Source organism: Solea solea, chromosome 3, assembly GCF_958295425.1.
Source record: "Solea solea chromosome 3, fSolSol10.1, whole genome shotgun sequence".
In the NCBI taxonomy this organism is placed as follows: domain Eukaryota; kingdom Metazoa; phylum Chordata; class Actinopteri; order Pleuronectiformes; family Soleidae; genus Solea; species Solea solea.
In genome coordinates, this window is record NC_081136.1 from 23,225,882 (window position 1) to 23,364,937 (window position 139,056).

The 139,056-nt window shown below is 41.3% G+C and overlaps 16 protein-coding genes across 16 annotated transcripts in view; 10 read left to right on the forward strand and 6 right to left on the reverse strand.

Moving 5' to 3' along the window:
- The first annotated feature begins 1,390 nt into the window (after nt 1–1,390).
- Nucleotides 1,391–7,645, forward strand: LOC131456159 (extracellular calcium-sensing receptor-like). Its single transcript, XM_058624221.1, has 8 exons — nt 1,391–1,455; nt 1,592–1,880; nt 1,957–2,043; nt 2,642–2,833; nt 3,922–4,455; nt 5,105–5,329; nt 6,516–6,639; nt 6,744–7,645. The coding sequence occupies exons 1-8, from the start codon at nt 1,406–1,408 to the stop codon at nt 7,643–7,645; spliced, it is 2,403 nt and encodes an 800-aa protein (XP_058480204.1). The 5' UTR covers nt 1,391–1,405.
- Nucleotides 7,646–9,556: 1,911 nt separating this feature from the next.
- LOC131456153 (extracellular calcium-sensing receptor-like) lies at nt 9,557–14,876 on the forward strand. The gene is made up of 9 exons (XM_058624214.1): nt 9,557–9,804; nt 9,964–10,252; nt 10,334–10,420; nt 10,985–11,176; nt 11,945–12,214; nt 12,275–12,478; nt 12,798–13,017; nt 13,755–13,871; nt 13,981–14,876. Exons 1-9 carry the CDS (start codon nt 9,557–9,559, stop codon nt 14,874–14,876), a joined length of 2,523 nt encoding a protein of 840 aa, XP_058480197.1.
- Nucleotides 14,877–17,797: 2,921 nt separating this feature from the next.
- Nucleotides 17,798–23,179, forward strand: LOC131456166 (extracellular calcium-sensing receptor-like). Its single transcript, XM_058624228.1, has 9 exons — nt 17,798–17,862; nt 18,028–18,316; nt 18,409–18,495; nt 19,063–19,254; nt 20,293–20,562; nt 20,623–20,826; nt 21,296–21,520; nt 22,054–22,177; nt 22,257–23,179. The coding sequence occupies exons 1-9, from the start codon at nt 17,813–17,815 to the stop codon at nt 23,156–23,158; spliced, it is 2,343 nt and encodes a 780-aa protein (XP_058480211.1). The 5' UTR covers nt 17,798–17,812; the 3' UTR covers nt 23,159–23,179.
- Nucleotides 23,180–25,961: 2,782 nt separating this feature from the next.
- LOC131456015 (extracellular calcium-sensing receptor-like) lies at nt 25,962–47,400 on the forward strand. The gene is made up of 10 exons (XM_058623966.1): nt 25,962–26,197; nt 29,315–29,488; nt 29,663–29,951; nt 30,033–30,119; nt 30,739–30,930; nt 44,377–44,646; nt 44,707–44,910; nt 45,335–45,554; nt 46,234–46,350; nt 46,458–47,400. Exons 1-10 carry the CDS (start codon nt 25,962–25,964, stop codon nt 47,351–47,353), a joined length of 2,685 nt encoding a protein of 894 aa, XP_058479949.1. The 3' UTR covers nt 47,354–47,400.
- Nucleotides 47,401–50,628: 3,228 nt separating this feature from the next.
- Nucleotides 50,629–58,045, forward strand: LOC131456156 (extracellular calcium-sensing receptor-like). The gene is made up of 8 exons (XM_058624218.1): nt 50,629–50,693; nt 50,852–51,146; nt 51,230–51,316; nt 51,546–51,737; nt 52,467–53,000; nt 55,997–56,221; nt 56,916–57,039; nt 57,144–58,045. Exons 1-8 carry the CDS (start codon nt 50,644–50,646, stop codon nt 58,043–58,045), a joined length of 2,409 nt encoding a protein of 802 aa, XP_058480201.1. The 5' UTR covers nt 50,629–50,643.
- Nucleotides 58,046–60,007: 1,962 nt separating this feature from the next.
- Nucleotides 60,008–65,192, forward strand: LOC131456016 (extracellular calcium-sensing receptor-like). Its single transcript, XM_058623967.1, has 8 exons — nt 60,008–60,023; nt 60,186–60,345; nt 60,528–60,816; nt 60,898–60,984; nt 61,566–61,757; nt 62,181–62,714; nt 63,131–63,328; nt 64,293–65,192. Exons 1-8 carry the CDS (start codon nt 60,008–60,010, stop codon nt 65,190–65,192), a joined length of 2,376 nt encoding a protein of 791 aa, XP_058479950.1.
- Nucleotides 65,193–69,779: 4,587 nt separating this feature from the next.
- On the forward strand, nt 69,780–75,803 carry LOC131456162 (extracellular calcium-sensing receptor-like). The gene is made up of 8 exons (XM_058624224.1): nt 69,780–69,844; nt 69,988–70,276; nt 70,358–70,444; nt 71,037–71,228; nt 72,829–73,362; nt 73,748–73,972; nt 74,689–74,812; nt 74,902–75,803. Exons 1-8 carry the CDS (start codon nt 69,795–69,797, stop codon nt 75,801–75,803), a joined length of 2,403 nt encoding a protein of 800 aa, XP_058480207.1. The 5' UTR covers nt 69,780–69,794.
- Nucleotides 75,804–77,250: 1,447 nt separating this feature from the next.
- LOC131456154 (extracellular calcium-sensing receptor) lies at nt 77,251–81,489 on the reverse strand. The gene is made up of 12 exons (XM_058624215.1): nt 81,358–81,489; nt 81,070–81,225; nt 80,824–80,976; nt 80,549–80,749; nt 80,186–80,359; nt 79,880–80,074; nt 79,668–79,798; nt 79,417–79,513; nt 79,140–79,263; nt 78,165–78,637; nt 77,999–78,079; nt 77,251–77,818 (listed from the first exon to the last, which is right to left on the reverse strand). The coding sequence occupies exons 1-12, from the start codon at nt 81,487–81,489 to the stop codon at nt 77,462–77,464; spliced, it is 2,274 nt and encodes a 757-aa protein (XP_058480198.1). The 3' UTR covers nt 77,251–77,461.
- A 1,045-nt stretch (nt 81,490–82,534) lies between these two features.
- LOC131456147 (extracellular calcium-sensing receptor-like) lies at nt 82,535–86,796 on the reverse strand. Its single transcript, XM_058624207.1, has 8 exons — nt 86,498–86,796; nt 85,967–86,261; nt 85,580–85,869; nt 84,976–85,271; nt 84,193–84,404; nt 83,877–84,098; nt 83,671–83,794; nt 82,535–83,439 (listed from the first exon to the last, which is right to left on the reverse strand). Exons 1-8 carry the CDS (start codon nt 86,794–86,796, stop codon nt 82,535–82,537), a joined length of 2,643 nt encoding a protein of 880 aa, XP_058480190.1.
- A 3,540-nt stretch (nt 86,797–90,336) lies between these two features.
- LOC131456151 (extracellular calcium-sensing receptor-like) lies at nt 90,337–94,576 on the reverse strand. The gene is made up of 8 exons (XM_058624212.1): nt 94,382–94,576; nt 93,762–94,056; nt 93,365–93,654; nt 92,726–93,033; nt 92,163–92,374; nt 91,847–92,068; nt 91,642–91,765; nt 90,337–91,357 (listed from the first exon to the last, which is right to left on the reverse strand). The coding sequence occupies exons 1-8, from the start codon at nt 94,486–94,488 to the stop codon at nt 90,459–90,461; spliced, it is 2,457 nt and encodes an 818-aa protein (XP_058480195.1). The 5' UTR covers nt 94,489–94,576; the 3' UTR covers nt 90,337–90,458.
- Nucleotides 94,577–98,373: 3,797 nt separating this feature from the next.
- On the reverse strand, nt 98,374–103,006 carry LOC131456150 (extracellular calcium-sensing receptor-like). The gene is made up of 8 exons (XM_058624211.1): nt 102,829–103,006; nt 102,059–102,353; nt 101,672–101,961; nt 101,278–101,585; nt 100,522–100,733; nt 100,212–100,433; nt 100,006–100,129; nt 98,374–99,727 (listed from the first exon to the last, which is right to left on the reverse strand). The coding sequence occupies exons 1-8, from the start codon at nt 102,933–102,935 to the stop codon at nt 98,823–98,825; spliced, it is 2,463 nt and encodes an 820-aa protein (XP_058480194.1). The 5' UTR covers nt 102,936–103,006; the 3' UTR covers nt 98,374–98,822.
- A 2,417-nt stretch (nt 103,007–105,423) lies between these two features.
- LOC131456148 (extracellular calcium-sensing receptor-like) lies at nt 105,424–109,487 on the reverse strand. The gene is made up of 8 exons (XM_058624208.1): nt 109,189–109,487; nt 108,457–108,751; nt 108,082–108,371; nt 107,640–107,935; nt 107,022–107,233; nt 106,705–106,926; nt 106,500–106,623; nt 105,424–106,328 (listed from the first exon to the last, which is right to left on the reverse strand). Exons 1-8 carry the CDS (start codon nt 109,485–109,487, stop codon nt 105,424–105,426), a joined length of 2,643 nt encoding a protein of 880 aa, XP_058480191.1.
- A 3,971-nt stretch (nt 109,488–113,458) lies between these two features.
- On the reverse strand, nt 113,459–118,029 carry LOC131456155 (extracellular calcium-sensing receptor-like). Its single transcript, XM_058624216.1, has 8 exons — nt 117,908–118,029; nt 117,036–117,330; nt 116,647–116,936; nt 115,877–116,172; nt 115,257–115,468; nt 114,946–115,167; nt 114,741–114,864; nt 113,459–114,455 (listed from the first exon to the last, which is right to left on the reverse strand). Exons 1-8 carry the CDS (start codon nt 118,012–118,014, stop codon nt 113,551–113,553), a joined length of 2,451 nt encoding a protein of 816 aa, XP_058480199.1. The 5' UTR covers nt 118,015–118,029; the 3' UTR covers nt 113,459–113,550.
- Nucleotides 118,030–120,156: 2,127 nt separating this feature from the next.
- On the forward strand, nt 120,157–124,413 carry LOC131456017 (extracellular calcium-sensing receptor-like). The gene is made up of 9 exons (XM_058623968.1): nt 120,157–120,281; nt 120,381–120,675; nt 120,902–120,988; nt 121,241–121,510; nt 121,680–121,886; nt 121,963–122,232; nt 122,523–122,750; nt 122,839–122,962; nt 123,503–124,413. Exons 1-9 carry the CDS (start codon nt 120,172–120,174, stop codon nt 124,411–124,413), a joined length of 2,502 nt encoding a protein of 833 aa, XP_058479951.1. The 5' UTR covers nt 120,157–120,171.
- A 1,343-nt stretch (nt 124,414–125,756) lies between these two features.
- On the forward strand, nt 125,757–134,153 carry LOC131456172 (extracellular calcium-sensing receptor-like). Its single transcript, XM_058624233.1, has 10 exons — nt 125,757–126,632; nt 128,878–129,014; nt 129,262–129,556; nt 129,705–129,791; nt 129,957–130,226; nt 130,708–130,914; nt 130,990–131,262; nt 131,603–131,830; nt 132,052–132,175; nt 132,254–134,153. Exons 1-10 carry the CDS (start codon nt 126,453–126,455, stop codon nt 133,159–133,161), a joined length of 2,709 nt encoding a protein of 902 aa, XP_058480216.1. The 5' UTR covers nt 125,757–126,452; the 3' UTR covers nt 133,162–134,153.
- Nucleotides 134,154–134,300: 147 nt separating this feature from the next.
- The window catches only part of LOC131456173 (extracellular calcium-sensing receptor-like), a 6,324-nt gene continuing 1,568 nt past the window's right edge, over nt 134,301–139,056 (forward strand). The window contains exons 1-9 of the mRNA XM_058624234.1: nt 134,301–134,714; nt 134,963–135,257; nt 135,417–135,503; nt 135,758–136,027; nt 136,222–136,428; nt 136,504–136,779; nt 137,620–137,847; nt 138,493–138,616; nt 138,695–139,056. The exon at nt 138,695–139,056 is cut by the window's right edge and continues 1,568 nt beyond it. Of these exons, the coding sequence (XP_058480217.1) occupies nt 134,482–134,714; nt 134,963–135,257; nt 135,417–135,503; nt 135,758–136,027; nt 136,222–136,428; nt 136,504–136,779; nt 137,620–137,847; nt 138,493–138,616; nt 138,695–139,056 (2,082 nt within the window). The 5' untranslated portion in view covers nt 134,301–134,481. The remainder of the gene's footprint in view (nt 134,715–134,962; nt 135,258–135,416; nt 135,504–135,757; nt 136,028–136,221; nt 136,429–136,503; nt 136,780–137,619; nt 137,848–138,492; nt 138,617–138,694) is intronic.

Sequence of the window (139,056 nt, forward strand, 5' to 3'; positions counted from 1 at the left end):
CTTCAACTTTATCCGACCGGAGATACACCACTCCCCCTGGGAAACAAAGATTCCCCCAGGACAAACACGGAAACGGAGGGGCCGCAGACGAGGGAAGCGAGGAGGGCTAAGGACTACGCTAAAGGCGAATCCCTACAGACCATCGATACCTAGCCTTTTTCTGACCAACATTCGATCTCTCCTCAACAAGATGGATGAGCTTGCGCTTGAGACTGCAGATTACATCGAGCCGTATGGCGTACTATGCCATGATAATGATGGAGACGTGGCTGAACTCAAATACGCCACTCTGGTTGTTTACTAGTTATCCTTTTGGTATTTTTTTTCTTTTACTGGTCAGACTCGACTTAATTCTATATCTCCTTGTCTGAGGTGGTTGAGGCTGCTTTTGGGTAGTGGTGTCTCTGTTTTGTGTGCTGTGTTGTCCTGAGCACCCCTTGTTCTTCATTCTGGCATTTGTGTGTGTGAGTGAGACTATGTGCACGTGTGAATCAGGGTGACTGAATTTCCCTTCCAATATTTTAGTTATCATATGGTGTTTTAATTTCATACTTGCAAAGTGGAACAAAGACTTTGGTTGGATGGAACCACGTCTCTTGCTCCTTGATATAATGAACCTGTGTGCCCTTATTTGGGTATTTTGATCTTTATTTAATTTTTAGGTGAAATACTTTCCCTGGGTTTAACATCTCCAGGGTGGCTGGGTCAGACTTGTATTATAATGAACAAAGGTTGCAGATTATTCTTTAAAGACCTAAGACCCTATCATCCATCGTCACCACAATCGCAGTGTTGAATATCATTCAAGACCAGAAGAAAAGTTCCTGAGGTCATGACAAAATCAGCCCTGAGGAAAAGTACAGAAGACAAGTCTTTATTTTCATGTTTTTGACAGTGACCAAACAGAAATCATGAGAGAAACCAATATATGTTGCCTCTTTACATCAAAACATAACAAATAACACGTACATGATACTGTATTTGTTTGTGTATTTGTCTTTGTTTTTTCTTGTTTAGGGCCTTAACTTTTCCCCCCACAGTTCAGCATTAACCCACTTTAGTTCTTGATTGTGGACTACTGTCCAATCCAAAGCCACTCTGTCATTAATAAGATGCAAGACTCAGAAGGTGTGATACTGTAGCCTTTATAAAGTGCCTTATCGTTTCCTCTGTCCCTCTCATCCTCTCCTCAGCCCAGTGAAACATTATGACTTCACTTGCTTTATTTTCTTTGCTTTACTCTCTCACTGTCCTCACTTTAACTGATAGCTCACTTTCCAGCATCACCACTACAGCTCCACCAGCAGCCTCAAAGTGCACTCTTCTAAACAGCTTCCAGCCAGGATTTTTTGTCCAGGGGGACTATGTCATTGGTGGGATTTTCCCCCTTCATTTAAATCTGAAAATGCCAGACCATAACGACACCTACAGACCACCACCAATTAATTGCAATGGGTGAGTTTCATAGATGATAGTGGGAGGATTTTATTATTTTTTTCCTCTAAATTATGTCAACATTTGCACTCCTAATATAAAATGGAGTAGACAGTTTTTTATATGAACAGACTACATTCATCTCTATCAGCCACAGACTATTTCCCAGGGCTTTCCGGTGGGCTCAGACTATGAGACTGGCAGTGGAGGAGATCAACCAGAATCCAGTGCTGTTGCCGAATCACACTTTGGGTTACAAAATCTTCGATTCGTGTAGATTTCCACTGACAGGACAGAGAGCTGTTTTATCGATTCTGAATGGGGTGAATGAGGAAAACTCTTCTATGTGCACAAATGGCTCATCACTCCTCGCTGTGATTGGGGCTTCTGGATCTGCTCAGTCTATTGTTGTGTCAAAAATCCTGCAGCCATTCAGTATCTCCATGGTAACTTTTATTCATGTCAGTCATCACAAAATGTTTTATTATTTTCTCAGTAACACTGCACTCTGTTTTTACACAGATCAGCTACGCTTCTTCATGTGCATGTTTGTCAGACAGACACAAATATCCAACCTTCTTCAGAGTAATTCCTAGTGATGACTATCAGGTAAAATGTAAAACTTGTGGTCAGTTATTGTTTTCAGTTAAAGCTTGACGCATTTACTAATTATCAGAAATCATTTTTACAATGACATTTAATGCTTTGAACTGTTAAATTAAAACTATTAATAAAAAAATAGGTAAATCTTTAAACTCTGAGAAATCGATTTAAATAGATACGTTTTCCTCTGTCTTATATCCTGTTTTTTCTTCTTTTCAGTTTTGTTCATTGTAATAATCACTGATGATATTCATCTGCACATTTTTATTATATTTTTTTGTATTGTCATAATCTTTATTATTGATGTTTGTCAATGTCTTCATTGTAAGTCTTTCTGCTTGTTTTAGAGTCTTATATATACACAGCAATGCTTACATTTTATAAAGATGGAACAATGCTTATGTCGTCCCAATGATCAAATAATACATCAATATTTATTTGTCCTGCCAAACTTCCATGCTTTATCGTTTACAGAATACAGCCATGTTATAACAGGGCACAAGACCAAATCATTTATGAAGATATTGCTTTTCATTTCTCAAGTTTTTTTTCATGTCTGTGATATGAAACTGTGTGAGTTGATTGCCTTTTTTGTTGAACCCAGGTGAAAGCCATTGCACAGCTGCTGGTGCACTTCAACTGGACTTGGGTGGGGCTGCTGCAAGGAGACAATGATTATGGCCGTTTTGCTGCAAAAGGTTTACTGAGAGAATTACAGGAAACCAAAGTATGTGTAGCGTACCAAGAAATTATTCCTCTGCTCTACAATCGCCAGACGGGAGTAAGAATAATGAAGGTATGAAAACACTGTGGGCATGATTGACTTCTACCTTTAAGTGGTCTGTATTTATATACAGCATTTCTTGTCTTGCTGACCAGTCAAAGCCGCTTTACACTACAGTTTTTGTCTTTCACCCATTCACATGCATTCACACATATACATTGCATCTATGTGGAGCGCATTTTTTTGTGTCACACAACGTTCATACCATTCACACACTGTAATGTGAGGTTAAGTGTTTTGCCCAAAGAACATCAGCATGACTCGTGAAGCCGGGAATCAAACCCTCAACCTTTCCGTTGAAAGACGACTCACTCTATCACTGACCACTGTCGCCCCTTTAATGTGTTCTTAGCAGAATTAATAACACCCTCTGGAACTCTAGGGGCTGAGTTGAGTGGTGATTTGATGCTATAAAAAATTAACTACAGTTTGCACAGCGTTAAAGAGTTTCTGTTTCAGTTAAAGACACTTTTGTGCTGCAAACATATATTAACATATTAACACATAGATACATTTGTGGACCTACTGTTGTTAATAATTTTAGACACTCCAGGAGAAAACTGTATCTATTTCTCACTTTTATCCATTTATCTCATCGGGCCCATATTAGTTCCAGAGAGGAGAAGAGAGTCATGACGTGAATTGTAACTCTCTGATGTATCAATAAAAAACTTTTCCTAAGAACATCACTTCACTAAGTCAACAATAGGTCAATACATGTGCATTCAATCAAAAATGACAAAATAATTAGAATCGCAAGACAATGTAGAGGATCATAACACGAGGAAGATGAATAATGTCACAGGTTAAACTATTGAGGCAGAGCAAAAAATATCAATGGTTGGAAAATACAGGGTGTGAAGTCAAGAGACAATGTTAGTACCAAAATACAACTGGAAATGATGAATCATGTAAACAAAAACATGACTTGACAAAAAAAGTATTTTCTTCAAAATGAACACCTGAAATATTGTCTGGTCTATACCAGAAATATTACTTATTTTTCACTGTGTACATCTGAGTTTTTCTTATTGTCACTCAGTTTTGATTTTGTCTCTGTGTAAAACCCTGTCATCTACATTATCTGACCCTCTATAAAGGTGATGCGTAGCTCTACTGCAAAAGTGGTGGTGGTATTTGCAGCTGAGGGGGATATGACACCTTTCTTGAGAGACTACATGACTCAGAACATCACTGGAATCCAGTGGGTGGCAAGTGAGGCTTGGGTCACAGCATCAGTCTTTTCAGGGAGAGAGTATTACCCTTATTTGGGAGGAACCATTGGGTTTGGCATCAGAAAAGGTCATATCTCCAGACTGGGTGACTTCCTGCAGACAGTAAACCCTAAGAGATATCCTGACAATGTCCTGGTGCATGAGCTGTGGGAGTCTCTGTATGGGTGCAGTCCTTTTCCATCCTCTGTCACCCAGATGCCGCCCTGCTCAGGGCAGGAGTCTCTGCTGGAACAACACTCAGCCTACATGAATACATCCAGCCCTAGAATCGCCTATAATGTATATAAGGCTGTATATGCCATTGCTCATTCCCTGCACAACCTCCTACTCTGTCAGCCAGGGAGGGGGCCTTTCCAGAACAACTCATGTGCTCAGAGCAACAACATACACCCTTGGCAGGTACTGTATAATCCGCTATTGTTTTACCATTACAAACTGTGGGTCAAAGCCCAATGGTGGGCCTTGTAGTTTTGTAGGTGGACTTCAGACCACGATCACTAGATATGCATTGAAAAATCATCCACCGAAACATATCAGCCCGAAAATGGCCGCACCTCATCGCCAGTGTACTTGATCCTCGTCATAAAGATTATTACTTGGACGTGGGGATAAAGCAGTGTGTTGAGAAATGATTCAGGTTGCGTTGGATACGGAGAGACTACTTGGAGGCGGAGAACCATACAGTGTGTCTGTCTGGCCAAGTGTTTCCTGATTTTTGATTTCAGCCAACATTTTCATTTCGGTGCATCCCTAAAGATAACTATTTACCAAAGTCATTTACCATCTTTCAAAAATCTAAATATATATATATATATCTTACAGAAATATGTTTATGACTTTTTTTTGACGTGTTTTAATTTCCATTTTATGTGTTCATATTAATGTTGTGTTACATATTTACTATTGTACAAATTTCGGTCATGAATGTTTAGCTGGATTTTTAGGAGGAGTGAAACCTCAAAACTCAGAAGACTGGGAAGCTCTGCAAGACAGGGTTAGAGTTTAAGTCAATTCAGTGTTTCATTTTGTGCATTTCCCAATTTTCAAGCTGCAACACTACCTCCAGGAAGTGAACTTTCAGATTTCTGGTGAGGAGGTGGACTTTGATGCCAAGGGTGACTCTGTACCCTATTATGATATTATCAGCTGGCAGAGAGGACCAGAAGGAAACATTGAATTTGTCAATGTGGGTTTGTTTAATGGATCCAAGGCTGTTGGAGAGGAGCTGTTGATCCAAGAGGACGGGATAATGTGGGCAGGACATCAGAGTGAGGCAAGCTGCTCACACCGTGTTTTTACCTTCATCAGATGCCAACTGTTGAAGTTCTGTAGGTTGAGATGGAGGTAAGTCAGGTGGACAGAGCAAACTGGATCTGATATATATTTTCATACACAAACGGAGATTCAAGGCCCAGCTGGACTATGGTGTGTTTGGTGATCTACTATCAACTGTTGTTTTCCTCATGGATCTTTATTTATGGAATGTATGAGTGAATGTCTCTGTGTGCTGGACTGGTGACCCATCCTGGGTCTGACCCTGCCTTTTGTCTTATGTCAGTTGGGTTCGGCTCCAGCTCCCCGCGACCCTCAGGCGCAGGATAAAGCGGTAGACAATGAATTAATCTTTCTTTCTTCATTAAATGCTTCTGAAATAGCTCTAATAGATCTACATATAAATATATTTAACAGAACCACAGGTTATGAAATAGCTTATCAATTAAAATCACTTAAATTTTATTTGTATAGCGCCAAATCATAACGTACATTATCTCAAGGTACTGTATATAGACAACATCTTGGAGAGCAGAGTAACCCAACAATTCACACAAGAGCAAGCACTAACCATCAGTGGAGAGAAAAAAAACTCCCTTTAAACAAGATATCTCTGACAGAACCAGACTCAAAGATGTGTAGCCATCTGCCTCGACCGGTTGGGGTGAAAGGGAAAATGGGGAACAGTAAGGGGGGAGAGAAAGGACAAGAGGGTGATGAAGTAGAGTCAGAAGAAATAGACCAGGAACAGATACACAACAATTGTATCAAGTTCTAAGTCAGTGATGAAATGTTTATAGAACTACAATGTCATTTATATAAGCAGCAGCAGAGATTGTTGATAAATATTATACTGATATCATCTTTAATTATAGCATAATAATAATGGTGATGATATGTAGGATAGTAATAGCCTCGAAAACTGGATCTGGATCCTGCAACCTGCAAGATGAGGACACACATAGAGAGAGAGAGAGAGAGAGAGAGATAACAATGTGACCATCAAAAAGTTGTTTGATGACTTCATACCAATAATATCTTACCAACATAAGACTCAAAACCCTGTCTTAAACACACTTGAGAAACTAGAAGTAACAAATAATTTATTGACAAGTGGTTTTGAGGTATTTTCCATCCGTTAATGAACCAATACAAATGTACCAATGCACATGGTCTTTCCACTCTAGGTGCCAGTGTCTGTGTGCAGTGCCAGTTGTCTTCCAGGCTTCCGGAAGGCTGTCCGTCGTGGGGAGCCTATCTGCTGCTTTGACTGTGTACCATGTGACAGTGGCAAAATTAGCAATCAGACAAGTGAGTTTGCGCTGAACAATACAATGTCAAAGTAAATCCATTCTTACAATTGTAGCACAGAAGTAATGCAATACTGAAAATTGTTCATACTTTCTTCCCTTTAGACTCAGTAGATTGTACAATTTGTCCTGAGGACTTCTGGTCAAACAATGACAGAACAGCATGCATCTCCAAGAAAGTGGAGTACTTGACCTTTGATTCTTTGGGAATAGCCCTGACAGTGATGTCTGTGGTGGGCGCCTGCTTCACTCTGGCGGTCTGTGGAGTCTTCTTCTGTCACAGACAAACAGCCATTGTCCGTGTGAATAACTCTGAGCTCAGTTTCTTCATACTGTTTGCACTGACTCTGTGTTTCCTGTGTTCTCTGCTTTTCATTGGAAAGCCAACATATTGGTCCTGCATGCTGCGCCACACTGCCTTTAGCATCACATTTTCACTGTGTATTTCCTGCATCCTGGGGAAGACCCTGGTGGTACTGGCTGCATTCACTGCCACCAGGCCAGGGCACAACATCATGAAGTGGCTGGGGCCTAAGCAGCAGAGGACCATCATCTCCAGCTGCACTCTGGTTCAGGTTGTTATCTGTGCTGCCTGGCTCATTGATGCTCCCCCGTTTCCATCCAGAAATACACAATATGAACATTCAAAGATCATACTGGAGTGTAGTGTGGGCTCTAGCCTGGCATTCTGGTGCGTTCTTGGATATATTGGTCTACAGGCCTGTCTGTGCTTTGTATTGGCTTTTCTGGCCCGAAAGTTGCCGGGGAACTTCAACGAGGCCAAGTTCATCACATTCAGCATGCTGATCTTCTGTGCTGTGTGGCTAGCATTCATCCCTGCTTATATCAGCTCCCCTGGAAATTATGCAGATGCAGTTGAGTCATTTGCCATCTTGGCCTCCAGCTTTGGTTTATTGTTCTGTCTGTTTGCTCCAAAGACTTACATTATTTTACTGAAGCCTGAAAAGAATACAAAACAGCACCTGATGGGGAAAGAAAAGAAATGATGAAACACAAATTAACCCAAAGCTATTGACTCAGTAGCAAATGGACTTGTAGATTTCTTTCAGTGACTTATAGAGAACTAACCATTAAAAAAAAGAAAAACAAAACAACATATTTAATTAATGTTGATTTTATATTGATATTTCTTTACAGATATGACTCTGTATTGACAAGTGTAAGAAATTGATCCAAATCACAAGGTACATCTGACACCTCCTCACAATATTATAGTTAGAATTATATTATATGGGAATGCCACATTGCAAACATATTGAAATGAATATTTATCTGTAACTATCACTTTATTGTACATTTTAAGAAATAATTAAAATAATAAAATAAAAAATAGTGCAACAAGAAGATCAAGACGCCAACTAACTCACATACATTAGATAATGAAACTTATTTGAATTGCCTGTTAAACAACATCGATAAATAATTTGTATTCATATAGCTCTTTTCTATTCTACAATTTTGCTATTCACCCATTCACTCACTCATTCATACTGCACATCTTTCATACCCATTCACACACTGCTGACACAGCCCTCAGGGGAAACGTGGGGTTAAAAAAAAAAAAAGACTCTCTGTCCACTCATTGTTAAAATGTTTTAATGACATTAAGGCATAGATGACATAAAACCTCCTGAGTTTGAATGACAAAAAATGGAAGTTATATTGTTCTGTCCGAGTGGTGCTCCCGACACCCAACTTATTGACTTTGGCACTTTGGCTCCTTCTATAAGAACCACTTTTACCAATCCAGGGGTGAAAATAGACTGTGAGTCGAAACTTGACAAACAGTTCAACTCTGTTGTAAAAAAATGCTTTTTTCAACTAAGGCAAATGGCTAAGATTAGGTCTGTTCTGTCCAGCGGGGACTTTTAAAAACTTTTTCATGCTTTTATCATGACGTGCCTAGACTGTTGTAATGTCCATTATGTTGGGGCTAGCTCGACTTCCATTTCTCGCCTTCAGCCTGTTTAGAATGCGGCTGCATGCTTTTTAACAAGGACACACAGGTGTGGACACATCTCCCCCACAATCATCTTCCTAGATGATTGTCTACTTGCATGCTTAGTCTTTTATGTTTTTTTCTTCTTTTTGTTGTTTTTACACTTGTTTATTATTTAATTACTACTGTACAGCTCTTTGGTCAATTGTTTTTTTTTTGTTTCTTTTGAAATGTGCTTCATGAGTGAATTGGATTGATGACACACCAAAAGGTTTTTTTTTTTTTTTGATACGATATCTCGTGTTATACGTAGGAAATCCGAATTGTGTGTTCCATAGTGATCATGCAAATTCACTGCTGTGCCATAGCCACACCTTGTAAGGTGGCTTTGAACCTTTTGTAACTTTTCATGGTTAATATTTAAAGATCACACAGATTCTGTACGTCTTTAGAAGGACTTAAACTCAGTAGGTCACTTAATCTTTGTCTAGGTCTTGGTCTGATCACACTGCCAAGTTTAATGCATGTACTGTAAATGAAACCTTTTACCATTTGCCATCATGTTTTCACAAAATAACTGACAAATATGAAGTACTTGAAAATAGTACAGTAGTCGAGCTACTTTGTGGTCACTGTCAAAAAACGTTCATCTTTTTGACAGTGAACACACAGAAATCATGAGAGAAACAAATGTCTGTTGCCTCTTTACAGGAACAAAATAATAATAACAGGTACATTATCATATTATAATTAGTTTTTTCTTTGTTTAGGGCCTTAGCTTTTTCCCACAGTTCAGCATTAACCCACTGTAGTTCCTGATTGTGGACTACTGTCCAATCCAAAGCCACTCTGTCATTAATAAGATGCAAGACTCAGAAGGTGAGATACTATAGGCTTTATAAAGTGCCTTATAATTTCCTCTGTCGCTCTCATTCTCTCCTCAGCCCAGTGAAACATTATGACTTCACTTGCTTTATTTTCTATCCTTTACTCTGTCAGTGTCCTCACATTAACTGATAGCTCACTTTCCAGCATCACCACTGAAGCTTCACCAGCAGCTTCAAAGTGCACTCTTCTAAACAGCTTCCAGCCAGGATTTGTGGTCCAGGGTGACTATGTCATTGGTGGGATTTTCCCCCTTCATTTTAATCTGAAAATGCCAGACGTTAACGGCACCTACAGACCACCACCAATTAATTGCAATGGGTGAGTTTCATGGATGATAGTAGGAGGATTTTTTTTTTTCGTGTAAATTGTGTTTCCAGTCAATTTTGCACTCTTAATATAAAATGGAGTTGACAGAATGTGTTTATAATCATTAGAGTTTTTATTTAAACAGACTACATTCATCTCTATCAGCCACAGACTATTTCCCAGGGCTTTCCGGTGGGCTCAGACTATGAGACTGGCAGTGGAGGAGATAAACCAGAATCCAGTGCTGTTGCCGAATCACACTCTGGGTTACAAAATCTTCGATTCGTGTAGATATCCACTGACAGGACAGAGAGCTGTTTTATCGATGCTGAATGGCGTGAGTGAGGAAAACTCTTCTATGTGCACAAATGCCTCGTCACTCCTCGCTGTGATTGGGGCTTCTGCATCTGCTCTGTCTATTGTTTTGTCAAGAATCTTGCAGCCATTCAGGATCCCCATGGTAACAGTGACTTTTATCTATGTCAATCATCACAAAAAATGTATTCTTTTCTCAGTAACACTGCACTCTGTTTTTACACAGATCAGCTACTTTTCTTCGTGTTCATGTTTGTCAGACAGACAAAAGTATCCAACCTTCTTCAGAGTAATTCCTAGTGATGATTACCAGGTAAAATGTAAAACATGTGGTCAGTTATTGTTTTCAGTCAAAGCTCGACACATTTACTACTCTGTCATCAGAAATAATTATTACAACTTAGCATTAAAATGTGAAATCAAAACTATGAATAAAAAACAGGCAAATCTTTAAATATATAAGTTTACCTCTATCTTATATTGTGTTTGTCTTCTTTTCAGGTTTGGTCATTATAAAAAATAATGTATGGTCTGATGATAATCATCAGTGTATTTAAATTGTATATTGTCTATTGTTATAATCTTTGTTAGTGATGTTTGTCAATGTATTTTTCATTGTTAGTCTTTCTGCTTGTTTTAGAGTCTTACAACCCACAGGACTGCTTACATTTTATTAAGATGGAACAAAACATGTGTTGTCCCTATCAAATAATACATAAATATTTCTTTGTTCTGCAAAACTTCCATGCTTTATCATTTACAGAATACAAATATGTTATAACAGCACACACAACCAAATCATTTATGAAAATATTGCTTTCTTTCATCAAGTTTTTGATAAGGAACTGACTTGATTGTGTTTTTCTGTTGAGCCCAGGTGAAAGCCTTTGCACAGCTGCTGGTGCACTTTAACTGGACTTGGGTGGGGCTGCTGCGAGAAAACAATGATTATGGTCGCTTTGCTGCAAAGGGTTTACTGAGAGAATTACAGGAAACCAAAGTATGTGTAGCGTACCAAGAAATGATTCCTCTGCCGTACAATCGCCAGGCGGGACTTAGGATAATGAAGGTATGAAAACACTGTGGGCATTGTTGACTTCTACCTTTAAATGGTAACTGGTCTGTATTTATATACAGCATTTCTAGTGTTGATGACCACTCAAAACTGCTTTACTCTACAGTTTGTGTCATTCAACCATTCACATAAATCACACATTTATACATTGCATCTATGTGAAGCACATTTTTTAGTGCCACACATCTTTCCTACCCACTCACACACTGCTGGCACAGTAATGTGACGTTAAGTGTCTTGCCCAAGGAAACATCAGCATGTAGACTCTGACCATTTATCAATAAAAAAAATTCTGAAAAACTTCACTTAACTAAGTCAACAATAGGTCAATACATGTGCATTCAATCAAAAGTGACACAATAATCAGAATCGCTAGACAATGTCCAGCAAATGAAGAGGGTCATAACACGAGGAAGATGAATAATGTCACAGGTTAAACTACTGGGGCACAGCATAAAATTTCAATCTTTGGAAAATACAGCATGTGAAGTCAAGAGACAATGTTAGTACCAAAATACAACAGGAAATGATGAATCATGTAAACAAAAACATCACTTGACTTAGACAAAAAAAGTATTTTCTTGAAAACGAACACATGAAATATTGCCTTCTAAGGTCTATACTAGAAATACTTTTTTTTTTTTCACTGTGTACATCTGAGTTTTTCTTATTGTCACTCAGTTTTGATTTTATCTCTGTGTAAAACAGAGATAAACAGAGATAATATAAACTGTCATCTACATTATCTGACCCTCTGTAAAGGTGATGCGTAGCTCTACTGCAAAAGTGGTGGTGGTATTTGCAGGCGAGGGGCAGATGACACCTTTCTTGAGAGACTACATGACTCAGAACATCAGTGGAATCCAGTGGGTGGCGAGTGAAGCCTTGGTCACAGCATCAGTCTTTTCAGGGAGAGAGTATTACCCTTACTTGGGAGGAACCATTGGGTTTGGCATCAAAAAAGGTCATATCTCCAGATTGGGTGACTTTCTGCAGACAGTAAACCCTAAGAGATATCCTGACAATGTCCTGGTGCATGAGCTGTGGGAGTCTCTGTATGGTTGCAGTCCTTTTCCATCCTCTGTCACCCAGATGCCACCCTGCTCAGGGCAGGAGTCTCTGCTAGAACAGCACTCAGCCTACATGAATACATCCAGCCCTAGGGTTTCCTATAATGTATATAAGGCTGTATATGCAATTGCTCATTCCCTGCACAACCTCCTTCTCTGTCAGCCGGGGAGGGGGCCTTTCAAGAACAATTCATGTGCTCAGAGCAACAACATACACCCTTGGCAGGTACTGTATAGTCCGCCATTTCTTCACTATTACAAACAGTAGGTCAAGTGTAGTTTTGTAGGTGGACTTCAGACCACAATTACTATCTCCCATTTACCAAAGTCATGTAGCAAATTGTACATATGGTAAACATATTTTCTGTGTTGCATTTCAATTCTAAATTTTAATCTATAAAAAAAAAATAGAATCTAAATGACACATATTTCATAAATAGGGCCTACCTCAGATTTGACTGGGAAGCTCTGCAAGACAGCATTTTACTGAAAACCTGGTTCAAGGCAATTCAGTTTTTCATTGTGTGCATTTCCTAATTTTCAAGCTGCAACACTACCTCCAGGAATTGAACTTTCAGATTGCTGGTGAGGAGGTGGACTTTGATGCCAAGGGTGACTCTGTACCCTATTATGATATTATCAACTGGCAGAGAGGCCCAGAAGGAAACATTGAATTTGTCAATGTGGGTTTGTTTGATGGAACCAAGGCTGTTGGAGAGGAGCTGTTGATCCAGGAGGACGGGATAATGTGGGCAGGACATCAGAGTGAGGCAAGCTGCTCACACTGTGTTTTTACCTTCATCAGATGCCAGCTGTTGAAGTTCTGTAGGTTGAGATGGAGGTAAGTCAGGTGGACAGAATAGACTGGATCTGATACAGGGTCATTTGTTTTCATACCAAACGGAGATTCAATGCCCAGCTGGACTATGATGTGTTTGGACCGACTAGCCACTGTTGTTTTCCTCATGGATCTTTCTTAATGGAATATAAGAGTGAATGGTTGTTTGTCTCTGTATGCTGGACTGGTGACCCGTCTTGGGTCTGACCCTGCCTTTTGTCCTATGTCAGCTGGGATTGGCTCCAGCTCCTTGTGACCCTCATGTGCAAGATAAAGTGGTAGACAATGAATGAATCTTTCTTCATGACATTAAATGCTTCTGAAAGAGCTCTCATAGATCTACAGCTAAATATATTTAACAAAACCACAGGTTATGGTCTACCTTAAAGGCAGGAACCCAGTCCTCAGTGTCCAGCTTGTAACCATGTGACCATAAAAACGTTGTCTGACGACTACCGGCATACCTGTAGTTTACACTGACATCAGCAGAACAAATATATGGAAACAACATAAAACTCACAACACTGTGTTAAACACACTTGAGAGAGTAGATGTGACACATACTTTATTGAGAAGACGGTTTGGAGGTACTTTCCATTTGTCAATAGATTAACTAATAAAATGTATCAATATCAGCACATGGTTTCTCCACTCTAGGTGCCAGTATCTGTTTGCAGTGCCAGTTGTCTTCCAGGCTTCCGGAAGGCTGTCCGTCGTGGGGAGCCTATCTGCTGCTTTGACTGTGTACCATGTGACAGTGGCAAAATTAACAATCAGACAAGTGAGTTTGAGCTGAACAATAAAATGTCAAAGCAAATCCATTCTTACAATTGTAGTACAGAAGTAATGCATACTGAAAATTGTTCATACTTTCTTCCATTTAGACTCAGTAGATTGTACAATCTGTCCTGAGGACTTCTGGTCAAACAACAACAGAACAGCCTGCATCTCCAAGAAAGTGGAGTACTTGTCCTTCGATTCATTGGGAATAGCCCTGACAGTGATGTCTGTGGTGGGCGCCTGCTTCACTCTGGCTGTCTGTGGAGTCTTCTTCTGTCACAGACACACAGCCATTGTCCGTGTGAATAACTCTGAGCTCAGTTTCTTCATACTGTTTGCACTGACTCTGTGTTTCCTGTGTTCTCTGCTTTTCATTGGAAAGCCAACATATTGGTCTTGCATGCTGCGCCACACTGCCTTTAGCATCACATTTTCACTGTGTATTTCCTGCATCCTGGGGAAGACCCTGGTGGTACTGGCTGCATTCACTGCCACCAGGCCAGGGCACAACATCATGAAGTGGCTGGGGCCAAAGCAGCAGAGGACCATCATCTCCAGCTGCACTCTGGTTCAGGTGGTTATCTGTGCTGCCTGGCTCATTGATGTTCCCCCGTTTCCATCCAGAAATACACAATATGAACATTCAAAGATCATACTGGAGTGTAGTGTGGGCTCTAGCCTGGCATTCTGGTGCGTTCTTGGATATATTGGTCTACAGGCCTGTCTGTGCTTTGTATTGGCTTTTCTGGCCCGAAGGTTGCCGGGGAACTTCAACGAGGCCAAGTTCATCACATTCAGCATGCTGATCTTCTGTGCTGTGTGGCTAGCATTCATCCCTGCTTATATCAGCTCCCCTGGAAATTATGCAGATGCAGTTGAGTCATTTGCCATCTTGGCCTCCAGCTTTGGCTTGTTGTTCTGCCTGTTTGCTCCAAAGAGTTACATTATTTTACTGAAGCCTGAAAAGAATACAAAACAGCATCTGATGGGGAAAGAAAATAAATGATGAAACACAAATTAACCCGAAGTTATTGAATCAGTAGGAAGTGGACTTGTAGATTTCTTTCTGTGACTTATGGATAACTAACCATTAAAAAACAATAACAAAAACCAAACATATTTAATCAATGTTGTTTTGATATTGATATTTCTTTACAGGATATGACTCTGTAGTGACAAGTGTGCGGAATTTATCCAAATCACAAGGTACATTATCTCAAGACACTTTACATAGTAAGACAGACTACTCACAATAGTACAGTTATATTGTAGTTATAATTATATTATGTTATATGAGAATGCCACATTGCACACATAATGCACAATGAATTCAATTCAAGTATCTGTAACTATCACTTTATTGTAAATTTTCAAGAAATAATTGTAGAAAAATCCTGACATTTTGAAGCTAGTGGTTTTATATCAATAATAACAATAAATACACTAAAGAAGCATGTACAAGATTCCAAAAAAGGGCAGTAAATTTGATGGACGTCAAGAAGATTTAGAAAACATAGAACCTTCACAGGATGCTTGCAGAAAGGCAGTTTTGGAATACAGCAGAATAAACAATGCAGTGATATTTCCACCGTTGGCAAAGTTTCCATCATAGCTGTTGAATATGTATGACTCTCACTGATGGCTGATTGAATTCTCTCTGGTGATTTCAATATAATCTTTTATGAAGTATTCTTAGCATGCAGTCAAACAACAAGATCAACAGTCAAGTTATTTAAGTGATTGTTCTATCTCAAGCACACCAGATGCAATTGTGGCAAAGTGGTGGTAGGTGAGAGGAAACCGACAACGCCACCTCAGGGAATTACACCCCTAGGAAATAACTAAATTATATAAGTAATTTAATTTTGAATTCTCTCTGGTGATTTCAGGGCACTGGCAAAGAATATGGATCACATACCCCAACTTGCCACACAACCAATGTGTGCTTGAGATAACATATGCTTTGCAAATGTGAGCTTTTATGAGCTATTTTATTCAGGGGGTTGAATAAATTTGAGACTGCATAAGTCTTTGAAAGTAGGATATAATGGTGAATTTGGATAAAATCAGGCACCTGACTTTTTTTGCAAATAAACCTAAAATGCAACTCTATATGCAACTGATTGATTGATTGATTGATATATTTATAATGTTGATGTGGCAAGTTGGGGATCGTAACCCGCATTATTTGCAGGTGCACTGAAATCATCAGACAAAATTTAATCAGCCATTACCACGTAATGACTGCACTTCTGATGCGCGCAGTACCTTCCTTCCTGAATCAGCATCATGCTGTGATCGCTGTTTGTCATGGCTGTGGCTGTGGCTGTTTGCGTGGTTGGGACCATTAGATCTGTGCCGTAGCCTTGTCTAAATCTCAGCCTCCAAGCCATGGCCGACTGCTGTTTTGTATCCCTCTCTTTTTTATTGTTTGATCTCAAGTTTTGCCGCTACTACTACTACCGCTACTACTATAGCTATGTTAATCCTGTCTCATATTCCCAGGCTGGCAGTCTGGTAGATGGTCAAATTCAGGTCAGCCCTTTGGAAAACTAGCCTCCACTAAATTTCAGAGCCACAGTTTGGATACCGGCTCAGCGGTTTCACATGTTTTGGGGGATACCTCTAAGCTAATGTCATCCTGTCCACATTTGGATGTGGTCATAGGTGGAGTTAGAGTGCCCTGTTTTCTAAATACTTGTTCTGTGGTTTCTACAGTTACAGAAAACTCACTGGCTTGAACTTAGAGGTAATAGTCTATCTATCCCTTATATTGACTACCTAGAGCTAGATGTTGAGATTTTTGGTACGTTTTTTTAGGAATTAATGTGATTCCCCGGTGCTACCAAGAACCCTTTAGGCAGCACGGTTTGGCATTGTTTGATGTTGTACAGGCCTTACATTTTGGACGTACAACACTGTTAGACTTAGCAGAGGACATCACCACAACATACAAGAACTTTATCCCACCAGAGATACGGCATTACCCCTGGGAAACAAAGATTCCCCCAGGACAAACACGGAAACGGAGGTGGTGCAGACGAGGGAAGCGAGGAGGGCTAAGGGCGTTCGGTCTCTCCTCAACAAGATGGATGAGCTAAGACTGCGGATTACATTGAGCCATATGGAGTACTGTGCCATGATAATGACGGAGACAAGGCTGGACTCAAATACACCAGACGATACTATACTATACTATTGAGTATTGTTTACTGAGCAGACCACAACATCGACTCTGGGACTGTGCATATATATAAATATATATATGTATGCAGTTATAAACAGTGCATAGAGGAGCCCTTTACCATTGAATTCTAAGAACATGTGGCAGGGGATCAAAAACATCACTAGTTACAAAAGCAATAGTGCAGCCTCAGGCCCCATGGACATCACACTCCCTGATACCCTGAACCAGTTCTTTGTTCTTTAGATTCGATCAGCAAAACACTAAGACCAGCTTCCAGCCAGAACTGCCTAAAGAAGCCACAGAGTGGCCTCAGTCCTAAATTTCACTTCCCCTATTTTAGCTATCATATGGTGTTTTAATTTCATCTTTGAAAAGTGGAATAAATACTTTTGTTGGATGGAAGCACTTTAGTTCCTGATTGCGGACTACTGTCCAATCCAAAGCCACAATGTCATTAATAAGATGCAAGACTCAGAAGGTGTGATACTGTAGACTTTATAAAGTGCCTTATCGTTTCCTCTGTCCCTCTCATTCTCTACTCATCCCAGTGACACATTATGACTTCACTTGCTTTATTTTCTTTGCTTTACTTTGTCAGTGTCTTCACTTTAACTGATAGCTCACTTTCCAGCGTCACCACTGCAGCTCCACCAGCAGCTTCAAAGTGCACTCTTCTAAACAGCTTCCAGCCAGGATTTTTTGTCCAGGGTGACTATGTCATTGGTGGGATTTTCCCCCTTCATTTTAATCTGAAAATGCCAGACCTTAACGGCACCTACAGACCACCACCAATAAATTGCAATGGGTGAGTTTCATAGATGATCGTGGGAAGATTATACTTACTTTTTCCTGTAAATTATGTTAATTATAATAATTTTGCACTCTTAATATAAAATGGAGTAGACAGAATGTGTTTATAATCATTAGAGTTTTTATATGAACAGACTACATTCATCTCTATCAGCCACAGACTTTATCCCAGGGCTTTCCGGTGGGCTCAGACTATGAGACTGGCAGTGGAGGAGATAAACCAGAATCCAGTGCTGTTGCCGAATCACACTCTGGGCTACAAAATCTTCGATTCGTGTGGATATCCACTGACAGGACAGAGAGCTGTTTTATCGATGCTGAATGGGGTGAGTGAGGAAAACTCTTCTATGTGCACAAATGCCTCGTCACTCCTCGCTGTGATTGGGGCTTCTGGATCTGCTCAGTCTATTGTTTTGTCAAGAATCCTGCAGCCATTCAGGATCCCCATGGTAACAGTGCCTTTTATTTATGTCAATCAAATGTCAATCATCACAAAAAAAAAATCAATTTCTCAGTAACACTGCACTCTGTTTTTACACAGATCAGCTACTCTTCTTCATGTGCATGTTTGTCAGACAGACAAAAATATCCAACCTTCTTCAGAGTAATTCCTAGTGATGACTACCAGGTAAAATGTAATTATTGTTTTCAGTCAAAGCTCGACATATTTACTACTCTGTCATCAGAAATAATTATTACAACTACTTTTAAAGCTTTAAACTGTAAAATTAAATCTATGAATAAACACTGGAACAGAGAAATGGCTTTAAATGTATAGGTTTTCCTCTTTCTTATATTGTATTTTCTTTTCAGGTTTGGTCATTATAATAATATTATATTGTTTTGATGACTATCATCAGTATATTTAAATGTTTATTGTCATATTATTATTATTTTTATTATAGATATTTGTCAATGTATTTTTCATTGTTAGTCCCTCTGCTTGTTTTAGAGTCTTAGAAAACACAGCACTGGTTACATTTTATTTAGATGGAACATTGCTTATATGTGTTGTCCCTAACAATTAATACATCAATATATGTTCTGCCAAACTCTCATGCTTTATCATTAACAGAATACAACCATGTTATAACAGGGCACAAAACCAAATAATTTATTAAGATATTTTTATTTGTTCAAGTTTTTCATGTCCGTGATACTGGGTGAAATTATTGTTTTTTTCCGTTGAGCCCAGGTGAAAGCCATTGCACGGATGCTAGTGCACTTTAACTGGACTTGGGTGGGGCTGCTGCGAGGAGACAATGATTATGGCCGCTTTGCTGCAAAAGGTTTACTGAGAGAATTACAGGAAACCAAAGTATGTGTAGCGTACCAAGAAGTGATTCCTCTGCTCTACACTCGCCAGGGGGGACTAAGGATAATGAAGGTATGAAAACACTGTGGGCACATTGACTTCTTCCCTGCTTTAAACTACAGTTTTTGTCATTCACCCATTCACATGCATACACTGCATCTATGTGGAGCACATTTTTTCTTTCATACCCATTCACACACTGCTGGCACAATAATGTGAGGTTAAGTGTCTCGCCCAAAGAAACATCAGCATGTAGACTCTTGGAGCCGGGAATCAAACCCTCAACCTTTCAGTTGAAAGACAACTCACTCTACCACTGAACCTCTTTAATTTGTTTTTAGCACAGGATAAAATAATAACAACGTCTGAAACTCTAGGGGCTGGGTTGAGTGGTGATTTGATGCTATACAAAATTAACTAAAGTTTTTTATCGTGTTAATGTGTTTCTTTTTCAGTTAAAGACACTTTTGTGCTGCTAACACATATTAACACGTAAAGCCTTTCACTCTTCTTTTGTGGACCTGATGTTGTCATTAAATTTAGAGACTCCAGGAGAAAACTGTATCTTTGTCTCACTTTCATCCATTTATCTCATCTGGCCCATATTAGATCCAGAGAGGGGAAGAAGAAAGTCATGGTGTGACTAACTGACCATATATAAAAAAAAAAACCTTTACGAAGAACATCACTTAGTCCACAATAAGTCAGTACATGTGCTTTCAATCAAAAATGAAAAATGGATCAGAATTGAAAAATGCGAGACAATGTCCAGAAAATGAAGAAGGTCATAACACGAGGAAGATGAATAATGTCACAGGTGAAACTATTAGGGCAGAGCATACAATCTCAATGGTGGGAAAATACAGGGTGTGAAGTCAAGACACAATGTTAGTGCCAAAATACAACAGGGAATGATGAATCATGTAAACAAAAACATGACTTCACTTATTTTCTTAAGGAACACCTGAAGTATTGACTTATAATAAAGCCGGTACCAGAAATACTAGTTATTTTTCACTGTGTACATCTGAGTTTTTCTCATTGTCACTCAGTTTTGATTTTGTCTCTGTGTAAAACCCTGTCATCTACATTATCTGACCCTCTATAAAGGTGATGCGTAGCTCTACTGCAAAAGTGGTGGTGGTATTTGCAGGTGAGGGGGAGATGACACCTTTCCTGAGAGACTACATGACTCAGAACAGCACTGGAATACAGTGGGTGGGGAGTGAAGCCTTGGTCACAGCATCAGTCTTTTCAGGGAGAGAGTATTACCCTTACTTGGGAGGAACCATTGGGTTTGGCATCAAAAAAGGTCATATCTCCAGACTGGGTGACTTCCTGCAGACAGTAAACCCTAAGAGATATCCTGACAATGTCCTGGTGCATGAGCTGTGGGAGTCTCTGTATGGTTGCAGTCCTTTTCCATCCTCTGTCACCCAGATGCCGCCCTGCTCAGGGCAGGAGTCTCTGCTGGAACAGCACTCAGCCTATATGAATACATCCAGCCCTAGAGTCGCCTATAATGTATATAAGGCTGTATATGCCATTGCCCATTCCCTGCACAACCTCCTCCTCTGTCACCCAGGGAGGGGGCCTTTCCAGAACAACTCATGTGCTCAGAGCAACAACATACACCCTTGGCAGGTACTGTATAATCCGCTATGTCTTTACCATTACAAACTGTGGGTCAAAGCCCAATGGTTAGCCTTGTAGTTTTGTAGGTGGACCTCAGACCACAATCACTATCTACCATACCATTTGCCAACGTCATTTAGCACACTGTACAAATGGCAAACATATTTACTGTGTTGCATCTCAATTCTAAATTGTAATCTTTAAAAATATCTAAAATCTAAATAACACATATTTCATGAATATTTAAATATATTTTAAGAACATTTTTAAATTGATTATTTTTCCATTGTAGACACAACGGGATATTTTTATGTGATGTGTCCACTGTAACGTTATGTTACATTTCTATGACTGGATTTTTAGGGTCCTTAAAACCTCAAAACTCTGAAGACTGGGAAGCTCTGCAGGACAACATTTTACCGAAAACATTGTTTAAGGCAATTCAGTGTTTCATTTTGTGCATTTCTTCATTTTCAAGCTGCAACACTACCTCCAGGAAGTGAACTTTCAGATTGCTGGTGAGGAGGTAGACTTTGATGCCAAGGGTGACTCTGTACCCTATTATGATATTATCAACTGGCAGAGAGGCCCAGCAGGAAACATTGAATTTGTCAATGTGGGTTTGTTTGATGGAACCAAGGCTGTTGGAGAGGAGCTGTTGATCCAAGAGGACAGGATAATGTGGGCGGGACATCAGAGTGAGGCAAGCTGCTCACACCGTGTTTTTACTTTCATCAGATGCCAACTGTTGAAGTTCTGTAGGTTGAGATGGAGGTAAGTCAGGTGGACAGAACAGACTGGATCTGAACCCTCCCCCCCCTCCTCTTGTCCTATGTCAGCTGGGATTGGCTCCAGCTCCTTGTGACGCTCATGTGCAGGATAGAAGAGGTAGATAATGAATGAATATTAATGACATTAAAGGCTTCTGAAAGAGCTCTCATAGATCTACAGCTAAATTTATTTAACAGAACCACAGGTTATGGAAAAGCTTATGGGCAGGAATCCAGTTATCAGTGTACACCTTATGACCATGTGACCATCAAAAAGTTGTGACATCTTTAGACCAAATACTGTATATCTAACCAACATAAAACTCAAAACACTGTGTTAAGCACACAAACTAGAAGTGATACATACTTCTTTGACAAGGGGTTTTGGAATTTTCATCATTTTCCATCTGTTAATAAATTAACCAATAAAATTGACTAATATCAGCACATGGTCTTTCCACTCTAGGTGCCAGTGTCTGTGTGCAGTGCCAGTTGTCTTCCAGGCTTCCGGAAGGCTGTCCGTCGTGGGGAGCCTATCTGCTGCTTTGACTGTGTACCATGTGACAATGGCAAAATTAACAATCAGACAAGTGAGTTTGAGCTGAACAATAAAAAGTCAAAGCAAATCCATTCTTACAATTGTAATTGTTCATACTTTCTTCCATTTAGACTCAGTAGATTGTACAATTTGTCCTGAGGACTTCTGGTCAAACAACGACAGAACAGCCTGCATCTCCAAGAAAGTGGAGTACTTGTCCTTTGATTCATTGGGAATAGCCCTGACAGTGATGTCTGTGGTGGGCGCCTGCTTCACTCTGGCTGTTTGTGGAGTCTTCTTCTGTCACAGACACACAGCCATTGTCCGTGTGAATAACTCTGAGCTCAGTTTCTTCATACTGTTTGCACTGACTCTGTGTTTCCTGTGTTCTCTGCTTTTCATTGGAAAGCCAACATATTGGTCCTGCATGCTGCGTCACACTGCCTTTAGCATCACATTTTCACTGTGTATTTCCTGCATCCTGGGGAAGACCCTGGTGGTACTGGCTGCATTCACTGCCACCAGGCCAGGGCACAACATCATGAAGTGGCTGGGGCCAAAGCAGCAGAGGACCATCATCTCCAGCTGCACTCTGGTTCAGGTGGTTATCTGTGCTGCCTGGCTCATTGATGTTCCCCCATTTCCATCCAGAAATACACAATATGAACATTCAAAGATCATACTGGAGTGTAGTGTGGGCTCTAGCCTGGCATTCTGGTGCGTTCTTGGATATATTGGTTTACAGGCCTGTCTGTGTTTTGTCTTGGCTTTTCTGGCCAGAAAGCTGCCGGGGAACTTCAACGAGGCCAAGTTCATCACATTCAGCATGCTGATCTTCTGTGCTGTGTGGCTAGCATTCATCCCTGCTTATATCAGCTCCCCTGGAAATTATGCAGATGCAGTTGAGTCATTTGCCATCTTGGCCTCCAGCTTTGGCTTATTGTTCTGCCTGTTTGCTCCAAAGAGTTACATTATTTTACTGAAGCCTGAAAAGAATACAAAACAGCACCTGATGGGGAAAGAAAAGAAATGATGAAACACAAATTAACCCAACACTATTGAGTTAGTAGTAGTTGCTTCAAAGAGTTACATTATTTTACTGAAGCCTGAAAATAATACAAAACCGCACCTGATGGGGAAAGAAAATAAATGATGAAACAAAAATGAACTCAACGCTATTGAACTAGTAGCAAATGGATTTGTAGATTTCTTTCTGTGACTTATGGAGAACCAACCATTAAAACAAAACAACAAAAAATACATCAATGTTTTTTTCATATTGTTATTTCTTTACAGATATGACTCTGTAGTGTAAAGGTACATTATCTCAAGACACTTTATATAGTAAGTCATATTCCTCATTATATTATCAAGTTTAATAATAACAATAAATACATAAAAGAAGCATGTACAAGATCAAAAAAGAGTGTAGTCAATTCTAATTTTTACACTACAGTTTTGCTATTCACCCATTCACTCACTCCTTCATACTACACATCTTTCATACCCATTCACATCCTGCTGGCACAGTTGTTGGAGATGAACCCACTTTTTAGGATTGTTAAGTAGTTATAACTTATCTACAATTCGGCACTGTTCGTCCATACGTCTCCGGAGTACAGCCTCCTACTCCACAGACTACAGGGGCAGCGGTCTGTGATGCCACTCGCGATCGCCTACGCCGTCCCTAAATACACCACTTTGGTTGTCTTTGTCTAATATTTAAATTTGTTTTATAATCTGAAACATTTAAATGTGACAAACATGTTAAACAATAAGAAATCAGGAAGGGGGAAAACACTTTTGCACACAACTGTAAGTCCCCTGTGCCCCCTCGACTACTGTTGCATCAGGGCTCTCAGACTCTCTCCACACTTATTGACTCTGGTTCAGATGTGAACATCATCGACGATGACCTCGAGCAAATTCTCCTGCCCTGTCCGATTCCCATCAAGGCCTTGGACGGCAGCCTTCTAAAGACTGTCACCCACCAGACTGTGCCCATTTGCATGCTTCTCTCTGGCAACCATCATGAGACTGTGCAGTTCCACATCCTGTAGTCTCCTCGCCATCCGCTTCTCCTGGGGTTTCCCTGGCTCTGTCGTCATAACCCCGACCTCGACTGGGCCACTGGGGCTATAGGCTGGAGCTCATCCTGTCATCAGGTTTGCCTGAAGCAAGCCGCTGCACCCGAGCCGGCCACCAGTTCCAGTTCCGCACCTGATGTGTTGGGGGTCCCTGTTGAATATCTGGACTTCAGGGAGAAAAATTACTGTTACAACCCTAGTGCCCTTGGTGTATCTGTTTGGGTTTGTCTGTTTGACTCTCCACTTCCTGCACACAGGAATCTTTAGTTGGCCATCAGACTTTGATGGTGTTTGTACTCTTAGACCTGAGGATCAGCGGTGGAGAAGTGGACCCCAGTATCCTCACCACATGGGGCCTGTTGGTGAGGAAGTCGCTGATCCAGGAGCAGAGCGATGGTGCCAAACCCAGATTGTGAAGTTTCAGTGCCAACACATCCGGGAGAACAGTGTTAACCGCTGAACTAAAGTCCACAAACAACATCCTGACGTAGGAGTTTGGATGCTGCAGGTGAGTCAGGGTCGTGTGAAGTGCTCATGAGACAGCATCCTCCGTAGAGCGGTTCTCCCTGTAGGCGAACTGCAGGCTGTCCAGGCCCGCAGGGATGGCGTCTTTGATGTACTTCAGGAGGATCCGCTCGAAGCACTTCATTATGACTGGGGTCAGGGCGACAGGACGGAAGTCATTGAGACAGGTGACATTGGATTTTTTGGGCACAGGCACAATGATGGAGGACTTCAGGCAGACAGGGACCGAGGAGAGCTGCAGCGACATGTTGAAAATGTCCAGCAAAACTGCTGCTCGCTGATCCGCACATGACTTCAGTGTCCGACCTGACACCTTATCCAGGCCTGCCGCCTTGTTGGTGTTAATCTTCCTCAGGGCGGACGTCACCTGGTGCAGCTGCAGGGTGAGAGGCTGGTGCTGCACCTCTGGCTGAGGATGTACAGTCCTTCTGCTGCTCAGAGAGTCGAAGCGTACGAAGAAGCTGTTTAAAGTGTCAGGCAGAGTGGGGTCGTGGCTGGCCTGCTGCTCACTACGCTTGTAGTTTGCCAGCTGGATGCCATTCTTCAGTTCTTTTCGGGCCCTGCTATAAGCCAGTTTGTCTTCTGGGGGGACCGCACTGTGCCGTCCACCCATGGCTTCTGGTTGGGAAAAACCGTGATTGTTTTTGTGGGTAGAACAGCGTCGATGACGTGTAATCCTCTAGGTCTGCATCCCTTTTGAACACCTCCCAGTTTGTCTGTTCAAAGCAGTCCTGTAAGGCTACAGAGGCCTCCTCAGTCCAAACCTGGATGGTCCTTGTGGTGGGTTTGGTCCTGCAGATCAGAGGTCTGTAGGCAGGGATCAGCTCCACAGAAATATGGTCTGACATGCCAAAGTGAGGTGCTGCTGCAAGCCTTGTATGCCCCTTTGATGTTACAGTACAGTTGATCCAGTGTGTTATTGTCTCTTGTTGGAAACTTAATAAATTTGTGGAATTTGGGGAAGACAGCCTTTAGTTCTACATGGTTAAAGTCCCCAGCCACTATCACAGCCACTTCTGGATTCGCGTTCATTTGGCCGCTGATGAGGCAGAACAACTCCTCCAGTGCTAGCTTAGCATTAGCTTGCGGTGGAATGTACACGGCTATGATAACAACAGAGCTGAGTTCTCTCACCAGTTTGAATGGTCTGCACTTCACTGCCAGATATTCCAGGTCGGGGGAGCAGAGTGTTGAGATGACGTTCGTAGCTGTACACCAGGAGTCATGGATGTACAGCGCCAAACCTCCGCCTTTGGACTTGTCTGGTCTGAAGCTACAGTCCTGTCGGCTCGGAACAAAGAGCGGCCTGCTAGCTCCACCGCCGCGTCGGGGATGTTGTTGTCCAGCCAGGTCTCGGTGAAAATCGCCACACAGCTGTCCATCCGATGTGAGACAATCCTCAGTCGAATTTCGTCCAGTTTGTTCGCGACTGACCTGACGAGGAGGATACTGGGCAGAGTGTGGGTTGTGGGTGTGGGTTAGCGTGTAGCCTAGCATGCAGCCCACTCCGCTTACTCCGCTTTCTCGCCGTCTCCTTGGCCACAGAGGGGGGATGGTGAGAGTCTCTGTGGTCCGCTGCAGCTCCGGTGGAATAAAGTCCAGTTTTGTGGGTGAAAGAAGTCCACAAATCTTCCCCAGGTCCTATATTTCAGCCCTTCCATATTGTATTAAGGCAGATGTGGGTTAAAACACGAACAGAAACACGAAAAACACAAATGTAAACAAAAACAGCTGAGAGCCCCATGCGTGTGCCTGCGCCGCCGCCATCAGAATACAGCCCTTCTGAAGGCTTTGGTTTCATCGTTGCATGGTCCATTTTAGTCAGGAGGCTACTTTCAGTTGTAAAATTTCATTTTTAGATTTTATATCCTGGCCATGCATACATTAATCGTTACTCGTTATTTGTTTCAAAGATGTCAGTCCCTTACCCTCCAGAAGGGCTCAACATCTGCCACAAACGCCTACAACCCCCAGCCACCGACACCCCTCACCTACCCCTACCACCTAAAACCTGACTGAAAATCTTCAAAAAAGCCATTAATGCACAAATATCCACGTTATTGATTAGCAACTGCCTTTTCTAAGAATTTAGAAACGAAGGGAAGATTTGATATAGGTCAGTAATGAGCTATCTGGGTCAAGGGTCGCATTTTAGAGAAGGGGTTTAATAACAGTTACTTTAAAAGTTTGGGTCACATATCCAGTTAATAAGGATATATTAATTGTCATTCATATTAATTTAGGAGCTGTTGATTAAAGGAAACACATATTTAAGCAGTTTAGTGGGGATGGGATTAAACTGACAGATTGATAACACAGATAGATTTATAGGGAAGAAACTGTCTATCTGTACACCTGGTGCTTCTAAAGCTCTTGTGCTAAAAGATGAACCAGTACCACTATGAGGAAGGAGATGATATTTTATTTTTCTACTAATTGATGTTATGTTATTCACAAAGGAGTTCATAAAGTCATCACTGTTCAGTGGTGAAGGAATAGATATTTCAGTGGAGCTGTGACTTTGGCCGTTTCTCAATATCCATACTTGTGCTTACTTGTGCGTACTTGCGTACTCCCGTACTTGTGAAAATGTCATCAGCCTCAGTCCAAGTGCTGTTCCAATTCTCAAGTAAGCGGACAGAGAGGACAGTTCTCAAACGCGGAAGCGTTCTCGCTCCGCCCATTTTTATTAAGAAATTAGTCATTTAGAATTCAAACATGTGGTTTGTGTATAAAGATATGACGTATTTATAGTTTGCAGCGACGTTTGTCGGAGGTGATCAGCTCCGCCTCTGCGGACGCTCGGCGCTCACTGTGCCCGGCACAGAGCAGCGTTACCTCGGCCTGTCCTGATGAAATGATCCGCTGGCTCAGGCGTCGCTGTCATTAGATGCTCAGTGTGATCCATAGATTTGTTGTTGACGTGTTATTTTGTTTTTAATGGAAACGTTTTGACCTGACAGTTTGAAGGTTTGTATATTGTTAATGTTTTATTTATTTTAACTTTGAATGTTAGATTTATATTAAAGTCGCACGGTCATTGTATCTGTATTTAAATATAATATGTAAATATTAGATATGTATAGTATAGTATGTAGAGTAGTATATATTTGTACACGTACATATATGTCATACATATATATATATATATACTACTTTACAATGCTGTAATATATCTATTTTCCACATTGTATTATTTGTATTGTATATTTTAATAGAAATAAATTAATAAATGAAGTTAAATATTTAAAATGTAAAAATCAATAACAACATATATATGCATTTATTAAAAGTATTTCAAATGTTCATTTATCAACACCGTAGGTGGCGCTAATGAGGCTGCAGCACTTGGCGCCAGCCACTATTCAAACAGCAGACCAATACATACATACTTGCATACTTGAGTATTGAGAAACAACCACATACTTGTGTACTCCCGTACTTGGCAAGTATATACTCCCAGCATACTTCCATATACTTCCCAAGTAAGCAAGTACATACTTGCTTACTTGAGTATTGAGAAACGGCCTTTGTGTCAGCCTGGCTACAATGCTGAAAAGAAACCTGTGATTATTCTTATTTTCTTCAATTAAAGAAGAATAATAGGCAGCTCTAGCTTTGTATAGGGCTTTTTTGTATGCTACAAAACCATTTTTCCAGGCTATATATGAAATCCCTCTTAGATTGCTGGAACGCCATATTCTTTCTAATCTATGAAGCCTGTTTAAGAGTGAGTATCAGTTAAACCATGGTGCACGTCTCATCTGACTCCCCACTTTCTTTTACAGAGGGGCAACACAATCTAACATAGTACGCTGAGAGGCCACTGTACTATCAACAAGATTATGATTGAGGGAGTACAATCACAATAGGTACCCACAATAGAGTTAAATAAAGGTTGCACTGTCTCTTTTAATGTATTAATATTATTATCAGACAGGCACCAGCTGTAGCAGTATTTTTTCTTTATGTTATTGTAGTGAAATATTGTACAATTAAATGTGAGGGTGTTGGGGAAAAATGTTTAAGTTATCAATGTCAATACCACAAGTTAAAACTAGAGTGCCACCTTAATTTCCTGAGTGAGTGAGTAAACCAATTGAGTGTAACAGCGCATTAAATGCACAACTAAGACTATCACGGTCAACGTCTGGACGGATGTTGAAATCTCCTTAAATTATGATTTTATTTGCCTTTAGTACTAACTCAAATAGGAATTCAGAGAACTCTAATAGGAACTCTAAATAAGGTGCAGGTGGGCGATAAACTTTGACTATAAGAATTGTTTTTTTGTATTTTCCAACTAGGATGAGAAAGACTGAGAATAGGGCTTTCAAAAGATAAATATTCAGGTTTGACCTTTAGTTCCTGATTGTGGACTACTGTCCAATCCAAAGCCACACTGTCATCAATAAGATGCAAGACTCAGAAGGTGTGATACTGTAGCCTTTATAAAGTGCCTTATCTTTTGCTCTGTCCCTCTCCTCAGCCCAGTGAAACATTATGACTTCACTTGCTTTATTTTCTTTGCTTTACTCTGTCAGTGTCCTCACTTTAATTGATAGCTCACTTTCCAGCATCACCACTGCAGCTCCACCAGCAGCCTCAAAGTGCACTCTTCTAAACAGCTTCCAGCCAGGATTTGTGGTCCAGGGTGATTATGTCATAGGTGGGATTTTCCCCATTCATTATAATGTGAAAATGCCAGACCTTAACGGCACCTACAGACCACCACCAATAAATTGCAATGGGTGAGTTTCATAGATGATCATGGGAGGATTATATTTACCTTTTCCTGTAAATTATGTATTTTGTTATTATGTAAATTGTGTAAAATGTGCACTCATAATATGTAATTAAGTAGACTGAATGTGTTGATAGTTAAGTTTTTTAAATGAACAGACTACATTCATCTGTATCGACAGATTTGATCCCAGGGCTTTCCGGTGGGCTCAGACTATGAGACTGGCAGTGGAGGAGATAAACCAGAATCCAGTGCTGTTGCCGAATCACACTCTGGGCTACAAAATCTATGATTCATGTGCATATCCACTGACAGGACAGAGAGCTGTTTTATCGATGCTGAATGGGGTGAGTGAGGAAAACTCTTCTATGTGCACAAATGCCTCATCAATCCTCGCTGTGATTGGGGCTTCTGGATCTGCTCAGTCTATTATTGTGTCAAGAATCCTGCAGCCATTCAAGATCCCCATGGTAACAGTGACTTTTATTTATGTCAATGATCACAGAAATTTCATTCTTTTCTCAATAACACTGCACTCTGTTTTTACTCAGATCATCTACTTTTCTTCGTCTGCATGTTTGTCAGACAGAAAAAACCATCCAACCTTCTTCAGAGTACTTCCCAGTGATAACTACCAGGTAAAATGTAAAGCATGTGGTCAGTTATTGTTTTCAGTCAAAGCTCAACATGTTTACTACTCTGTCATCAGAAATAATTATTTCAACTATCTTTCAAGCTTTAAACTCTAAAATTAAAATGAATAAAAAAGAGGCAAATCTAACACTGAGAAATAGATTTAAATATATAAGGTGTCTTCTTATATTAGTTAGTGTTCTTTTCAGGCTTGATTGATGTAATAATGGCTGATGATAATCACCATTATATTCATATTTTTGTTTATTGTTACAATCTTTATTATTGATGTTTGTCGATGTTTTTAATTGTTAGTCTTTCTGCTTGTTTAAGAGTCTCATATGTGTATATATATATAACACTGCTTACATTTTATTTAGATGAAACAATGCTTATAGGTGTCGTCCCTATCAATTAATACATCAAAATGTCTTTGTTCTACCGAAATTCCTGGACTCATCATGGAAATTCTTGTAAATTCCATGATCGTTTACTGAATGCAGGCATGTTATAAAAGGGCACAAAACCAAATCATTTATGAATTAATTGCTATTATTTTTTCACAATTTTGATGTCTGTGATATGAAACTGTGTGAGTTGATTGTCTTTTTCTGTTGAGCCCAGGTGAAAGCCATTGCACGGCTGCTGGTGCACTTTAACTGGACTTGGGTGGGGCTGCTACAAGAAGACAGTGATTATGGCCGTTTACCAGCAAAAGGTTTACTAAGAGAATTACAGAAAACCAAAGTATGTGTAGCGTACCAAGAAATGATTCCTCTGCTCTACACTCACCAGGCGGGACTAAGGATAATGAAGGTATGAAAATGCTGTGTTCACTGTTTACTGTAGTCTGTATTTATGGTAACACTTTATATTCGGGAACACATATTCACCATTACCTACGTGCTTACTAACATATATAAGTAGCATACTAGCCCTTTATTAGTATTTTTTTAAGCACATACTTATACCTTATTCTACATAATCTTATTCTACCTCTATTATGACAGGAATTACAATTTTTCCTAAATAAGGTGTTAATGTCTCCTTAATTTTTACTAATAAAGGGCTAGTATGCTACTTATATGCAAGTTAGTAAATACCTAGTTAATGGTGAATATGTGTTCCCTAACATAAAGTGTTACCGTATTTATATACAGAATTGCTTGTGTTGATGACCAGTTTTTTTTTTTTTTATTTATACATTATACATGTGGAGCACATTTTTTTGTGTCACACATCTTTCATACCCATTCAAACACTGCCGGCACAGTAATGTGAGGTTAAGTGTCTTGCCCAAAGAAACATCAGCATGTAGACTCATGGAGCTGGGAATCAAACCCTCAACCTTTTAGTTGAAAGACGATTCACTCTACCACTGACTCACTGTCCCCCCTTTAATGTGTTCTTACCACAAGATAAAATAATAACAACCTCTGGAACTCTAGGGGCTGGGATGAACTAAAGTTTTAATAATGTTAATGAGTTTCAGTTAAAGACACATTTGTGCTACTCACACATTAAATAAAAAAAAAAAAAAGTGAATTTCTCTGTGAGATGAATAAACTATCTATCTATCTATCTATCTATCTACCTAGCTATTAATACATATTAACACATTAAGTCTCCTATTTGTGGACCTACTGTTTAAAATAATGAAAACATTTAGAGACTCCAGGAGAAAACTGTATCTTTGTCTCATTTTGATACATTTATCTCATCAGTGCCATATTAGGTCCAGAGAGGAGAAGAAGAGAGTCATGGCGTGAATTGTAACTCTCTGACCATATGTATATATATATTGTAACACTCTCAAGTGACGAGGAGACATGTTCTCTCTTTCGCCATTCACGGCTAGATTTATTTCGTAACTCTTTTGCAGCCACAGCACGTCACTCACACACTGCTCTTCACTTCTGGCGCTGGGTGCTGGCAACCGCACCCTGTAGACCACCTCGCCTACCTTCGCTAGCACCTCACAGGGCCCCCCCCAGTGACTGTCCAGTTTAGGGATGCGGCCCTTCTTGCGTCTAGGCTCATACACCCAAACCAATTCCCCCATCACAAAATCCCTCCCCTGCGACCTGATGTCGTAGTTTCGCTTCTGACGCCTCTCAGCCGCCTGCATCTGCTCCCTAGCAAACTGATGTGCTGTCTCCAGGCGGTCCTGGAGGCGCCTGGCCTACTCCGGACCAGGAGGAACCTCTCGAGCATCCGGTGGCTGGCCAAACGCCACCACTACCGGAGTGCGAAGCTCGTTCGCAAGCATCAGTAGGGCTGGGGAGCACCCCGTGGACTCCTGCACTGCCGACCTACACGCCATGAGCACCAACGGCAAGTGCCTGTCCCAGTCCCGCTGATGCTCAGACACATGAAGAGCCAGTTGCTCCCCGAGGGTCTGGTTGCCCTTTGGTGCTCCGGGACAGCGCCCCCACGTCCTCCCACGGTGGACGCTCCTGAGCCTCTACCCACTGCAGCACTGGCTGCAGATCAGAGTCCTGCTCCTGTTCTCGCCGCCACTCATCCGGCCCAATGGTCTGCAACCGCAGAAAACCTCCCTCACCTGGCCTACTGCCCTGAACTCCTCCCTCTCCTCCTGCAATCCCTGCTCCCTGCCCTCTGCACGCTCACAGAAATTACACCCCACCTCAGTGCAGGGCCGTTGCGACAAGGCGTTGGTGTGCCGGGTCCCCGGTCGATGCTCAATCTCAAAATCGTACGCCTGCAGTTCCTCCAACCACCTGGCGATCTGGCCTTCCGGTTCCCGGAACGACATCAGCCACTGTAGCGCAGCATGGTCGGTCCGGACTACGAAAGGCAGCCTGCACAGGTAGTTCTTAAAATGTCTCACAGACCGCAGCACGGCCAACAGCTCACGGCGCGTGACGCAGTAATTGCGCTCTGGCTTCTCGAACGCCTTGCTAAAGTAGGCCACCACCCTCTCACCCTCAGGCCACACCTGAGAAAGTACACCCCCCACCCCCTCACTGCTCGCGTCGGTGTCTAGGACAAAAGCTATCGAGTGGCTGGGCGGCGCCAGCACTGGGGCCTCACATAATGCGCGCTGCAGATGCTGAAAAGCCGCCTGACACTCCTCAGTCCAGCCATAGGACCGGTCCTTCCCCAACAGCCGGTGTAGGGGCGCTGCAATGGTGGCGAAACCCTGCACAAACCTCCTGTAATGAGGCCAGCCCAATTAAACTTTTTTTAGCTGCCTCCGATTTGCAGGAGTAGGCCAGTTCCGCACCATCCCTACCTTGTCAGCCATGGTGCTGATCCCCTCCCCGGTCACCCTGTGCCCCAAGAATGAAACCTCCCTCTTCATAAAATGGCACTTATCGGGGTGCAACTTCAAGCCTGCAGCCCGGATCCTTTCCAGGACCCGTCTGAGGGCCTCCAACGCAGACTCAAAGGAGCCCCCATGTGCCAAAATGTCGTCCAGGTACACTAGACACTGTTCCCGGGGAACATCAGCCAGCACTTTATCCATCAACTGCGCAAAGGTGGCGGGTGCATTGCACAGCCCGAAGCACATCACCTTAAACTGCCACAACCCTCGCCCGGTGCAGAACGCGGTTTTTGGACAGGACTTTGGTGCAAGCGGAACCTGATAGTACCCGCTGCGGAGATCCAGAGAGGAGAACCATACAGGCCCTGAAATGAGGTCCAAGGACTCGTCAATGCGTGGAAGGGGGTACAAGTCCTTGATTGTCACCTTATTAAGAGGCCTGTAATCAGCACAGACTCTCCACCCCCCAGTCTTCTTCGGCACCATGACCACCCCCGACGCCCAGGGGCTATCTGAGGGCTCAATAATACCGGCCTCCAGCATTTCTGTAACGCCTTGTGACAGGCCTCCTGCCGAACCAGAGGCAGGCGGCGCAGTTGACACTTAATGGGCCTAGCCTCCCCCGTCTCGATCATGTGTGTCGCTAGGTGAGTCCGCCCAACCTCCCCCTCACACTTTGCAAAACACTCCTCAAATTCCCCCAACAACTGGTAGAGTGTCCCCTCTGCTGTTCATTCAGGTCACTCCCACACTCTCCCCACCTCCCCTCCTCTGTGGGTTGTCCCCCCTCCCCACCTAAGCTTGTGCACTGGTCTAGAACAGGTGAGAAAAAAGTACCGGGCACGCCACTGGCTCCTGCACCCGGAGTGAAAGTTTGTGCATGGGGTGACAAGTGGCGAGGTGCCACCGAGAGCCCCGGAATGGCAGCCGGGGCTAAGTACACTGGGGCCGCAACCGGGGGTCCCGGTGGCACAGCACTGGCCCCGCAGGGATAAGGAGAGGCCTGCAAGGGGGCATCTACCCTGTCCCTGTAGGTCACACACCCACCGGGAAACTAAGTGTACCCCTCCCCATGTCCAAAACCCCCAAATTATCTACCATAAAATCCAACCCCAGGATGCAAGAATCCTGAATATCTGCCACCCACACCCTGTAACACACATTGAGCCCCGCTACACACACATACAACAACCCCACCCCCACCATAGGAGACAGTTCACCTGTGATGGTGCGAAGTTGTACCTCAGTCCGCTGCAGTGGTGTCCCGCTGGGCAGAAGGTCGGGTCACACCAGTGTCACAGAGGATCCCGTGTCCACCACACCCAAGCACGACACCCCCTGAACGGACACACACACTTGGAACGGGCGCTCTCCACCAGAGCCTCTGTTGACCCAGCCAACTGCCATCGGCAGCTGGGCAGCGACTCCATCTGCTTCTGGGGGGGTTGGAGCCCCACCCCCCGGTCCATAGTGCTGGGCTCCATCAGGCGTAACTCCGGAGGATACAGAGCCCCTACAAAACGGTCCCGGGCCATCTGGCTCCACACTTGCAGGGGCATATCAGCATATGCAAGCTGCGTCAAAGTCTTGATGTCGCCATACAGTGCATTAAGCGACTCACCAGTGCGTCTGTGCCTCCCGCTGAGTTCAGCCTGCAACGTCCACGGCCCCATGTCCGCTCCAAAACGCTGGCTCAAAGCGGCCACCCGCTTGCCATAATTCCGCCCCCCCCCCCCCCCCCCTCCAGGCTCAACATGGTTATGCACATCAGTGTGTCCTCCGATAACTTCGATGCCAGGAAAAACGCCATGTCTGACGGCGACCACTCCATCCTCCCCGCAATCAGCTCAAACTGGGCTCTATATGCCTCCCAGTCAGTCTTTCCATTGTACACCGGGAGCTGTATTTGTACCGGGCTGTACCGCAGCTTCCAAGCGGGGGAAGAAAGTGACGGCTCCAGCACACACTCCGAGTCTCCGCCGCCACCCGAACTCGCGGGGCTCCACTCCTGATGCTCCATCTGGACACGCTGCTGCAGCGCCGGCAAAGCACTCACCGGGACCGCCATTCCGTCCGCCGTCACCGCTGTTGGGATTAGGGGCGTGATTGGTTATGAATTTAGAATATTAATAATTGATTAATTATGGAATAATTAATTTCTTATAAAAAGTTGAGTCAAACTCAAATCGGGGCACCACTCCTCTCAAATAGAGGAGAACAATCGGTTCTGAATGAACCATTAATTCATAACCTCCAAAAACAGTCTCATAAATTAAGCCGACTACCAATTTGGATTATGATTAATAATTAACTTAATAATTGATAAATCACAATACTACATCAATAGTTAGGTGAATTGAAGGATTGGAATTCTACAGGGAAGAGGTTGGCAATATACACACTTGTGCAATATTAATCAGACCAGACTGTATATTTTATAAAACATTTATTAAAAAGACATCAAAGATATAAACAAGAATATTTACTAAATGTAACTATATACAGTGTATTAGTGTGAAAAAGAGAGAGTCTGTGTGTATGCAGGTCAAATGGTCAAGTCAGATAGAGGTAGACTACAAATCAAGATGGCGGTTGACAAAGAAACTACAACAAGATGGCGGAATCAAAGATGGCTTCTTGACCGCATGGCTGCTGTGTTTCTTGGTTAACTACTTTTGTAAAGTGAGATGTCAGGTTAGATGAGAGGTTAGAAGCATGCACATCTAGAGCTGAGAGCTAAGAAACATGGACATCACTAACATCATATTAACCTAAATCTAGACATTACAACAACACTTTATGTGAGCAAGTAAGCTCAGTACAACATTTCATCTATGCTTAGCCAAGCAGTGTAATGCTATGCTAGGCCCAGTTACGTTACCAAGTCCTTAAAAGATGCCAAAGTGTCCTTTTGAGGTGCTGTCTGTTGGTCCAGGAACAGTAGATGGTTGACTGTGTTTCTGGTGTCTGTGGCTCAGGTTCCTCCTCACAAAGTTAGCTAGTTGGAGCTAACCTGGCTCTGGATCCTTGGTTGATCCTTAGGCAGGCTCTGGTGTCGCTGCCTCTGATGGGAGGATAGCAGGCTGCTGTGAGCGGGCCTGCTTGAAGATCAGCAGAGAGGGTCTCTTGCTGCTGGAAGCTTGTTAAGCTCTGTGCTGAAGGGTCTTCAGTCGAAGAGCTGACGTCTGTGTCCTTCCTGCACCCAGAAGGGCAGGGGAGAGCAGAGGAGCCTGTGTCCTCCGGTGAGATGGAGACGAGAAGCGAAGAAGAGAGAGAAGGAGGGGAAACCTGGCTTTTGTATTGCCTGTTACATGGGGGTCACATGTCCAAAAGTGACCACAGGTGGGTTTCCCACTGATGTGTGGAAGATAAGGGATCTTTATTGACTGAGTTTTATGACACTCTTTGTCTCTGAGCAAAGGGCCATGTGTTCTCCATCCAAGATGCATGTGACTCCATCTTGAATGAGCTGATCCCCAACACCGCCGCTGCCGCCTCCGTTGTCTGTACCGATCTATCGTGCACAGCTCGAGTGGCAGACGAACCCACCCGAGGTCGACTCACCCCCGGAGCAAACAACCATCCGCGGCAAAGAGAGAGAGAAAAAGGAAAAAAAAACAGAAAAATCCGCGGCGTGGATTCAATCACGATTCTGACACCAGTGTAACACTCTCAAGTGACGAGGAGACGTGTTCTCTCTTTCGCCATTCCCGACTAGTTTTATTACGTAACTCTTTTGCAGCCACAGTACATGTATCTCACACACTGCTCTTCACTTCCGACGCTGAACAAAACATAAACACACTGGATGGGGCATGCTCTTAAACATAGCTACGCTACAATATATATATAAAAAAACACCTTTACGAAGAACATCACTTAACTAAGTCCACAATTTGGTCAGTACATGTGCATCCAATCAAAAACGACAAAATAATCAGAATTGCAAAGCCAGGGGAGTGGCCATTTTGATAAATAAGAACACCCCTGTAACAATTTGAGAAACCGTTATTGATACATTAGGGAGATCATTTTAGTGAATTGTCAGATTTATTCAGAACCCTGGACTCTCTTAAATTTGTATGCACCCAATTATGACGATGAGTCATTTGTTCAAGACATATTCTTAAAGGTGTCAGGAGGACGGCAAAACATTCTTGTAGGGAATGACTTTAATTTCTGCCTGGATCCTGTTCTGGATAAGTCAGCAGTATCCAAATCTAGAGCAGCCAAATTCACCATAGAATGCATGAAGGAATTAAACTTAGCTGATGTGTGGAGACAAATGCAAACCCTCAAACCCAAGATTATTCTTTCTATTCTGGACGCCACAACTCTTTTACTCAGATTGATCGTGTCCTGTTATCGACACAGCTGATTCACAGAGCAGTTGAATACTTCAGTACTTAACTAGAACACTATCAGATCACTCACCTTTGACCCTAATCATTTATATGCCTGAAAAGACTACTAATATGTATAGGTGGCGTCTGAACCCTACTCTCCTTCAAAAGCCAGATTTCTGTAAATTTATGAGAGATCAGATTGGGCTATTCTGCGAGACAAACTGTGCTTCTTCTCCCAATAGTTTTATATTATAGGACACACTAAAAGCCTTTTTAAGGGGACAAATAATCTCTTATACCAAAGGTATCAACAAAGAAAATACATGGCAGAAATAGAAGAATTGGAAACAGACATTTTGAGATTGGAAAAGGAGTTTCAACAATCAAGGTCTGAAGACGTACACCAGTTATTGGTGAATAAAAAGCTTAGATACAATACTTTGCATACTTATAAAATTGAAAGAAACATTCTGAGAAGCAAGCAAAGATACTAAGAATTGGGCGAGAAGGCTCACAAAATTCTGTCTTGGCAACTGAGAATGGAGGAAAGCTCTAGGACGATTAATTCAATCCAAACTGAAACAGGTTCTGTATCATATAACCGACATTAATGATGCATTCAAACAGTTTATACACATTTTTACACATCAGAACCACCAGAAAATTTGAGTGACATTGATGAATTTTTGTCCATGATTGAACTGCCCAAACTTGGCCAGGAGGATCAAATTAGTCTTGATCTGCCCTTTACACAAACATAAATTGAGAAAGCTCTGGGCTCATTACAAGCAAACACATCTCCAGGTGAAGATGGGTTTCCTCCTGAATTTTACAGGGAATTTAAGGATTTATTCCTCCTACTTCTCATGGATGTCATCAACTTGGCCACTAAGACTCAAACACTCCCTGAATCATTCTCCACAGCCATAATTACTGTAATTAAAAAAAAAAATAGAGATCCATTGAAATGCTCTTCATACCGGCCAATTTCATTGTTAAATACAGATTATAAATTAATTTCTATGGCCCTGGCTAACAGACTCGGCCAATACCTGCCACAACTAATAAATCCAGACCAATGTGGCTTTATTTCAAAGCTCTCCTCAGCTAATAACCTATGTAGGCTCTTTAATATTATTAATTTAACAAAATCTGAAACAGAACCCAGTGAAGCTGTGGCTTTAGACTCCGAAAAAGCCTTTCATAGGCTAGAGTGGCCATATTTATTTAAAGGCGACATAGACCGGAAGCTCCAATTAACGCTGCGTTTGTTTGTGTATCTGCGTCATTACCTTGTTTATGAAACCCTAAAGTTTCAGAACAAACAGTTCAGCCACTGCTGAGAAAATAGAGTTTTATTGTTTTCCTGGGCTCTGCGAAGCGGATCGGCACTTCCGTATGTTGATGTTGTCATCAGTATACCTCACCACTCCTTTCACCACTGTAGTGCCTCCTAGTGCGGGCACTAGTCCGGGCACATCCGGTTGCGTACATTCAACCGCAGAAGAAGAAGAACTACTCTCGTTGTAGCTGCTGAGATGCAGAGCATCCACCGTGCCAGAGGGGGAGCTGTGTATCTGAGAGCTGGCCTACCGATTACGTCACTTCCAGGTACCTGGCCAATCACAGGACAGTGGGAAAGCTCTCGTTGGCTGGCCAATCACAACACAGTCCACGTTCTGGAAGTGTGATTTTGGTCTGAAACAGCCCGGCTGACGAGAGCGTCAGTGAGGAGATATTTTGATCGGCACGTTTGCAGCGACTAGGAGGTTTTTAATCATGAAAACAAGTTAATATATGTAAGCAGACCTCCATAACTAACATATATGTGCGATTCAAGCATTCGATGTCACCTTTAATGATTTTATTAGCTGGTGTGATGATTCTTCCTTGGAGCTAAACATATCCAAAACAAAGGACATGATTATTGATTTTAGAATGCATGCTCCAACCCAGGACCCAACAACCATCAAAGGCCAGCCTGTGGACTGTGTTGACAGCTATAAGTATTTAGACACGGTCATTGATTCCAAACTGACCTTCACTAAGAATTGTGAGGCAGTATGTAAAAAAGGCCATCAACACTTGGCGTGTCTTAGGAAATTGTCCCTTTTCCATATTGAGAAAAAGTTGCTGACACTGTTCTACCAAGCCTTCATCGAATCCCTTCTGTCTTTTTCTCTTGTAGCATGGTTTGGGAATCTGGCACTGCAAGACAGGAACTCACTTAACCAAATAGTTAAGGGGGCAGGTAGACTTATTGGGGAATCTCAACCAAGCTTGTCAGTATTCTACCGCACTCCGTTGCAGCGGAAAGCCAGGTCAATTAGTGGTAACTGTTCCCATCAAGCTGGCTCTGGGGACATGGAACCAGGGGTCGCGTTAACCGAATATTTTCCGTCATTGACCGTTTTTTTAAAACGGTGACGGAAAAATCTGAGAGCCATCCGTCATTTTGACAGATTGCAATTCACAGCCCTAAAAACTATGTTGATAAAAGAGGTGAAAAAAGAGGGATAGATGCAGATGAAGGACAAACTCAGCCCTTGGCCTCAGCGGAGCGAGGAAGCGGCAGTAAGGAGGTTAGGCGAGTTCAGTGGGAGCGGGAGTTCTCCTGGCTGAGGAGGGCGGATAGAAAAATGTTGTACTCTTTATTTGTTGTGCGACAAATAAAGATTTCCATCGGAGAATAATTTCATCTGAGCATAATTTCTGACCTGGACACCGTACTCAATGCATCTCGCTATCCTTGTAGTGCTGACAGCGTGTTAAAGAGCTATGGACAGGAGGCTTTGGAGCGCGTCTGTGACTGGTGCAGCTGATCCACTGGTGCAGAAGGAGCGCATGTTGCGGGATTTCCTACCAGGCGCAAATACGAGCAAGCAGGCACGCGATTTAAGTCCATGTGGACCAGGAGGAAGGTGTGAGACTGTGCGTTTAGGCCACAGGTGAACTGTTCATATTCCACTGCAATGCAATTGAATATGTCATTATTATCATTTAAAGTGACCGGTAAAAACAGATTTTTATGACCCTGTCAGTCAAAATGACAGACAACGAAAAAGTCTAGCGCAACCTCTGCGTGGAACGTCACCTCGCTGTGGGGGAAAGAGCCGGAGCTTGTGCAGGAGATGGAGCGCTACCAGTTAGATCTGGTGGGGCTTACCTCCACGCACAGCCTTGGCTCTGGAACCACATTCCTGGATAGGGGTTGGAAGTTTTTCTTCTCCAGAGTTGCCCAGGGTGTAAGGCGCCGGGCGTGTGTGGGGATAGTCACGTTGAGGGGGTTGAGGGGGAAAGCCCCTGACTGCTGTTTGTGCCTATGCACCGAACAGGAGCTCGGAGTATCTGGCCTTCTTGGAGACCCTAGATGGAGTCCTGCAAGGGGCTCCGTCGAAGGACTCCATAGTTCTGCTGGGAGATTTCAACGCGAACGTGGGCAACGATGGGGAAACCTGGAGAGGTGTGATTGGGAGGAACGGCCTACCTCTAAATCAGAGTGGTAGTTTGTTGTTGGATTTCTGTGCAAGTCATGCACTATCCATAACAAATACCATGTTCGAACATAAGGACGCTCATAAGTGTACTTGGTACCAGAGTGTCCGCATGTTCTGGACACTTGGGTGAAGAGAGGGGCAGAGCAGTCAACCGATCACCGATCACTGGTGATCGGTTGACCTCAAGGGGCGGTAACCCTCGAACATCGTGGTGGACACCGGTGGTCAGGGAAGCTGTATGACTGAAGAAGGAGTGTTTCCGGGATATGTTGTCCCGGAGGACTCCTGAGGCAGTTGCAAGGCATTGACGGACCCGAAGGGCGGCAGCCTCTGCTGTGGCAGACGCAAAGCAGCGGCTATGGGAGAAGTTCGGAGAGGACATGGAGAAGGACTATCGGTCGGCACCAAGGTGTTTCTGGAAAACCATTTGGGGCCTCAGGAGTGGAAAGCGGGGGACCATCCAAGCTGTGTACAGTAAGGATGGGACACTGTTGACCTCGACTGAGGAGGTAACCGGACGGTGGAAGTAACACTTTGAGGAACTCCTGAATCCGACATCCGCGCCCTCTGTGGTGTGAAGTCACTGAGGTGGTTAAACAACTCCACAGTGGCATGGCCCCGGGGGTTGATGAGATCCTCCCAGAAATGCTGCTCTGGGTGTGGAGGGGCTTGGATGACACGTCTCTTCAGCATTGCGTGGAGGTCGGGGTCAGTACCGAAGAAGTGGCAAACTGGGGTGATGGCCCTCCTTTTCAAAAAGGGTGACCTGAGAGTGTGTGCCAATTACCGGGGCATCACACTTTTCAGCCTCCCTGGTAAGGTTTACTCCAAGGTACTGGAAAGGAGGGTTCGACCGGTAGTCGAACCTCAGATTCAAGAGGAACAATGCGGATTCCGTCCTGGTCGTGGAACAACGGACCAGCTCTTTACTCTTGAAGGGATCCTGGAGGAGGCCTGGGAGTACGCCCATCCGGTATACATGTGTTTTGTGGACCTGGAGAAGGCATATGATCGGGTTCCCAGGGAGATACTGTGGGAGGTGCTGGGGGAGTATGGGGTGAGGGGGGCACTACTTAGGGCCATCCAATCCCTATACGCCCAAAGTATGAGCTGTGTCCGGGTTCTCGGCACTAAATCAGGCCTGTTTCCTGTGGGTGTCATGTCCGAAAGAACGAGATCGTGGGTACAAGCGGCCAAAATGGGATTCCTCAGGAGAGTAGCTGGCTTTTCCCTTTGAGATAGGGTGAGAAGCTCGGTCATCTGGGGGGAGCTCGGAGTAGAACCACTGCTCCTTCACGTTGAAAGGAGCCAGTTGAGGTGGTTTCGGGCATCTGGTGAGGATGCCTCCCGGACGGAGGATGATGATGCTCAGTAAGATTGAGGACGATTTATGTAGATAGATGAGTCAATTATATTAAAATGAATGTACAACCGAGATTGCAATATCTGTTTCAATCCCTACCCATTCCATTACCACAATCCTTCCTCGAAGCGCTCAATAGATATGTCATTTTTATGGAATTGTAAAGTGCACAGGATATCCATGGCAAAGCTGAAATGCGACTATGGCTAAGGGGGACTTTGACTACCAAATAAAAAAAAAAAACTACTTGGCAGCTCAAATGAGGTTCATCTCATCCTTTTTTGAGGGCAGTGACGCCCCTTCTTGGACACAAATTGGACTGCACACCCTGAAAGAGAAAGGTCCAGAGTGACTTCTTTTATAAGCATAATTATGGAACTGTACAAAACAACACAGATAACCCTATATTGAGGCATCTGATAAAAATTTTGTATGAGGTTCACAAAAGTCTTGGATTGAAGGTGGGACTGTCACCTAAAACACCTTTAAAGCAAAACAAATTTATACCCATGATTCTTGATAATAAGAATCTGTACATGTGGCATCATGAGGGAATCCAACACTTGGAGACAGAACTTTTCATGTCATTTGAGCACCTGAAGAGGAAATATAACTTGTCCAATCAAACCTTTTACTGTTATCTCCAACTAAGATCCTTTCTGAGAGCTAATTTGGGTCCTGAAATGACTCTGCCTGTCATGAATGATGTTGAAAGGTTTCTTTATGATGGGAACACACGTAAATTTATTTCTAAAATGTATCGCCTGTTGTTGAATGAGGGCCCAAAACCAGGTGCAAAAGTCTTGAATGAGATGGGAGTTAGATCTCGGTATTGCAATTGATGAACTGTTTTGGACTGAATTATGTCAAAACAGCTTGTCAACTATTATCAATGCCCGGTATAGATTGATTAACTATAATATTATACATCAATTATACCTTACCCCAGAAAAATGATATTCATTCGAATCAAACCTGTCAGAAATGTGCTTCAGATGTGATACTGAAGTTGGTTCCTTTTTGCATTGTACCTGGCTGTGTATGAAAGTTAGGCCTTTTTGGCATGATATCAGCTCCACTCTAACCAGGATCACAGGAGTTATTGTTCCTGTTCCTATGGACCCTGAACTATGTTTATTGGGGAACTTCACAAGTATTCGCCGTTCCCTAAACAGTGCATCAAATTCAATGAAATTGCTCTATGTGTGGCTAATAAGTGCATTGCAGTGTCTTGGAAATCTGACTCCCCTCTTCTTATTGACAGGTGGTCTGTTGAGATGAATAGCTGCATTCCCCTGGAAAAAATCACTTATTGTCTCAGAAAACCTTTTTGAAAATTTGGCAGCCATATTTAGACCATATCGGTACATCTCTAACTCCAAGTACTTAATGTAGTCATCTGTATTGACCTTTTTTTTTGGGGGGGGGGGGGGGTATGTTTAATGTTTAACGTTTTGCCCTTTGTTATGTCTATACTGTTAGTATTCTGACATGTTTGTATAGATTATATATATGTATATATAAAACTGAAAATAAAATATTCCAGGGATGAAAAAAAAAAGAATCAGAATTGCAAAATGCAAAACATCGTCCAGAAAATGAAGAGGGTCATAACACAAGGAAGATCAATAATGTCACAGGTGAAACTTGGCAGATTTTGCATCAGCATACTTAATTTTTCACTGTGTACATCTGGGTTTTTCACTCAGTTTTGATTTTGTCTCCGTGTAATACCCTGTCATCTACATTATCTGTCCCTCTGTAAAGGTGATGCAACGCTCTAATGCAAAAGTGGTGGTGGTATTTGCTGGTGAGGGGGCGATGACACCTTTCTTGAGAGACTACATGACTCAGAACATCACTGGAATCCAGTGGGTGGTGAGTGAAGCCTTGGTCACAGCATCAGTCTTCTCAGGGAGAGAGTATTACCCTTACGTGGGAGGAACCATTGGGTTTGGCGTCAGAAAAGGTCATATCTCCAGACTGGGTGACTTCCTGCAGACAGTAAACCCTAAGAGATATCCTGACAATGTCCTGGTGCATGAGCTGTGGGAGTCTCTGTATGGTTGCAGTCCATTTCCATCCTCTGTCAGCCAGATGCCGCCCTGCTCAGGGCAGGAGACTCTGCTTGAACAGCATTCAGCCTACATGAATACATCCAGCCCTAGAGTTGCCTATAATGTATATAAGGCTGCATATGCCATTGCTCATTCCCTGCACAACCTCCTTCTCTGTCAGCCGGGCAGGGGGCCTTTCCAGAATAACTCATGTGCTCAGAGCAACAACATACACCCTTGGCAGGTACTGTATAATCCACTGTTATTTTACCATTACAAACTGTGGGTCAAGGCCCAATGGTGGGCTTTGTAAGTGCTGTATGTGGCGGTGTAGATTGTAGGAATAACAAACACTTTTTCTTTGTTCTAAAAAAAATAAAATAATTTATAATATATTTAAATCTTAATGAAATATGTTATTTATTATGTTTCAATATTGACATTGATTAACTTAGTAACGTGGGACAAGATATTTTAATCTCTATGTGATGTGTTCACTTTAATGTTATGCTACATTTCTACTACTGTACAAATTTAAGCCGTGGATTTATAGGGGCCTCAAAACCTCACAACTCTGAGGACTGGGAAGCCCTCCAAGACAGCATTTTACTGAAAACCTGGTTTAAGGCAATTCAATAATTTGTTTTGTGCATTTCTTAATTTTCAAGCTGCAACATTACCTCCAGGAAGTGAACTTTCAGATTGCTGGTGAGATGGTGAACTTTGATGCCAAGGGCAACTCTGCACCCTATTATGATATTATCAGCTGGCAGAGAGGCCCACAAGGAAACATTGAATTTGTCAATGTGGGTTTGTTTGATGGAACCAAGGCTGTTGGAGAGGAGCTGTTGATCCAGGAGGACGGGATAATGTGGGCAGGACATCAGAGTGAGGCAAGCTGCTCACACTGTGTTTTTACCTTCATCAGATGCCAACTGTTGAAGTTCTGTAGGTTGAGATGGAGGTAAGTCAGGTGGACAGAACAGACTGGATCTGATATATATTTTTATACACAACGGAGATTCAAGGCCCAGCTGGACTATGATGTGTTAGGTGACCTTCTATCCACTGTTGTTTGACTCATGGATCTTTCTTTATGGAATGTAAGAGTGAATGGTTGTTTGTCTCTGTCTGCTGGACTGATGTCAGCTGGGATTGGCTCCAGCTCCCCATGACCCTCATGTACAGGATGAAGCGGTAGACAATGAATGAATCTTTCTTCATGACATTAAATGCTTCTGAAAGAGCTCTCATGGATCTACATATAAATATATTTAACAGAACCACAGGTTATGGACTAGCTTATGGGCAGGAACCCTGTCCTGTCCAGATGTGACCTCCAAAAATGGTCACATCTGGTGACTACCTGCATACCTGTAGTCTAGACTGTCATCTTCAGTCCAAACATATCTAACCAACACAAAACGCAAACCTGTTAAACACAGTTGAGAAACTAGATAACAAATACTTTATTGACAAGTGGTTTTGAGGAATTTTTCATCTGTTAATAGATTAACCTACAACATTTACCAATATGGACACATGGTCTTTCCGCTCTAGGTGCCAGTATCTGTTTGCAGTGCCAGTTGTCTTCCAGGCTTCCGGAAGGCTGTCCGTCGTGGGGAGCCTATCTGCTGCTTTGACTGTGTGCCATGTGACAGTGGCAAAATTAACAATCAAACAAGTGAGTTTGAGCTGAACAATAAAATGTCAAAGACAATCCATTTTTACAATTGTAGTACAGAAGTAATGCAATCCTGAAAATTCATACTTTCTTCCCTTTAGACTCAGTAGATTGTAAAATTTGTCCTGAGGACTTCTGGTCAAACAACAACAGAACAGCCTGCATCTCCAAGAAAGTGGAGTACTTGACCTTTGATTCATTGGGAATAGCCCTGACAGTGATGTCTGTGGTGGGCGCCTGCTTCACTCTGGCTGTCTGTGGAGTCTTCTTCTGTCACAGACACACAGCCATCGTCCGTGTCAATAACTCTGAGCTCAGTTTCTTCATACTGTTTGCACTGACTCTGTGTTTCCTGTGTTCTCTGCTTTTCATTGGAAAGCCAACATATTGGTCTTGCATGCTGCGCCACACTGCCTTTAGCATCACATTTTCACTGTGTATTTCCTGCATCCTGGGGAAGACCCTGGTGGTACTGGCTGCATTCACTGCCACCAGGCCAGGGCACAACATCATGAAGTGGCTGGGGCCTAAGCAGCAGAGGACCATCATCTCCAGCTGCACTCTGGTTCAGGTGCTTATCTGTGCTGCCTGGCTCTTTGATGCTCCCCCATTTCCATCCAGAAATACACAATATGAACATTCAAAGATCATACTGGAGTGTAGTGTGGGCTCTAGCCTGGCATTCTGGTGCGTTCTTGGATATATTGGTCTCCAGGCCTGTCTGTGCTTTGTATTGGCTTTTCTGGCCCGAAAGTTGCCGGGGAACTTCAACGAGGCCAAGTTCATCACATTCAGCATGCTGATCTTCTGTGCTGTGTGGCTAGCATTCATCCCTGCTTATATCAGCTCCCCTGGAAATTATGCAGATGCAGTTGAGTCATTTGCCATCTTGGCCTCCAGCTTTGGCTTATTGTTCTGCCTGTTTGCTCCAAAGAGTTACATTATTTTACTGAAGCCTGAAAAGAATACAAAACAGCATTTGATGGGGAAAGAAAAGAAATGATGAAACACAAATAAACTCAAAGCTATTGAATCAGTAGCAAATGGACTTATGGAGAACCAACAATTAAAACACAACAAAAAAAAACAAACATGTTTAATCAATGTTTTTTTTGATATTGATATTTCTTTACAGATATGACTCTGCAGTGTACTAAATTGATTACAATCACAAGGTACATTATCTCAAGACACTTTATATAGTAAGACAGAATCCTCACAATATTATTGAAAAGTTTTTTCAATAATAACAATAAATACACTAAACAAGCATGTACAAGATCAAAAAAGAGTGTTGTCAATTCTAATTTGTACACTACAGTTTTGCTATTCACCCATTCACTCACTCTTTCATACTGCACATCTTTCATTCCCATTCACAACCAGCTGGCACAGCCCTAAGGGGCAACAGGGGGTGGAGTGGCTCAGTGGTTAAGACCGCCTGTGGTTAAGACCCTGTGTGCAAAGACTTAATGGTCGAAGCTCAACTCCACCCCTGGCAGGTTGTACTCAATTCTCTTGTAAGTCGCTTTGGATAAAAGCGTCTGCTAAATTACATGTAATGTAATATAATGTAACATGGGGTTAAGTTTCTTAGAGTCGGGAATCAAACCCACAACCTTCAAGTTCAAAGATGACTCGCTACCCCTGCACATCATGAAAATTGTCAGATGGTCTTGTCAGTGGAGTGCATATACATATATATATACAGTTGAAACCAGAAGTTTATATAATATATAAAAATACACATATGCTTTTTTTCTCACTGTCTGACATGAAATCAGACAATCACTTTTCCTGTTTTAGGTCCGTTAGGATTACCAAAATTATTTATATTTGCTAAATGCCAGAATAATGAGAGAAGGATTTTTTTAGACATTTTTTTATTACTTTCTTCAAAGTCAGAAACAAACAATTTGGGACAGCCCAAATGAAGATGTCATGTCTTTGGAAGCTTCTGATAGGTTTAATTTCCAGATGCCTGAAGGTGCCAGGTTCATCTGTTCAAACAATTATACACAAGTATAAACACCATGGGAATGTCCAGCCATCATACCGCTGAGGAAGGAGACGGGTTCTGTGTCCCGTAGATGAACATGCTTTGGTCCGAAACGTGCACATCAACCCAAGAACAAAAGCAAAATACATTGTGAAGATGCTGACTGAAGCTGGTAAGCGTGTGACATTATCCACAGTGAAACGAGTACTGTGCCGACATGGGCTGAAAGGCCACTCTGCCAGGAAGAAGCCATTACTCCAAAAGAAACATAAAAAAGCCAGATTACAGTTTGCCAATGCACACAAGGACAAAGACCTTAATTTTTGGAGACATGTCCTGTGATCTGACGAAACTAAAATCAAACTGGCCATAATGACCATTGTTACGTTTGGAATAAAAAGGGGGAAGCTTGCAAGCCTTTCAACACCATCCCAACTGTGAAATACGGGGGTGGCAGCATCATGTTGTGGGGTTGTTTTGCTGCAGGAGGTATTGGTACATTTCACAAAATACATGGCATTATGAGGAAAGAACATTATGTGGAAATACTGAAGCAACATCTCAAGACATCAGCCAGGAAGTTGAAGCTTGGGCGCAAATGGGTCTTCCAAATGGACAATGACCCAAAGCATACTGCTTCTGAATCAATCTGGAAATTGCACCCAAGGATGAACCAGACTTGTGCAAGTCCAAAATTCTCTTCCTGATATCTTGGCTGATTTCTTTTGACTTTCCCATGATGTTACACAAAGAAGCAGTGTGTTTCAGGTGTGCCTTAAAATACATCCACAGGTGTGTCTCTAATTAACTCAAATGTTGTCAATAAACCAGAAGCTTCCAAAGACATGACATCTTCATTCCTCAGGGGAAAAGGCCTCCAGTTCACTAATATTTTTGGGTTTGCGTGCTGCAGCCGCCTTTTTTAAATCCCACCTTGAGACTTTCAATGGAGTTCAAGTCAGGCGACTTTAATGGCCACTCTTGTATCTTCCAGGACTTCTTCTGAAACCAAACCTTGGTGGACTATGCTTGGGATTATTGTCCGGTTGGAAGGTGCAATGACGCCCAAGCTTCAGACAGCATGGTATTATCTCCCAGGATTTCCTGATACTTGATTGAATCCATTGTTTCCTCCACACGCTAAAGTTTTCCAGTGCCAGAGGAAGTGAAGAAGCCCCAGAGCATCACTGTGCCACTGCCATGCTTCACTGTAGACAGGGTGTTCTTTTTCTGCCTATGCTTCTCCAGACGTACCGCTGATCCATAGGCCCGAAACTTCCAGTTTTGTTGATTTGATATAGGTCAGTAATTAGCTAACTGGGACAAGGGTCGCTTTTTTGAGAAGGGGTTTAATAACTGCTACTTTAAAAGTTTGGGTCACATATCCAGTTAATAAGGATATTTTAATATAGAGCTGTTGATTCAAGGAATCAAATGTTTAAAAAGTTTAATGGGGATGGGATTAAACTCTAACTGTTCACCTGGTGCTTCTAAAGCTCTTGTGCTAAAAGATTAATCAGTACCACTATGAGGGAGGAGATGATCATTGTTTTCTACTTATTGATGTTATTTTATTCACAAAGGAGTTCATAAAGTTGTTTAAAATGTTTAAGTTAACGATGTCAATACCATAAGTTAAAACTGGAGTTTAGACGTTTAGACGAGTGAATTGGTTTATTCACATGTTGAGCCAAACCAATTGATTGTAACAGCGGATTAAATGCACAACTAAGACTATCACGGTCAACATCAAGATGGATGTTAAAATCCCCTAAAATTATGATTTTATTTGTCTTTCGTACTAACTCAAATAGGAATTAAGAGAACTCTAATAGGAACTCTGAATAAGGTGCAGATGGACGATAAACTTTGACTATAATAATTGTTTCTAGGATGAAAAAGAATATGAATAGGGCTTTCAAAAGATAAACATTCAGATTTGAACTTTAGTTCCTGATTGTGGACTACTGTCCAATCCAAAGCCACTCTGTCATTAATAAGATGAAAGACTCAGAAGGTGTGATACTGTAGCCTTTATAAAATGCCTTATCGTTTGCTCTGTCCCTCTCATTCTCTCCTCAGCCCAGTGAAACATTATGACTTCACTTGCTTTATTTTCTTTGCTTTACTCTGTCAGTGTCCTCACTTTAACTGATAGCTCACTTTCCAGCATCCCCACTGCAGCTCCACCAGCAGCCTCAAAGTGCACTCTTCTAAACAGCTTCCAGCCAGGATTTGTGGTCCAGGGTGACTATGTCATTGGTGGGATTTTCCCCCTTCATTATAATGTGAAAATGCCAGACCTTAATGGCACCTACAGACCATCACCAATAAATTGCAATGGGTGAGTTTCATAGATGATAGTGGGAGGATTATACTTACTTTTTCTTGTAAATCATGTCTAATTTTGCAATCTTAATATAAAATGGAGTAGACTGAATGTGTTTATAATCATTAGAGTTGTTAAAATGATTAGGCTATATTCATCTGTATCGACCACAGATTTGATCCCAGGGCTTTCCGGTGGGCTCAGACTATGAGACTGGCAGTGGAGGAGATAAACCAGAATCCAGTGCTGTTGCCGAATCACACGCTTGGCTACAAAATCTTCGATTCATGTTCATATGCATATCCACTGACAGGACAGAGAGCTGTTTTATCAATGCTGAATGGGGTGCGTGAGGAAAACTCTTCTGTGTGCACAAATGCCTCGTCACTCCTCGCTGTGATTGGGCCTTCTGGATCTGCTCAGTCTATTGTTGTGTCAAGAATCCTGCAGCCATTCAGGATCCCCATGGTAACAGCGACTTTTTTTTTTATGTTAATCATCACAAAAATGTCATTCTTTACTCAGTAACACTGCACTCTGTTTTTACACAGATCAGCTACTTTTCTTCATGTGCATGTTTGTCAGACAGACAGAATTATCCAACCTTCTTCAGAGTAATTCCTAGTGATTACTACCAGGTAAAATGTAAAACATGTGGTCAGTTATTGTTTTCAGTAAAACCTTGACACATTTACTACATCAATATTTCTTTGTTCTGCCAAACTTCCATGCTTCCATGCTTTTACAGAATACAGGCATAACAGAAAAAACAAATCATTATGAAGATATTGCTTTTCATTTGTTCAAGTTGTTGATGTCTGTGATATGAAACTGAGTGAGTTGATTGTCTTTTTCTGTTGAGCCCAGGTGAAAGCCTTTGCACAGCTGCTGGTGCACTTTAACTGGACTTGGGTGGGGCTGCTGCGAGGAGACAATGATTATGGCCGCTTTGCTGCAAAAGGTTTACTGAGAGAATTAGAGGAAACCAACATATGTGTAGCGTACCAAGAAATGATTCCTCTGCCCTACAATCGCCAGGCGGGACTAAGGATAATGAAGGTATGAAAACACTGTGTGCACCGTTTACTTCAACCTTTAAATGCTAAGTGGTCTGTATTTATATACAGCATTTTTAGTGTCGATGACCACTCAAAGCTGCTTTACACTACAGTTTATGTCATTCACCCATTCACATACATTCACACATTTATACATTTTTATACATACATTTTTTTTGTGTCACACATCTTTCGTACCCATTCACACACTGCCGGCACAGTAATGTGAGGTTAAGTGTCTTGTCCAAAGAAACATCAGCATATAGACTCGTGGAGCCGGGAATCAAACCCTCAACCTTTCAGTTGAAAGACGACTCACTTTACCACTGACCAATCGCCCCTTTAATGTGTTCTTACCACAATATAAAATAATAACAATGTCCAGAAAATGAAGAGGGTCATAACACGAGGAAGATGAATAGTGTCACAGGTGAAACTATTGGGGCAGAGCATAAAATGTCAATGGTGTGAAAATACAGTGTGTGAAGTCAAGAGACAATGTTTGTACCAAAATACAACAAGAAATGATGAATCATGTAAACAAAAACATGATTTGACTTTGAGAAAAAAGTATTTTTTTCAAAGTGAACAGCTGAAACATCGGCTTATACTAAGGTCGATACTAGAAATACTAGTTATTTTTCACTGTGTACATCTGAGTTTTTGTTATTGTTACTCTTTTGTCTCCTTGTAAAACCCTGTCATCTACATTATCTGACCCTCTGTAAAGGTGATGCGTAGCTCTACTGCAAAAGTGGTGGTGGTTTTTGCAGGTGAGGGGGAGATGACACCTTTCTTGAGAGACTACATGACTCAGAACATCACTGGAATCCAGTGGGTGGGGAGTGAAGCCCTAATCACGGCATCAGTCTTTTCAGGGAGAGAGTATTACCCTTACTTGGGAGGAACCATTGGGTTTGGCATCAAAAAAGGTCATATCTCCAGACTGGGTGACTTCCTGCAGACAGTAAACCCTAAGAGATATCCTGACAATGTCCTGGTGCATGAGCTGTGGGAGTCTCTGTATGGTTGCAGTCCTTTTCCATCCTCTGTCACCCAGATGCAGCCCTGCTCAGGGCAGGAGACTCTGCTGGAACAGCACTCAGCCTACATGAATACATCCAGCCCTAGAGTTGCCTATAATGTCTATAAGGCTGTATATGCCATTGCTCATTCCCTGCACAACCTCCTTCTCTGTCAGCCGGGGAGGGGGCCTTTCCAGAACAACTTATGTGCTCAGAGCAACAACGTAAACCCTTGGCAGGTACTGTATAATCCACTATTGTTTTACCATTACAAACTGTGTGCCAAAGCCAAGTGGTGGGCCGTGTAATATTGTATTAAATATTAAATATTAAATATTGGTGTTAAATATTCTACTTTGTCAGTATGTGACATCTGACTTCGGCAGCGCCATGGGCGGCAGCTTTCCATACTTGCTCCTCTGCGTCATGCCTCTTTTAATTACTTTTTAACTTTTAACTACTTTTCTTATATTTTTCCAATTTAAATTACTCGTTAAGTTATTTTGACCGTAGAAAGATGTGGCTTAGCACATTCTTTTTAGTTTTTCTTGCACTTGGGATACTTTTTCCATGCCAGAGCCCCGTCATGGCAGAGGCGAACCCGGGCTTCATTGTTTACACCAGGGATCAGCTGATCGGACTCCGTATCAATGGTATGGTCGGCAAGAGACATGAAATCCCTGGGGAACTCAGTAGGAAATACTGGGGCTGCAGAGCCGGGAGGAGACAGTGGCTAAGAAAGAGGAGATACCATCCGTGACTTCCTTCTTCAGTTATGGGAAACATGAGATCACTGGGGAATAAGATGAATGAGTTAACATCACTTTCAAGGAGCGAGAGTGTGTTTCATGAGAGTTCTGTTATGTGCTTCACGGAGACATGGCTACACGACAACATACAGGACTAGATCGTGAGCTTAGCCGGCTTTCAGTTGGTGCGGGGGGGACAAGAGTTGGACAAGTGGTGCATTCCTGGACACATCATGGTGAAAGAGTGTGTGTGCAGCCCAGACATCAAACTGTTACCAGTAAGTCTCTGTCCATATTACCTGCCCAGAGAGTTTTCCTAGGCCGTTATCATTGTTTACATTCCCCCCTCTGCAGTCGTGTCGCAAGCTGCTGACAAGAACTCTGCCCACTTTTAAACCGTTTGTACACTGTAAAACTAGAAAAAATAAAATACTGGATCTGCTGTATGTCAAGGATACATACAGCTCAACAGCACATCCTCCCCTAGGCAGATTGGATCACAACCTGTTCAACCTGAAGCCCCTTTATACACCTGGTGGCAACCTGTCATCACCAGAACTGTACGAAGGTGGTCACAGGAGGCAGAAGAGACCCTTCAGGGCTGTCTTGAGGTGACTGACTTGGATGTCCTCTGTGATGCACATGGGGAGGACTTAGATGGACTTAGAGAATGCATAAATGGATATGATAACTTTTGCACTGACAATATAATCCCCACCAAAACTGTCTCCCCAATGATAAACCCTGGTTGACAAAGGACATTAAGGTAGCACTGAACAGGAAGAAGGCTGCATTCACGAGTGGAGACAAGGAGGAGATGAAGAAAGTGAAGATCGAGCTGAGGGAGAAGATTGCAGAGGGCAAGGAGTGTTACAGGAGGAGGCTGGAACAAGCTTTAACATAACAACTTGAGGGACGTGTGGAGTGGTATGAGAACCATCACTGGCCATGAAAGAAAGATCAGCCAGGGGATGGAAGGAGACCTACAGCGGGCCAACAAGTTAAGTTTGATTATATGGACCCTGCCCACACTGGATTATAGACTACATGACATTTGTGAGGCTACGGAACATCACATTAGACATCATCGGGAGCAGCACAGGAGCACCACAAGGGACTGTCCTTTCTCCTTCCTGTTCACATTCTACACCTCGGACTTCAGCTTCTGCTTACAGTCCTGCCACCTGCAGAAATTCTCTGATGACTGTTATCATGGGCTGCATCAGGAGAGACCAGGAGGACAGGTTTGTGGAGTGGTGTGGACTAAACCACCTCCAACTCAACGTAACAAAGACGAAGGAATTGGTGGTGGACTTTGGGAAACAGAGGTCCTGTCTGAACCCCGTCTACATTAATGGAACTGACGTGGACATTGTGGATGAGTACAAGTACCTGGGCGTCCACATTGACAATAAACTGGACTGGACAAAAACACAGATGCCTTCTTCAAAAAAAGTCAGAGCCGCCTGTATTTCCTCAGGAGACTCCGATCCTTCGACGTCTGCAGAAACATGCTGCTGATGTTCTATCACTCGGTGGTGTCTAGTGTAATATTCTACTCTATAGTGTGCTGGGGCAGCAGGCTGAAGGCAGCTGACAAGAACAGACTCAGTAAACTCATAAGGAAGGCTGGTTCTGTCCTAGGAGCGGAACTCGAGTCTAGGTGAGGTGTCAGAGAGGAGGATGCTGAGGAAACTGCTCAGCATCATGGAAAACACCTCTCACCCCCTGTATGCTACACTAGAGTCCTACAGGAGCACCTTCAGCCATAGACTGAGACTTTTGGACTGAGCTCAATATCAACAACATATTTCAGTATTGCAGTTCATTACTATGTGCAAAAAATCTCAATTTAATTTGCAATATTTTATTTGTTGTATTTCAATATTATTGCCTTTATTATGTCCACTATCATGTGCAATATATCTAGATTACATCATGTCATTTGTGCCACTCTTTTGACACTTTATTTTTACACTTATATTTCACTTTTGATGTTCTTTCATACAATCTTATATTGTTATTTTTGTACTTGTTATTATTGTAATTTTTGCAATTTTGGAACAAGAATTTCCTTCGGGATTAATAAAGTTATATCTTATCTTATTGTAGGTCGACCTCAGACCACGATAAATATCTCAATCAATATCTCAATCAATTTACCAAAGTCATGTAGCATGCTGTACATATGATAAACATGTTTTCTATGTTCTAAAAAATCTAAATTAAAATATATATATAAATATTAATGGAATATGTTTATGAATATTTTCAAATTGTTTATTGTACACACATGATATTTTAATTTCCATGTGATGTGTTAACTTTAATGTTATGTTACATTTCTACGACTGTACAAATTTAGGATTTTTAGGGGCCTTAAAACCTCAAAACGATGAATGAAAAGCTCTGCCAGACAGAATTCTACTGAAAACCTTGTTTGAGTCAATTCAGTGTTTCATTTTGTGCATTTCGTTATTTTTAAGGTGCAACACTACCTCCAGGAAGTGAACTTTCAGATAGCTGGTGAGGAGGTGGACTTTGATGCCAAGGGCGACTCTGTACCCTATTATGATATTATCAACTGGCACAGAGGCCCAGAAGGAAACATTGAATTTGTCAATGTGGGTTTGTTTGATGGAACCAAGGCTGTTGGGGAGGAGCTGTTGATCCAGGAGGACGGGATAATGTGGGCAGGACATCAGAGTGAGGCAAGCTGCTCACACCGTGTTTTTACCTTCATCAGATGCCAACTGTTGAAGTTCTGTAGGTTGAGATGGAGGTAAGTCAGGTGGACAGAACCGACTGGATCTGATACAGGGTCATTTGTTTTCATACACAACAGAGATTCAAAGCCCAGCTGGACTCTGATGTGTTTGGTGACCTTCTATCCAGTGTTGTTTATCTCATGGATCTTTCTTTATGGAATGTAAGAGTGAATGGTTGTTTGTCTCTGTGTGCTGGACTGTGTCCTGGGTCTGACTCCGCCTTTTGTCCCATGTCAGCTGGGATTGGCTCCAGCTCCCCACAACCTTCATGTGCAGGATAAAGCAGTAGGCAATGAATGAATCTTTCTTCATGACATTAAAGGCTTCTGAAAGAGCTCTCATAGATCTACAGCTAAATATATTTAACAGAACCACAGGCTATGGACTAGCTTATGGGATGGAACCCAGTCCTCAGTGTCCAACAAGTTGTTTGATCACTACCTGCTTATCTGTAGACTAGACTGTAATCTTCAGAACAAATATATCTAACCAACATAAAACTCAAAACTGTTAAACACAGTTGAGAAACTAGAAGTAACAAATACTTTATTGACAAGTGGTTTTGAGGAATTTTCCATCTGTTAATAGATTAACCAATAACATTTACTAATATCAACACATGGTCTTTCCACTCCAGGTGCCAGTATCTGTGTGCAGTGCCAGTTGTCTTCCAGGCTTCCGGAAGGCTGTCCGTCGTGGGGAGCCTATCTGCTGCTTTGACTGTGTACCATGTGACAGTGGCAAAATTAGCAATCAGACAAGTGAGTTTCAGCTGAACAATAAAAAGTCAAAGCAAATCCATTCTTACAATTGTAGTACAGAAGTAATGCAATACTGAAAATTGTTCATACTTTCTTCCCTTTAGACTCAGTAGATTGTACAATTTGTCCTGAGGACTTCTGGTCAAACAAAGACAGAACAGCCTGCATCTCCAAGAAAGTGGAGTACTTGACCTTCGATTCATTGGGAATAGCCCTGACAGTGATGTCTGTGGTGGGCGCCTGCTTCACTCTGGCTGTCTGTGGAGTCTTCTTCTGTCACAGACACACAGCCATCGTCCGTGTCAATAACTCTGAGCTCAGTTTCTTCATACTGTTTGCACTGACTCTGTGTTTCCTGTGTTCTCTGCTTTTCATTGGAAAGCCAACATATTGGTCTTGCATGCTGCGCCACACTGCCTTTAGCATCACATTTTCACTGTGTATTTCCTGCATCCTGGGGAAGACCCTGGTGGTACTGGCTGCATTCACTGCCACCAGGCCAGGGCACAACATCATGAAGTGGCTGGGGCCTAAGCAGCAGAGGACCATCATCTCCAGCTGCACTCTGGTTCAGGTGGTTATCTGTGCTGCCTGGCTCATTGATGTTCCCCCGTTTCCATCCAGAAATACACAATATGAACATTCAAAGATCATACTGGAGTGTAGTGTGGGCTCTAGCCTGGCATTCTGGTGCGTTCTTGGATATATTGGTCTGCAGGCCTGTCTGTGCTTTGTATTAGCTTTTCTGGCCCGAAGGTTGCCGGGGAACTTCAACGAGGCCAAGTTCATCACATTCAGCATGCTGATCTTCTGTGCTGTGTGGCTAGCATTCATCCCTGCTTATATCAGCTCCCCTGGAAATTATGCAGATGCAGTTGAGTCATTTGCCATCTTGGCCTCCAGCTTTGGCTTATTGTTCTGCCTGTTTGCTCCAAAGAGTTACATTATTGTACTGAAGCCTGAAAAGAATACAAAACAGCACCTGATGGGGAAAGAACAGAAATGATGAAACACAAATTAACCCAAAGTTATTGCAAGTCAGTAGCAAATGGACTTGTAGATTTCTTTCAGTGATTTATGGATAACTAACCATTAAAAAACAACAACAAAAACCAAACATATTTAATCAATGTTGTTTTGATATTGATATTTCTTTACAGGATATGAATCTGTAGTGACAAGTGTGCGGAATTGATCCAAATCACAAGGTACATTATCTCAAGACACTTTACATAGTAAGACAGACTACTCACAATATTACAGTTATATTATAGTTATAATTATATTATGCTATATGAGAATGCCACATTGCATACATAATGCACAATGAATACAATTCAAGTATTTTCAAGAAATAATTGTAGAAAAATCCTGACATTTTGAAGCTAGTTGTTTTATATCAATAATAACAATAAATACACTAAAGAAGCATGTACAAGATTAAAAAAAGGGTAGTAAATTTGATGGACTTCAAGAAGATTTAGAAAACATGGAACCTTCACAGGATACTTGCAGAAAGGCAGTTATTACAATATGTGTAACAGAACAACATAGAAATATTGCTTCTTGGTCATTTCCATGGTAGATCATAAACTTTGGAATACAGAAAAATAAACAATGCAGTGATATTTCCATCGTTGGCAAAGTCTCCATCATAGCTTTTGAATATATATGACTCCCGCTGATGGCTTATTGAATTCTCTCTGGTGATTTCAGTGCACCTGCAAAGAATGTGGGTCACATGCCCCAACTTGCCACACAACCAGTGTGTGCTTGAGACAACATGTGATTTGCCAATGTAATCTTTTATGAGGTATTCTTAGCCATATTTCTAACATGCAGTCAAACGACAAGATCAACAGCCCAGTTATTTTAGGTGTTCTATCTCAAGCACACCAGATGCAACTGTGGCAAAGTGGTGGTAGGTGATAGGAAACCGACAACGCCACCTCAGGGAATTACACCCCTAGGAAATAACTAAATAATATAAGTAATTTATGGCTGGGCACTGCCCAGTCATTACGCGCTGATTGCTGATTGAATTCTCTCTGGTGATTTCAGGGCACTGGCAAAGAATATGGATCACATACCCCAACTTGCCATAAAACCAATGTGTGCTTGAGACAACATGTGCTTTGCAAATGTGAGCTTTTATGAGTTATTCTATTCAGGGGGTTGAATAAATATGAGACTGCATAAGTCATTGAAAGTAGAATATAATTGTGAATTTGGATAAAATCGGGCACCTGAATTTTTTTTGCAAATTAACCTAAAATGCAACTCTATATGCAATTGATTGATTGATTGATTGATATATTTATAATGTTGATGTGGCAAGTTGGGGATCGTAACCCGCATTCTTTGCAGGTGCACTGAAATCATCAGACAGAATTTAATCAGCCATTACTGCGTTTATGGACAGGTGACTACACATCTGATGCGTGCAGTACCCTCCTTCCTGAATCAGCATCATGCTGTGATCGCTGTTTGTCATGGCTGTGGCTGTGGCTGTTTTGGCGTGGTTGTGACCATTAGATATGTGCCGTGCCGTGGCCCTGTCTAAATCTCAGCCTCCTCTTGATCTCAAATTTTGCCGCTACTACTACTTGAAAAGTCATGGAAAACTATTGTTAAAAAAGTATACGAACCCTGTGAAAGCCTAAGGTGGTTGAGGCTGCTTTTGGGTAGTGGGGTCTCTATCTTGTGTGCTGTGTTGTCCTGAGCACCCATTGATCTTCATTCTGGCATGTGTGTGTGTGAGTGCGACTGTGTGCAGGTGTGAATCAGGGTGACTCACTTTTGATTACCGGTGGCTCACCACCAGTAAGCCTCAGCCCTAAATTACCCTTCCCCTATTTTAGCTATCATATGGTGTTTTAATGGAATAAAGATTTTTTGTTGGATGGAACCACTTTAGTTCCTGATTGTGGACTACTGTCCAATCCAAAGCCACACTGTCATTAATAAGATGCAAGACTCAGAAGGTGTGATACTGTATACTTTATAAAGTGACTTATCGTTTCCTCTGTCCCTCTCATTCTCTACTCAGTGAAACATTATGACTTCACTTGCTTTATTTTCTTTGCTTTACTCTCTCACTGTCCTCACTTTAACTGATAGCTCACTTTCCAGCATCACCACTGCAGCTCCACCAGCAGCCTCAAAGTGCACTCTTCTAAACAGCTTCCAGCCAGGATTTTTTGTCCAGGGTGACTATGTCATTGGTGGGATTTTCCCCCTTCATTTTAATCTGAAAAAACCGGACCTTAACAGCACCTACAGACCACCACCAATAAATTGCAATGGGTGAGTTTCAAAGATGATAGTGGGAGGATTATACTTTTTCCTGCAAGTGATTAATTATATTAATTTTGCACTCTTAATATAAAACGGAGTAGACAGAATGTGTTTATAATCATTAGAGTTTGTATATGAACAGACTACATTCTGTATCAGAATATCTGTATCTGTATCTGTATCAGCCACAGACTTTATCCCAGGGCTTTCCGGTGGGCTCAGACTATGAGACTGGCAGTGGAGGAGATAAACCAGAATCCAGTGCTGTTGCCAAATCACACACTGGGCTACACAATCTTTGATTCATGTGGATATCCACTGACAGGACAGAGAGCTGTTTTATCGATGCTGAATTGGGTGAGTGAGGAAAACTCTTCTATGTGCACAAATGCCTCGTCACTCCTCGCTGTGATTGGGGCTTCTGGATCTGCTCAGTCTATTGTTTTGTCAAGAATCCTGCAGCCATTCAGGATCCCCATGGTAACAATAACTTTTATTTATGTCAATCATCACAAAAAATGTATTCTTTTCTCAGTAACACTGCACTATGTTTTTACACAGATCAGCTACTCTTCTTCATGTGCATGTTTGTCAGACAGACAAAAATATCCAACCTTCTTCAGAGTAATTCCTAGTGATGACCACCAGGTAAAATGTAAAGCATGTGGTCAATTATTGTTTTCAGTCAAAGCTCGACACATTTACTACTCTGTCATCAGAAATAATGATTACAACTACTTTTAAAGCTTTAAACTGTAAACTTGAATATATGAATAAACACTGGAACACTGAGAAATGGATTTAAATGTATAAGTTTTCCTCTTTCTTATATTCTATCTTCTTTACAGGTTTGGTCATTATTATAATATTATATGGTCAGATGACAATCGTCAGTATATTAAAATTTTTGTGTATTGTTATAATCTTTATTATTGATATTTGTCTTTTTCATTGTTAGTCTTCCTGCTTGTTTTAGAGTCATAGAAACCACTGCACTGTTTACATTTTATTTAGATGGAACATTGCTTATACGTATTGTCCCTAACAAATTATACATCGATATATGTTCTACCACACTTTCATGCTTTATCGTTAACATAATACAGCCATGTTATAACAGGACACACAATCAAATACTTTATGACGATATTGCTTTGCATTTGTTCAAGTTTTTCATGTCTGTGATATGAAACTGGGTGAGATGATTGTTTTTTTTCTGTTGAACCCAGGTGAAAGCCATTGCACGGCTGCTGGTGCACTTTAACTGGACTTGGGTGGGGCTGCTGCGAGGAGACCATGATTATGGCCGCTTTGCAGCAAAAGGTTTACTGAGAGAATTACAGGAAACCAAAGTATGTGTAGCGTACCAAGAAATGATTCCTCTGGTCTACACTCGCCAGGGAGGACTAAGGATAATGAAGGTATGAAAACACTGAGGGCACTATTGACTAACTGCTTTAAACTACAGTTTGTGTCATTCACCCATTCACATGCATACATTGCATCTATGTGGAGCACATTTTTTTCTTTCATACCCATTCACACACTGCCGGCACAATATTGTGAGGTTAAGTGTCTTGCCCAAAGAAACATCAGCATGTGAAGTCAAGACACAATGTTAGTGCCAAAATACAACAGGAAATTATGAATCATGTAAACAAAAACATGACTTCACTTCTTTTCTTCAAAAGAAACACCTGAAATATCTACTATCGACTAAGGTCGATAGTAGAAATACTAGTTATTTTTCACTGCGTACATCTGAGTTTTTTTTATTGTCAGTCAGTTTTGATTTTGTCTCTGTGTAAAACTCCGTCATCTACATTATCTGACCCTCTGTAAAGGTGATGCGTAGCTCTACTGCAAAATTGGTGGTGGTATTTGCAGGTGAGGGGGAGATGACACCTTTCTTGAGAGACTACATGACTCAGAACATCACTGGAATCCAGTGGGTGGGGAGTGAAGCCTTGGTCACAGCATCAGTCTTTTCAGGGAGAGAGTATTACCCTTACTTGGGAGGAACCATTGGGTTTGGCATCAAAAAAGGTCATATCTCCAGACTGGGTGACTTCCTGCAGACAGTAAACCCTAAGAGATATCCTGACAATGGCCTGGTGCATGAGCTGTGGGAGTCTCTGTATGGTTGCAGTCCTTTTTCATCCTCTGTCCCCCAGATGCCACCCTGCTCAGGGCAGGAGTCTCTGCTGGAACAGCACTCAGCCTACATGAATACATCCAGCCCTAGAGTCGCCTATAATGTATATAAGGCTGTATATGCCATTGCTCATTCCCTGCACAACCTCCTTCTCTGTCAACCAGGAAGGGGACCTTTCCAGAACAACTCATGTGCTCAGAGCAAAAACATACACCCTTGGCAGGTACTGAATAATCCGCTATGTCTTTACCATTATAAACTGTGGGTCAAAGCCCAATGGTTGGCCTTGTATTTAGTAGGTGGACCTCAGACCACAATCACTATCTCCCATTTACCAAAGTCATGTAGCACATAGTACATATGGCAAACATACTTTATGTGTTGCATCTCTATTCTAAATTTTAATCTGTAAAAAAATTGTTCCATTGTAGACACAGCAGGATATTTTAATTTCCATGTGATGTGTTCACTGTAACGTTATGTTACATTTCTACGACTGTACAACTTTTGGGCTGTGATTTTAAGGGGCCTTAAACGTCAACACTCTGAAGACTGGGAAGCTCTGCAAGACAGCATTTTACTGAAACACTTGTTTAGGGCAATTCAATGTTTCATTTTGTGCATTTCTTAATTTTCAAGCTGCAACACTACCTCCAGGAAGTGAACTTTCAGATTGCTGGTGAGGAGGTGGACTTTGATGCCAAGGGCGACTCTGTACCCTATTATGATATTATCAACTGGCAGAGAGGCCCAGAAGGAAACATTGAATTTGTCAATGTGGGTTTGTTTGATGGAACGAAGGCTGATGGAGAGGAGCTGTTGATCCAGGAGGACGGGATAAAGTGGGCAGGACATCAGAGTGAGGCAAGCTGCTCACACTGTGTTTTTACCTTCATCAGATGCCAACTGTTGAAGTTCTGTAGATTGAGATGGAGGTAAGTCAGGTGGACAGAGCAGACTGGATCTGATACAGGGACAATTGTTTTCATACACAACAAAGATTCAAAGCACAGCTGGACTATGATGTGTTTGGTGACCGACTGTACACTGTTGTTTTCCTCATTGATCTTTCCTCATGGAATGCAAGAGTGAATGGTTGTTTGTCTCTGTGTGCTGGACTGGTGACCCATCCTGGGTCTGACTCCACCTTTTGTCCAATGTCAGCTGGGATTGGCTCCAGCTCCCCATGACCCTCATGTGCAGGATAAAGCGGTAGACAATGAATGAATCTTTCTTCATGACATTAAAGGCTTCTGAAAGAGTTCTCATAGATCTACAGATAAATATATTAAACAGAACCACAGATTATGGAAAAGCTTATGGGCAGGAACCCAGTCCTCAGTGTACACCTTATAACCATGTGACCATCAAAAACTTGTTTGATGACTCCCGGCATACCTGTAGTCTAGACAGATCTTCAGTCCAAATTTATCTAACCAACATAAAACTCAAAACACTGTTAAATACACTTGAGAAACTAGAAGTAACAAATACTTTACTGACAAGTGATTTTGAGGAATTTCCATTTGTCAATAGATTAACCAATAACATTTAACAATATCAGGTTAAATGTTCTCTCCACTCCAGGTGCCAGTATCTGTTTGTAGTGCCAGTTGTCTTCCAGGCTTCCGGAAGGCTGTCCGTCGTGGGGAGCCTATCTGCTGCTTTGACTGTGTACCATGTGACAGTGGCAAAATTAGCAATCAGACAAGTGAGTTTGAGCTGAACAATAAAATTCTTACAATTGTAGTACAGAAGTAATGCAATACTGAAAATTGTTCATACTTTCTTCCCTTTAGACTTAGTAGATTGTACAATTTGTCCTGAGGACTTCTGGTCAAACAACGACAGAACAGCCTGCATCTCCAAGAAAGTGGAGTACTTGACCTTCGATTCATTGGGAATAGCCCTGACAGTGATGTCTGTGGTGGGCGCCTGCTTCACTCTGGCTGTCTGTGGAGTCTTCTTCTGTCACAGACACACAGCGATCGTCCGCGTGAATAACTCTGAGCTCAGTTTCTTCATACTGTTTGCACTGACTCTGTGTTTCCTGTGTTCTCTGCTTTTCATTGGAAAGCCAACATATTGGTCCTGCATGCTGCGCCACACTGCCTTTAGCATCACATTTTCACTGTGTATTTCCTGCATCCTGGGGAAGACCCTGGTGGTACTGGCTGCATTCACTGCCACCAGGCCAGGGCACAACATCATGAAGTGGCTGGGGCCTAAGCAGCAGAGGACCATTATCTCCAGCTGCACTCTGGTTCAGGTGGTTATCTGTGCTGCCTGGCTCATTGATGTTCCCCCATTTCCATCCAGAAATACACAATATGAACATTCAAAGATCATACTGGAGTGTAGTGTGGGCTCTAGCCTGGCATTCTGGTGCGTTCTTGGATATATTGGTCTACAGGCCTGTCTGTGCTTTGTATTGGCTTTTCTGGCCCGAAAGTTGCCGGGGAACTTCAACGAGGCCAAGTTCATCACATTCAGCATGCTGATCTTCTGCGCTGTGTGGCTAGCATTCGTCCCTGCTTATATCAGCTCCCCTGGAAATTATGCAGATGCAGTTGAGTCATTTGCCATCTTGGCCTCCAGCTTTAGCTTATTGTTCTGTCTGTTTGCTCCAAAGAGTTACATTATTTTACTGAAGCCTGAAAAGAATACAAAACAGCATCTTATGGGGAAAGAAAATAAATGATGAAACACAAATTAACCCAACACTATTGAGTTAGTAGTAGTTGCTTTAAAGAGTTACATTATTTTACTGAAGCCTGAAAAGAATACAGCATCGATGGGAAAAGAAAAAAAAATATCAAACACAAATGAACTCAAAGCTATTGAAGCAGTAGCAAATGGACTTGTAGATTTCTTTCTGTGACTTATGGAGAACCAACCATTAAAACACTTTTAATCAATGTTTGATATTGGTATTTCTTTACAGATATGACTCTGTAGTGTTCTAAATTGATCAAAATCACAAGGTACATTATCTCAAGACACTTTATCTAGTAAGACAGAATCGTCACAATATTATCGAAAAGTCTTTTTCAGTAATAACAATAAATACACTAAAGAAGCATGTACAAGATCAAAAAAGAGTGTAGTCAATTCTAGCTTATTTACACTACAGTTTTGCTATTCAACCATTCACTCACTCTTTCATTCTGCACAACTTTCATACCCATTCACAACCTGCTGGCACAGCCCTCAGTTTCTTGCCCATGTAGACTAGAAGAGTCGGAAATCAAACCCACAACCTTCCAGTTCAAAGATGACTCGCTCTACCCCTGCACATCATGAAAATTGTCAGATGGTTGTTGGGGATCAGCTCATTTAAGATGGAGTCGCATGCATCTTGGATGGATACCACATGGCCCTTTGCTCAAAGACAAAGAGGGTCATAAAACTCAGTCTCTAAAGATCCCTTATCTTCCATCAGGGGGAAACCCACCTCAGTGGTCACTTTGTGACATGTGACCCCATGTAACAAACAGAACAAAAGCCAGGCTTCCCCTCTTTTCTCTTCTCTTCTGCATCTCACCGGAGGACACAGACTCCTCTGCTCTCCCCTGCCCTTCTGGGTGCAGGAAGGACACAGACCTCTACTCTTCAACTGAAGATCCTTCAGCACAGAGCTAAACAAGCTTCCAGCAGCAAGAGAACCCTCTCTGCTGATCTTCGAGCAGGCCCGCTCATTGCAGCCTGCTATCCTCCCATCAGAGGCAGCGACACCAGAGCCTGCCTAAGGGTCAAGCAAGGATCCAGAGCCAGGCCAACTCCAACTAGCTAACTTTGTAAGGAGGAACCTGAGCAACAGACACCAGAAACACAGTCAACCATCTACCGTTCCTGGCCAACAGACAACACATCAAACGGACACGTTTGCATCTTTTAAGGACTTGGTAACGTAACTGGGCCTAGCATAGCGTCACACTACTTGGCTAAACATAGATGAAATGTTGTATTGAGCTTACTTGCTCAGACAAAGTGTTGTTGTAATGTCTAGATTTAGGTTAATATGATGTTAGTGAGGTCCATGCTTCTTAGCTCTAAATGTGCATGCATCAAAAAAGCAGCCATGTGGTCAAGAAGCCATCTTGATTCCGCCATCTTGTTGTAGTTTATTTGTCAACCGCCATCTTGATTTGTAGTCCACCTCTATCTGACTTGACCATTTGACCTGTACACACACAGACTCTCTCTCTCTCTCTCTCTCTCTCTCTCTCTCTCTCTTTCACACACACACACACACACACACACATAGTTACATTTAGTAGATATTCTTGTTTCAATCTTTGATGTCTTTTCAATAAATGTTTTCTAAAATATACAGTCTGGTCTGATTAATATTGCACAAGTGTGTATATTTCCAACCTCTTCCCTGTAGAACTCCAATCCTTCAATTCACCTAACTATTGATGTAGTATTGTGATTTATCAATTATTAATTAATTATAAATCCTAATCCAAATTGGTAATCAGCTTAATTCACAATACTGTTTTTGGAGGTTATGAATTAATGGTTCATTCAGAACCGATTGTTCTCCTCTGTCTGAGAGGAGTAGTGCCCCGATTTGAGTTTGACCCAATTTTTTCATAAGAAATGAATTATTCCATAATTAATAAATTATTAATATTCTAAATTCATAACCAACCCCTGCTGCAAATTAGGTTTATTGGTAAAATGTACTAGCTAGCAGCACTTTGCAATGAGCACATCAAACAAGATCAAGGTCTCTTCAAGGTTTCTTCAAGGTCAACCCAAAACACCACTTTTAATGACTACTGTAGTCAAAATTATTCACTCCCTTCATGACGAGCATCTTTAGTACTGAGAGCACCCTTTTGCCTTTTGCTGTTATGACCTGCTGCAAATATAATACATAGCCAGACACCAGCTTCTGGCAGTGTTCCTGAGGAATCTTAGCCCATTCCTCAGGGGAAAAGGCCTCCAGTTCACTAATATTTTTGGGTTTGTGTGCTGCAACCGCCTTTTTTAAATTCCACCTTGAGACTTTCAATGGAGTTCAAGTCAGGAGACTTTAATGGCCACTCTAGTATATTCCAGGACTTCTTCTGAAACCAAACCTTGGTGGACTATGCTTGGGATTATTGTCCAGTTGGACGGTCCAATGACCAATGCCCAAGCTTCAGACAGCATGGTATTTTCTCCCTGGATTTCACACGCTAAAGTTTTCCAGTACCAGAGGAAGTGAAGAAGCCCCAGAGCATCACTGTGCCACTGCCATGCTTCACGGTAGACATGGTGTTCTTTTCTCCCTAGCCATTCAGAAGTGGACTTGCTGGTGTGCTACGGATCATTGTCCTGCTGCAGCACCCAAGTTTGCTTCAGCCTGAGGTCACAAACAGATGGCCGCACATTCTCCTTCAGGATTTTTTGGTAGACAGCTGAATTCATGGTTCAATTTATCACAGCAAGTCTTCCAGGTCCTGAAGCAGCAAAACAGCCCCACACCATCACACTACCACCACCATATTTGACTGTTGGTATGCTTTTTCTGAAATGTGGTGTTACTTTTACACCAGATGTAAAACTTCCAAAAAGTTCAACTTTTGTCTCGTCAGTCCACAGAGTATGTTCCCAAAAGTCTTGGTGATCATCAAGATGTTTTTTGGCAAAATTGAGACAAGCATTAATGTTCTTTTTGCCCAACAGTGGTTTTCGTCTTGGAACTCTGCCATGCAGGCCATTTTTGCCCAGTCTCTTTCTTATGGTGGAGTCATGAACACTGACCTTAACTGAGGCAAGTGAGGCCTGCAGTTCTTTAGATGTTGTTCTGGGTTCTTTTGTGACCTCTTAGATTAGTCGTTGCTGTGCTATTGCGGTAATTCTTGTCGGCTGGCCACTCATGGGAAGGTTGCCCACTGTTCCATGTCTTTGTGAATAATGGCCCTCACCATGGTTCTCTGGAGTCCCAAAGCTTTAGAAAGGTCTTTGTAACATTTTCCAGACCGATAGATGTCAATTACTTTGTTTCTCATTTGTTCCTGAATTGCTTTAGATCGTGGCATGATATCCTCCTTTTTTGGGATCTTTTGGCTGACTTCACTTTGTCTGACAGGTTCTTTTTAAGTCGTCTCTTGATGCAATAGGTCTGGCAGTAATTAGGCCTGGGTGTGGCAGTAAAAAAATGTTTTGTGTTAACTAGGGTTGTCTTTGTCTAATATTTAAATTTGTTTGATAATCTGAAACATTTGAGTGTGACAAACATGCTAAAAAATAAAAAATCAGGAAGGGGGCAAACACTTTTGCACACAACTGTACGTCCAATGTGCCAAGTTCGACTACTGTTGCCTCAGGGCTCTCAGACTCTCACCACACTTATTGACTCTGGTTCAGATGTGAACATCATGGACGATGACCTAGCTTGACAGCTGGGGGTCGAGCAAATTTCCCATAAAGGCCTTGGACGGCCTCCTTCTAAAGACTGTCACCCACCAAACTGTGCCCATTTGTATGCTGCTCTCTGGCAACCATCATGAGCCATGACCATATTAAATTAACATTGAAAATCTGTTAAATATAGGTCAGTAATTAGCTATCTGGGTCAAGGGTCGCTTTTTAGAGAAGGGGTTTAATAATGGTTACTTTAAAACTTTGGGTCACATATCCAGTTAATAAGGATATTTTAATTATTAATTAATAAAGTAAGTAAAGTTAGTAAACCAATTGATTGTAACAGCTAAATAAATGCACAACTAAGACTATCACGGTCAACATCTAGATGGATGTTTAATCCCCTAAAATTATTATTTTATTTGTCTTTAGTACTAACTCAGATAGGAATTCAGAGAACTCTAATAGGAACTCTGAATAAGGTGCAGGTGGGCGATAAACTTTGACTATAAGAATTGTTTTTTTTGTATTTTCCAACGAGGATGAGAGAGACTGAGAATAGGGCTTTCAAAAGATAAATATTCAGGTTTGAACTTTAGTTCCTGATTGTGGACTACTGTCCAATCCAAAGCCACACTGTCATTAATAAGATGCAAGACTCAGAAGGTGTGATACTGTAGCATTTATAAAGTGCCTTATCGTTTGCTTTGTCCCTCTCATTCTCTCTTAAGCCCAGTGAAACATTATGACTTCACTTGCTTTACTTTCTTTGCTTTATTCTCTCAGTGTCCTCGCTTTAACTGATAGCTCACTTTCCAGCATCACCACTGCAGCTCCACCAGCAGCCTCAAAGTGCATTCTTCTAAACAGCTTCCAGCCAGGATTTTTTGTCCAGGGTGACTATGTCATTGGTGGGATTTTCCCCCTTCATTATAATGTGAAAATGCCAGACCTTAATGGCACCTACAGACCACCACCAATAAATTGCAATGGGTGAGTTTCATAGATGATTGTGGGAGGATTATACTTACTTTTTCCTGTAAATTATGTCTAATTGTGCACTCATAATATATAATTGAGTAGACTGAATGTGTTGAGTTTTTAAATGAACAGACAACATTCATCTGTATCGACAGATTTGATCCCAGGGCTTTCCGGTGGGCTCAGACTATGAGACTGGCAGTGGAGGAGATAAACCAGAATCCAGTGCTGTTGCCGAATCACACTCTGGGCTACAAAATCTTCGATTCATGTGCATATCCACTGACAGGACAGAGAGCTGTTTTATCGATGCTGAATGGGGTGAGTGAGGAAAACTCTTCTGTGTGCACAAATGCCTCATCACTCCTTGCTGTGATTGGGGCTTCTGGATCTGCTCAGTCTATTGTTGTGTCAAGAATCCTGCAGCCATTCAAGATCCCCATGGTAACAGTGACTTTTATTTACGTCAATGATCACAAAAATGTAATTTGTTTCTCAGTAACACTGAACTCTGTTTTTACTCAGATCAGCTACTTTTCTTCATGTGCATGTTTGTCAGACAGACAAAAATATCCAACCTTCTTCAGAGTAATTCCTAGTGATGACTACCAGGTAAAATGTAAAACATGTGGTCAGTTATTGTTTTCAGTCAAAGCTCGACACATTTACTACTCTCATCAGAAATGATTATTTCCACTATCTTTCAAGCTTTAAACTGTAAAATTAAAACTATGAATAAAAAAAAGGCAAATCTTTAAACACTGAGAAATGGATCTAAATGTGTCTTCTTTCTTATATTAGTTAGTGTTTTTTTCAGGTTTGATTGTTGTAATAATCACTGATGATAATCACCAGTATATTTATATTTTTGTTTATTGTTACAATCTTTATTATTGATGTTTGTCGATGTTTTTCACTGTTAGTCTTTCTGCTTGTTTTAGAGTCTTTTATATATATATATACAGCACTGGTTACATTTTATTTAGATGAAACCATGCTTATAGGTGTTGTCCCTATCAAATAATACATCAAAATGTCTTTGTTCTGTCGAAATTCAATGCTTTATCGTTTACTGAATGCAGGCATGTTATAACAGGGCACAAAACCAAATCATTTATGAAAATATTGCTTTTCATTTTTTCATGATTTTGATGTCTTTGATATGAAACTGGGTGAGTTGATTGTCTTTTTCTGTTGAGCCCAGGTGAAAGCCTTTGCACAGCTGCTGGTGCACTTTAACTGGACTTGGGTGGGGCTGCTGCGAGAAGACAATGATTATGGCCGTTTTGCTGCAAAAGGTTTACTGAGAGAATTACAGGAAACCAAAGTATGTGTAGCGTACCAAGAAAGGATTCCTCTGCTCTACACTCGCCATGTGGGACTAAGGATGATGAAGGTATGAAAATGCTGTGTTCACTGTTTACTGTAGTCTGTATTTATGGTAACACTTTATATTAGGGAACACATATTCACCATTACATTACATTACATTACATGTCATTTAGCAGACGCTTTTATCCAAAGCGACTTACAATAAGTGCATTTAAACATTTGGGTACAAATAAGAGCTAGAAGTAAGTAAGAGCTTCAAGTAAATCAAACTATGAAGTGCTAGTCGTAAGTGCGATGTATTTTTTTTTTTTTTTTTTTTGTCGTCGTCGTCGCCTTAGTCGAGGTAGAGTCGGAAGAAATGGGTTTTTAGTCGGCGGCGGAAGATGTGGAGGCTTTCCGCTGTCCGGATGTCGATGGGGAGCTCGTTCCACCATTTGGGAGCTAGGACAGTGAACAGTCTCGAGTTCTGTGAATGCCTCTGCGATCCTCTCAGTGAGGGGGCAGCGACATATAACATATACTAACATATAAGTAGCATACTAGCTCTTTATTAGTAATGATATATATATAATATATTAAGGTTGTTCTCAATTCCCTTGTAAGTCGCTTTGGATAAAAGCGTCTGCTAAAGGACATGTAATGAAATGTAATTATTAAGCACGTACTAATACTTTATTCTAAATAACCTTATTCTACCTCTATTATCACATGAATTACATTTTTTCCTAAATAAGGTGTTAATATGTGCTTAATATTTACTAATAAAGGGCTAGTATGCTACTGATATGCATGTTAGTGAGTACCTAGTTAATGGTGAATATGTGTATAAGTGTTACCATATTTATATACAGAAATTCTTGTGTTGATGACCAGTTTTTTTTTTCTTATTTACACATTGCATCTATGTGGAGCACATTTTGTGTCACACATCTTTCATACCCATTCACACACAGTAATGTGAGGTTAAGTGTCTTGCCCAAAGAAACATCAGCATGTAGACTCATGGAGCCGGGAATCAAACCCTCAACCTTTCAGTTGAAAGATGACTCACTCTACCACTTACCCACCGTCCCCCCTTTAATGTGTTCTTACCACAAGATAAAATAATAACAACCTCTGGAACTCTAGAAACTGGGATGAACTAAAGTTATAATAGTTTCAATGAGTTTCAGTTAAAGACACATTTGTGCTGCTAACACATATGAATACATACACATTAAAGCTCCTATTTGTGGTTACTACTGTTTTCATTAAATTCAGAGAAAACTGTATCTTTGTCTCATTTTCATACATTTATCTCATCAGGCCCATATTAGATCCAGAGAGGAGAAGAAGAGAGTCATGGTGTGAATTGTAACTCTCTGACCATATATCAAAAAAAAAAACCTTTACAAAGAACATCACTTAACTAAATCCACATTAGGTCAGTACATCAAAAATAACAAAATAATCAGAATTGCACAATGCAAAACATTGTCCAGAAAATGAAGAAGGTCATAACACGCGGAAGATGAATAATGTCACAGGTGAAACTGTTAGAGCAGAGCACTTTGGCAGCTCAGTTTTTTCCACTTTGTACATCTGAGGTTTTCTTATTGTCACTCAGTTTTGATTTTGTCTCCTTGTAAAACCCTGTCATCTACATTATCTGACCCTCTGAAAAGGTGATGCAACGCTCTACTGCAAAAGTGGTGGTGGTATTTGCAGGCGAGGGGGCGATGACACCTTTCTTGAGAGACTACATGACTCAGAACATCACTGGAATCCAGTGGGTGGCGAGTGAAGCCTTCGTCACAGCATCAGTCTTTTCAGGGAGAGAGTATTACCCTTACTTGGGAGGAACCATTGGGTTTGGCGTCAGAAAAGGTCAAATCTCCAGACTGGGTGACTTCCTGCAGACAGTAAACCCTAAGAGATATCCTGACAATGTCCTGGTGCATGAGCTGTGGGAGTCTCTGTATGGTTGCAGTCCTTTTTCATCCTCTGTCACCCAGATGCCACCCTGCTCAGGGCAGGAGTCTCTGCTGGAACAGCACTCAGCCTACATGAATACATCCAGCCCTAGAGTCGCCTATAATGTATATAAGGCTGCATATGCCATTGCTCATTCCCTGCACAACCTCCTTCTATGTCACCCAGGAAGGGGGCCTTTCCAGAACAACTCATGTGCTCAGAGCAACAACATACAACCTTGGCAGGTAGTGTATAATCCACTATTTCTTTACCATTACAAACTGTGGGTCATTTAAATCTTAATAAAAATGTTATTTATTAAGTTTCAATTGTTTATTGTTCCATTGTAGACACAGCACTGAACTTCTAACTTATGGCTAAAAAAGATAATTGCAATTATTTCTGACATTGATTAATTTAGTAATGTGGGACAAGATATTTTAATTTCTATGTGATGTGTTCACTTCAATGTTATGTTACATTTCTACTACTGTACAAATTTAGGCCGTGGATTTTTAGGGGCCTTAAAACGTCACAACTCTGAAGACTGGGAAGCTCTGGAAGCATTTTACTGAAACACTTGTTTAGGGCAATTCAGTGTTTCATTTTGTGCATTTCCTATTTTTTAAGCTGCAACACTACCTCCAGGAAGTGAACTTTCAGATTGCTGGTAAGGAGGTGGACTTTGATGCCAAGGGTGACTCTGTACCCTATTATGATATTATCAACTGGCAGAGAGGCCCAGAAGGAAACATTGAATTTGTCAATGTGGGTTTGTTTGATGGAACCAAGGCTGTTGGAGAGGAGCTGTTGATCCAGGAGGACGGGATAATGTGGGCAGGACATCAGAGTGAGGCAAGCTGCTCACACTGTGTTTTTACCTTCATCAGATGCCAACTGTTGAAGTTCTGTAGGTTGAGATGGAGGTAAGTCAGGTGGACAGAACAGACTGGATCTGATACAGGGTCATTTATTTTCATACACAATGGAGATGCACAGCCCAGCTGGACTATGATGTGTTTGGTGACCAACTATCCACTGTTGTTTTCCTCATGGATCTTTCTTTATGGAATGTAAGAGTGAATGGTTGTTTGTCTCTAATGCTGGACTGGTGACCCGTCCTGGGTCTGACTCCACCTTTTGTCCTATGTCAGCTGGGATTGGCTCCAGCTCCCCATGACCCTCATGTGCAGGATGAAGCGGTAGACAATGAATTAATCTTTCTTCATGACAAAATGCTTCTGAAAGAGCTCTCATAGATCTACATATAAATATATTTAACAGAACCACAGGTTATGGACTAGCTTATGGGCAGGAACCCAGTCCTGTCCAGCTTGCAACCATGTGACCATCAAAAACTTTTTTGATGACTACCTGCATACCTGTAGTCTGGACTGACATCTTCAGTCCAAATTTATCTAACCAACATAAAACTCAAAACACTGTTAAACACAGTTGAGGAACTAGAAGTAACAAATACTTTATTGACAAGTGGTTATGAGGAATTTTCCATCTTTGAGTGATTGTCCAATAACATTCACAAATATCAGCACATGGTCTTTCCACTCTAGGTGCCAGTATCTGTGTGCAGTGCCAGTTGTCTTCCAGGTTTCCGGAAGGCTGTCCGTCGTGGGGAGCCTATCTGCTGCTTTGACTGTGTACCATGTGACAGTGGCAAAATTAGCAATCAGACAAGTGAGTTTAATCTGAACAATAAAATGACAAAGCAAATCTATTGCATTATAATGCAATACTGAAAATTGTTCATACTTTCTTCACTTTAGATTCAGTAGATTGTACAATTTGTCCTGAGGACTTCTGGTCAAACAACGACAGAACAGCATGCATCTCCAAGAAAGTGGAGTACTTGACCTTCGATTCATTGGGAATAGCCCTGACAGTGATGTCTGTGGTGGGCGCCTGCTTCACTCTGGCTGTCTGTGGAGTCTTCTTCTGTCACAGACACACGGCCATCGTCCGTGTCAATAACTCTGAGCTCAGTTTCTTCATACTGTTTGCACTGACTCTGTGTTTCCTGTGTTCTCTGCTTTTCATTGGAAAGCCAACATATTGGTCCTGCATGCTGCGCCACACTGCCTTTAGCATCACATTTTCACTGTGTATTTCCTGCATCCTGGGGAAGACCCTGGTGGTACTGGCTGCATTCACTGCCACCAGGCCAGGGCACAACATCATGAAGTGGCTGGGGCCTAAGCAGCAGAGGACCATCATTTCCAGCTGCACTCTGGTTCAGGTGGTTATCTGTGCTGCCTGGCTCATTGATGTTCCCCCTTTTCCATCCAGAAATACACAATATCAACATTCAAAGATCATACTGGAGTGTAGTGTGGGCTCTAGCCTGGCATTCTGGTGCGTTCTTGGATATATTGGTTTACAGGCCTGTCTGTGCTTTGTATTGGCTTTTCTGGCCCGAAAGTTGCCGGGGAACTTCAACGAGGCCAAGTTCATCACATTCAGCATGCTGATCTTCTGTGCTGTGTGGCTAGCATTCATCCCTGCTTATATCAGCTCCCCTGGAAATTATGCAGATGCAGTTGAGTCATTTGCCATCTTGGCCTCCAGCTTTGGCTTATTGTTCTGCCTGTTTGCTCCAAAGACTTACATTATTTTACTGAAGCCTGAAAAGAATACAAAACAGCACCTGATGGGGAAAGAAAATAAATGATAAAACACAAATTTATCGCAAAATAACATTTTGATTGTTAAATAATAGTTTAGCCTGTTGTCACTGGTGTAAAAAATGTAATTTTGACATTGCACATGTAGTGTATAAGAAATGTAATGATTAAATTGAGTTTATCACTTTAGTCTATAGCTTGAAGAAAGAAATGTATACAAATATAAATAATTCATCTGAAATAAAGATGTGAGGGAGAGACTCGTAGGCTCGAGTGTGAGTAGCTAACATTGTTGCCTGACAGCACGATGGTCACTAGTTTGTATTCTAGTTTGGTCATGGGCCTTTCTTTGTGGAGTTTACATTTCTCCGGTTTCCTCCCACAGTCCTGCAGATCAGGTTAAATGGACACTCTACTCACTATGGGTGTGAATGTGAGACTGAATGGCTGTGTGTCTCTGTATATGTCCAATAAAAGTGTCTCTTATTTTGTGAAACAAATGTCTTTTTTCGAAATTTGGAACAAAATAATAAACAGCTCGATAATTATTTATAGCAGTGAAAAGGAAAAAGAACATGTGCACCTTAAAAGCTCCCATTTGAAGTACTTTTACTGACAACAGTGACATTTCATTTACAACAGATGAGCTAAATGATAAAAGTGCTGTGAGTCCCTCACAGCACATGATTTAAATAATTCCACACTCACGTTTGCAGGTCTTTTTCCATAGAATTGATTCCAGCCATTTCAGTTCTCATTTGTTGTAGACCTTAATGTTTTCTGTGTCACACTGTGGTGAGGTTTGTTCTGTCTTGGGGTTTTGTCTTGTCATTTCCTGTTTTATTTTGAAAACTAACTCCTCTCGTTTCAGGTCACTTGCCCTTCCTCACCTGTCTGTCATCCCTGATCACCTATTGCTTCCACCTGTTCCCCATTACCCTCATGAATTTAAATAGGCTTTGTCTCCGTTGTCTTGTGCCAGAGTGTTTGGTCTTGTTTGTTCACCCCAGCCTGCATTCAATCCTTGTCATAGCCACAGCACTGCTCGATCATGTAAGCCTGTTTGTTGCTCGCAAAGAGTGATTTTTTTTGTTGTAAGTTTTGGAAGTCTTTAGTTTAGAAACCATAGCTTCAGTTAATTCTATAGCCGTTTTCATTTAAAATTTCATAGTTTCTCATAGAGACTCCGTTTTTCAGGAGTGAGTTTTTGTTTTGCTTAGTTTTTCTATTTAGTCAGGTTTTCCTCCAGTCGGAGCGCTCTTTGTTTGTTGAGTTTTCCTCCGTTGGAGTGATTTTCAGTTGGTTATTTTTTTTGTTCGCTTAAGTTCACCTTAAAAAAGCTAACCTTAGCTCATAGATTGTTTCATAGCCTATTCATTTATCACTCGGTCAAGAGGTGATCTGTTTTTTTGTGACAAATAAAGCCTGCCTTACCGTCCATCTCTGCGTCTGAGTCCTGTTTTGAGTCCCGGCATGACATTCTGAAGAGTTTGTGGTGCCTATTCAACAAACCATACTTCTACTTTTCAGTAACACAAAGATTAGTGTCCTGTTTTTCAGCTATGCAAGGCTTAAAAAAGCAACCATCAAGGATATCATGAAGAAATAAAATGATATCGGTCCAATAATATTAAGTGATGAAGTGCAACTTTCTATCTGCTCCCTACATAAAGCATAAAATACAAAAATGCCAAAAATACTTAGTTCATCTGTTATATTTTCCAGTCACAACTTTCTTATTATTTCTTTCAGGTTGCAGTAAAATAATATAACATTTGGGGACAAAAATACACAGTAATAGCCCAAAAGTGGAAGCTAATATAGCAAATATTTCTACAGCCACAGTAAATTTCCCAGGAGAGCTAACATAAGCTGGTATGAAAGTAATCCACACAGCCCAGAAAATCAACATGCTAAATGTGATTAGCTTGGCCTCATTGAATGCATCAGGTAACTTGCGCCCGAGGAACGCCAGGAGCAGGCAGAGGAATGCCAGGAGTCCAATGTAGCCCAGGACCAGGTAAAATCCAGGAGGCCATGTCTCTTTACACTCTACAACAATCTGATTATGTAAAAAAAAAAAAAAAAGAACATCAATAGCAATACAACACAATTTCAATGAGAGTTTAAATATATTAATTTTCTTTGATGATAATGCACAATGAAGACCCTGTGTGATTTACATTTTTGGTAGAACAAAAAAAAAGATTCTGAAGGAGCCATCAAAGCACATCATCCTTACTTTTCCAGTTGAGGCTTGATAGTTTGTGTTCCTAAAAGGGAAAGGGGGTTCCCCCAACAACCAACCAGCACAGAGACAAACCTGAGAGCCCACAGTAAGATAGCAAATCATTAAAACATCCTAAAATCTTCAGAACTTGAGGAACCTAGTTTTCCAACTTTCTCACCTGAGGAGCTGTAGTGCAGAGGATCAGTGCTCTCTGTTGAGAGGGCCCAAACATCTTAATAACTCTGGAACCAGGTACTCTTGCCTGGAAGGCCAAGAGAACAACAATGGTCTTTACAAGGAGGCAAGACAGGCAGAGGACAAAGCTGAGCCCAAACGCTGCCTGCCGAAGCCTGCATGACCACGCAGATGGCTGACCAATGAACACCAGGGAACACAAGAAGCACAGCTGCAGTGAGACAAGGAGCAAGAAACTTATCTCTGAGTTGTTGGCCTTGACAATGGGTGTGGAACGGAACCGGTGAAAGACAGTGGTGATGATGGTTGTCAGGACAACACCCAGCAGAATGAGTAAGAGCAGGATGACGCCCATGGTGTCGGAAAAGGAAAGGAACTCTTCAACCCCGGCAATGCATTTCACCTTGTCTTTGTCTGACCAGTGAAACTCTGGACATTTGGTGCACTCACTGGAACCTTCAAGGGACATTTAGAGACACACACACACACAAACACACACACACTGCTGTGTAAGCAGACATGACTGTGTGAAAAGTGTGGCTCAATTATTATCAAAGCTGTCGACACAACGTATAATGTGATGTGACTTTTAATTTCTTCCACCAAAACAATACACACAGCTTTTTGATGTTTATGTCTTTCGGAGAATCAAATAAAAACGTTCTCCTTTTGTTGAAGTCTAGTCTATTTTTTTGTTGTGAAATAACATTTGCAGTACTACATAAGAACCTAATTGTGATCCCCTTTACATGTAATGGAGAAAAACTGAGACGTGATTGATATGTTTCCACACGTGTGGTTTAGAATGTTATCTGAGTGAAAACCGTGGAATTATACTTAGTTCAGCAGTATGAAGTCATGTTCATCATGACTGACATGAGTCAGCTTCAGTTTTTGTGTAAAATTCATAATGGCCAACAGCTTCACAGTGTATATGAATGAAGAACATGTTCAGCACCTGTCACATTACTGATCTCTCCATCAGCACAGGGAAGACAATCAAAGCAGCAGTGAGGCTCTCTTTGACGCCTGGCCTTTCGACTGCCAGCAGGACATGGAGCACTACACTGAGACACTGGCACCTGTGGAATAACAAAGAATTCCAAAATCAAGATTTATTTCTGATGAGATGCTTATTCAAACTATTAACATAAAAAATACAACCATGCTAATTATGTAGCCCAGAAACAAAGGATTTTGCGCTGTTTAAAACAGACATTTAGGAGATGTATGACCTGTGACTGCCCTCTTGTCCATACAATGGCACTCTGCTCCATCTGCAATTGTTGCCCAAGTGGAACTGAACCATCAAAGCTTCCCACTTTGACAAACCTAGATAGAAAAGTTTGTAAAATAAAATATCAGTAAGGCCAAATAATAACTGTGATACAAAAGCACTGAAAGACCCACAACAATCATAAATACAGGTTCTTAATCATGGTTACATGTACAAAAAGTTGTTTTCCTTCTTTCAGTGTAATCTTACCTAATGTCACCATTGCTGTCCTTCTGCCAGTTAATGATGTCATACAGAGGGACTGGCTCTCCACTGGAGTCAAAATATACTTTCTCCTCAAACTGGTCAGTAAAGTTTACTGTTTTCAAATGATGCAGCAGCTGAATGTAAGAAGGAAGAAGAAAAAAAAAATAATGACGCGAATAAAAAAATCACATGCTGTTGTTTAATGTTTAAGTTACCTCTGTGGAAGTAAATGATATGTCTTTAACACACTCCCCTGTAAGACCTGTAGAACTGCAGTTGAGCAAAGTGTGCAGAGCGTGGGCTATAGCATACACAGCTTTGTACACATTGTAGGATATTCTGACCTGAGATACATCAGTGTAACTGCTGTTTGTTTTCCGCAGATCCTCTGAACCTGTGCATACAGGCTTCTCATCAGCCAACACTTTTAATGTGAGCTTTTGTTCAACAGTGGGCACAACCAAGTTGGTTAAAGAGTCTGATTTGTCACCAAAAGCGTCTGATCCCATCTCATTATTTACAGTACCTGCTGCATCAGTTTCAGATCTGTTTCTGAACTGTAATCTACAGCCAAAGAGGTCTTCCCAAAACATGTTCACAAATTCCATCCCTGGTTCAGGAGATGGCCGGACATTCAGCAGGAATTCTTCCAAGGTGGGGATTCTGGCACCAGGGAAGGAGAAGCCCAATGTGCCCTCTAGGAGAGGGTGGAAGCTGGGTGAGGTCAGCACACTAGCAGTCACCCAGGCTTCACTAGCTACCCACTGGATCCCTGTCACATTTCTTTTAGCCAGCTGTGAGGGCATGTGAAGAAATATGATTATCATACATTACTGCATGAAAAATTCTTGACATGAGTGACCACACAATACATGATGGTTCACCTCTGAAAACAGTTCCAGTAGCTGACCCTCTGTGGCGAAGACCACTACAACCTGTGCATTTGAACTCTGCAGCTTGCCTGCCATTATTTGTATCTCAGCTTCTGTGGGTGACTTGTGGATCGTTAGATGAAATGCCACACACCCACCTCGCTGCCTAAACTGGTTAGAGAAAGCTTGGATTCCATAGTGACTGTAGTCATCCTTGGAAATAAACAGAAATCATTTGTAACTCATTTTGGTCCATTTTACTTACAAAAGCAAAGTAATTTTCTCACCGTGGTCCCTACTGTTCCCACCCAGAGCCATTCTAAGGATGTAACCAGTTGTACAAGACCTCTAACTTGAAAGAGATCACTCGGAACAGTCCGCAAGAAGGATGGGTACAGCTGCTTGTCAGTAAGGCAAGTACATGTGGCAAAGTAACTCACCTATTTGAAAGAAACAAAACATTACTGTGCTTTTTTTTTAAATCAGTTTTGTGATCTGAAAAACTGTGACTTGCCTTATAGTACTTTTCTCACCAGTGGGATGTTGAAAGGACCGAGAGTGTGAGCAACAGCTCTTGTAGGGGAAGAGGATGCAAGGCCAATCACTGCAGACACAGGAGACCCAGCTAAACACAAAATCTCAGATTGTTTACTTTTATCCATTCGCTCCTCTGTAATGTTTCCTGTTATGTCATTGTCTTTATGGTCATGCAGCACTGTGCTTTCATCCCGTCTACCACCTATGTCCTTTGACGTATTTAATCGGTTTCCAGTTTTTACAGATTGTTTCACTTTTGTTGTCACAACTTTGACATGGCTGATTAAAGGGAAAAGAGCTTGCATGCTGGTGTGGACATGGTCACAGCTGTCCATGATCCTGAAACCAAGTGTGACACCTGGTAACAGACTTGAATCACGATTAATTTCCTCCACTGCAAACACCATGGTCATCATCCAGCGAAAGGCTCTGTGGTCAAAACTGCAGAACATTGAACACAGCTGAATTCATTCTTGGTTTTTCATCATGAGACAGAAAACAACACAAAATATGATACATTAGAACATGTAAGCAGAGTACAGGCAACATGTATGAGAAAGTATTGCCGGAAAAGTTCATGATTTTCACTATGATCGTACTCACCCACTGCATTGTGTGCGGCGTGGTTTGGTAGAGTAGCTGTGCTGTGGCTTAGGAGCAACATAATGCAGAGGAAAAAACCCACCAATCACAATATCTCCTTCTGACTGCAGGGCCAAAGACTCTGTTTCTACAAGTTTTACACACTGAGGTGAAATAGAATCCAAACCACCCTGTCTTTGTTTCCTCCAAGCATTTAATCTGTCTCTTATAGCCTCCTGTCCCTTTACTGCATCTCCCTCCGAACGTTCAGGAAGACTGGAAAAAACAGGAAAAGGAAGGTGAAATGAGGTCCACAAATGCAGCCACAGAGCAGCCATCATCAGGGCTGAATGCTGAGTCCATATTGATGCCATACAGACTGTCAGTGAGTGCACGTGGGTGTTTGTGTGCGGGCTTAATATGGACAGTGATTCTCCACCACAGTCTCTGAAAGTCTAATGCTGTGGATTATATAAACCGTTATTCCTTAGAACTTAATTTCATTGGTGATTTAAATCGTGATGTCACAAAAACAGTAAACAGCAGATGTGGCGTGTTTTTGTTGGTCTGTTTGCCTTCGATGGTCACTTTTTGTTTGTCAGCTGATGTTTGTCTTTGTTGATCTGTTCATCTGGACAGATAAACTATACATACAAAGTAACGATAATAATTGATGTTATTAGATGTTTTTTAATTCTAATAGGGTACAACCCTCATATATGAGTTTTATTTTATACATTTAAAAACAACTCTCACATTTTATGTTGTTTATAACCACCACCGCCACATATTTGGCTTTATTTGGCATTTTGTACAAATTGAAAAGGACATTTTGTATTTTTCTTTTCTTTCTTTCACTTTTTCCTAACCTTAGATGCACTAGGATTGATTTTTGTTCATTAATTGTTTCTTGGTGTTCTTCTCTGGCCGAAACAATATAATGAAACACTTTGGAGCAAAAATACACAGAAAGAGTCCAAAACTGGAGGCCAGGATGGCAAATATCTCCACAGCCACCGTAAATTTACCAGGTGAGCTGACGTAAGCTGGGATAAATGTGATCCAGACTGCACAGAATATCAACATGCTGAAGGTGATGAGCTTGGCTTCATTAAAATTGTCAGGCAGTTTTCGTGCCAGGACAGCTAACACGAAACAAAAGACGGCCAATAGGCCAATGTACCCAAGAACTGCCCAGAACCCAAGAGCTGAACCTAAAGCACACTCCAGGATAATCTTCTCTTTGTATGTGGTCAGGTTTTTTAGTGGAAAAGGGGGGCTAACAGCCAACCAGATAGTACATATTAAAACTTGAATAAATGTGAAGGACACTACTGTCATTCTTTGCTGTAGAGGACCAAACCACTTCATGGCATTACTACCAGGAAGTGTAGCTTTGAAGGCCATTAGCACCACCATAGTTTTCCCAAGAACACAAGAGATGCACAGGACAAAGGTGATTCCAAACGCTGTGTGACGCAGCATACAGGACCACTCAGAGGGTGTTCCTATAAATGTTAATGAACATAAGAAACACAGGGCCAGTGAGAAGAGCAGCAGGAAGCTCAGTTCAGAGTTATTAGCCCTGACAATCGGCGAAGTCCTGTGACGAAAGAACACTGCTGCTGTAATAATGGCCAAACAAGCACCACCAACTGAGAATACAGCCAGGATGATTCCCAGGACCTCGTCAAAGGAAAGAAACTCCACTGGTTTTGGGAAACATGTGCTTCTTTCTGCATTAGACCAGAACTCCCTCGGGCAAGGGAAGCAGTCTGATGAATCTGGGAAAAAAAAGTTAAGACAGCAAATCAGAATTCTTTCAAAATCAGATCTTCTAAGGTAGACTGTCCACACTAATTATAGGGGGTTGGATTGGTAATGGTGTAGCATTTGTGGTGCAACTTTCAAACACAACTCGACATGCATTCAGAATTTTTCTGGCCGCCTGAACAAGGCCAAAGACTTAAAGCAGTCATATTTTTTTATGCTGCTTCTAAAACATCTCATTTTACCTGTAGAATTGCTGATCTCTCCCTCAGGACATGGAACACAATCATAACAGCAGATGGGTTTCCCTTTCTGTAAGACTTTACGAGTTCCTGGAGGACAACTGTCAGTACACACTGATGATGGCACCTGTCACAGAGATTACAGACAAATTCACACACAGATCTGCCCTCACTGCACAGCTGATAGACATGAAATTATTGCTCCTCACTTGTGTGCTACCCCCCACCCAGGTGAGGTTTCTGTTGATGCTGAATTCCTGGCCAACTGGCAGTGATGCATTGTAATGCCCCACTGTCACCAACTCAACACTGCCACTCTGACGCTGTTGCCAGTTGACCAGGTCATATGTGGCCACAGGATCCCCATTAGAATCAAATGACACTTCATAACCATTTTGAGAAAAACTGACTTTTTTCAGCTGAGTCAGAACCTGTGAGATTAAAGTGAGATAATGGAAGTAAACATGTAAAGTTAATGTGTTCATCTTATAAAAGAAAATTACCATAAGCAACATTATCACTGACCTGTGTGGAGCCTATTTTGGTGAGTGTGTCGCACTGAGCTGTAGAATTTGTTTTCTGACACACTGAGTTGTGAATGGCATGTGCTATTGCATAGACGGCCTTGTACACCATGTTAGTGATTCGAAGCTGGGACGTGTCAGTGTACGGGCTCTGCAGAGTCTGAATGTTTTCAGTTCCATCACACTGACTCTTCTCGCTGCTGACACTTGACTCTAAAAACACAGCAACAAGAAACATGTTTTTAGCCATGACAACAGCATTGCTTTATTATTACTACTGTGTTTCTATTAAGTGTTGTGAAATATGCTGAATTCACCTTTTCTATGACATGACATGCTATTTTATTTCGTTCTTTTTTATATTTATTTATATATATATATATATATATGTATGTATATATATATACATATATTTCCCAAATCTGTACCAAATTGCACTTGTTGTTATTTTACTTTAAACATGAGCTGATGTGACCCAGTTTATTGTGTTCAGAATACACAAATGTCTGTCATTGTTTCCCTTCATACTAGTTAACACACTTTTTTAATTTAGCTTGGTGGCCAGAAGTCTGTCCATGTTTTTAGGACTACATTTGTGAAATTTTGCTTCTTTGGTCAAGATACATTTCTTAGATCGAGTAGAGATAAAATATTCCTTATTCCCATTCCAATAACTAGAAATATCCCTTTAAAAATAATCTGGAATTTGATATTAAAGAAGTATGATTATGTAAACACATCATAACCAGGAGGATCCAGCTGTTAGTGTCACCTCTGTATTTACTTTTGCCCAGCCTGCAGTTGAATTCATTCTCCCAGAATTCAGTCAGCACTGGAGACGCAGCCACTTTATTGGGCGGCAGATCCATCAGGAAGTCTCTCAGACCAGGAATGACAGATCTTTCGATGCCGATTCCAATGGCTCCAGCAAAGAAAGTGAACCTCAGCATGTCTGGGTCAGTTACCCAGGCCTCACTGCCTAGCCACTGACGAGGAGGCGAAGGTTTCTGCAACAGCTCTTCAAACAGGAGCCTCATGTCTCCAGGGGCTGCAAAAGCCACAACAACCATAGCTGTTGACCTGGAGAGACAATAACGACAATTTATTAATGTACAAATTATAAAAAAAAACAATTACATATCAGTTATGTGTGATTAGATAACGGATGTGTTTTGGTGTGATGAACATGGAGTATTTTTAGCAAAAAAAATGTTTGCAACAATATGTGTATATATATATATATATATATATACATATATATATGTATATGCGTGTTAATATTTTACTTCTGCATGTCATTCAAATGACATTACATGTCACTTCTTTATGGTTTTGTGCAGACAGAATTGACAAAAAGGACAAGAAATGAACAACAATGATGTAGAAACCTGCGAATAACATCAGCCACTCTCTGGATCTTGCTAAGTGGGTGGGTCCGATAGAATGATTCAGAATATTCGACACAGATTCCCTCTTTGTGTGCTTCTTCCAAGAAAGATGCCATGCCATTATTGCCATAGTCAGAATCTGAGTGGACAGCACCTATCCATGTCCAGCCAAAGTGTTTCACCATCTTAGCCAGTGCTTTTGCCTGGTACTGGTCACTGGGAATTGTTCTGAAGAAGCTTGGGTACTGCTGCTTATTGGACAAGCAGGCACAAGTAGCAAAGTGGCTCACCTACAGCAAAACAAAATTGTGTAATGATTTAAAATTAATAAGATAAAAGCATAAATATTTTTAAACAAAGATTTTACCACACAATCCATGTATTTACTTGAGGAATATTAAAGGGCCCAAAGACGCGCGACATGCTGATGGATGGTGTGGAACCAGACTCACCCACGATGGCTATCACTGTACCAGATTGTGAGCAGTGTTCACTGGTGTTAACCTCCAGGTCCACACCATTAGAAAGCTGGAATGCCAAATGCACTGCCATGGGCACCGCAGCGCACGAGTCATATATCTGGTAACCGAGCCTGATGCCTGGCAGGAGATCTGTGCTGTTGTTGATCTCATCGATAGCAAAGACCATTGATCGAGAGAATCGCAATTCACGAGAGTCGAAACTGCACAAAGACATGTATGTTACTGGTTGAAATTATCATTAAATCACAGTTTACATAGAAAACACACCATTAATTACAGCAATTCATTGTCATTCAGAATTCACAGAAGTTTTCTCCAAGATTATAATCAGTCAAATAAAACTTGTAAGTATCAATTTTCAAGCACATGAAAAACATTTCTCTCCTCACACAGCTTTGCACACCCATTTTATCCCCCACTTCTCCCCCTTACTGACCTCCCTGTGCACCTCAGTGGCTCAGGTGTAGAGATGTAGTTATGCTTCACTGTATGCAGGGAGTAGTGTATGGAGAAAACACCACCAATGATATAGTCACCGTCCATAGAGAATGCAGGTAGATGAGCTTTGCCCAGCAGCTTACATTTCACAGTACTGATCCCGGCACCAGACCTGGGCTCTGTGAGCCCAGACCTTTGTTTCAGACCAACCTGAGAACCATTGAAGATTAGAGCTGAGTTCAGTTCAAACACACCCAGTGCTAATCTCAGGCCAATAAAGAGAGCTGAGATCTCCATCACCCAAGCGTCTGCATGTAGAAGTGTGTTATCACTGCTTTATATAGCTTTTCAAACTGTAGATTCCCTCCCACTCTATGTCAACTATTCGTTCATCTGAGAGGCAAGGCCTTTACTGAATGGTCTTTGATGACTTATTTAATAATTTTTCTTTTTAGTTCTTTGTACACGTAGAAGCACAAACCTCAACAATTGATTGTAAACCAATAGGCAAAGTAAAGAGCCAAAATAAAGATTTGTATTTTTTAAATGAATGAAAAATGAATTCCATCTAGTGGACATGCTTATGGCCACTTCACATCTGTGTATAACCAGCAGGTTAAGTAGTGCATGCTAGAGTTCTCAATGGGCCTGAAAATTACCACCCGACTCAACCCAGCCCGACATACCAGCATGAATTTTCCGCCCGAACCCGACCCAGCCCGAAATACATTTTCCCATTGAACGAAGTGCAGTGTTTTATTTGCAGCGTGGTGGTGCTGCTGCTGCTGCTGTTGAAACAGCACCAGTCTCCTGGCTCACGTCATCTGGGTCCTCTGGTACCGGCTGCTGCGCAGCTAACATGCAGGACCTCACATACTGTTGTACATTTGCCCTTTGGTCAGCGGGCAGCATCCGCAACTGGTTGAATTTTGGCCACAGGAATGTTGCAGCTTTGTGCAGTGGTGCGCAAAACCGGTGTGCATGGAGGGGCATCAGGTCTGCCCCTCTCCATCAAGTAGCAACACGTTCAACACCGATGATTGACATCACCCAACATGTTATTTACAAATTGCAAGAAATGTGTTTTATGAGGGGAAAAAAGGAAGCCTGAGGCCCGAAAAAGTGAGAACAAATGGTTGAGCCATGTTGGCTCAGAGGTAGGGCGAGTTGTCTTTTAACTGTAAGGTTGTGGGTTAAATTTCTCACCCTGCTAGTCTCCTGTATATTACAGTTTATAATACAATTATCTGATCAAACAGAAATTTCGATGTGCGTATCATTTGCATATTAAAATGAGAATAGTAAGCTAGCTAATAACAATGTAAGCCACATAACATTCTGAAACGCGAAGTGGATTAATAAAAGATAGCGTCTAGCATGAAAAAACATGTTTTCCCTAATGAACACTAACATGAGGTAGATTAACGACATTAATGAAAACTCACTCCATAGGAAGAGTAGAGGTTAATAAGTGGTTCTGGGTGCTTTCTTTTCATTGCAGGCACCATGTCATCATCTCAGAAGTAACTACTGTATGTATGTTTGCCTCAAGGTGTCCAATTATTCTCATGTCCTGTCACTCTCTTTCGGCCGCTAAAGAATCCATCCGTTTGTTGTACATAAGCTCTGGAGAAAGTTTGTGGCTACATCTTCTTCCATAGCCTTTCCATAGCATAGCAGAAGTGAAGATCGGCATCTGCATGGTCAGAAGCTTCTGTCTTTGTTAAGAAGTTCAGCCAAAGATTTGCACTGTAACAACCACGACTTAGTTCTTTTGTAATGCGTTTTTCCTTGTCCATCTTCATTCAACGGTGAAACAAACCCAGCATCTCAAGGTAGCAGTAACAATAACAATCCTTCACAGGAGTGGCTGCATATAAAGTAGCCATGTGTTGCAGCTGATTGGCCCCCAGTAACCCAAATACTGTGATTTGAAGCATGCAGTGGCTTCTTTGTGATTTCAACTTGCATATTCTGTAAAAAATTAAAATCTTGGATTTTTTGGAAAAAAATAAGATTTTTCTTTGTTTACTCGAATTGTTGCTGGTTTTCTTGTGTCAGGTCACAATTGTGGTGTAAAGTAACTCATCAAGACTAGAAATGGTCTATATAAATACAGACCATTACCAACCCTTCTTCTTCAGATTTTATTTGGAAGCAAAGTAGCAAAGATAATTAGAGGAAATGTAGTGGAATAAAAGTTGCTAGAAATATAAATCACAAAGTAAAGTACATGATGTGTGAATTTTGTATCTAAGTACAGTTACAAAATGCGCTTCGTAACATTACAACACTGGTCAGTGTCCTGCCAAGCCCATCCAACCTGCATAGCTGGGGTCTTGCAGAAACTCCAGCTTGCCCTCTGTGTCAGGCAGAATGGAACACATCTTGAGTTTCTGTCCCAGAGCCCTGGGAGAGGGGAGATTTACTTGGCACCACAACCAGGTCTTGAAAGCAGTAGCCGATGCCGTCTGCACCGGGATCCAGCAGGCCAAACACCAGCTCCCAGCCAGGCACAATATTACCTTTTCCGGGCAGGAGAGAAGCCTCCAGACCAGCTGAGGACCTTCAACAGGGTTACTAACCTTGCCTCATGATTGGCAGCTACAGGTTGATTTTTGGAGACAGCTGAAGTTTCCAGACTACATTGCCTCAACAACACTTTGGCTGGACTTGGTTTTAACATCTGACTCATCCAAGCAGGTCGTGCTGTTGGAACTCACAGTCCCCTGGGAAGACCGAACTGAGGAGGCCCACAAACAGTAAAGGCAAAATACCAGGAGCTTGTTGAGGTCTGCAGAGGCAATGGGTGGAGGGCCCGCTGTGATCCTACTGAGGTGGTCTGGAGGGGATTTGCATGGCAGTCTCTGCACAGCGTACTCAGGCTCCTTGGTATCAGAGGGTTGGAGGACAGGAAAACCGCCAAGAACATCAGCATAGCTGCAGAGAGTACTTCCAGGTGGTTGTGGATCAAAAGGTGTAATCCATGGTGTAGCATGCTGCTTGGACACAAGCCAGGGGCTGATCATCCCTGGCTGGGTCGCCCAGGTGAAGGTGTTGGAAAATCAAAGACCGGAAACACCCAATGACCCTGGGTTATTTTCTGATAAAGTGTTCAAGCTGCCCATCTACACAGATGGTGTTACCTTAAACAGTTATTGTATTTTAACCAGAACAATGTTCAACTGTGAACCAGGATTAGTCAATGTGAGCCAAATATGATACATTTATAAGACCCAAACTGTTTTCAACCCTCTTCTTTAAAAACTCAAACTTAAAGCTCCAGCTCCAGGAAAAACTATAACAAAGACACTGAATCCTGAGCTGAACTGTCTCGATTTGTTCGATTTCCTGATGTTACCACTAAACAGTCAATAAATCCACCTTCAGACATTTTTCTTCATAATGTGTTCAGTTTGTTTGACAATTGTTATTGTCCTATTTGAAATGACAAGTAAAGTTGCAGTTAAATAAATCCTGTGTTTGTCTGGGAGCACTTTAAAAACCGAGAGAAACATCTAATCTGATCTAGTCTAGGAGTGGGTTACAGAATATCACAGCGTATAGTAGTACGACCAGTACTTTTATCAACTTTTCAAACAATCCTTTCAGATCAGTTCACACTTTATTTCATTGTATACAACTTTGTTTGTATCTATAATTTTTAATATTTATTTATCAGACACATGGTTCATTATTTTCAGTGTTTTTAAATTTTACATTCCCTAAAGAGTGTGCATAGCCTTCAGTGTGGCACTTTCTTTTAATTATTAAATGTGAACAGGTTGTTGTTCATTTAATTTATTCTTCATTTACAGCACTACATGTTCCTTTTTTTAATTTCTGAAAAAAATAAGAAGACATTAACAAAATTATCATGTGAAAAAGCTGTTAATGTCAATATGCCAACACTTTTGTCTTTTCTCTTTCACTATATCCTAACCTTAGATACACTAGAATTAGTTTTTGTTCATTAATTGTTTCTTGGTGTTCTTCTCTGGCCGAAACAATATGATGAAACACTTTGGAGCAAAAATACACAGAATTAGTCCAAAACTTGAGGCCAGGATGGCAAATATCTCCACAGCCACCGTAAATTTACCAGGTGAGCTGACGTAAGCTGGGATAAATGTGATCCAGACTGCACAGAATATCAACATGCTGAAGGTGATGAGCTTGGCTTCATTAAAATTGTCAGGTAGTTTTCGTGCCAGGACAGCTAACACAAAACAAAAGACGGCCAATAGGCCAATGTACCCAAGAACTGCCCAGAACCCAAGAGCTGAACCTAAAGCACACTCCAGGATAATCTTCTCTTTGTATGTGGTCAGGTTTTTTAGTGGAAAAGGGGGGCTAACAGCCAACCAGATAGTACATATTAAAACTTGAATAAATGTGAAGGACACTACTGTCATTCTTTGCTGTAGAGGACCAAACCACTTCATGGCATTACTACCAGGAAGTGTAGCTTTGAAGGCCATTAGCACCACCATAGTTTTCCCAAGAACACAAGAGATGCACAGGACAAAGGTGATTCCAAATGCTGTGTGGCGCAGCATACAGGACCACTCAGAGGGTGTTCCTATAAATGTTAATGAACATAAGAAACACAGGGCCAGTGAGAACAGCAGCAGGAAGCTCAGTTCAGAGTTATTAGCCCTGACAATCGGCGAAGTCCTGTGACGAAAGAACACTGCTGCTGTAATAATGGCCAGACAGGCACCACCAACTGAGAATGCAGCCAGAATGATTCCCAGGACCTCGTCAAAGGAAAGAAACTCCACTGGTTTTGGGAAACATGTGCTTCTTTCTGCATTAGACCAGAACTCCCTCGGGCAAGGGAAGCAGTCTGATGAATCTGGGAAAAAAAAAGTTCAGATGGCAAAATCAGAATTCTTTCAAAATCAGATCTTCTAAGGTAGACTGTCCACACTGTTAATTGTTGGGGATCAAATCTGATTGATCTGTCCTGACATGATTAACTTGTCTGCATGGGTTGCATTGGTAATGGTGTAGTCATACGCACATTTGTGGTGCAACTTTCAAACACAACTCATTCAGAATTTTTCTGACCACCTGAACAAGGCCAAAGACTTAGAGCAGTCATATTTTTTATGCTGCTTCTGAAACATCTCATTTTACCTGTAGAATTGCTGATCTCTCCCTCAGGACATGGAACACAATCATAACAGCAGATGGGTTTCCCTTTCTGTAAGACTTTACGAGTTCCTGGAGGACAACTGTCAGTGCACACTGATGATGGCACCTGTCACAGAGATACAGACAAACTCACACACAGATCTGCCCTCACTGCACAGCTGATAGACATTAAATTATTGCTCCTCACTTGTGTGCTACCCCCCACCCAGGTGAGGTTTCTGTTGATGCTGAATTCCTGGCCAACTGGCAGTGATGCATTGTAATGCCCCACTGTCACCAACTCAACACTGCCACTCTGACTCTGTTGCCAGTTGACCAGGTCATATGTGGCCACAGGATCCCCATTGGCATCAAATGACACTTCATAACCGTTTTGAGAAAAACTGACTTTTTTCAGCTGAGTCAGAACCTGTGAGATTAAAGTGAGATAAAGGAAGTAAACATGTAAAGTTAATGTGTTCATCTTATAAAAGAAAATTACCATAAGCAGCATTAGTACTGACCTGTGTGGAGCTGATTTTAGTGAGTCTGTCGCACTGAGCTGTAAAATTTGTTTTCTGACACACTGAGTTGTGAATGGCATGTGCTATTGCATAGACGGCCTTGTACACCATGTTAGTGATTCGAAGCTGAGATGTGTCAGTGTACGGGATCTGGAGAGTCTGAATGTTTTCTGTTCCATCACACTGACTCTTCTCACTGCTGACACTTGACTCTAAAAACACAACAAGAAACATGTTTTTTAGCCATGACAACAGCATTGCTTTTCTATGACATGACAAGCTATTTTATTTTGGTCCTTTTTTATATTTTGAACCAAATCTGTTCCAAATTGCACTTCTTAGTTACTCATGAGCTGATATGATCTAGTTTATTGTGTGCAGAATACACACATGTCCGTCATTGTTTCCCTTCATACTAGTAAATGCACTTTTTTGAATTTAGCTTGGTGGCCAGAAGTCTGTCTATGTTTTAGGATTACAATGAATGATGATGAAATTGTCTTTTTTTTCCAAGACAGTGGTGTTTATATGTGCAGTCTTCATTCCAATAACTAGAGATTTACCACTGTATTGACTTTTGCCCAGTCTGCAGTTGAATTCAGTCTCCCAGAATTCAGTCAGCACTGGAGACTCAGCCACTTTATTGGGTGGCAGATCCATCAGGAAGTCTCTCAGAGCAGGGATGACAGATTTCTCAATTGCAAATCCCATGGTTCCTGCACAGAAAGTGAACCTCAGCATGTCTGGGTCAGTTACCCAGGCCTCGCTGCCTATCCACTGACGAGGAGGCAAAGGTTTCAGCGACAGCTCCTCAAACAGGAGCCTCATGTCTCCAGGGGATGCAAAAGCCACAACAACCATAGCTGTTGACCTGGAAAGACCATAATGACAATTTATGAATGTAAATATTGTTACAAAAATGAATTACATATCAGTATTGTGTGGTTAATTATTTAACAATCGCCAAAGAGCAATAAACATGGTTAAAAAATGTTTGTAATCATCATAATACACACACACATTATATATATATATATATATATATATACATATACATATCTATATATATATAGATATATATATATCTATATATATATATACATATACATATATATATATATATATATATCTATATATATATATATTAATATTTGATTTTAGGTTTGTGCAGACAGTGTTGCAGACAACAATGATGTAGAAACCTGCGAATAACATCAGCCACTTTCTGGATCTTGCTAAGTGGGTGGGTCCGAAAGAATGATTCAGAATATTCGACACAGATTCCCTCTTTGTGTGCTGCTTCCAAGAAAGATGCCATGCCATTATTGCCATAGTCAGAATCTGAATGGACAGCACCTATCCACGTCCAGCCAAAGTGTTTCACCATCTTAGCCAGCGCTTTTGCCTGGTACTGGTCACTGGGAATTGTTCTGAAGAAGCTTGGGTACTGCTGCTTATTGGACAAGCAGGCACAAGTAGCAAAGTGGCTCACCTACAGAAAAAACAAAATTGTGTAATTATTAAAAATGATTAAAATGAATACAAAAAAAAAAAATCTACTTTTGAACAAAGAATTTATTACACAATCCATGTATTTACTTGAGGAATATTAAAGGGCCCAAAGACGCGCGACATGCTGATGGATGGTGTGGAACCAGACTCACCAACGATGGCTATCACTGTACCAGATTGTGAGCAGTGTTCACTGGTGTTAATCTCCAGATCCACACCGTTAGAAAGCTGGAATGCCAAATGCACTGCCATGGGCACTGAAGCGCAAGAGTCATATATCTGGTAACCGAGCCTGATGCCTGGCAGGAGATCTGTGCTGTTGTTGATCTCATCGATAGCAAAGACCATTGATCGAGAGAATTGCAATTCACGAGTGTTGATACTGCATAATCACAGTTTACATAGAAAGTACACCATTAAAAACAGCAATTCATTGTCATTCAGAATTCACATATAAATTAATTTAAATAGCTTCATGACATCACATCATCACAAATTGAAAAAATGACATAAGACAATGCAATATATGAGTAATTTAGAAAAGGTTAAATAGCTTTTGAGTTAATGCAGACCTGCACTTCTCTCTCTGGGAGTTTGCTCCAAATGTGTGCAGCATAATAATTGAATTCTGCTTCTCAATAACAAACATTTCTCTCCTCACACAGTCTGTTCGTTGCGTTAATCCCCCACTTCTCCCTCTTACTGACCTGCCTGTGCACCTCAGTGGCTCAGGTGTAGAGGTGTAGTTATGCTTCACCGTGTGCAGGGAGTAGTGTATGGAGAAAACACCACCGATAATATAGTCACCATCCATAGAGAATGCAGGTAGATGAGCTTTGCCCAGCAGCTTACATTTCACAGTACTGATCCCGGCACCAGACCCGGGCACTGTGTGCCCAGACCTTTGTTTCAGACCAACCTGAGAACCATTGAAGGCAAGAGCTGAGTTCAGCTCAAACAAACCCAGAGCTAATCTCAGGCCAATAAAGAGAGCTGAGATCTCCATCACCCAAGCGTCTGCATGTAGAAGTGTGTTATCACTGCTTTATATAACTTTTCAAACTATAGATTCCCTCCCACTCCACGTCAGCGATTTGTTCATCAGAGAGACAAGGCCTTTACTCAGTGGTCTTTTCATTATTTTTTCTTTTTAGTTCTTTGTACACAAAGGACCACAAACCGCAACAATTGATTTTTAACCAATAGGAAAAGTAAACAGCCAAAATAAAGATATGTATTTTTTTAAGTGAATGAAAAAAATCCATCTAGTGGACATGCTTGTAGCCATTTCCCATTCCAAGAAATAACCATCCCACCGGCCGACAGAGGGAGATGCACAGTGGTGGTCAAGATGACTAGTCTTCTCAGTAATACTGCCACCTATGAGACACTGAAGTGGGACCCCACCAGCGGATACAAAAGTCGTGAAATGCCTACAACAGTTGGAAGCACTCCACGCAATAGACCACCAGCTGTACTACCGGCTTTACCCTGGGGATTCCATTCCTCGCATTTATGGACTATCAAAGTGCAAATCACGAGATAGTCAGAACTGAAGAAGCCTCTTGGATGAGAGGTGAAACATATTCAACTTAACTTAGTCCAGTTGCCCATTGCTACTGAACTACTACTACTGAATAAGATTATGACCTGGATGACTGAGAGCCTTCACCAACAAATCGGGCAGTGCTTAGTTTACTGTTACTCTTAGCTTACGTTAGTTTGTTTTGTCATTTGTTAATTAATTTACTACTCATGATTGTGTATTGAGTTTACAATTTGTAGTTCGGCTTTAACTGTTTGAAGAGTTATCATTTTGTATTTATATTGTTTCAATTTCTTTCTGTTATATTTTAATTTCTTACTTTCAACATTTGACTGAGCTATTCCTTAGATTTATTTGTTTCTTACAACTCCAGCTGTCCAGCTTCAGGTTTACGCTGTTTTTCATGTGTGTCTATTTGTGACCTGCCACGAGTAAACCAGTAACAAGTCGGCCCAGCTCAAATCGAGTAAATAAAGACAAATCGATTTTTTTGCTGTTTTTTTTTAAAGAATGTGCAAGTTGAAATGTCGAAGAAGCCACTCAATGCTTCAAATCGCAGTATTTTGGGTCTTAAAACCATCAATTTTGTATTTGAATTAGGGTTGTTTGCCAACCAATTCCGAGTCGGTTGTGATACCATATTATAGTGCTTTTGTTGTTTTTTTGGCCTATCAGCTGCGCATCAGAGAGAAAACCCATGGCTACTTGCTGTGAAGGCTTTTTACTGTTACTGTTGCTTCGAGAAGCTGCGTGTGTTTTAACCTTTCCTTCCTGTCCCCTCTCTCTCTCTCTCTCTCTCTCTCTCTATGTCCTCATCTTGCAGGTTGCAGGATCCAGATCCAGTTTCGAGGCTGTTATTATTATTATCAATCATATCATATAATCACCCTCATTATTACACTATAATTAATGTTGATATCAGTATTTTTTTTAAATATCTGTGTGTAACCGTGCCAATTTAAGATCGTGCACCATCTACAAATCTCTCCTAACAGAAGACATAAAATGAACTCTCAACTCTCACCTGCATTTTTAAAATGTATAATCTCAGTGGGCACCTATGCTCATTGTATCTGGTCTTGTCCTAAAATTCAAGCATACTGGATAGATGTTTTGCAAGATCTGAAAAATATATTTGGTGTCGTGTTGTACATGGACCTTCTTTCTTTAGTCCTGGGTTATCCTAGTCAAGACACTATTATGGATGCTAGCTCTGCCAGACTATATAATATCCTCACATATGCAGCCAGGAAAAATATTTTTCTGTCTTGGATAAGTGACAAACCCCCCACTACATCAAACTGGCATAAGATAATTATGGATTTTTTTTCCCCTTGAGTACCTGACCTGTCTGCTTCACTCTTCAGAGGGACAGTTTATGAACATTTGGACTCCATAAATTCACTTTTCCAACTTTACAGTGGCTTCAGTGCTTTCAAGTGCTGTCCTTGGCTTGCCTTTGGCTCTTTATTGCTCCGTATTATTATTATTATTATTACTATTATTATTATTATTATCATTTATTTATGTCGTGTTCATTGTACTGGTCAGGTACAAATGCAGGTGCATGTGAGATGTGAATGTGTGTAGTTTGTCTAAACCAATGTTGTACTGAGCGCTGTGGATTTACCACAAGAAAATCCACTATGACCTGTAAAAAACTGGTGAGGAGAGCCGGGTATTTATGGCAGGTGTTTGATCAGTGACTATCAGGATGATGAGCAACCAGTGTGTGAAAAGTTTGGCAGAAGCAAGAAATTGGGTGAGCCCCATCCAGGCTGTACACTTACAACATTAAAACAGATGAGGGAGACAAACAACAAATAAACCAAATAACAGGACGGGAAAAGGGAAAACCGCAGAGAAAAAAAACAGAGATACTGCTGATCCTAATTGTGAAAACACACCACATCTAGTTAAATTAGATCATTGATAAGCTGTATTTTATTGTGCAAACTGGGGTTTTATTTTAATTTTTGATATTTACAATGTGGGGGGAATGGAAAGTCTGGCTTATTTCGATAGGACGAGCTCATTTAATTTGGAGTTCTGTTCCATCCTCACAGCTTTAATGAATCACCTACTAGAGGTGATTCATCTCAGCATTTTCATTCTCAAAAATAAATCAATTAAAACCTTAACAGTATTGTAAAAGTCAAATATTAAATGCAACAGGCGGCAACAGAAATGTAAATAAAATACAATTAAATATTGCATTAATTCCACAAAGACCCATCCTTCTGTCTCTGATTGGTCAATTAAGGTCAGGCCTATTTAAGCTGGACCAACACCTGCATGAAGCCTCAGACAAATATTTATCATCTGTATATTATAATTAAAAAATTGTTTTTCCTGTTCCTCTTGATGTCTCTTCCATACAACTGCAGTCTTTTTTTAGTGACTTTGATGGAATATCCGCCTACATGTTTTGAACGCTTCCCTGCTCCAACAAAGCTGATTCAGATGAATGGGTCGTTATTAGAGCTTAAAGATAAGTCAACCATTTGCATCAGGTGTGTTGAACAGAGAAACCTCTAGAAAAGGGGTGTCAAACTCATTTTACTTCCGGGCCACATAAGGCAGAATTTGGCAAATTATTACAATACATTACAATACTACTAAAAAAATCCAATACAAAAAAAATGGATTTAATAAAAACAAGTCTACCTTTATCAAAAGCACTTGTGAATATTATTGTAAGTTTATTTGACTATACAGGTATTGTGTTTTAACGAGAACTTTGCATTTTGTTCAACTGTAAGCCAAATATGATAAATTGATGAGATGACGCAAACTGTTTTCAGTTATGTTGTGAGACCAAGTATCCAAACACCCTTCACTAAAAACTCTTAAAACTTTTATGTCTCAAGCTCCAGGAAAAACTATACCAAACACGCTGAATCCTTAGCTGAACTGTCTCTGAACGATTTGTTCCAGATTTCCTGATCTTTCTTCATAATGTGTCCAGTTTGTTTTGACAATTTTTATTGTCCTATTTGAAATGATGACTAAAGTTGCAGTTTGTTTGGGAGCACACAACTGTGCACTTTACAAACTGAGAGAAAAGTCTAATCTAGGAGTGGCTTACAAAATATCAAAGCGCATAGTAGTACGACCAGTACTTTTACAAACTTTTCAAACAATGTTCTGATCAATTCACACAATATTTCATAGTAACTTTTTTTTGTATTTATATTTTTAATATTTAATTATCAGGCACTTGGTTCGTTATCTCAGTGTTTTTCAATTTTAATTGCCTGTGTCACACTCCCCCAAGATTGTCAGTGTGTGTGTGTGTGTGTGTGCGTGTTACATCATCCAACCAGATCACGTGGGATTCAGCCTAATTACCAGATAACATCATCAGGTCCAACGTTCCCTAAAGACTGTACATAGCCTTCAGTGTGGCAATTATTAAAAGTGAACAGGTTGTTGTTCATTTAATTTATTTTTCAATTACAGCACCACATGTTCTTTTTTTTAATTTGTGAACTAAAATGAGACACAATTAATTAGAATAAATTAAAAAGCTGATAATATTAATTAAGCCTATGAGGGAGTTTTGTCTTTTTTCTATCACTATTTCCTAACCCTTAGATGCATTAGAATTGGTTTTTGTTCATTAATTGTTTCTTGGTGTTCTTCTCTGGCCGAAACAATATGATGAAACACTTGGGAGCAAAAATACACAGAATTAGTCCAAAACTGGAGGCCAGGATGGCAAATATCTCCACAGCCACCGTAAATTTACCAGGTGAGCTGACGTAAGCTGGGATAAATGTGATCCAGACAGCACAGAATATCAACATGCTGAAGGTGATGAGCTTGGCTTCATTAAAATTGTCAGGCAGTTTTCGTGCCAGGACAGCTAACACGAAACAAAAGACGGCCAATAGGCCAATGTACCCAAGAACTGCCCAGAACCCAAGAGCTGAACCTAAAGCACACTCCAGGATAATCTTCTCTTTGTATGTGGTCAGGTTTTTTAGTGGAAAAGGGGGACTAACAGCCAACCAGATAGTACATATTAAAACTTGAATAAATGTGAAGGACACTACTGTCATTCTTTGCTGTAGAGGACCAAACCACTTCATGGCATTACTACCAGGAAGTGTAGCTTTGAAGGCCATTAGCACCACCATAGTTTTCCCAAGAACACAAGAGATGCACAGGACAAAGGTGATTCCAAACGCTGTGTGACGCAGCATACAGGACCACTCAGAGGGTGTCCCCATAAATGTTAATGAACATAAGAAACACAGAGCCAGTGAGAAGAGCAGCAGGAAGCTCAGTTCAGAGTTATTAGCCCTGACAATCGGCGAAGTCCTGTGACGAAAGAACACTGCTGCTGTAATAATGGCCAGACAGGCACCACCAACTGAGAATGCAGCCAGGATGACTCCAAGGAACTCGTCAAAGGAAAGAAACTCCACTGGTTTTGGGAAACATGTGCTTCTTTCTGCATTAGACCAGAACTCCCTCGGGCAAGGGAAGCAGTCTGATGAATCTGGGAAAAAAAAGTTCAGACGGCAAAATCAGAATTCTTTCAAAATCAGATCTTCTAAGGTAGACTGTCCACACTGTTAATTGTTGGGGATCAAATCTGGTTGATTCTTCCTGACATGATTAACTTGTCTGCATGGGTTGCATTGGTAATGGTGTAGTCATACCCACATTTGTGGTGCAACTTTCAAACACAACTAATTCAGAATTGTTCTGGCCGCCTGAACAAGGCCAAAGACTTAAATCAGTCATATTTTAAATGACTAAAACATCTCATTTTACCTGTAGAATTGCTGATCTCTCCCTCAGGACATGGAACACAATCATAACAGCAGATGGGTTTCCCTTTCTGTAAGACTTTACGAGTTCCTGGAGGACAACTGTCAGTGCACACTGATGATGGCACCTGTCACAGAGATTACAGACAAACTCACACACAGATCTGCCCTCACTGCACAGCTGATATACATGAAATTATTACTCCTCACTTGTGTGCTACCCCCCACCCAGGTGAGGTTTCTGTTGATGCTGAATTCCTGGCCAACTGGCAGTGATGCATTGTAATGCCCCACTGTCACCAACTCAACACTGCCACTCTGACTCTGTTGCCAGTTGACCAGGTCATATGTGGCCACAGGATCCCCATTAGAATCAAATGACACTTCATAACCATTTTGAGAAAAACTGACTTTTTTCAGCTGAGTCAGAACCTGTGAGATTAAAGTGAGATAATGGAAGTAAACATGTAAAGTTAATGTGTTCGTCAAGAAAAGTACCATAAGCAACATTATCACTGACCTGTGTGGAGCCTATTTTGGTGAGTCTGTCGCACTGAGCTGTAGAATGTGTTTTCTGACACACTGAGTTGTGAATGGCATGTGCTATTGCATAGACGGCCTTGTACACCATGTTAGTGATTCGAAGCTGGGACGTGTCAGTGTACGGGCTCTGCAGAGTCTGAATGTTTTCAGTTCCATCACACTGACTCTTCTCACTGCTGACACTTGACTCTAAAAACACAGCAACAAGAAACATGTTTTTTTAGCAGCATTGCTTTATTATTACTACTGTTTTTCTGTTAAGTGTTTACTTGTAAAATGTGTTTCACATTTCATTTCAAGCCATGACCATAACTAGTTTCTTCTCAATAGTTGCTGTTAATTTTTTTTATCTGGTTAAATATATTTTCCAGCCTTTTTTTAAATTCTATTTTTTCAGCCTTTTTTTAATTTTATCTAAACCAATTTACCATTGTTATTCAATTGTTTGCTTTAAACATGAACTTTTATTACCAAATGTATTGCGTTCAGAATTCACAGTAGCTTCTCAGTGTTTACAATTTATTAGCTTTAAGTTTTTACAACAATGGTTGGAAACTGTGTCTTACTGTCCAAGTCAGCTGTATAGAGTTTTCCCTTACAAGATAATCAGGAGTTTGATCTTAAAACAGCATGATGACTTAAAAACATGCAGCTCCAAAATTCTATCAAGACAAAACAACACATCACAAGAAGGAGAATCCAACTGTTACTGTCACAGCCACTAGAGATTTACCACTGTATTGACTTTTTCCCAGCCTGCAGTTGAATTCATTCTCCCAGAATTCAGTCAGAACTGGAGACGCAGCCACTTTATTGGGCGGCAGATCCATCAGGAAGTCTCTCAGACCAGGAATGACAGATTTCTCAATTGCAAATCCAATGGCGCCGGCACAGAAAGTGAACCTCAGCATGTCTGGGTCAGTTACCCAAGCCTCGCTGCCTATCCACTGACGAGGAGGCAAAGGTTTCAGTAACAGCTCCTCAAACAGGATCCTCATGTCTCCAGAGGCTGCAAAAGCCACAACAACCATAGCTGTTGACCTGGAAAGACAAAAATTTATTTATACACATATATCATATGTAATGCATAGATAGCAACAAACAACAGTGATAATGCGGGTAAAAACCTGCGAATAACATCAGCCACTCTCTGGATCTTGCTAAGTGGGTGGGTCCGATAGAATGATTCAGAATATTCGACACAGATTCCCTCTTTGTGCGCTGCTTCCAAGAAAGATGCCATGCCATTATTGCCATAGTCAGAATCTGAGTGGACAGCACCTATCCACGTCCAGCCAAAGTGTTTCACCATCTTAGCCAGTGCTGTTGCCTGGTACTGGTCACTGGGAATTGTTCTGAAGAAGCTTGGGTACTGCTGCTTATTGGACAAGCAGGCACAAGTAGCAAAGTGGCTCACCTACAGCAAAACAAAATTGTGTAATGATTTAAAATTAATAAGATAAAAGTATAAATATTTTTAAACAAATATTTTACCACACAATCCATGTATTTACTTGAGGAATATTAAAGGGCCCAAAGACGCGCGACATGCTGATGGATGGTGTGGAACCGGACTCACCCACGATGGCTATCACTGTACCAGATTGTGAGCAGTGTTCACTGGTGTTAACCTCCAGGTCCACACCATTAGAAAGCTGGAATGCCAAATGCACTGCCATGGGCACCGCAGCGCACGAGTCATATATCTGGTAACCGAGCCTGATGCCTGGCAGGAGATCTGTGCTGTTGTTGATCTCATCGATAGCAAAGACCATTGATCGAGAGAATTGCATTTCACGAGAGTTGATACTGCACAAAGACACTGAAAGTCACTGATTCAATACATAGTTAGATGACAGCTTACACGGAAAACATTTAAAAGAGCAATTACTTGTCATTCAGAATTCACAGAAGTTTTCTCCAAGATTGTAATCAGTCAAATAAAACTTAAGTATTAATTTGTTTCTTTCTTGTTGAATATTAAAAAACAAATGTTTTCTTTTAAGAAACACCTTTTCAAAGTGAGACAACAGTGCTACAATACATATAATAAGCATGATGACATATTGCAAAAGTGACATATGAAAATGCAAACTATGAGGCTTTTAAAATGTAAACAAATATAAGAGACTGTTCCAAATATGTGCAGGATAATAATTTAAAGCTGCTTCTCAGTAATGTTTTCATTATTATTTAGTAACATGATTTTAAGCATATCAAACAAACATTTCTCTCCTCACACAGTCTGTTCCGCGTTAATCCCCCACTTCTCCCTCTTACTGACCTCCCTGTGCACCTCAGTGGCTCAGGTGTAGAGGTGTAGTTATGCTTCACCGTGTGCAGGGAGTAGTGTATGGAGAAAACACCACCGATAATATAGTCACCATCCATAGAGAATGCAGGTAGATGAGCTTTGCCCAGCAGCTTACATTTCACAGTACTGATCCTGGCACCAGACCCGGGCACTGTGAGCCCAGACCTTTGTTTCAGACCAACCTGAGAACCATTGAAGACAAGAGCTGAGTTCAGTTCAAACAAACCCAGAGCTAATCTCAGGCCAATAAAGAGAGCTGAGACCTCCATCACCCAAGCGTCTGCATGTAGAAGTGTGTTATCACTACTTTATATAACTTTTAAAACTATAGATTCCCTCCCACTCCACATCAGCGATTTGTTCATCAGAGAGACAAGACCTTTCGTCAGTGGTCTTTTAATTATATTTCTTTTTAGTTCTTTGGGATGCACACGTGTATAAGCACAAACCTCAACAACTGATGTTGATTCAACAGTGGAGGGAAAGTAAACAGCCAAAAGACAAATTGATATTTTTGAAATGGTTGACAAATCCACTAAATATACTGTGCTTTTTTACTTTTTTACACTCATCCTGAAATTAAAGGCCCCACAAAAAGGTTTGGTGTATTGCTACCATCTAGTGGACATGCTCGTAGCCACTTCACATTATGTGCATTTGTTTGAGTTGTTTGACTGATGTGTTGAACTTATTATCCACTCAATGATTTTTGGACATGAATAATAACATGTATTAGTTTAACGGATTGTAGTGACTACCATTCTGTCTGGTGTCCAGTTTAGTCTGTTGATGTTACTCTTTAGGCTCAGATGTCACTGGTAGAGTTACTATGGTTGTAAACCATCACTGCAATGGCTCCTTAGTCATGTAGAATTACAAAACTCCATCAACAAAGTTGTCACTGCACTTCAGATCCGGCACACTGCTCACTTATCTCAGTGTTTCTCCATTTTCATTGCCCATGTCAACAACGAAGTGACTCAGGTTGCACACTCTCTACGGACAAAAAAAATTCAAGGAAAAAGCATGTGCAGTCAAGTTCTGTGTTTTTCTGGGGTTATGTCTGGAATATCATGTGAAAAATGTGTGAATATAAAATATGCCAATAATCGACTTAGGCAAATTATGTGTTTATAATTTTAACTCCTTCCTAAATTTACACGTACTTGGATTGACCTTTGTTCATTTTTGTTCTCTGGTGTGAACTATATGATGAAACACTCTGGCACACTCCCTAAAGATCTTCTGTGTGTGTGTGTGTGTGTGTATGTATGTGTGTGTGGGTGTGTGTGTGTGTCAGATGATGTAACTTCATGATGCAGTGTGTCATCAGCACTCCAATACTAACTCTTTCATGTCAACATGCAATGCCCTCAAACCTTTACATCACCCAACCAGCTCACATGGGTGTCGGCCGCATGATTAGAGATTAGATACCATCAGGGCCAATGTTCCCTAAAGACTAGATACACCCTACAAAGTAACAATTATAATGAATTACATTTTCACCAACTTTTTCAAAATTGGGATATTTTGTGACCCAAACTTTATAAGTGAACACATTGTTGTTTATTTTACACTAAAGCACAACAGGTAAAATATTGTAGTAATTTGGGGGAACACATTTAAACATTCACACAATTATCATGTGAACACAATATGATGAAGCACTTTGGAGCAAAAAATACACATAATTAGTCCAAATATCTCCACAGCCAAAGTAGATTTACCAGGTGAGCTGACGTAAACTGGAATAAATGTGATCCAAACTGCACAGAATATTAACATGCTGAAGGTGATGAGATTAATTGTCAGGTAATATTTGGGCCACAACAGCTGACACAAAACAAAAGACGGCCAATAGGCCAATGTACCCAAGAACTGCCCAGAACCCAAGAGCTGAACCTAAAGCACGCTCCAGGATAATCTCCTCTTTGTATGTGAAGAAGAACTACTCTCTTTGTAGCTGCTGAGATGCAGAGCATCCACCGTGCCAGAGGGGGAGCTGTGTATCTGAGAGCTGGCCTAGCAATTACGTCACTTCCAGGTACCTAGCCAATCATTTGTTATCTGGTGAAACACTCTGGCACATTACCTAAAGATCTTCTGTGTGTGTGTGGTCAGATGATGTCACTTCATGTCATGTGTCATCAGCACTCCAACACCCACTTCACATGCCAACATGCAATGCCCTCAAACCCTTACATCACCCAACCAGATCACATGGATGTCGGCCTCATGATTAGAGATTAGATACCATCAGGGCCAGTGTTCCCTAAAGACTGGATACACCCTATAATGTAACAATGATAATAAATGACAATGTCAAAAACCTTTTTCAAAATTGTGATATATTGTGACCCAAACTTTATAAGTGAACACATTGTTGTTTATTTTACACTTCAAGCTCAAATGTAAGTAATTTGTGGGAAAACATTTAAACATTCACACAATTTGATTAATTTTAATTGTAATTATACAATTATAATTAAATATAATAACACCAATAGTCTATTTAAGGGACGTTTGTAGTTTTTCTTTCACTATTTCCTTACCTTAGATACACTATGATTGGTTTTTGTTCATTAATTGTTTCTTGGTGTTCTTCTCTGGCCGAAACAATATGATGAAACACTTTGGAGCAAAGATACACAGAAAGAGTCCAAAACTTGAGGCCAGGATGGCAAATATCTCCACAGCCACAGTAAATTTACCAGGTGAGCTGACGTAAGCTGGGATAAATGTGATCCAGACTGCACAGAATATCAACATGCTGAAGGTGATGAGCTTGGCTTCATTAAAATTGTCAGGTAGTTTTCGAGCCACAACAGCTAACGCGAAACAAAATACGGCCAGTATGCCAATGTACCCAAGAACTGCCCAGAACCCAAGAGCTGAACCTAAAGCACACTCCAGGATAATCTTCTCTTTGTATGTGGTCAGGTTTTTTAGTGGAAAAGGGGGGCTAACAGCCAACCAGATAGTACATATTAAAACTTGAATAAATGTGAAGGACACTACTGTCATTCTTTGCTGTAGAGGACCAAACCACTTCATGACATTACTACCAGGAAGTGTAGCTTTGAAGGCCATTAGCACCACCATAGTTTTCCCAAGAACACAAGAGATGCACAGGACAAAGGTGATTCCAAAAGCTGTGTGACGCAGCATACAGGACCACTCAGAGGGTGTTCCTATAAATGTTAATGAACATAAGAAACACAGGGCCAGTGAGAAGAGCAGCAGGAAGCTCAGTTCAGAGTTATTAGCCCTGACAATCGGCGAAGTCCTGTGACGAAAGAACACTGCTGCTGTAATAATGGCCAGACAGGCACCACCAATTGAGAACGCAGCCAGGATGATTCCAAGGAACTCGTCAAAGGAAAGAAACTCCACTGGTTTTGGGAAACATGTGCTTCTTTCTGCATTAGACCAGAACTCCCTCGGGCAAGAGAAGCAGTCTGATGAATCTGGAAAGTTCAGACGGCAAATCAGAATTCTTTCAAAATCAGACATTTAAGGTAAAGGTAATGTCCACACTGTTAATTGTAGGGGATCAAATCTGATCTGTCCTGACATGATTAACTTCTCTGCATGGGTTGCATTGGGTCAAAGACTTAAATCAGTCATATTTTTTTTACCTGTAGAATTGCTGATCTCTCCCTCAGGACATGGAACACAATCATAACAGCAGATGGGTTTCCCTTTCTGTAAGACTTTTCGAGTTCCTGGAGGACAACTGTCAGTGCACACTGATGATGGCACCTGTCACAGAGATACAGACAAACTCACACACAGATCTGCCCTCACTGCACAGCCGAAAGACATGAAATTATTGCTCCTCACTTGTGTGCTACCCCCCACCCAGGTGAGGTTTCTGTTGATGCTGAATTCCTGGCCAACTGGCAGTGATGCATTGTAATGCCCCACTGTCACCAACTCAACACTGCCACTCTGACTCTGTTGCCAGTTGACCAGGTCATATGTGGCCACAGGATCCCCATTGGCATCAAATGACACTTCATAACCATTTTGAGAAAAACTGACTTTTTTCAGCTCTGTCAGAACCTGTGAGATTAAAGTGAGATAATGGAAGTAAAAAATGTAAAGTTAATGTATTCATCTTGTAAAAGAAAAGTACTATAAGCAGCATTATCACTGACCTGTGTGGAGCCTATTTTGGTAAGTGTGTCGCACTGAGCTGTAGAATTTGTTTTCTGACACACTGAGTTGTGAATGGCATGTGCTATTGCATAGACGGCCTTGTACACCATGTTAGTGATTCGAAGCTGGGACGTGTCAGTGTACGGGCTCTGCAGAGTCTGAATGTTTTCAGTTCCATCACACTGACTCTTCTCACTGCTGACAGTTGACTCTAAAAACACAGCAACAAGAAACATGTTTTAGCAGCACTGCTTTATTATTACTACTGTGTTTCTATTTAGTGTTGTACAATATCCCGAATTCACCTTTTTTGTAACATGACCTTATATTTATTTAGTTTGAATTGTGTCTGTTAAACCATATTTTAATTTATCTATAGCAAGCCATCCCTGTAAAAAGTTAACCTTAAACATGAGCTGATATAATCCACTTTATTGTGTTCAGAATACACAAATGTCTGTCATTGTTTCCCTTCATATTAGTAAATGCACTTTTTTAATTCAGCTTGGTGGCCAGAAGTCTGTCCATGATTTAAGGACTTCAATGATTAAATTGTGCTTTTTCCCCCAATACAGTGGTGTTTAAAAATGCCTTAGATCATGTACATCTGTATTTACTTTTGCCCAGCCTGCAGTTGAATTCATTCTCCCAGAATTCAGTCAGCACTGGAGACGCAGCCACTTTATTGGGCGGCAGATCCATCAGGAAGTCTCTCAGACCAGGGATGACAGATTTCTCAATTGCAAATCCAATGGCACCGGCACAGAAAGTGAACCTCAGCATGTCTGGGTCAGTTACCCAGGACTCACTGCCTATCCACTGACGAGGAGGCAAAGGTTTCAGCAACAGCTCTTCAAACAGGATCCTCATGTCTCCAGAGGATGCAAAAGCCACAACAACCATAGCTGTTGACCTGGAAAGACAAAAAGACAATTAATTTATACACATATATCATATTTAAAAAAAAGAATGACATGTCAGTTATGTGTGATTTATTATTAAACAACTTATGCATTAAGTGTCAATACCAGGATCACAAAACAACAATGATGTAGAAACCTGCAAATAACATCAGCCACTCTCTGGATCTTGCTAAGTGGGTGGGTCCGATAGAATGATTCAGAATATTCGACACAGATTCCCTCTTTGTGCGCTGCTTCCAGGAAAGAAGCCATGCCATTATTGCCATAGTCAGAATCTGAGTGGATAGTACCTATCCACGTCCAGCCAAAGTGTTTCACCATCTTAGCCAGTGCTGTTGCCTGGTACTGGTCACTGGGAATTGTTCTGAAGAAGCTTGGGTACTGCTGCTTATTGGACAAGCAGGCACAAGTAGCAAAGTGGCTCACCTACAGCAAAACAAAACGATTATTGCAAATGATTAAAATAAAAGCATGAGTCAATTTTTGAACAAAACACAATCCATGTATTTACTTGAGGAATATTAAAGGGCCCAAAGACGCGCGACATGCTGATGGATGGTGTGGAACCAGACTCACCCACGATGGCTATCACTGTACCAGATTGTGAGCAGTGGTCACTGGTGTTAACCTCCAGGTCCTCACCGTTAGAAAGCTGAAATGCCAAATGCACTGCCATGGGCACCGCAGCGCACGAGTCATATATCTGGTAACCGAGCCTGATGCCTGGCAGGAGATCTGTGCTGTTGTTGATCTCATCGATAGCAAAGACCATTGATTGAGACATCTGTAGTTCACGAGGGTCGATACTGCACAAAAACATTTACATTACATTTTCACAGACATTTTCTCCAACATTATAATCAGTCCAATAAAAATTGAGAAATAATTTGTTCCTGACCGGGCTGAATATTAAACACACAAAGAAGATCTAATACCTACAAATTATAGGACTAATACTGATGTGGTCCTGTACATACATTTTCACCATACTTTAAAAGCAGAACAGCTGTACATTACATATAAATGGCCTTGTGATAAATGGCAAAATAATCACAAGACAATACAAAAGAAGCATTGAGAGATAAATTGCATAATAATTTATGCAATTTATGCAATTGCTTCTCAATAATGTTTTCAGTGTTATTTCGTAACATGACTTTAAGCATTTTAAGCACATGAAGAAACATTTCTCTCCTCACACAGTCTGCCCTCGTTTAATCCCCCACTTCTCCCTCTTACTGACCTCCCTGTGCACCTCAGTGGCTCAGGTGTAGATGTGTAGTTTTGCTTCACTCTGTGCATGTAGTGGTGTATTGAGAAAACACCACCAATAATATAGTCACCGTCCATAGAGAATGCAGGTAGATGAGCTTTGCCCAGCAGCTTACATTTCACAGTACTGATCGTGGCACCAGACCTGAGCACTGTGTGCCCAGACCTTTGTTTCAGACCAACCTGAGAACCATTGAAGGCAAGAGCTGAGTTCAGTTCAAACAAACCCAGAGCTAATCTCAGGCCAATAAAGAGAGCTGAGATCTCCATCACCCAAGTGTCTGCATGTAGAAGTGTGTTATCACTGCTTTATATAACTTTTCAAACTGTAGATTCCCTCCCATTCTACGTCAGCTATCCATTCATCTGAGAGACAAGCCCTACTTGGTGATTGTTTTAAGGCTTCAGGTGTTTGATTATGTCCTTAGAGTTTCTCAGTAATATAGTAGAAAAGAATAGATATTTATTGTGCCTTTCTGCATGGAGTTTGCACGTTCTCCTCGTGTGTGCGTGGGTTTTCTTCAGGTTCTCCAGTTTTCTCCCACATTCCAAAAACATGTAGATTTGGGGATTAGGCAAATTGAACACTCTAAATTGACCATAGGTGTGAGTGTAAGGGTGAATGGTTTCTTGTCTCTATGTATCCCTGTGATGGACTGTCCATCAAGGTCCATCAGGTGTTGGGGAGAATGGCTTGACACAGCTTCCTGAGTAAGTACAGTCTTTGTTGTGCCTCCACCACCTGATGAGAGATGTTTGTGGACTAGATGAAGTCGGCTGTGATGTGGACCCCAAAAAAGTTGAAGCTCTCAACCCTCTCTACCTCATCTCTGTCAATTTAGAGGGCTAGAAGTCAATTATCACCTCCATGGTCTTGGCTGAGTTCAAGACCAGGTTGTTATTGTCACACCATTGCCTCAGATACCAGACCTCCTCCCTGTAGGCGTATTCATTGTTGTCCTTAATCAGTCCTATGATGCTGGTCAGCAAATTTGACGATGGTGTTGCTGGTGTGAATGGGACAACAGTCATGCGTGATGAGGGAGTAGAGGAAGGGGCTGAGGACACACTGAGAGCTGTTATTAGGGCATCCTCTGTTGACATGTTTGCCCTATATGCAAACTAGTGTGTCTCAAGGTCTACAGGAAGGAATGGTGGCTTTAATGTGAGACATTATGAGTCTCTCAAAATTCCCGTCATTTGTTGATGATGGGAGTTAAAGCAACTGGGCGACAAGTCGTTCAAGCAGCTCACTGTGTTCTTGGGCACTGAAACAATTGTGGCTGAGTTAAGGCAGGTTGGAACTGCAGACTGCAGTAGCAAGGCGTTGAAGATGGTGGTGAAAACCACAGATAACTGACCTTAAGTGCCAGCTGCTCTCCTCACGTTAACTCTGTGCAGGGTGGCTCTGACCTGATGCTGCTGCTGCAGCTGCAGCTGGATGGGGCGTCATCCCTCTCTGTAAGAGCAAGATAGGTGTGGGGCTCTCTGTTGCATTGGTCGAAGCGGGCGAAGAACTGGTTCAGGTAAATAGGTGCTGTCAGCCGATGTGTGGGTGACCTTGTGACCATCATTGTGTGCTCTGAGCAGGCCACAGACGTTGATGTTGAGTCACAGATTCTAGTGCAGGAACACTTGAACAGTCTTTGTTGTGGTTACACACTCAGTGCCGAAGGTGACTTTAGAGAGTACAGCAGATGTGTGCCCCTCCAGGTCAGTCCCCTCTCCAAATATCCCCCAATCTGTAGAGTCAAAACAGTCCTGTAGAGCTGCAGTGGCTTCCTCAGTACACACCTGAACTCATGCTCATGTTTTTGTAGAATCTATGCAGGACAGACTTCAGGTTTGTGTGGTTAAAGTTTCCTGCCGCAAAAACAACACAGTCTGTGTGCGGCGTTAGCTATTGATTAATAGAGCACTGTAGCATCTCCGAGGCTAACTGTCACTCCGGCAGTTTGCCCCGCCCCCTCCTCCGCTGGCCTACCGGTCCTGATTACACACACCTGCTCACAATTAAGTCATGTGAACTTTTAAAGACTCTCTGTTTCCTTGTTTCAGTGCCAGTGTGTTTCGTCCATGCCAGATCACCAGAGCTCTTCGTCACAGCCACAGTTTTGTCAAGGAATCCACAAGTTTTCGATCCTCTTAGTGAGCGACGTTTTTGTTTGTAAGTTTTCTTATCGTAGCCTTTCTGCTGATACCTTAGTTAATATGTATAGCCCTTTTGTTTTCCTCCTTGGGAGAGATTTCTGTTCATAAATTTTCACAGTCATTTTAGGAACTCCAATCACTAGGATTGTGATTTTTTTTTTTATTGATAGATTGATTAGATCCAATCATTTAGATTGCGTTTTGTTTTCGACCACATTCTCGGTTAGTTAAAGATCGCCAATCAATAGGATTGTGCTTTTGAGTTAGATTCCATTTTGAAGTGTTTAGAGCTTTGTTTTCCTCCGTTTGGAGAGTTTTCCGCTTTGAGTTTTAGGTATTAACCATAGTCTGAGTTAGTTTCCTTTTCGGAGTGATTTTTTGTTTCACGTTCATAGTTCCACAGCGTTTCTTTTGTAGAGTGCTGCGGTCCCCATTTGTTATAGTCTTTCATAGCCTCGCTTTGTTTTCCCTCAGTAAGAGGATCTTTGTTTTGTGTTTTGCTGAAGAGTGCTAATAAAGACTGTTAAAAGTCCTCTGCGTCTGAGTCCTCTCTGAACCAGCTTGTCACTAACTTGGTGTTAGTTTTGTAGAATTATAACAAAACTCCGTCAACAAGTTGTCACTGCACTTCAGATCAGGCACACTGCTCACTTATCTCAATGTTTCTCCATTTTCATTGCCCATGTCAACAACAAAGTGTCCCAGGTTGTTATTGTCACACCATTGCCTCAGATGCCAGACCTCCTCCTTGTAGGCTTATTCATTGTTGTCCTTAATCAGTCCTATGATGGTGGTGTGGTCAGCAAATTTGCCAATGGTGTTGCTGGTGTGAATTGGAGAAGTCATGTTTTGAAACCACATTTTTAAACAATTACAAACATTTTCAAATTTGGCAATGTACCTAGTAACTCATTTATCTGTGGGGTGACTATTTTTCATCGCTTTACATACACTTTATGTAAAGTGTATTTATTATGGGCATCAAAGATTTCTGGATAGAAACACCTGGTTATGTCATTCATAAAATAATATAAGCCTTATGTTAAAGAAAGTTATGTTATATTATGTTATTTAATGCACTCCAGTTGACTAGCAAAATCAGCTCAAACTAATTCTTTGTTTATAATTTTAACTCCTTCCTAAAATTGAATGTACTTGGATTGACCTTTGTTAATTTTTGTTCTCTGGTGTGAACTACATGATGAAACACTCTGGCACTCCCTAAAGATCTTCTGTGTGTGTCTGTGTGTGTGTGTGTGTGTGTCAGATGATGTAACTTCATGTAGTGTGTCATCAGCGCTCCAATACCCACTCTTTTACATACCAACTGGCAATGCCCTCAAACCCTTACATCACCCAGCCAGATCACATGGGAGTCGGCGTCATGATTAGATACCATCAGGAGCAATGTTCCCTAAAGACTGGATACACCCTACAATGTAACAATTATAATAAATGACAATTTCACCAACTTTTTTCAAAATTGTGATATATTGTGACCCAAACTTTATGAGTGAACACATTGTTGTTTATTTTACACTTCAAGCACAACAGGTTTGTAATCTGGGGAAAAACATTTAAACAATCGCACAATCATCATGTGAAAAAGTTGTTAATATAAATATGCCAATAGTCTATTTAATGGATTTTGTCTTTCTTCTTTCACTATTTCCTTACCTTAGATCACATGTGTCAAACTGGTGGTCCGGGGGCCACATGTGGCCCTCAAATCGATTACATGCGGCCCACCCACCACTGTGGGAGGTGATGGAATAGAGACAGGATATAAGACTCAATGTATTTGCCGGCAATATTTTTAAAATAGTAATAAGACATTCGGTTGTAATCATTGCTTTATTAAATGTATTACATTCAACATGAAATTACATATATTTAAGCTGTTTTAATCACAATTATCCTCTTCATTATTTGCTAAATTTTTTTATTTAATTCTCTGTTTTTGTTCATCATAAATGTGTTTTTATTGTGAATCATTTTATATAAAAAAAAGCACTTTTACTTTGCAATTTTGTCTAATATCATAAAGAATATCTTATATTCCCCACCGGCTATAAATAGTTGTTTTTTTCCACTTTTTTTCCTCTGTCGGCCCCCAATTGACCAGACTAGATGCTAATTGGCCCCCAGGTCATTTGAGTTTGACACCCCTGCCTTAGATGCACTAGGATTGGTTTTTGTTCATTAATTGTTTCTTGGTGTTCTTTTCTGGCCGAAACAGTATGATGAAACATTTTGGAGCAAAGATACACAGAAAGAGTCCAAAACTGGAGGCCAGGATAGCAAATATCTCCACAGCCACAGTAAATTTACCAGGTGAACTGAAGTAAGCTGGGATAAATGTGATCCAAACTGCACAGAATATCAACATGCTGAAGGTGATGAGCTTGGCTTCATTAAAATTATCAGGTAGCTTTCGAGCCAGGACAGCTAACACGAAACAAAAGACGGCCAATAGGCCAATGTACCCAAGAACTGCCCAGAACCCAAGAGCTGAACCTAAAGCACACTCCAGGATAATCTTCTCTTTGTATGTGGTCAGGTTTTTTAGTGGAAAAGGGGGGCTAACAGCCAACCAGATAGTACATATTAAAACTTGAATAAATGTGAAGGACACTACTGTCATTCTTTGCTGTAGAGGACCAAACCACTTCATGACATTACTACCAGGAAGTGTAGCTTTGAAGGCCATTAGCACCACCATAGTTTTCCCAAGAACACAAGAGATGCACAGGACAAAGGTGATTCCAAAAGCTGTGTGACGCAGCATACAGGACCACTCAGAGGGTGTTCCTATAAATGTTAATGAACATAAGAAACACAGAGCCAGTGAGAAGAGCAGCAGGAAGCTCAGTTCAGAGTTATTAGCCCTGACAATCGGCGAAGTCCTGTGACGAAAGAACACTGCTGCTGTAATAATGGCCAAACAGGCACCACCAACTGAGAATACAGCCAGGATGATTCCAAGGAACTCGTCAAAGGAAAGAAACTCCACTGGTTTTGGGAAACATGTGCTTCTTTCTGCATTAGACCAGAACTCCCTCGGGCAAGGGAAGCAGTCTGATGAATCTGGAAAAAAGAGTTCAGACGGCAAATCAGAATTCTTTCAAAATCAGATCTTTTAAGGTAGATTGTCCACACTAATTATAGGGGATCAAATCTGTTTCATCCTTCCAGACATGATTAACTTGTCTGCACAGGTTGATCTGGTAATGGTGTAGCCGTACTCACATTTGTGGTGCAACTTTCTAACACAACTCGAGATGCATTCAGAATTTTTCTGGCCGTCTGGACAAGGCCAAAGACTTAAATCAGTCATATTTTTTATGCCGCTTCTGAAACATCTCATTTTACCTGTAGAATTGCTGATCTCTCCCTCAGGACATGGAACACAATCATAACAGCAGATGGGTTTCCCTTTCTGTAAGACTTTACGAGTTCCTGGAGGACAACTGTCAGTGCACACTGATGATGGCACCTGTCACAGAGATACAGACAAACTCACACACAGATCTGCCCTCACTGCACAGCTGATAGACATTAAATTATTGCTCCTCACTTGTGTGCTACCCCCCACCCAGGTGAGGTTTCTGTTGATGCTGAATTCCTGGCCAACTGGCAGTGATGCATTGTAATGCCCCACTGTCACCAACTCAACACTGCCACTCTGACTCTGTTGCCAGTTGACCAGGTCATACGTGGCCACAGGATCCCCATTGGCATCAAATGACACTTCATAACCATTTTGAGAAAAACTGACTTTTTTCAGCTCTGTCAGAACCTTTGAGATTAAAGTGAGATAAAGTAAGTAAACATTGTAAAGTTAATGTGTTAATCAAGAAAAGTACCATAAGCAGCATTATCACTGACCTGTGCGGAACCTATTTTGGTGAGTGTGTCGCACTGAGCTGTAGAATTTGTTTTCTGACACACTGAGTTGTGAATGGCATGTGCTATTGCATAGACGGCCTTGTACACCATGTTAGTGATTCGAAGCTGGGACGTGTCAGTGTACGGGCTCTGCAGAGTCTGAATGTTTTCAGTTCCATCACACTGACTCTTCTCACTGCTGACACTTGACTCTAAAAACACAGCAACAAGAAACATGTTTTTGAGAAATGACAACATCATTGCTTTATTATTACTACTGTGTTTCTATATAGTGTTGTACAATATCCTGAATTTTTTGTAACATGACCTTATTCATTTTGTTCTTTTCATCTTTTAATTTATCCATACCAAGTCATCCTTGTAAAAAGTTAACCTTGAACAGCTGATATGACCCAGTTTATTGTGTTCAGAATTGTTTCCCTTCATACTAGTAAATGCCTAGTACTTTTTTAATTCAGCTTTGTGGCCAAAAGTCAATTAATGATTTTAGGTGATGAAATTGTGCTTTTTTCCAAGACAGTGCTGTTTAAAAATGCCTTAGATCATGTACATATGTGCAGTTTTCATACCAATAACTAGAGATTTACCACTGTATTGACTTTTGCCCAGTCTGCAGTTGAATTCATTCTCCCAGAATTCAGTCAGCACTGGAGACTCAGCCACTTTATTGGGTGGCAGATCCATCAGGAAGTCTCTCAGACCAGGAATGACAGATTTCTCAATTGCAAATCCAATGGCTCCGGCACAGAAAGTGAACCTCAGCATGTCTGGGTCAGTTACCCAGGCCTCGCTGCCTATCCACTGACGAGGAGGCAAAGGTTTCTGCGACAGCTCTTCAAACAGGATCCTCATGTCTCCAGAGGATGCAAAAGCCACAACAACCATAGCTGTTGACCTGGAGAGACAATAAAGACAATTTATTTACACACAGAGTAAGAACTTGGCGTGGAGTGAGATGGGGGGGTTGTTGGTTAGCATTTGAAAATCATATGTTAATCTAATAAAGGACAAATTGCATTAAACCAAATTGATTGTTTTATTATAAATTAAGTGATGTAATTGAAGTGATTACCTGGCCTTGCTCTTTCACTTCATTGCTTCAGCGTGAGAAAAGTCATGTGTGGAGTGTGAGCGTGTGAACTTTACTTGAGACCTCTGTTAATACACATATCTCATATATTTTTTTAAAATATTAAATATCAGTTATGTGTGATTTATTATTAAATAATGTATGCATGCTGGTGTGATGAACATGTAGTGTTCATTTAATTACGGACTCTACAATCATTTTATTTGATCAGTTTGATTGTGTTTTTGTGAACAAAGTCAGTGTCAATACCAGGATTATAAACAATAATGATGTAAAAACCTGCGAATAACATCAGCCACTCTCTGGATCTTGCTAAGTGGGTCGGTCCGATAGAATGATTCAGAATATTCGACACAGATTCCCTCTTTGTGCGCTGCTTCCAGGAAAGAAGCCATGCCATTGTTGCCATAGTCAGAATCTGCGTTGATAGCACCTATCCACTTCCAGCCAAAGTGTTTCACCATCTTAGCCAGTGCTGTTGCCTGGTACTGGTCACTGGGAATTGTTCTGAAGAAGCTTGGGTACTGCTGCTTATTGGACAAGCAGGCACAAGTAGCAAAGTGGCTCACCTACAGCAAAACAAAACGATTATCACAAATGATTAAAAGAAAAGCATAAATGACATCCAAAATGTCCATTTTTGAACAAAACACAATCCATGTATTTACTTGAGGAATATTAAAGGGCCCAAAGACGCGCGACATGCTGATGGATGGTGTGGAACCAGACTCACCCACGATGGCTATCACTGTACCAGATTGTGAGCAGTGGTCACTGGTGTTAACCTCCAGGTCCTCACTGTTAGAAAGCTGAAATGCCAAATGCACTGCCATGGGCACCGCAGCGCATGAGTCATATATCTGGTAACCAAGCCTGATGCCTTGCAGGAGATCTGTGCTGTTGTTGATCTCATCGATAGCAAAGACCATTGATCGAGACATCTGTAGTTCACGAGAGTCGATACTGCAAAAAAACGTTTAAATGACATTTTCACAGATATTTTTTCCAACATTATAATCAGTCAAATAAAAATTAAGAAATAATTTGTTCCTGACCGGGTTGAATATTAAACACACAAAGAAGGAAGCTAAAACACCTTAGTCTCCCATCTGCATGTACATACATTTTCACCAAGTTTTAACAGCAAAACAGCTGTACATTACATATAAATGGCCTTGTGATAAATGGCAAAAGAAACACAAGACAATACATAAAAGAGGCATTGAGAGACAAATGAAAAATAATTAAAACAAAGAAATAAATAATAAAATTACAGCACAAGGTAGAATAAAGGCCATTCATTTGATTTAATAAAAGGCTGTGAGGAAAAAAGCAAAGTTTTCATCATCAACTTTGAGTTACTGCAGACCTGCACTTCTCTCTCTGGGAGTTTGTTCCAAATATGTGCAGCATAATAATTTAAAACTGCTTCTCAGTTATGTATTCAGTATTATTTCATAACATGACTTTCAGCACATGAACATTTCTCTCCTCACACAGTCTGCCCTCCTTTAATCCCACACTTCTCCCTCTTACTGACCTCCCTATGCACCTCAGTGTCTCAGGTGTAGAGGTGTAGTTATGCTTCCCTCTGTGCATGTAGTGGTGTATTGAGAAAACACCACCAATAATATAGTCACCGTCCATAGAGAATGCAGGTAGATGAGCTTTGCCCAGCAGCTTACATTTCACAGTACTGATCCTGGCACCAGACCCAGGCACTGTGAGCCCAGACCTTTGTTTCAGACCAACCTGAGAACCATTGAAGACAAGAGCTGAGTTCAGTTCAAACACACCCAGTGCTAATCTCAGGCCAATAAAGAGAGCTGAGATCTCCATCACCCAAGTGTCTGCATGTAGAAGTGTGTTATCACTGCTTTATATAACTTTTCAAACTATAGATTCCCGCCCACTCTACGTCACCTATTTGTTCATCTGAGAGACAAGGCCTTTACTCAGTGGTCTTTTAATTATATTTTTTTTTTAGTTCTTCGGTCTGCACACATGTATAAGTATAAACCTCAACAATTGATGTACCTGTGATGGACAGGCGACCTGTCCAGGGTGTACCCCACCTTTTGCCCTTGGTCAACTGGGATTAGTACCAGCGCCCCCCGTGACCCTCATGTGGAGGATAAAGCGGTAGAAGATGAATGAATGAGATATTTATCGTCACTGTTGCAGGAACAATGAAAAACAGTTTATCAGCTCTTCGTTAGCAGCATTAAAAATGTGCAGCACACCAGAATATAAACAGATTATATAACACTTAGTGTGGCTAGCAGTGAGCCCATGATCTGATATATTCCATAGGTCCGCGTCCAGACCCAGATTCTGTCCTGTCCGGATCCAGATCCGGAACCGTCTGATGCGTTTTACTCGGTTTTGGTGGCGATTACATTTTGACTGGTGATTCTTTTCTGACAGTGTTTCTACGGTTTCTACATGCTACTCAGTGAAAGGGACATCCTGCCTGTCTCTGATTGGCCAGCACTAGTCAGCCAATCACAGGGAGAGTAGCGCGGGCCTTCATTGAATAGATACGTGGAAAACAGCTGGTCAGAAAAGAGTGACAGCGGCAGTGACAGCGAGAGAGAAATGTAAAGGATTGAGAAGACAAGAGAGAGAGAAAAACGGCGAAAGTGTGAGTCAGTGCACCATGGCTTGTTCGAAACGGCTTAAGATTGACACCGAAAACGGGGCTTTTTATCCATAATTGACCGAGGTGTTCATGTTCATCCTTGGGGGATGAGGGAGTAGAGGAGGGGGCTGAGGACACACTGTTATAATGGCATCCTCCTCTGTTTGCCTTATATGCAGACTCATGAAGATCGAGGTCTACAGGAATGGTGGCCTTAATGTGAGACAGGATGAGTCTCTCCAAACTCCCATCGTCTGGTCGTCATGGGAGTTAAAGCAACTAGGTGATAGTTGTTCAAGCAGCTCACTGTGTTCTCAGGCACTGGGACGATGATGGCTGACTTAAGGCAGGTCTGCAGTAGCGAGAGGTTGAAGATGGTGGTCATAACCTCAGATAAATGACCTTAAGTACAGTGATTCTATCTACTCTGAAGATCGCCACCTGCTCCACTTCAATGGGGGAATGGTGAAAGTGGAGTCCACGGGTCTCTGAATCTCTGGGGGAATGGAGTCCCAGCAGTTACGGTTAAAAGTGTGGTGGTTACCACAATCCAGAACTCATGTTAAAAATAGGTGAGATTCACAAATTGAGCATAAAACATCCCTCAATGGCCACACACGCATTCGGTTGGAAACTAGGCAAAGGCTGCAGCCAAACTGAGTTCTCACACAGCTCTGCTTATTATCTTTCTTCGACTAAATGCCAGGAGTTTTAGTTACGAAGCTTTACATTCATTGGTCCTGCAAATATTTCTCTGTGACGGCCAGATCATACTTACCAAGTTCCATGTCTGCAGTGTCCTTTCACATTTTCATATGCATGTTTTGCCTTTCCTTGTTTTTTTTTTCTTTACATAACACATATGATGTAATCATGACAATCTCTGAGTAGAAATTATGTTTATGTATTTGATAGTTTGCCCTCCCATATGGCTGCCCATGCCCTCATTGGTTATATGAACATCACCCTGCATATAACAGTTAATGCTGTTACATGAAAACAGGCAGCAGGGTTGAAGGATGGCAGTGATGGGGACATTCTTAGATAATTATTTTTCCTATTGCTTCTCAACATTGATCCTTTTCTCTTCCTCCATTTACTTGTCTTCCTCTTCCGAAGGTTTTTCATCTTGTAAATTAAGGAGACAGTTTCATCTGAATGGAATGCATAAGCCTGGTGATGTGATTCTGGGTGGATTGTTTGAAGTTCACTACACATCTGTCTTCCCTGAGCTGACTTTCACCTCAGAGCCAAACCCACTCAGCTGTCAAGGGTAAGTTTCACACTTGATACAGCTTAAATCTGTGTTGATGATTAAATTTCAATACATGTATTACTTCTCAGTGCTTAATCATGACATCTTATGTGCTAGTTTTGACCTTCCAGGGTTCAGACATGCCATGACCATGGCCTTTGCTATTGATGAGATCAACAAAAACACTAATCTGCTGCCTAATGTGACTCTGGGATACAGTCTGTATGATAACTGTGCCACACTTGTAATTGGATTCAGTGCTGCATTGACCCTGGCCAGTGGTCGAAAGAAGGACTTTCTTCAAAAGGAAACCTGTTTGGGGACCCTTCCGGTCCTGGGAATTGTGGGTGATTCCTTCTCAACATTTTCTATCGCCACCTCTGATGTGATAGGTTTATTCAAATTACCCATTGTAAGTGTTAATATACTGTATATGTCAGAATTTCACACATTTAAAAAGAATATGTGCATTGCTTCTCAGCTCAAGCTACTCCAACAAGCTGATAATTAGTAAGAAGTAACCTTTTTATTTTAGATTCTAAAAGGATACAATATTAAAACAGGTGAATAATTTGAATGCTTTTGTGGCCATAAAAGAGAAGAAAAATCCCTTAATGTGCCTTTCTGTTTCATTGTAGGTGAGTTACTTTGCCACATGTTCCTGCCTCAGCAATCGTCAAAGGTTCCCGTCATTTTTTAGAACAATACCAAGTGACGCTTTCCAGGTGAAACTCTTGTCCTGAAACAAATATTATATAAAAGCCCAAATTAAATTTACAGAGCCTAGAAAACTAAACCTTCCCAACAATTTGCCTTGGACACAGAAATAGTTTACATGCTTTATGCATAAATAGGTTGAGGAAAAGGGATGATGAGAAAATTTAACTGTGGTTTTATGATGACAAATGAAAAGTTAAGTTCCTACTCACATATTATTCAGGTATTTACACCAATCACTGAACTATGTGTTTATTTAGGTGCGTGCCATGATTCAGATACTGAAACACTTTGGTTGGACTTGGGCAGGTCTGCTCATCAGTGATGATGATTATGGAGTCCACGCTGCCCGATCCTTTCACTCTGATCTGGGTCCAGCTGGTGGAGGTTGCCTGGCTTACACTGAGCTTTTGCCCTGGGGTGACAACCCTGCTGAACTAAGGAGAATAGTGGATGTGATGAGGAAATCTACAGCTCGAGTGGTGATTGTGTTTGCACATCAGATCCACATGATCTATCTAATGGAAGAGGTATCTATTGTGATGATTTGCTGTTTTGACTCTTCACAGTTGAGCAATGAGTTGTATTTTTTTAATTATCCTTCAAGCAACTTGGGTTGTTTTTAACATGCTGTATAAATGAATATGATATGATTTGACTTGACACATTAAAGAGACCTTAAGAAACTGTGATGCATAGGTGGTGAGGCAGAATGTGACAGGCCTGCAGTGGATGGCCAGTGAAGCCTGGTCATCAGCTGCTGTGCTCCAGACTCCTCACCTCATTCCGTACCTGGGTGGAACACTGGGCATAGCCATCCGTCGAGGAGAAATACCAGGGCTCAGGGACTTCCTGTTACAAATAAGTCCTGACCTACATCACAACAACACAGATGGAAACAGCATGGTGAGAACTGAACCTTTCAGTTAGATCTGATTCTGCAAGAATAAAAATTAAATAACAAATCTTAAATGTCTTTAAGGTGAATCAGTTTTGGGAACACACATTTCAGTGTAGATTTGCACCACCTCCCGCAGGTTGGGTGGAAGCTGGAGGAGAATTGTGCACTGGACAGGAAGTTATAGAGAATGTGGAGTTTCCAGATGTTTCTAACTTGAGGCCTGAGTACAATATTTACAAGGCGGTGTACGCTCTGGCGTATGCCCTTGATGACATGCTGCGCTGTGTGGCAGGGACCGGACCTTTTATTGGACATGGCTGTGCTACTTTGCAAACAGTGGAGCAATGGCAGGTGTGGAATTATGTGTATTATATGAATTTAACATGTGTATTTTTTTTTAACTACTCGATTGTATTGTGTGTATGTGTTTCCTGCCATAGATATGGGGTAAGTATAAAATGATTAACTGTGGATTAAATTTAATCACCTATTAAAGAATTGCAATTATCTTTGAAGAGGTCAAAACAGGATTTGCTCAATCTTTGTATATATACAATGTATACATCGTATACCATATTCTTTATATTAACATGATTACATCCAACAAACATTTCACTCTAAATTATTTAATTCCATTTTAGCTCATGTATTACTTGGAAAAAGTCAACTTCACCACAACATTTGGTGATCAAGTGTCATTTGATGAGAATGGTGATGCCTTACCAATATATGACATCATGAACTGGGTGTGGCTCCCTGATGGAAGAACTAAAGTTCAGACAGTGGGTGAGGTTAAGAGGTCAGCCTTCAAAGGTGAAGAACTCACACTGGATGAAGACAAAATATTCTGGAACCTTGAATCCAAACAGGTTACTTCCTATATGTATTGCTACTGATACCTATCAGCATTAAACAGTGATAGAATAATGGTTTTATTACACTTGATAAATCCTACAGCCTCCACGCTCAGTGTGCAGTGAGAGCTGTCCTCCAGGCTCCCGCATGGCCAGAAAGAAGGGGAAACCTCTGTGCTGTTTTGACTGCATCCTTTGCTCTGAGGGAAAGATCAGCAATCAGACAGGTCAATATACCATGGTATAGCCAATCATAGATTATAGATGTATATTCAAAGATCTTCCTAGTCTTGTTTTGGTGTAAAATAAAACTATACAATATCTAATGCAAAACCAATGGCTACATTCATATTGCAAGGCTCAAGTGACTAATTTAAAAGATCAGATTTTTTCTCCCGACTATGTGGATGCAGAAATCTGATTGTTGTTCATAATTTTCAAATTAGATTTTACTAACTCTTGTGCCTACACATAATGCTTAGCATTAACGTGATCGACTTGCAGCAGTAGCGCAGGGAAGTAAATATACAATGGAGGAAAATGTGCAAATGTAAATTTGGAATATGGCTGGTATTGTGAAAATAACCACAATTACCATTTCTGGCATCAGTGGCCAAAATAATATGCTGTAACCCATGGAGGAATAGGCTATGTGAAGGGGATATGTATAGAAAGAAAACAGTCACAAGCCTACCTAGTAATTACTATTAATGTAAAAAACATGAAAAACAATTAAAATTGCAAGAAAATGTTCTCTCTTTTCTCAGACTCCATGGAATGCACCAGTTGTCCAGAATATTTCTGGTCCAGCCCCCAGCGTAACCACTGTGTTCCCAAGAAAACAGAGTTCCTCTCCTACCATGAGCCTCTGGGTATCTGCTTGACAACCACCTCACTGTTGGGCACATTTATCTGTATTGTTGTTCTGGGCATCTTCATCCATCATCGCAGCACACCTATAGTTCGTGCCAACAATTCAGAACTCAGTTTTCTTCTCTTGGTGTCACTCAAATTGTGTTTCTTGTGTTCATTGCTCTTCATTGGACGACCCAAATTATGGACTTGTCAACTAAGACATGCAGCATTTGGCATCAGCTTTGTGCTTTGTGTCTCATGTATCCTGGTGAAAACCATGGTGGTTCTGGCTGTGTTCAGGGCCTCCAAACCAGGAGGTGAGTCCAGTCTCAAGTGGTTTGGTGCTGTGCAGCAGAGAGGGACAGTTCTGCTTCTGACTTCTGTTCAAGCAGCAATCTGCACTGCCTGGCTTGTATCTGCTTCACCAGTACCTCATAAAAACACCCAGTATCACAGTGACAAGATAGTTTATGAGTGCGTAGTTGGATCCACAGTTGGTTTTGCAGTTTTACTTGGTTATATTGGTTTACTGGCTGTCCTCAGTTTTTTGTTAGCTTTTCTAGCAAGGAATCTTCCAGACAGTTTCAATGAGGCCAAACTCATCACTTTCAGCATGCTGATCTTCTGTGCAGTGTGGGTGGCCTTTGTCCCTGCTTACATCAACTCTCCAGGCAAATATGCAGATGCAGTGGAGGTATTTGCCATCCTGGCCTCCAGTTTTGGCCTCTTGGTGGCGCTGTTTGGACCAAAATGTTATATAATCCTCTTGAAACCAGAGAGAAACACAAAAAATGCCATCATGGGCCGAGGTACTACACAATGACAAAGGTTATACTGCCATCACTGCCAGATCACAATAACAACTATAATCGCAATAAAGATGTGTTGAAAAAAAATCTACCTGCCTTTTTTGGTATGAACAGAGTTGGAAATAAGTAATATGTTACAAATAATAAATAATAGATGAACCAGCCCAAGGCTTCTAGAAGCTTCATTTACAAAAAAAATCCAGCTTTTAACAATGAGTTTATCTGTCCATTTGAAAAGCACTGTCAATGAACACAGAACATTTTTTCATGGAGGGGCAACTAAAAGAGGCGAGAGGACCAAGGATAGTGTGTCAGTGTAACCCATGTTCAAAAATATTAATGAATAGTGCCAAAGGTGTAATGTACAATTTAATCAGACAAACTAAAAAGAAATAATAATAAATTAAGAAATCTTGAGATACATCCAGGTCAGGTGATTTAACTTCCTGTTTCTACAGGAATGTCTTGGTCACTGAGGTCATTTCCTCTTTTTCACCATTCCATCTGAGAGCCCAGAGAAACACACACTGTTTAAACCATTCCACACAAATAACCTAAATGTGCATAGAACTTTCACCAGTCAGCGGTGAGTTGTTGATTTCTGTTTTGATTTGACTGCTACGGACGTAAATACAGAAGATGACTTACAGATGGATAACTTGGCCAAAGTCCCAAGAACAAAAAATACGATGAAAAACACATGTGTACCATTAGCATCCCAGAAAACACTTCAGATCTGTCCCTGCATTGGAAGAAAATAACAACCTCAAGAGGCCTAAAACAAAACCAAGGGCTCAAAGGGTCCTTGACTCAGGGAAATCAGGGACTTTGCATTGATAGGTATTTCCTGAGAAGCCAATCATGTCAGTCGAATGAAGTTCAGAGACTAGAACCTTACCAAAGTTCGCAGGACATCAGCCACCCTGAAGAAAGTGAGGATCTGAGTGATGATGACCCTGTAGATGATCCAGATTAAATGCCCACACCAGCAGAAGAGAGTGGGGACACTTCTTTTGACTCTATGGATGAGGAGGAGGTTGCCTCAACAAGTTCATCCTCGATACCGTTCTCTAAACCACCCTTGAAAACTCCCTGAAAATGTGGTACATCTTAATCTGAGTACTCTAAGTCACTTGTTTTTTTGTTTGAATGTATTTGCATGAGTGTTTTGTTTTATACATGATCTTATTAGTGCCGACAATAATCAGCTAAATGTCTAACTTAACATGACTATTATTTCATGAATTATTGTGCAAGAATAAGGCTGTAGGAGGAAAGAAAAGAAGGGGGAACCAAAGTGTGGGTGTCAGTTTAGCACGGAACTCAAGGTGAGGGGCACCTCCCTCCTCCCCTCAGATTCAGAGGAAAAGATGGTGGTTCGCGCTCTCATTTAACAACTCCGTCACTGTGTTTTCCCAGGTTGGTACCCGTTAAAAGTATTAAAATTGTGTCCTCCTACAATTTATAGTTGTTGGTGATAACTGTGAGAAGTCTGTTGTTGGATTTTTGTGGTGAAAAACCGGCTTATAGAGCCACGTTTGTAATCGCGAGTGAGCGAAAATGCCGCGAACGGCCATTGTAGTGTGTGTGTGTATGTATGTAACTTGCTGTGCTGGTGTCCCTATTCCCTGGTATGGTTTATTTAATTGTTACTCTCATTTTGTCAAGGTATTCTGACATGTTATGCAAATGTTAATGTTAAAGGAAGAGAGTTAAACCTGACATAGTCAGTCATAGTTTTATGTTTGGTTTGTGTTTGAAAATGCATTTTAAATTGAACAGTTCTCCCTATGTGTATTGTGTTTCATGTTACTGATACAAATGTAATTTAAATATTTAGTTAAAACCAAAGATTATTTATTTATTTATTTATATATATGTATATTAAGTGAATAGAAAGGCAGATTTGTTTAGTTAATACAAATTATATATTTGTCAGGTATTGCTGCACCTAAGAGAAATGTTTATTTTCATAAAGAGATGGTTTATTTATGTGTATGTCTATGTGGAAGCTGTTTAAACCATTAATGTGGGAAATGCAGATATAACTGTAATGATTTATTTAGATTTGAACCAACACATGGACATTGAAACTGAAACTGAATTGCATAAGGGAATGTTTATTGTTTATGAAATATTTAATTTTGAAGTGTGTAATAAAGAGACCGAGATTCAGAGGAAAAGATGGTGGTTCGTGCTCTTATTTAACAACTCCGTAATTGTGTTTTCCCAGGTTGGAGAGAGATCAAAACTCTGTAATGATTTATTTAGATTTGAACCAACAAATGGACATTAAAACTGAATTGCATAAGGGAATGTTTATTGTTTATGAAATATTTAATTTTGAAGTTTGTAATAAAGAGACCAAGATTCAGAGGAAAAGATGGTGGTTTGCGCTCTCATTTAACAACTCCGTAATTGTGTTTTCCCAGATTGGAGAGAGAGCAAAACTCAAAAAAAATAAATATCTTTTGTTGCATCAGTTTCACTAATTTGAAACGTGTAACAAAAACAATTTCTTGTTTACACACCTGAACCATCACCTCCAGATGGAAAGGAAGGCAGAAGAAGATTGTCATGCATGAAGACATTGAGACATTCCAGATCCCAGACTCAAGTTTGAAACTCCCTGATGCTGTAAAGACACCCTTTCAGTATTTTAAAATGCTCCTCACAGATGTGATGATAATGCATATCTCTGAGCAAACCAATCTCTACTCTGCCCAGGAGCTGGGAGATCCAATCAGTACCAGTCCTGAAGAGATAGCCATCGATGACTATTGGGGCATTGAGTCACAGTTCAGTGTGATTTCTGATATAATGCAGAGGAGAAGTTTCAAGCTGTTACGCTGGTACATTCATTTTAATGATAATCAGCAATGCGATGGCAGTCCAGACCGGTTCTACAAAATTTTCCCTCTTTTTGACATGCTTCGTCAGCAGTGTCTTCTGATCTCATCCACTTACCAGCACAGTGTGGATGAGGCCATGGTGGTGTATAAAGGCACAAAGGTTGGCTCTCTCCGCCAGTATATTGCCAACAAGCCAGACAAGTGGGGCTTTAAATTGTTCTGCCGGGCCAGCTTATCTGGCATCATTCATGGCCTTCTGCTCAGGGGGAGTCCACGTTCTTCAGTGTTTCCCTAACTCAGGAGGAGGAACTCCTTCTTGGGGCCAAACTTGCGACAACACTCTGCAAAACCATAACACTGCCAAGACTTTCAGTCGTCTTCTGTGACAACTACTTCACCAGTTTCGACTTGGTCCAGAACCTGCAAGAGAACCTGGGAATCAGGTGCATTGGCACTGTCTGACCAAATCGCATGGGTGGAGCTACCTTAAAGACTGCTACTGAAGGGCTGCTCGCAGTGAAATGGTTTGACAATAAATGTGTGAGCCTTCTTAGCAGTGCCTTTCCTCTGTCAAGCGGTGGAGCAAAGATCGCTGTCCCATGCCCATCACTCATCCCTGCCTACAATCAGCATATGGGAGGCATTGATCTCTCTGACATGCTGGTACACACGTACAAGACCCCAGCGAAATCCAGGCAATGTTTGGATACATCCTTGACCTGTGCATCTCAAATGCCTGGTTTGTCTACAAGCGGGACTGCAGCCTCCTGAAAGAAACACTGCTGCCTTTCAAAAGGTTCCGTCTGGCAGTTGCACACACTTTGGCTCAATTCAACAAGCCAGCATCCAAAGTTGGCCGACCATCATCATCCTCTCCACCACATATGTCATAAAACAAAAAATCCAATACCCCAAGACCCTCCCTCCCACAACCAAATACTGTAGGGCCTAATTTAAAAGTGATTGTCAATATTGTTTTTATCATAAGTGAATAAAAAATGCAAAGAAATAATTTTTCCTTCTTGGTGTGTACTTTAAAGGGTTAAGACCTCTCAAAAAACCCCTGTCAATGCCAACAGCAGATCCGTTGGCATTTATGCTCAAACAACTAAACCCCAACTTCCCAGATAGATTTTGGTTGTCATGTGCGTACTACACTGCTTGAAAATCTGTGGAAAACTACTTGTAAACAGGAGATGAAGTAACATTCATGCACATGTTTACTGCTGGGGTAATTTTTCTGTACCTTTTTATCCAAGGTTAACTACTAAAGTTAAACAGTTGCAGAAATAAGATTATGCCTCATTAGGACCAGGTTTTGGTCTCCATGAGGTCTACTGTTCCTGACAAGGTCAGTGCTTATGGCAGAGAAGGTCGTAAGAGATAACAAACACACAAACATACATATTCAAAAATACTATTTTAGGCCCTGCCCCAACAGCTTCGCATTCTGGCTTAATAAGTAGTGAGCAAGATTAATGATTGCAAGTCGATAAAATGTGCAATGTAGTAATGAACCAGAGCAAAGTCATGAATGTATTTTTAGAAAGCAGCTTCCTCTTGTTGATGTTGTTCTCCTGCTATTCCTCTGCTGTGTCCTCCTCTCTTTATTCTTCCTCTTGTCAGTTACAGGGACAGTTTCATCTAAATGGGATGCACAAAACTGGAGATGTGATTCTAGGTGGACTTTTCCAAATCCATTTCTTCTCTGTTGATCCTGACCTGTCTTTTACCTCGGAGCCAGAGCAGCCGACCTGCTATGGGTGAGTCTGAGGGAAAAAAAGAGGCTGCTGGATATTAAGCCAGTTGTTATGAGGTTTTTTTTTGCTTTTTTAATTCTTCATTACAGTGCAATAATTCCATTATATCTGACCTGTGTAAATTGTTACAGTTTAGGTGTAGGTGTTGATGGCTTACATAATTAATTTCAGTATCTGTAGTTGTGGAACATGTTTTTCACAGGCGCTGTATAATGTATATGAAATAGTTAACACTATGTTATGATGTTAGTTTTGATGTTATAGGATTGAGACAGGCTCAGACCATGGCCTTTGCTATTGATGAGATCAACAGAAACTCCAACCTGCTGCCTAATGTGACTCTGGGATACAGTCTGTATGATAACTGCATCCAACTAGGAATTGGATTTCGTGCAGCACTGTCCTTAGCCAGTGGTCAAGAAGAGCAAGTTACATTAGAGGAGAACTGTGTAGGAACTCCTCCAGTCCTAGGGATTGTGGGTGATTCTTCCTCTAGACGTTCTATTGCCATATCCACAGTCTTAGATTTGTACAGAGTGCCTCTGGTAAGTTAATCTGACTCTCAAGTCAACTATTATATATATAAATATTTTTGGTGAATTTAAATGCACGTTTTAATTAAGTTAAAAACATATAGTATTCAAATCAGCAGGCTATGAGTGTGTTTAGGATACAAGATCTGATGTATTGCAGGTGAGTTATTTTGCCACATGTTCCTGTCTGAGTGATCGACAAAAGTTCCCATCTTTCTTTAGGACGATCCCGAGTGATGCTTTTCAGGTGAGAACACAATATCTTGTGTATCACTGATACATAAAGTTATGTGTCTCATTTACAGAGTTATGTGGTGTCAGATAAACAACACTTAAAGACAGTAATTAAACAAGAGTTTTTGATGAAACTGTTTAGCCTGCACACAAATACCTCTGTTCTGTGTCCACATAGGTGAATGCTATGATTCAGATTCTAAAACACTTTGGTTGGACTTGGGCAGGTCTGCTCATCATTGATGATGATTATGGAGTCCACGCTGCTCGATCCTTTCACTCTGATCTGGGTCCAGCTGGTGGAGGTTGTCTGGCTTACACAGAGATTTTGTCCTGGGGTGACAACCCTGCTGAACTAAGGAGAATAGTGGATGTGATGAGGAAATCTACAGCTCAAGTGGTGATTGTGTTTGCACATCAAAACCACATGATCCAACTAATGGAAGAGGTCAGACCTAAAAGAATTATGTTGCAAAAACCTTTCAGCCTCTAAAGATACGTTAGAGTGGTTAGCACTCATTGAGTTTGCATGTTCTCCCCATGTGTACATGGGTTTTCTCCGGGTTCACAGGCTTCGTCCCGCAGTCCAAAATCATGGAATATAGGGATTAAGTAAATTGGACACCCTAAATTGACCATAGGTGTGAGTGTGACAGTGGATGGTTGTTTGTCTCTATGTGGCCCTGTGATGGATTGGCAAACTGTCCAGGGTGTACCCCGCTTATTACCCTATGTCAAGTAGAGGTTAATGTGGTAGAAAATGAATGGATGAATGTTACACCTCTAAAGTTGCTACAAGGAGGGTTTTAGAGTTAGAGTTTAAGTTGGCCTGTAATAGAGTTTGTTTATCACATTAACTGTGGAATCCACATTTAACTTTACTGGTGTGAAAGTATACATTTATATAGTTGTTATAATGCAATCTACAGGTGGTGAGACAGAATGTGACAGGCCTGCAGTGGATTGCCAGTGAAGCCTGGACATCAGCTGCAGTGCTCCAGACTCCCCACCTTATGCCATATCTGGGTGGAACACTGGGCATCTCCATCCGTCGAGGAGAAATACCAGGACTCAGAGACTTCCTGTTACAAACACGTCCTAACCTACATCACAACAACACAGATGAGAATAGTGTGGTGAGACTTTCCCTCTGATTCGGTATCTGTGACATTAATATTCTGCCATTAATTAAGAAATGTATTTACTCTCAGGTGAATCAGTTTTGGGAACACACATTTCAGTGTAGATTTGCACCACCTCCAGGTTGGGTGGAAGCTGGAGGAGAATTATGCACTGGACAAGAAGTTATAGAGAATGTGGAGAATGAATTGGTGGATGTTTCAAACCTCAGGTCAGAGTATAATGTGTATAAGGCTGTGTATGCTCTGGCATATGCTCTTGATGACATGCTGCAGTGTGAGCCAGGGAGAGGACCTTTCAGCAACAACACTTGTGCTCATTTACAAAGACTGGAGCCATGGCAGGTGTGATATCAGTTTACATTCTTTGTTTCTTTGAACTGAATTAAGTGAAATAGAAGTAATTTCCATCTGTCCTCTTTTTTTTTATTTTCATGGCTCAGCACTGGCAACAGCTGTGGCCAGAGACATTGTTTCAAGTTGTCAGTCAGTCCATATGTCTATCCTATTATTGTGTGATATGTTTGGGGAATCATTTCAAGTTTGGCATGAAAACTCACTTTTACTCGAACTTACATTCATTCTTAGTCAATATGGGAATGTTGGTCAACTGAGGCAAACAACCACTGTGCAGTAATTGTTTTCTTTCTGGTTTTCCTTCTATGTATAATTCTATTATCCAAAGCTTGTGTATTACCTGGACAAGGTCAACTTCACCACATCATTTGGTGATCAAGTGTCATTTGATGAGAGTGGTGATGCCATACCAATATATGACATCATGAACTGGGTGTGGCTCCCTAATGGAAGAACTAAAGTTCAGAGAGTGGGTGAGGTTAAGAGGTCAGCCTTCAAAGGTGAAGAACTCACACTGGATGAAGACAAAATCTTCTGGAACTTTGAATCCAAACAGGTTACTTCCTATTTTCTTTATACTGCTTTGTCCCACTCTGGGCTAAATTCATATTTTGTCCTGGTAAATTTGGAGAGGGTCACTATAATCACTGTGTATCATAGACACCAAACGCTCATGCATCATTTACTGCCCTTGAAGCTCGTGAACTTATGCAGTGTAAAACAGCCAGCTAACATTAAAGTCCTCTCATAAATAGATATTAATATTTCTCCACACAGCCTCCTCAGTCAGTGTGCAGTGAGACCTGTCCTCCAGGTACCCGCATGGCTAGAAAGAAGGGAGAACCCGAGTGTTGTTTTAACTGCGTTCCTTGTTCTGAGGGAAAGATCAGCAATACGACCGGTGAGTGTAAAGTTTTAAACACCACAGTTCAAAGATGTTGTATAAACATGAATCTCATCACTTTCCCTCTTTTCTCAGACTCCATGGAGTGCACCAGTTGTCCAGAAGATTTCTGGTCCAGCCCCCAGCGTGACCACTGTGTTCCTAAGAAAACAGAGTTCCTCTCCTACCATGAGCCTCTGGGTATCTGCTTGACATCTATCTCACTGTTGGGAACTTTTATCTGTGTTGTTGTTCTGGGCATCTTCATCCATCATCATAGCACACCTATAGTTCGTGCCAACAATTCAGAACTCAGTTTTCTTCTCCTGGTGTCACTCAAATTGTGTTTCTTGTGTTCGTTGCTCTTCATTGGACAACCCAGATTATGGACTTGCCAACTAAGACATGCAGCATTTGGCATCAGCTTTGTGCTTTGTGTCTCATGTATCCTGGTGAAAACCATGGTGGTTCTGGCTGTGTTCAGGGCCTCCAAACCAGGAGGTGAGTCCAGTCTCAAGTGGTTTGGTGCTGTGCAGCAGAGAGGGACAGTTCTGGTTCTGACTTCTGTTCAAGCAGCAATCTGCACTGTCTGGCTTGTCTCTGCTTCACCAATGCCTCATAAAAACACCCAGTATCACAATGACAAGATAGTTTATGAGTGTGCAGTTGGGTCCACAGTTGGTTTTGCAGTTTTACTTGGTTATATTGGTTTACTGGCTGTCCTCAGTTGTTTGTTAGCTTTTCTAGCAAGGAATCTTCCAGACAGTTTCAATGAGGCCAAACTCATCACTTTCAGCATGCTGATCTTCTGTGCAGTGTGGGTGGCCTTTGTGCCTTCTTACATCAGCTCACCAGGCAAATATGCAGATGCAGTAGAGGTATTTGCCATTCTGGCCTCCAGTTTTGGCCTCTTGGTGGCACTGTTTGGACCCAAATGCTATATAATCCTGTTGAGACCAGAGAGAAACACAAAGAAAGCCATCATGAGTCGAGGCACAAAGTAACATTGTCAATATAGACAATAAGGATTTGGTCGAGGCACCACAATGTAACATTGGTAACACTGTCTCTCCCTGTCTACCCTCTGTATTTAGGATTGAGTTGTTATTCCCAGATCACAATAGAGGCAATAAAGATTTGTAGATAAAAAAGAATACTTTCAGTATGCCTTTCTTGAACCTTTTTTCTTTCTATTTATTTTTCCATTCAATGTTAATAGACAGAAATTGAAATTATGCATTCAGCACGACATACAAAACACCAGGTAGAATATATCATTAATAATTCAAGGTTCTCTTCACTTAGACTACATAAAAATCAGAGCACGTCTGGTGTGTGCGGACAGCGCATGCGTGAGTTGAACGTCCACCAAGCACAAAAAAACATTCAGACAACAGAAAAAGTAGTCACCGAGGAAACAACGCTATGGATCCGAAAGATGAGAGGCTGGCAGAGGAGGTGAGGGGGTACCCCCACCTGTACAACTACTCCATCCACAAGAGAGAGGAAAACAGAGTTCTTACATTTGGTATAAAGTGTGTTTTGATCGCTCAGGTCCATATAGAAAAAAGAATGAATGTGGTAATACAGACATTTGTGCTGGCTAGACCATAATGGCTCTGTCCATATCATTAGCACGATCATGAAATGCAAATATTGAAAATGCCGACAATGATGAGCACGCAAAGGTAGCTTCCCCCTTCACACTATTTGATTGCATTCTCACCCGACCAGCCTATACTTGTACTTAGCACAATAAAGGCATAACTGTGCATTATAGTGCCTCCTCCACTGGCTTATTCTGACCAGTTTCTAAATAGAAATGTATTTATTTATTGACAGTTTGCACACATAGCTTGATGAACCGATAATTGTACTTTCAACAGCATATTTGCAATTAAAAAAAGTAAATCGTTATCTATTGTTCGCATCTCTCGCACAAAAGTGTGGAATTCTCCGTCGGTGGCTCTACTGACCATATTCTTTTCCTCATGTGTTTCTCTTTTTACAGCAACAGACAAAGCAGCTTTTCTTCGCCATTGTCCTCTTCATCATGTACTGTATCGCTGTTCTGTGGCCTGCCCAGACGTGTACCGCCACCTGATAGTGAAGGGGGATATTACAGGACCCTGATGCGCAAGTATACCAGGGTCTGCACAATGCCATGCGCAATGCGGCACACAATGTGCATGTGGGTGGAACTATACCACAGACTTTGTTGTGCCCTGTTGGGTGATGAGATGGATGCGCCAACTGCAAGTCAATAAAATGGGTGATGTGGTGAAAGGACTGAGCTCAGTAAAGGGATAACCCAGAGCAAAGTCATGAGGGTATTTCTAGACACCAGCCTTCTCTTGCTCATGTTGTTCTCCTGCTTTTCTTCAGCTGTCTCTTCCTCTCTTTATTCCTCATCTTGTCAGTTACAGGGACAGTTTCATCTAAATGGGATGCACAAAACTGGAGATGTGATTCTAGGTGGGATTTTCCAAATCCATTTCTTCTCTGTCGAGCCTGACCTGTCTTTTACCTCAGAGCCAGAGCAGCCGACCTGCTATGGGTGAGTCTGAGGGGGGGAAAAAAGAGGCTGCTGGATATTAAGCCAGTTATTATGTTTGTTATTTTTTAATTCTTCATTACAGTGAAATCATTACATTATATCTGACCTGTGTGAAGTATTACAGTCTAAGTGTGGGTGTTGATGGCTTACATCATTAATTTCAGTATCTGTAGTTATGGAACATCTGTAGCTTTGCACAGGCACTGTATAATGTATATGTAATAGTAAACACTATGTTATGATGTTAGTTTTGATGTTATAGGATTGAGACAGGCTCAGACCATGGCTTTTGCTATTGATGAGATCAACAGAAACTCCAACCTGCTGCCTAATGTGACTCTGGGATACAGTCTGTATGATAACTGCATCCAACTAGGAATTGGATTTCGTGCAGCACTGTCCTTAGTCAGTGGTCAAGAAGAGGAAGTTACATTAGAGGAGAACTGTGTAGGAACTCCTCCAGTCCTAGGGATTGTGGGTGATTCTTCTTCTACACGTTGTATTGCCATATCCACAGTGTTAGGTTTGTACAGAGTGTCTCTGGTAAGTTTAACTGCCTCCCAAATCATTGTTAAAAAATAATTTGTGGTGAATTTAAATGCACTTCTAAATTAAGTTAAAATATTTAGGATTCAAATTAGAAAGGCATAAGAGTAAGCAGACTATGAGTGTTTTTAGGATACAAGATCTTATTTATTGCAGGTGAGTTATTTTGCCACATGTTCCTGCCTGAGTGATCGACAAAAGTTCCCATCTTTCTTTAGGACGATCCCGAGTGATGCTTTTCAGGTGAGAACCAATCTGCAAAATCAAAATGTCATCTATAAGAACACTTCTGAATTTATTTCAGTGAGAAAAATATACAATATCTTCTGTATCACTGGTCATGTTATGTGTCTCATTTACAGAGTTGTGTGGTGTCAGATATACAACACTTAAAGACAGTGATTAAACATGAGTTTTTGATGAACCTGTTTAGCAGAATCTCTAGTGAAAGATGATTCCAGCCTGTGCACTAATCCCTCTGCTCTGTGTCCACATAGGTGAATGCTATGATTCAGATTCTAAAACACTTTGGTTGGACTTGGACAGGTCTGCTCATAAGTGATGATGATTATGGAGTCCACGCTGCCCGATCCTTTCACTCTGATCTGGGTCCAGCTGGTGGAGGTTGTCTGGCTTACACAGAGACTTTGCCTCAGGGTGACGACCCTGCTGAACTAAGGAGAATAGTGGATGTGGTGAGGAAATCTACAGCTCGAGTGGTGATTGTGTTTGCACTTCAAAACCACATGATCCAACTAATGGAAGAGGTCAGTCCTTAATGAATGACGTTGCAAAAACATTTCAGCCTCTAAGAAATACATATGATTAATTATGTTACACCTGTAATTTGTTACAGCTGCTGCAAGGAGGATTTTAGAGTTACCTCTGGCCTGTAATAGTTGTTTGATTATGACATTAACTGTGGAATCCTCCTTTAAATTTTTTATAATGCAATGTACAGGTGGTCAGGCAAAATGTGACTGGCCTGCAGTGGATTGCCAGTGAAGCCTGGACATCAGCTGCTGTGCTCCAGTCTCCTCACCTCATGCCGTACCTGGGTGGAACACTGGGCATCGCTGTCCGTCGAGGAGAAATACCAGGACTAAGAGACTTCCTGTTACAAATACGTCCTGACCTAGATCACAGCAAAACAGATGGAAATAGCATGGTGAGAGTTTCTCTCTGAATTGGTACATGTGAGAATCATTTCCTGGCATTAATTAAGAAATATATCGTCTCTCAGGTGAATCAATTTTGGGAACACACATTTCAGTGTAGATTTGCACCACCTCCAGCAGGTTGGGCGGAAGCTGGAGGACAATTATGCACTGGACAGGAAGTTCTAGGAAACGTGGAGAATGAATTGGTAGATGTTTCAGACCTCAGGTCAGAGTATAATGTGTATAAGGCTGTGTACGCTCTGGCATATGCTCTTGATGACATTCTGCAGTGTGAGCCAGGGAGAGGACCTTTCAGCAACAACACCTGTGCTCATTTACAAAGACTGGAGCCATGGCAGGTGAGATATCAGTTTACACTCAACTCTTCACTTAACTGAACTAAGTGTACGGAGTTAATAGATTAATAAATGAAAGCATCCCACTTTCTCTTTACAACTGGATGAAAATTAGGTCAAGTAGGTATTTAATGGTAACATGATATTACTTAAGCCCAGATTGCCTGCATACTGTCCCTGTCAGCTTGTCCAAGAGGTCCACCAGGATATGTGAGGTGTAAGTTTCATTTGCCCTTTCCCAAAGTGATCCACAAGAACCCTTCACATTTAAACATGACCACACCTCCGCTTTGAGTTGAAATGTGAAATATATGAGCAGAACTGTGGACTTAGAAGGCCATATGAGAACATCCTGGAAAGGAAATGCTTTATTGAACATTTTAAAAACATAATACTGTGGCAAACTTGAGGTGCAGAGGGCAATAACAAGTAGAGGAAATTAGTTTGAAGTACCTTTTATTTTGACACTCACAGCATTAAGCCAGACACTACACTGAATGAAAACCCAAAGGTTCATTAACTGTCTGAACTCATGTTGCAATACATGCTAACACAAAAGTAGCAGTGTTTTATTTTCATGCTTCAATACTGGCAACAGCTGTGGCAAGAGGCATTGTTTTCAAGTTGGCAGTCAGTCCATATGTCTATCCTATTATTGTATATCTTTGGGGAATTGTTTCAATTTAGCACAAAAACTCACTTTTACTCAAACTTACATTCATTGTAAGTCAATATGGGCATATTTTATGAGAAAACTGCTGGTCAACTGAGGCAAACAACCACTGGGCAGTAATTCTAGTTTTCTCTCTGGTTTTCCTTCTATGTCTAATTATGATATCAAAGCTTGTGTATTATTTGGAGAAAGTCAACTTCACGACAACATTTGGTGATCAAGTGTCATTTGATGAGAATGGTGATGCCTTACCAATATATGACATCATGAACTGGGAGTGGCTCCCTGATGGAAGAACTAAAGTTCAGAGAGTGGGTGAGGTTAAGAGGTCAGCCTTCAAAGGTGAAGAACTCACACTGGATGAAGACAAAATCTTCTGGAACTTTCTGTCCAAACAGGTTACTTCCTACTTTTTTTAAGACTAGTCTGCCCCACTCTGGGCTAAATTTATACTTTCAAACGTCATTAGTAGACAGCCATCGATCACAGAAAACTACAACAACCTAGGTGACGGACACATTTTCTGTCACTATGCATACGTCATCCTGATCATTCGTCTAATTGGTTGTAGGTCTATCGAATTGTGTACAGAGGCGTTTTTATTTGTGTCATCTCTTGAAATTAAGAAGGTGATTGCATGTTTTCCAGACCCATGACTCAATCTCAAATGAGACTGAGATGTGGTCTGGTGCTAGCCAGGCTAAAGAGGATAATAACCATGAATTGCTTGTTTGAAGTCATGCAAAGAGGTTTGTTGGGACCCACACCCATGCAACCCATCATCCAAAGAATACAAGGACATATAAATGTGGTAAGCTTCTAGCAAGACATTACTGCTACTGAAATGAGATGTGAGCTCAAGTACACAAGTGTTGAACACTAGGTTGTCACAACCTCTAATTTTACAACTAATGGTACTGTGGGCAGGTACATGCAAACATATGATTAGTGACTATCTGTGGACAACAAGTGTGGATATCAAGTATGGAAAAGTATGGAGGGGCCCTCATAGGATAGGATAAGAGATATTTTTCTCCACACAGCCTCCTCGGTCAGTGTGCAGTGAGAGTTGTCCTCCAGGTACCCGCATGGCCAGAAAGAAGGGGGAACCTGAGTGTTGTTTTGACTGTGTCCCTTGTTCTGAGGGAAAGATCAGCAATACAACTGGTAAGTGTAAAGTTTTAAACACCACAGTTCAGAGATGTTATGTGAACATGTATCTCATCAGTTTCTCTCTTTTCTCAGACTCCATGGAATGCATCAGTTGTCCAGAAGATTTCTCGTCCAGCCCCCAGCGTGACCACTGTGTTCCTAAGAAAACAGAGTTCCTCTCCTACCATGAGCCTCTGGGTATCTGCTTGACATCTATCTCACTGTTGGGCACATTTATCTGTGTTGCTGTTCTGGGGATCTTCATCCATCATCACAGCACACCTATAGTTCGTGCCAATAATTCAGAACTCAGTTTTCTTCTCTTGGTGTCACTCAAATTGTGTTTCTTGTGTTCGTTGCTCTTCATTGGACGACCCAAATTATGGACTTGCCAACTAAGACATGCAGCATTTGGCATCAGTTTTGTGCTTTGTGTCTCATGTATCCTGGTGAAA

What these genes read in the sequence shown, in the direction of transcription:
- LOC131456159 (XM_058624221.1), top strand. Translation starts at nt 1,406, where the DNA reads ATGCCAGACCATAACGACACCTACAGACCACCACCAATTAATTGCAAT. An exon ending in AGCCATTCAGTATCTCCATG is followed by an intron (nt 1,881 to 1,956) that starts GTAACTTTTATT and finishes GTTTTTACACAG; the next exon opens with ATCAGCTACGCTTCTTCATG. An exon ending in CGGGAGTAAGAATAATGAAG is followed by an intron (nt 2,834 to 3,921) that starts GTATGAAAACAC and finishes CCCTCTATAAAG; the next exon opens with GTGATGCGTAGCTCTACTGC.
- LOC131456153 (XM_058624214.1), top strand. Translation starts at nt 9,557, where the DNA reads ATGACTTCACTTGCTTTATTTTCTATCCTTTACTCTGTCAGTGTCCTC. An exon ending in CGGGACTTAGGATAATGAAG is followed by an intron (nt 11,177 to 11,944) that starts GTATGAAAACAC and finishes CCCTCTGTAAAG; the next exon opens with GTGATGCGTAGCTCTACTGC. An exon ending in AATGTGGGCAGGACATCAGA is followed by an intron (nt 13,018 to 13,754) that starts GTGAGGCAAGCT and finishes TCTAGGTGCCAG; the next exon opens with TATCTGTTTGCAGTGCCAGT.
- LOC131456166 (XM_058624228.1), top strand. Translation starts at nt 17,813, where the DNA reads ATGCCAGACCTTAACGGCACCTACAGACCACCACCAATAAATTGCAAT. An exon ending in CCACCAATAAATTGCAATGG is followed by an intron (nt 17,863 to 18,027) that starts GTGAGTTTCATA and finishes TATCAGCCACAG; the next exon opens with ACTTTATCCCAGGGCTTTCC. An exon ending in ACAACATACACCCTTGGCAG is followed by an intron (nt 20,827 to 21,295) that starts GTACTGTATAAT and finishes TTCATTTTCAAG; the next exon opens with CTGCAACACTACCTCCAGGA.
- LOC131456015 (XM_058623966.1), top strand. Translation starts at nt 25,962, where the DNA reads ATGGATGTACAGCGCCAAACCTCCGCCTTTGGACTTGTCTGGTCTGAA. An exon ending in AGGAGGATACTGGGCAGAGT is followed by an intron (nt 26,198 to 29,314) that starts GTGGGTTGTGGG and finishes CTCACTTTCCAG; the next exon opens with CATCACCACTGCAGCTCCAC. An exon ending in CCACCAATAAATTGCAATGG is followed by an intron (nt 29,489 to 29,662) that starts GTGAGTTTCATA and finishes CTGTATCGACAG; the next exon opens with ATTTGATCCCAGGGCTTTCC.
- LOC131456156 (XM_058624218.1), top strand. Translation starts at nt 50,644, where the DNA reads ATGCCAGACCTTAATGGCACCTACAGACCATCACCAATAAATTGCAAT. An exon ending in AGCCATTCAGGATCCCCATG is followed by an intron (nt 51,147 to 51,229) that starts GTAACAGCGACT and finishes GTTTTTACACAG; the next exon opens with ATCAGCTACTTTTCTTCATG. An exon ending in ACAACGTAAACCCTTGGCAG is followed by an intron (nt 53,001 to 55,996) that starts GTACTGTATAAT and finishes GTTATTTTTAAG; the next exon opens with GTGCAACACTACCTCCAGGA.
- LOC131456016 (XM_058623967.1), top strand. An exon ending in AGCCATTCAGGATCCCCATG is followed by an intron (nt 60,817 to 60,897) that starts GTAACAATAACT and finishes GTTTTTACACAG; the next exon opens with ATCAGCTACTCTTCTTCATG. An exon ending in TGTTGATCCAGGAGGACGGG is followed by an intron (nt 63,329 to 64,292) that starts ATAAAGTGGGCA and finishes TTCCCTTTAGAC; the next exon opens with TTAGTAGATTGTACAATTTG.
- LOC131456162 (XM_058624224.1), top strand. Translation starts at nt 69,795, where the DNA reads ATGCCAGACCTTAATGGCACCTACAGACCACCACCAATAAATTGCAAT. An exon ending in TTCCTAGTGATGACTACCAG is followed by an intron (nt 70,445 to 71,036) that starts GTAAAATGTAAA and finishes TGTTGAGCCCAG; the next exon opens with GTGAAAGCCTTTGCACAGCT. An exon ending in CAAAATTAGCAATCAGACAA is followed by an intron (nt 74,813 to 74,901) that starts GTGAGTTTAATC and finishes TCTTCACTTTAG; the next exon opens with ATTCAGTAGATTGTACAATT.
- LOC131456154 (XM_058624215.1), bottom strand. Translation starts at nt 81,489, where the DNA reads ATGATGACCATGGTGTTTGCAGTGGAGGAAATTAATCGTGATTCAAGT. An exon ending in AGAGATCAGTAATGTGACAG is followed by an intron (nt 78,638 to 79,139) that starts GTGCTGAACATG and finishes TGTCCCTTGAAG; the next exon opens with GTTCCAGTGAGTGCACCAAA. An exon ending in ATCAAGCCTCAACTGGAAAA is followed by an intron (nt 77,819 to 77,998) that starts GTAAGGATGATG and finishes TTACATAATCAG; the next exon opens with ATTGTTGTAGAGTGTAAAGA.
- LOC131456147 (XM_058624207.1), bottom strand. Translation starts at nt 86,796, where the DNA reads ATGGAGATCTCAGCTCTCTTTATTGGCCTGAGATTAGCACTGGGTGTG. An exon ending in GGCCCTTTAATATTCCTCAA is followed by an intron (nt 85,870 to 85,966) that starts GTAAATACATGG and finishes GTTTTGCTGTAG; the next exon opens with GTGAGCCACTTTGCTACTTG. An exon ending in GTGGCTGATGTTATTCGCAG is followed by an intron (nt 85,272 to 85,579) that starts GTTTCTACATCA and finishes TTGTCTCTCCAG; the next exon opens with GTCAACAGCTATGGTTGTTG.
- LOC131456151 (XM_058624212.1), bottom strand. Translation starts at nt 94,488, where the DNA reads ATGGATGGTGACTATATTATCGGTGGTGTTTTCTCCATACACTACTCC. An exon ending in CCACTGAGGTGCACAGGCAG is followed by an intron (nt 94,057 to 94,381) that starts GTCAGTAAGAGG and finishes GTGATTATGCAG; the next exon opens with TATCAACACTCGTGAATTGC. An exon ending in GGGTGGGGGGTAGCACACAA is followed by an intron (nt 91,766 to 91,846) that starts GTGAGGAGCAAT and finishes TCTCTGTGACAG; the next exon opens with GTGCCATCATCAGTGTGCAC.
- LOC131456150 (XM_058624211.1), bottom strand. Translation starts at nt 102,935, where the DNA reads ATGGATGGTGACTATATTATCGGTGGTGTTTTCTCCATACACTACTCC. An exon ending in GGCCCTTTAATATTCCTCAA is followed by an intron (nt 101,962 to 102,058) that starts GTAAATACATGG and finishes GTTTTGCTGTAG; the next exon opens with GTGAGCCACTTTGCTACTTG. An exon ending in GGGAAAAAGTCAATACAGTG is followed by an intron (nt 100,734 to 101,277) that starts GTAAATCTCTAG and finishes CTGTGTTTTTAG; the next exon opens with AGTCAAGTGTCAGCAGTGAG.
- LOC131456148 (XM_058624208.1), bottom strand. Translation starts at nt 109,487, where the DNA reads ATGGAGATCTCAGCTCTCTTTATTGGCCTGAGATTAGCTCTGGGTTTG. An exon ending in GGCCCTTTAATATTCCTCAA is followed by an intron (nt 108,372 to 108,456) that starts GTAAATACATGG and finishes GTTTTGCTGTAG; the next exon opens with GTGAGCCACTTTGCTACTTG. An exon ending in AGAGATCAGCAATTCTACAG is followed by an intron (nt 106,329 to 106,499) that starts GTAAAAAAAATA and finishes TGAACTTTCCAG; the next exon opens with ATTCATCAGACTGCTTCTCT.
- LOC131456155 (XM_058624216.1), bottom strand. Translation starts at nt 118,014, where the DNA reads ATGGACGGTGACTATATTATTGGTGGTGTTTTCTCAATACACCACTAC. An exon ending in GGCCCTTTAATATTCCTCAA is followed by an intron (nt 116,937 to 117,035) that starts GTAAATACATGG and finishes GTTTTGCTGTAG; the next exon opens with GTGAGCCACTTTGCTACTTG. An exon ending in GGGTGGGGGGTAGCACACAA is followed by an intron (nt 114,865 to 114,945) that starts GTGAGGAGCAAT and finishes TCTCTGTGACAG; the next exon opens with GTGCCATCATCAGTGTGCAC.
- LOC131456017 (XM_058623968.1), top strand. Translation starts at nt 120,172, where the DNA reads ATGCATAAGCCTGGTGATGTGATTCTGGGTGGATTGTTTGAAGTTCAC. An exon ending in AAACAGTGGAGCAATGGCAG is followed by an intron (nt 122,233 to 122,522) that starts GTGTGGAATTAT and finishes ATTCCATTTTAG; the next exon opens with CTCATGTATTACTTGGAAAA. An exon ending in GGAACCTTGAATCCAAACAG is followed by an intron (nt 122,751 to 122,838) that starts GTTACTTCCTAT and finishes TAAATCCTACAG; the next exon opens with CCTCCACGCTCAGTGTGCAG.
- LOC131456172 (XM_058624233.1), top strand. Translation starts at nt 126,453, where the DNA reads ATGATTTATTTAGATTTGAACCAACACATGGACATTGAAACTGAAACT. An exon ending in ACACAGATGAGAATAGTGTG is followed by an intron (nt 130,915 to 130,989) that starts GTGAGACTTTCC and finishes ATTTACTCTCAG; the next exon opens with GTGAATCAGTTTTGGGAACA. An exon ending in AAAGATCAGCAATACGACCG is followed by an intron (nt 132,176 to 132,253) that starts GTGAGTGTAAAG and finishes CTCTTTTCTCAG; the next exon opens with ACTCCATGGAGTGCACCAGT.